This window comes from Schistocerca piceifrons, chromosome X (genome assembly GCF_021461385.2).
Source record: "Schistocerca piceifrons isolate TAMUIC-IGC-003096 chromosome X, iqSchPice1.1, whole genome shotgun sequence".
NCBI lineage: Eukaryota > Metazoa > Arthropoda > Insecta > Orthoptera > Acrididae > Schistocerca > Schistocerca piceifrons.
The window spans coordinates 586,335,618-586,479,796 of record NC_060149.1 but is presented as its reverse complement, the minus strand read 5'-3'; the positions used below and the strand labels follow the sequence as shown (position 1 = coordinate 586,479,796).

The following is a 144,179-nucleotide window of genomic DNA, read 5'->3' as shown; positions in this document are numbered from 1 at the left end:
GTTTATTATATAATGAAAGGTCAGATAAGCAAAGAAAGAGAGGGATCACTTTTTATGTGAGGAAATATCATCCTGTGTGATTAAGGCATATAATGGAAAAATAGCATCCGAATCGATGGTCAGTAATCAAATAATGTTGGTCTCATTATAGCTTCAGTTTGTTGCACCAATACCACTGAACTGTATATTTCAATGTTCAAAGTATAATTTAAATTTTGATGTAGGGGCAGTGTACTAGTTGACAAAAAGAATTGAGAATGAATACCAACACAACAGTGTGCACCAAGGACAATGTTCTTAGTCAAGAGGAATTTGTTTCCTATACTTCACACACAAAGTTCCTGATGACTCGCATATGAGGCATTGCTTTGCTACTGATTCTGGGGAAAATAAAGAACTACAATCTGGACCACAGAGACGTGTCACTTTGCACTGTCAAATGTAAAAATATTCGTACTCCTTTTGTATAGGTCACCTCTGGGCCTGACTATTTCTATCCATGTAAGGGTATTAAACATTTAAGCAAAGTCCATGAATTACTAACTGAGTAGGTAAAAATCACAACTTAATCTGCTAACGAAATGAAATACTACAGTACAGTAAGAAGTAATAAAGCATTACATATAGCTGCTATAAAACTGAGGGAACACCGTTTAAGTAAACACTTTACAGTTTCACTTAAGTGTTCTTGTACACATTAAATCTAGTCATTAAGTAAAATGAAGCATTGAGAAAGTAAGTTTAATTGGGGAAATCTATTAATACTATGGTGCAGCCATCATTTCACACATGGGCACAAAAACTGTGTACATTTAGCTGCTCATATCTGCCAATCTCAATCATTTTTTATCAGTGACAGGTGTTTGCAGAACTGAATACTCAGAATGATCACCATCTATGATGTAACAAATATCAACAAATTTTTTGCTGTAATATGCTGCAACAACTGCACTGAGTGAGCTGCAAGAAAGAGAATAGGATAGTGATTCATAGTAATTGCTATCTGTTGTGACAGTGCCGCATGTCACGGCACGGCAGTCGAATAAGAGATACTGAGTTGTTATCATGTAACCAGCTACTGTTTCTAAATGAGTGTGTTTGAATATCCACGTAATTATTGGTGATTAAAGGTTATAACACTATCAGCAACAGAAACTTTCTTCCAGGGAGCTATGACTTCACTGTCTTTACATCAGTGATGGTAGGTTTCCTTCCTAAATGATGGTTTGTTGATGATGACAATGATGTGAAAGAAACTGTCATCTGTTTTTATCATCAAAGCTGGTGAATTTCTAGAAGAATGTTAAAAGAAACTAGCCCCAGTCTACGACAAACATCTCAACAATGGAAGGAGCTATGTAAATAATAGCAGAAGGTACATGCCTGCATACACAATTAATATAAATGTTATCACTACATTCACTTGTCTGAATGTTCCATTGGAACTTACAGTCTGGGTGACCTTTCCAAAAGTTGAAAACAGGATTAAATGCACTAGATAGCTAAAAATGAAATATCTTCTGTTAGTCTTCTCAACTGAAATTTCTCAGATGTCATAATTTCTCAGATGTCATAAACAAAATAAGTACCATTTACACTAGATTTTGGAAGTCAGAATAGTTGAAGATTATTTCCATTAGAAATAACAACTGACTGTTATCTGGAAAAGTAGAATTTCTGGAGTATGACATAATAGGTCATGGAGAGTGGGCAAGAGGGATACTGCAGATTTCACCCAGGGCTCAAAATGATACTTAGCAATGATTAACACATTGTAACTACACTGTAACTGAAATACTGGTGTTCTTTGTATGAAATAATATAACAAAGTTTGTGGTATAGTTGGATGAGATATTCAAATTACAGTTCGTTGCTCACATTTGTAACATAGTAAGTCTGCTTTGTTATAGTAGAAATTTGTGGCAATAGCCTCAACCTATGAAGTGGAAAATTTGAAGCTGAAGCAATTTAAATGTTACTCATGTAAGAAATCGTACATCAGTTATTTTGTAAGGAATTCAAACAAACCTGAGTAGAACTGAGGTACAAGACCATTTTTTTCAGTTATGAGCACTCAGTTGAGAACATGCACAAGATAATATGCAAATAGTACCGATCAGAAACGACAATTATGCGCATTAGTTGACCAAGACCTGATGAAACCGTCTACCTCTTTCCAAAAATTTGATACAAAAATATTTATATGCCACATCTATCTTCTCTCTTATGTAAACAAATCTCTAAACATTACAAAATATGTTCTACAATGTTAGCAGTATAAAACTGAAATTATTTCATGGATGCTTTGATAGATCAACAACATTATAGAATCCAGATTCTGGTGCTGTTAATCACAAAAGTTATTAAGACAACATTAGTAAGCTTATTGTCGAAAAGGGAACAACACGTAGCCACTTTTCTTGTGATTTTGTAAAGCACTAATAAAAGAAAGGACTGGTTATGTGTTACTCATCTAATGGGACAGATAGTACGAATACAAACCAAACAACAGAAGTCCAATATATGTATAGCACAACCTACAGTACAAGCAATCATTTATAATACATGATCTTTTCTAAGATACTGAATTCTGCACAACAGCTGAATGGGATTGTTCCAAGTCTGTTTGCAAAATATTGTGCCCAAGAATTGCCAACTCACCGGAAGAGGAGCAAAAGAGACCCATGGAAAGTTTGAAAGTTGTTATGGCGATTGAGAGCAGATTCAGGAGTAAGCTTCATGTTCCCAAAAACCTTTAAAAACATCCCCAAAAAGAATATTGTCGTATATATGTATATTCTAACCAGAAATTAAATCACTTTAATGATTCATGAAATACAAAATAATAGAACATTAGGATAGTAGCAAGTATTCTAACATGCTTACTTGTGAACACAAAAAATTCTGAAATAACTGAGTCCTTGATACATCTAATCATCAATGCAAAACACCATATTTTCACATTAATTTATAATAAACAGTACATTCAATGTCACATTTTTTTTTAAACTCCTATGGGAATTAATTATCTATGAAAACAGATGAAAAATTTTAAATACTCAAATATTGAAATAAGAGAAAATGTAGAAGCTATTAAGTAAATAAAATAAAAGTTCCTTGCTGAGTTCTGTAAGTCATTTATGGCAATGAAAGAATATTTGCAGTTCTACCTTAGCTGCGACAACACCTGAAGTGATTCAATAATAATCTTTCTCAACAAATATTATATACCTATGTAGTTTGTCACACCTACACTCACATTTTAATTGTGATCCTATTAATAATGAGAGTGAGGTCTTCATCTAATCTGGCTCACCCAGTTGAAACACTAGTATTTTACTGTTAACACTTGGAGTTTATGAATGTTCGTGATCTTAATGAAAATATGATACTGGCAATGAAAGAATAAGATTCTCTCTTGCATACTTCACCATATATTTAAGATTACACTACAGAACAGATGTTTTGTTTACAGTCGTTTCCCATGAGAAATTAAACACAGAAATGGCCCAGTATTTGTAACTAAAGGAAATATTCAAGTATTCTGCCATCATACCATTTAGTGAAAATCAGCACAATATTACTATCAAAGAATTTGATGTGGTCTAAGGTTTTGTTGAGTAAGACACATACAGAGCTCAATAAAATCTGAATTTAATTGAATAAGAAACTTAACAGGAAATTTCTGCAGCATATTCTGCCACCAATAAGACTTTTAGTTGATGACATATTGTTTTCTTTATTTGCCCTATTAGAGAAGGTTCCTGTTTTTTATTTGATAAACAGGTATAACCAACATGGGATAAACTATGCTTTAACTGTCTGTATCATCAGTTTGAAAGATTTGTACAAGGTGTACACCAAACCCGATAGTAAGTTCTGAAAAATTTGTGAATTAGTAATGGTGTCCCTTGGAATCAAATATATAAGTTAACACCACTGTAAAGAGATGATAGTGAAGGTAAACTGAGAAGAAACACTAACATAATAACAGAAACCAACATATCATTGGTGTTTCCTGCAATCAAATGTAGATTTCAACACTGCGGATAGTATATCATAGTGGATAGGTTTCTATAAATAAATCTTCCTTGAGACTAAATGTTTCTAACTCCAGAATATGTAAAGAAGAAACCTCTAAATTGTAGAACAGATATAATCTGTATTACACACACACACACACACACACACACATATATATATATATATATATATATATATATATATATATATATATATATATATATATATATATATATATATATATATATATGGCCATTATCTCTAGCCTATCTGGCCAGAGTGGACAGAGATTGCAGTTGTGTATGTGAGTTATGCTTGCTTGTGTGAATGTGTGTGCATTTTTCTTTTCTGAAGAAGGCATTGGCCAAAAGCTTACATGTAACAGTCTTTTCATTATGCCTGTCTGCAGCTCAATGTGTCATATTCACAGTGAGTAGCAATCTAGCCATTTCATTATATACATAAACATTGAAGTTTTTCTTTACAATCTTGGGAAATGCTGTGGCCATCCTGCAGAGGAAAATGAGGATAGCCTCATTTGAGGTAATATTTACTTCACTTGTTAGTCTGCTATTCACATAATTTTTTTTAAGTGATACTCACTTTGTTCAAATGAAATAGCTTTCTTTGTGTGGTGTGTTGGGTTACATCCATTGGTGTGACTCCTTGGATGATTTTAATCACTGTTTATAAATTTGAAAAGAATGCTTAAAACACATCACAATCAACTCTACTGTGCAGCAGAGACAATATGGCATTCAAGACAAAGCAAAATTAATACACCACAAGAAGACAGACATTTTGTATGAACAAAGTAATTTATTATTTCATATTTTTATGTGAACAGTAGACTAATAAAGGAAGTAAATATTGCTAATATTAAGTCATCCTCTACTTTCTTGGCAGGATAATCAAATACAAATGTAATGTATTGCGAATACATAGAAAGAAGGATCCTTTATTGTATGATTATATGATAGCGGAACAAACACTGGTAGCAGTTACTTCTGTAAAATATCTGGGAGTATGCATGCGGAACAATTTGAAGTGGAATGATCATATAAAATTAACTGTTGGTAAGGCGGGTACCAGGTTGAGATTCTTTGGGAGAGTCCTTAGAAAATGTAGTCCATCAACAAAGGAGGTGGCTTACAAAACACTCGTTCGACCTATACTTGAGTATTGCTCATCAGTGTGGGATCCGTACCAGATCGGGTTGACGGAGGAGACAGAGAAGATCCAAAGAAGAGCGGCGCGTTTCGTCACAGGGTTATTTGGTAACCGTGATAGCGTTACGGAGATGTTTAACAAACTCAAGTGGCAGACTCTGCAAGAGAGGCGCTCAGCATTGTGGTGTAGCTTGCTGGCCAGGTTTCGAGAGGGTGCGTTTCTGGATGAGGTATCGAATATATTGCTTCCTCCTACTTATACATCCCGAGGAGATCATGAATGTAAAATTAGAGAGATTTGAGTGCGCACGGAGGCTTTCAGACAGTCATTCTTCCCGCGAACCATACGCGACTGGAACAGGAAAGGGAGGTAATGACAGTGGCACGTAAAGTGCCCTCCACCACACACCGTTGGGTGGCTTGCGGAGAATAAATGTAGATGTAGATGTAGATGTAGATGTAGGATGGTCACAGCATATGCTAGGACTATAAAGAACAACTTTAATATCTATGTGTACTTCTGTTAAATGTTTCTGTATTGCTCCATAATCTGAAGATGGGGTTTACACCACTAAACTCATTGATTTATCAAATAATTTAAGTAACCCACGACATTTGTGAGCAGTAGCAGTCTCTGAAAACCCTTTTCATAATTTTGAAACAATGACAGTCAATTAGTTGTCATTATGGATTTTTGGAAAGTAATTTAAGTTCTTTTACAGAGCATATAAAAAAGTACACAAACACAAAACACATACATTTTGCATCCACCCAAAAAGTCAGGATGTGGTGTTGACAGAAAGTATTGTTATATACGCATGTTTATGGGTTGTACAAGTGAGCTCTGAAGAAAAATATGTTTTGAGGGTTCAGCGTTTATGTTAATCTCCATGTTTACCTGCCTATTTACTCATATCTATTGTGAGGGAATGTGTTAATGAGGATCAGTATATCTGTGTTAGCAATTGTATTGTTATGGAAACATATTGTATTAAGAATGTGACATATTATATTAAGAATGTGTTAGGGGTGTAGCAGTGTCTAGTAACTATCAGTATATGAAACACCATAACTGTTACAATAAGACATCTGCATATGTCTATGAGGAAAACCTCATTAAGGTGGATCTACATACAATGCCTTTTGACTTGAAATGATCTCCGACTCCATTTCTACAAAATCTTTCATAAGAAGCTATATAAAAATTTTTCCTGTTTAATGTGCTCCATGCCTATATTGGTGGTGTATGTTTGAGAAGCCCTTGGAGGCTTGTAAAACCTTGTCAATACACAACGAGTAACATAACAGGTATTACAAGCAAAAGTGTTTTAGGAGACATCCAAGCAGTACTTTTAGATTCTTTGTGGATTACGTTGTCATATACCAGCTAGTAACGTCATCAGCAGAGTTAAATGAACTACAAAATGATTCAGAGGAGATATCTGTATGGTGTAAAATGTGGCAGTTGCTCCCGAACAATAAAATATGTGATGTCTACTACATGAGTAATAAAAAAATTCCATTAAATTTTGGTTACATGATTAATCACATAAATTTCATAGTTGTTGATTCAACTATATACCTATTGATAATAATTATGAACAACTTGGTGGGGATCATCACACTGAAAATGTGGTGGAGAAGGCAAACTGAAGACTGTCTCTTACTACTAGACCACTTAAAAGGTGCTTAAAATCTACTAAAGAGATTGTCTACACTACACTTGTCATTCCTATTCTGAAGTATTCCTGGGCTGTATGGGATCTTTACCTGGTAGGACTGAAGAAGGACACTTATAAAGTTTGAAGAAGGGTAGTTGTATTACTGTAAAATAAGTGTGAGAGTGTCAGGGATACAATGAGTGACATAAGATGGGAATCATTAAAACAATGGTGTTTTTTTACTGCAGCAAGGTCTTTTCACAAAATTTCAATGCAAAAATATTTTTTTGACTTCTGCCTACATGGGTGGGAGAAATAAGAGAGCGGACAGTGGAGGAATAGTCTGAAAGTAGTGGTATGAACAATCTTCCAGGCATTTAAGTGTGAATTGTCAAGTAATCATACACATGAAAATTGTTAGCAACTGAACACTAGGAAATTCAGTCACTTCACTCTCAGCTTCAGTTAAGAACATGTGATATACAACTTACATGAAATACCACAAAAGCAAGACACTGTCATAAAAAGAATTTGAAAAGTCTCTTGGGAGACCATCTTAAAGATGTGAGGTATTGTTAGCAAATGGAAGGACCTTTACCAAATTAATCCTGTAGTGATAAACAAAGCATCAAGCAGTACAAGCTGGAGACCATGTTGAGCTGCAAAATGTTTTAATTCAGTGGATACACCAAGCTCAGCCTGCATCATTTTCTAAAGTGGACCAGCAGTTAACACAAATTGATTAGAAGATGTGACTGAGGTAAAGGCACAAAATATTACTTGGTTTGCAAGTTAGCTTTACAGGTTTAACAGAGACAGAAGCCGTTTACTCACATCAAATCAATGGTGACTGAAGATAGTTTTGAGGTGACTGCATCAATCCCTTATAATTTTAGGGAAATTTTCTTGTTGTGTTTACAAATTATTCAGGAGTTATAAATACTTTTTGACATGGGAATTTTAAGGGGAAAATAATGTTAAAAAACCTGATGGCAAAGTCTTGCACGTATCCCAAGAAAACCATGGTTGCACCTACTTTGAAGACTTTGTTTTTATAGATTTAACAATATTTATTTATTTATTTCATGCAGCCATCTTATCACAATAATATAGGATTTCTTGTCGTAATACAATGAAAATAGACATCTCAAGTATAAATAATTATAGAATATATAAGTATGTTTTTATAGGGCTAGGACAAGTGGTTGGTCATGACTTTGGTAAAGGAAACATCCAACTATTTACCTGGAAGAATTTAGGAAAATCACAGAAAATCTAATCAGAATGACTGGAAATAGCAAACTGCATCCTCCTGAACATGTGGTCAGTCTTTTAATTACTCCACTGACTCTCTGAATTGGTCTCTATTGCACAATGTTCTTTTGTTGATACATAATGTGCACCAGACACTCTATTATATAAAACATAGCTTCGCACTGCATCACTGCACACACAATGGGCACCCACTGGTGACTCTAGGACCACAAATGCTATTTCTGTGCCTTTGTACTCTCTTCAGTCTGTTTGTAAAACACTCCAGGCCCATAAACGTGCAACCATGCATGTCTCAATGTCCTCCCCTCAATTTGTCTGGGAAATTGAGTCAGGATCCTCCTCTGATTAATGAGATACTGAGCTCAGGAGAACAACAAGACATTAAATCGTGTACTATAGATATTGGAACATGACTTTCTTATAAAAGTATTTTGTGATGTTTTGTAATTTGATAGGGTTATTGCAATTGTTAACTCATTATTAATCCTAAAATCTGGGTCTTCTAACTAATTTTACTTGTGTAGCATACTTTAAGCAAGTTTTATCTGCCTTTTTGAATAGGTGTGTTTTAGTAAACGTTTTTATATCTGGAGATAATATATAATACAATTTTGTTCACTGACAGAAAATGCTGTTTGGACTTTTTTTTTTTTTCTTTTCTCCTAGGTAAATGTTAGTCCAAACAGGCTTCTGTTCTAAGATTACATACAGAAGAATAAGTGAAATACTTACTAATTTTGCCTCTCACTTGCACAGTAGATTAGTATTTTTGTGTTCACCTATTGCACTAAGATTTTTAAATACACACATCAAAAATAGTTCTGCATCACCCAGTTTCCCAGAACTCCTGAAGATAGATGTTGACTGTAGATATTGTATCACAGACAGAGTCCCTTTGGCTGTTCAGAGATGTCACTAAACCCACTCAAAGATGTAAACAACTGTGCATAAGCAGCTCCTATTAGACGATGGGGGTCCGACAGCTGATCAGTTCCAGTCATTCCACCAGGAAGGAGGTACATGGCTAGTGTTGTCTGTAGTTCAACCATGCCTAAATGATCAATACCATGGTTCAAGCATGTCCACATTGTTACTTTGTGCCAGGAAGGACTCTCAACAAGGGAAGTGTCCAGGCATATCGGAGTGAACCAAAGCGATGTTGTTCGGACATGGAGGAGATACAGAGAGACAGGAACTGTCGATGACATGCCTTACTCATGCCACCCAAGAGCTACTACTGCAGTTGATGACTGCTACCTATGGATTATGGCTTGGAGGAACCCTGACAGCAATTCCACCATGTTGAATAATGCTTTTTGTGCAGATACAGGACGTCGTATTATGACTCAAACTGTGCGCAATAGTCAGCATGATGTGCAACTTCACTCCCAACATCCATGGTGAGGTCCATCTCTACAACCATGACACCATGCAGGGTGGTACAGATGGACCCAACAACATGCTGAATGGACCACTCAGGATTGGCATCATGTTCTCTTCACCGATGAGTGTCGCATAAGCCTTCAACCAGACAATTGTCGGAGATGTGTTTGGAGGCAACCCGGTCAGGCTGAACACCTTAGACACACTATCCAGCAAATGCAGCAAGGTGGAGGATACCTGCTGTTTTAGGGTGGCAATATGTGGGGCCAACATATGCCGCTGGTGGTCATGGAAGGTGCTGTATTGGCTGTATGATACGTGAATGCCATCCTCCGACCAATAGTGCAACCATATCGGCAGCATATTGGTGAGGTGTTCGTCTTCATGGATGACAATTTGCACCCCCATCATGCACATTTTGTGAATGACTAACTTCAAGATAATGACATCGCTCGACTGGAGTGGCCAGCATGTTCTCCAGACATGAACCCTATCAAACATGCCTGGGATAGATTGAAAAGGGCTGTTTATGAACGATGTGACCCACCATCCACTCTGAAGGATCTATGCCGAATCACCACTGAGGAGTGGGACAATCTGGACCAACAGTGCTTTAACCAACTTGTGGATGGTATGCAATAACAAATAAAGGCATGCATCACTGCAAGAGGACATGCTACTAAGTATTAGAGGTACCAGTGGGTACAGCAATATGGACCACCACCACTGAAGGTCTCACTGTATGGTGGTACAACATACAAAGGTGGAAATGATGTTTATGTTGATCTCTATTCCAATTTTCTGTACAGGTTCCAGAACTCTCAAATCGAGGTGATGCTAAAATTTTTTTGGTGTGTGTAGTATAATGAATCTGACCACAACTTTTAGTTATTATTATTACTGCTGTTTTCTGCACTCTGGAAACTATGTCCATGTTTTGTGCCTTTGATACCCAGCAAAGAATCCCATAGCTAATAACTGAGTGTACATAGGAATAGAATGTCACCCCAAGACACTGGCTCCTACAAACTGGTAATAGAACTGTAAGATCATAACATGCATATGAGATTCTCTTCGCTAGTTCATTACATATTACCTCAGGCACACAATGTCCTTTATACACATGTAAAGAATAGCTGTCTTTATGTTACCAAAGTAAAGATGAAAGAGCAAAACCATAGTTTAATCTTAGTTCAATTAAACATCTATAAAGTAAACATATATGTGCTAAATTACTGTTTAATTAAGCAATAATAAAATAAACTTTCTTCATATCACTCTGTTGCCACGTAAAAGTGTTAGGGCACAATAATGACCTACTCAGAGCATTAAACAGTGCAGTTGCATCAGATCCCTGACAAACACTTATCTGATTACTAATTATCTTATAGGCAACTGCCTCATTAAGGGGTTGTGCTGCTGACTTGTAATCTGGGTCATTTTCTTGCATGAATCACAAATGTTTTCTCCCCTGGCTCACTGTTTATTTTATATTACTGTTGCTCACTTGGTTGTATAACAACACAGCTTATCACTGTATTATCTGAAGCATTAATGAAGGAACAGAAATAGGCTTGCAATTGTAAAACGACAATGAGTGGTAAAAATTAATGCTATTTGTTGTTGATGCTTTATAGAAAGGTGCACCCATTTGAGGTACAACCCTAAAAGCTTCATGTTTGTTATACAATCTATAGGTTTGTCATCTATGCTTAAGGTGATAGAGTTGTTTTCCCTTTTTCTGCTGAAGTGCATGCATGTTTGAGGGTTTCATTTGCTTTTTCTATTATAAATTGTGGTGTTCTATCAGTGATTATGATGTTGCTGCCATTGACAAAGAACTTTCTCTCCATGTCTTACACTGTCTTGAAACTCACTGATTATTAAGAACAAGTCCCCCTTGGTAGTTGTGGGGCCAGCTTGTTGGATACCAACCAAATGGACCTGGTTTCTATTTCTGGCCAGCTCAAGGATTTTCTTTGCTTGGGGACTGTATGTTGAGTAGTCATCAAAGCCACACAGGTCACCCAACTGGCATTAGCTGAAAAGACTTGCACCTAGCAGCAATAAGCTGCCACATAACAGAGAGAGAGATTAAAAATAGAACGGAACCCAATAAACTACCCTGTATTACACCTATGTTTATGTTCACTGTCTGACAACTGTTTTATAAAAAATTTGCCATCAGCAGATGTGTGAACTATCTCTACCTTTTCCACCCTACTTCCCAATTAAAACTGGAAGACTCATTTGCTATTCCTAATGTGTTGGCAGCTCTGTGGCCGGCAACACAGGTAATTTCTTGTGATTTTGTAAGGATAAATTATTTAGATTGTAATTGCAGTTTAGTACAGATTACTCAATAAATATGTGTATTAGTGTGCTTTTTAAGGGTAAAATGACTGGGCTAATAGCAGATAACGTAAGGGTGGAGGGAGGGGTTAGCACTCTCATGAGTGTTAAAATACAACTGGTCAGAATTGTTAGAGCACCACATTTTTTGGGGCAGGGAGGACAGAAAGAACCCATATTTTAAGAGAGGTTAGGATTGAAAGAAACTTCCAGTTGGAGAAAGAAACCAAACAATATAATTCTGGCATATTGCATCACCACAAACAGCTGTTGGCTTAAAATCTTCAGCAATTAGTGGTAATTTTATTTAATTCAATTTTATAACAGGCAATGTAAACTGTCAGCTACCGTTATAGCATCAAAATATTTGAGGTCTAAGAGGTGAAAAAAATGAATTACTTATCTACATTGATGAATTAGAACTATCAAACACAGTTGATATAATCTGCCTCTCTGAATATTGTGTGACCACTGGTACAACTGTGTTACTTGTTACAAAATTTAGGTTAGACTCTCACTTTTGTGGAGAAGAAATGAAGAAAGGAAGAGTCGGCACATTACATTCATCAGGAATTTTTATAAATTTAAGAAGACAGAAATCCATACATTTTATATAGAGTAGCATATGGAAGCACTTGTGACAGAAGTAGAACTTCATAATAAGTCCTTCATAACAGTAAGTATATAGTGTGGTCCATTGATAGTGACCAGGCCAAATATCTCATGAAATAAGCATCAAACGAAAAAACTACAAAGAAAGAAGCTTGTCTAGCTTGAAGGGGGAAACCAAATGGCGCTGTCATAGGTCAAACGGATATCGACTGCATTCTTTTAAAATAGGAACCCCCATTTTTTATTACGTATTTGTGTAGTACGTAAAGAAATATGAATGTTTTAGTTGGACCACTTTTATCGCATTGTGATAGATGGTGCTGTAGTAGTCACAAACGTATAAGTATGTGGTATCATGTAACATTCCGCCAGTGCAGATGGTATTTGCTTCATGATACATTACCCATGTTAAAATGGACCATTTAGCAATTGCAGAAAAGGTTGATATCATATTGACGTATGGCTATTGTGATCAAAATGCCCAACGGGCGTGTGCTATGTATGCTGCTCGGTATCCTGGACGACATCATCCAAATGTGTGGACCATTCCCCAGATAGTTACGTTATTTAAGGAAACAGGAAGTGTTCAGCCACATGTGAAACATCAACCACGACCTGCAACGAATGATGATGCCCAAGTAGGTGTTTTAGCTGCTGTCATGGCTAATCCACACATCAGTAACAGACAAAATGCGTGAGAATCGGGAATCTCAAAAACGTCAGTGTTGAGAATGCTACATCAATATCGATTGCACCCATACCATATTTCTATGCACCAAGAATTGCATGGCGATGACTTTGAACATCGTGTACAGTTCTGCCAGTGGGCACAAGAGAAATTATGGAACGATGTACGCATTCTATTTAGCGACGAAGCGTCATTCACCAACAGTGGTAACAAAAGTCAGCATAATATGCACTATTGGCCAACGGAAAATCCACGATGGCTGTGACAAGTGGAACATCAGTGACCTTGGCGGGTTAATGTATGGTGTGGCATTATGAGAGGAAGGATAATTAGCCCTCATTTTATCAATGGCAATCTAAACGGTGCAATGTATGCTGATTTCCTACGTAATGTTCTACCGATGTTACTACAAGATGTTTCACTGCATAACAGAATGGCGATGTACTTCCAACATGATGGATGTTCGGCACATAGCTCTCATGTGGTTGAAGCGGTATTGAATAGCATATTTCATGATGGGTGTATTGGTCGTCAAAGCACCATACCACAGCCCGCACGTTCACCAGTTCTGACATCCCCAGATTTCCTTCTATGGGGAAAGTTGACGGATATTTGGTATTGTGATCCACCAACAACGCCTGACAACATGTGCCAGTGCATTGTCAATGCATGTGCGAACATTACGGAAGACAAACTACTCGCTGTTGAGAGGAATGTCGTTACACATATTGCAAAATGCATTGAGGTTGACAAACATAATTTTGAGCATTTATTGCATCAATGTGGTATTTACAGGTAATCACGCTGTAACAGCATGCATTCTCAGAAATGATAAGTTCACAAAGGTACACGTATCCCATTGGAACAACCGAAATAAGATGTTCAAACTTACCTACGTTCTGTATTTCAATTTAAAAAACCTGCCTGTTACCAACTGTTCGTATAAAATTGTGAGCCATATGTTTGTGACTATTACAGCACCATCTATCACAAAGCGAAAAGAGTGGTCCAACTAAAACATTCATATTTCTTTACATACTACACAAATATGTAATAAAAATGGGGGTTCCTATTTTTAAAAAAAACGCAATTGATATTCGTTTGACTTATGGCAGCGCCATCTAGTGGGCCAACCATAGCGCCATCTGGTTTTCCCCCTTCAAGCTAGACAAGTTTCATTCTTTGTAGTTTTTTCGTTTGATGCTTATTTCATGAGATATTTGGCCCGGTCACGATTCTATGGACCACCCTGTATACCAAGCACCTGCAGGTAACTTGAATCTGTTCATAAATCAGCCTGAAGCTCTGTTGGCCAGCAAAAAACAAAGTATCAGTTGTCACTAGTCTGGTATCATGTTCCACAGAAGTTGAATGTCCAGCAGGGGAAATTGACCTAGATGGCCAATAGAAGGCACATTATCACCCGTCGCACCACTTGAATACACCAGGCAATAGTGTTTATCAGTTGATATAAATACAGCCGCCCAGCAAACGATGAATCAGTTCTGTACTCATGTCTGATATTGTCTGTTACTATCATTGCTGTACTGTGGACTATTTCAATAACAACCTATTCTGTCACTTGGTTCTTCTCTCTAGTTGTGTTTCAGGTTGTGTCTCTCTTTGTTCTTGGTCTGTTGATATCGTTGTGGCAAAGGTTTTAGCTGTATTTACTCAAAACTGCTTGGTATTGCATTCACTTCCACTGGTGGGCCTTCCACCTTGCAGCTTCAATCATTTCTCTCCTGGTTTCTGACGTGTGTGCTAATATCTGGTGCCTCACAGATATAGCAACAGTGATGAGGAAAAAGGAAGTTCTTCAGCAGCATGAATGATAAACGGGCTTGCCTGTGGGAGCAACAGCAACAGCTAATGCAACAGCAGCACTACAGACAGACCTGTTACAGAAGTCACTTCGGCTTCAGCTAGACAAACTCAGAGCTGATGAGGCTACTTTGCTCCAGGCCTTAGCACTCCACCACACCTGATGCCCCAATATGGCCCATGTTGTTTCTGCCTTTCAGTGATGTTACCATGGGCCGGGACACATTTGCATCAACTGAAGAAACATTTCATGGTATTTCCAGTCATGGACGATAATTTCAGAGATTGTTATGTCTGTCACTTTTTCTCTGCTCCGAACATTACAACCTCTGTGTGACCCTGCCGCACACTCACTTCACAAGATTTGGCTTCTGTTGACTAATTATTATTCCAAGAGATATCATTTGGCTGACTCCTGGCTTGAGTTTCACCAATACTGGGCAATCCTATTGCTCCTGAGTCACTGGCTTTCAAGGTCTCAACTGCAAATGTGATTTCACTTGCACAAATCAAGGCTGAAAAGTCTTGTACATAGACTCCTCGATTCACAATGTCATGATTCAGCTGGCACCCGATGTGGAGGTCCACACCGTTTCAATAACTGGATAAACCTGTTCCAAGACATCTTTTGCATCCCACACTCATTCCAAATTGTTGAGGCTGCTAAAGAACAACTCATTGTAAAGCCACAAGTTGAGGCAGTTGACACACCACCACACATTCCACTCCCAATGCTACAGGTGTCAGGCAACTCCCAGGTTGCAGCAATGTTGTGATTTGTCACTGTCTGGCATCTCATGACTCATCAGTGGTCAAGGGGGCCACTTCTTTCATGCCCACAGTGTTTTTCTGCTCACTGACTGTCCAGATCATGGGGGGTCCTGCACATGTTGTGGCAAAGCTCTGCTCAGTGTGTCAAAGCCATGAACTGGCTCCCACCTGACTGCATGAGATAACCAGACACCATACATTTTCTACAGTTGATAGACCTTCCACATGATCTCTTCACACAGAAATTCATTCTCGCAGTTCACATTTGGCACTAGGATGTCCATTCCCAGGTGGATACAGGGTCCACCACATCTTTGTTAAATCAGGTGATGTATGCACAACTGGATGCCGGCCATGTTGTTATCCCCACCCTCGCGGCATTTGGTGGTCTACAGGGATAGTTCAGTTACTCTTCATGGGCAGTCTATAATACATTACATGACTCATTATGTTATCTGACATTGACCACCCATCTGCTAGCAACATTTTTGGCCTCTACATCTTTATATTGTTTGGGTTTTCTATCTCTGATGATCCACAGGTCGTGTCAACTGCAGTCTCTTTCCAGGAACTAGATGATCTCTGCACTGTGTTTGCATCTATATTTCACCCGGATGTGGGGTGTGTCTCAGACTTTCAAGTGCACATCATCCTTAAGCCAGATGCCACACCTCATTTTTACTGCACTAGACCAGTTCTGTTTAACTTAAATGCTGCTGTGAAGCAGGAGCTAATTCATCTCCAGAATGCTGTGGTTATCAAGCCAGTGAAATCTAGCACATGGGCCACTTGACTAGTCATTGTCAGAAAGTCCAATGGTTCTTTCTCATTGTGTGGAGATTCAAGGCTACAATTAATGCCCAATCATTGGTAAATTATCCTTTATCCCAGACAGAAGACCTTCTTAGCAAACTTGCTGGAGGGGAATACCACTCCAGTATAGACCTTGCCAATGCTTATCTTCAGTTACCCTTAGACGAGGAATCCCAGAACACAGCTGTCATTAACATGCGTGCCTATGACCAGGCTTTTACCCAACTGACAACCAGACTGAAATCCACCCCTTGCTCCATGCCATTCTCTCCCAGTCGCCCATTGGTTGTGGTGGCTGATGCATCTGCCTAAGGCATCAGGGCAATTTTGGCACACAGGAATGATAATGGCTCCAAACAGCCTATGGCAGGGCCACCCACGGCATGCCAAACGTCACACAAGCCAGACGTGCAGGCCGCATGCAGTCCAAGATTCAATCTGTCTTGGCTTTGCTTGGGCCTTCACAGAAGTACCCAGTCAAATGTGACATTTCATTTTGTCATGGCATGGCGTGGCATTATTTGGTTGGCACAGCTGTCTTCAGTGCGGCAGAATTGTCGTGTCAGCACTGTTTACCCTTCACTATTTGTTTGTGGTTGAAGGATGTTCACACGTTGAGTGGCTGTTTGCACAAAAAAAGGCAGTCTAATGATCTGTCATGACAAGCCTTCAAAAGTGAATGGGAATGACAGAAAAGAGGGCAAGAATTCTCAATATCTGTTATGATGTCACATAATTAGTGAATACTGCAAATGTGCTATAAAGTGAGATTACAATACTATGCAGAAAGAATATGAAGATTTAGTTGAAATGAAAGAGTAAAAACTTACAACAATTGAGGGATGGGAATCATTGTTCTGTACATCAAGAAGCACTTTGTGCAAAATTTGTAAGCATAGAACACGTGATGAAACTGGCGTGATGAGCAGTGACATTTCTGAAGTTAGACGCATTATTCCACTATCAGTTGCAACAGTTTTCAGTGAAATTGAATGAAAAGTATGGAGACTTTATATATTACTGTGAAGTGCATTGATTTAGTCAATGAACATGCCTAAAATGAGTTTTCAATTTAAAACTCGCTATTGTTGAATTTATGAATGAAACAGCAGTCCAGGAACAAAAATTAGAACATCTGGAATGCATTACAGTCCTTGCATTTTAAGTGGACTTGGTTGCACACTGCCTACAATAAGACATTTCAAGCAGAGAAAAACTTCTTTCTAATCTGATAGGGATGTATTTAAAAAGAAACCACATTGCAGATGGGACAAACTCAGACAGTTTTCTAAAAATTTTGAGGGCACTGCCAATCACACAACTATTTTTGAGACTGTTTGACAATTGAGTTGAAAGTGCCCCCGTGCATGTGCAGTTGTAACTGACTGATCTGCAAAGTAATTCCCTTTTTAAAGACAAACCCTTCTACATTAAAATTGTTCAAGATGTCTACATTGTTTTCCTCAGTTAGTGTTTCCATATCTCCATTCTTAGGTTGCAAAAGTGCTACAATATTTTGATCAACATAAGTGTGTGAAAGACCTTTTTTTGATTATGAAACTAAATAAGTCACAGTTACATGGCAACTTGAGTATAAAAATAAAATCTGTGACATTTTCTGTGTCTGTCCACATGTCAACAGTTTGTATCACATAAAAATTAAATTATGTCTTCAGTACACCAAAAATAATTAAATAATACTGAAAATTTGTTTTGTTTGTGATCTAGGTTGTTGACAAATGTGAAATATAAAACCAAGGCATGCAGTGCAACTGCAGCACCATTTAAATGACCCCATCTTCCCCCTTCATGCATTTAAACAGTATGACATGGCAATGGGGGATATGGGGAACGTGGAGCCAGGTTCAGAGTTAAAGCTCTCATGCCAGAGCATGGCTCGTGAGCTGAATTCTTGCCACTCCTGGCTTATAGCATATGCATCCAAGGGATTGACCCCTGCACAGAAAAACTCTTCCTAGATCGAAAAGGAGGCACTGGCAATAGTGTTTGCCATTAACTAATTTCATGTCTACCTTTTCTGAGATGAAGTTCTCTCTAATTTCAGATGACAAGCTATTGGTGGCATTATTCAGGCTGTGGTCCACCCTTCCAGAGCGGAGAGTCTAACACCTCCTGCACTGGGCATTGTTCCTGAGTACAAAAAATTATACCACCTGGTAGAAGCCCATGGCATAGCATTAAAATGCCAATGCATTGTTCCATCTCCTGCTATCCCAGAACCTGATTTCGGGAGTCCTCCGCTTACACATCGATACCAAACAGAAACATACATTGGTTCGTATCCCCATTACGGTCATTCATGTCACTGTTGCCATGTGCCAAGACCCCACCTTGTGGCAAGTCCTCTGCTATGTGACCCGTGGTTGGCCAACTTAGCACACCCGCTATTTAGTGACCAAGCTCACCTACTGGAAACATATTTCTCCCAGGCTCTTGTTTGTTGATTATGTCATTCATTTGAACACTGAGGCACAATGAGCAGTCAGCCTGGCAGAATTTTACCAACAGGTGCACTGGAGGCATTGGGGGATGTCCCGCATGATGTCATAAGCTCACCGACATGTGTACTGGCCGGGGATTAACAGTGACATTGAAGAATGGTCCATAGCTGCATGACGTCCACCTGGCACCGTGCAACACCCTCACAATCTTTCACCTAGTGGCCTACTCTGCACCTTCCCTGAGACTGCATACGTATCAATTTCACAGGCCCGTTTTTGGGATCAGTGTGACTGCTCACTGTGGATGCTTACTCAAAATACTCATATGTTGTACGCATGACATCCACCGTGACTGATGCCACCCTCATCAATTTGGCCCAAGTTTTGGCCATCAAAAGGTTGCCTCACACACTGGTCTCCAACAATGGGCCACAATTCATGGTGTCAACCTTCAAGGATTTCTGTGAGGTTGTAGGTATAAAACATATCTGTAGACCTCCATTTTATCTTTCCACACGTGGTGATGCAGAACATCTTGTTTGAACTTTTCAAGCAGCAAATGAAAAAATATTTTGAATCATCTGCTACTATGTTGACTCTCATCCTATTTTTGAGCACTTATCAAACCACGGCGATTAACAAACGTAGTACCATTGAGCTACTTCGTGGGTGTCGACCACTGACCCTGTTTCATCTCCTGATCCCCAGTCTTGTCCCTCCCAGTGTTAAGCATCTGGCACAGCTGTGTGGGTACACTCCTATGGAAGTAATGCGGGTTGGACGCCAGTGATGATAGTGGAGACCCACGGGCATCAAGTTACATCAGTCCAAACACAGAAGGGGCTCGAATGCCAGCATAACAAGCAGCTCTGGCCTTGAGTTCAAGCACTGCACCAGCTGCCATCTCCTCCACCATCTTCTGGTGACAATGTGGAGCCATGGCCAGTGCCCCAGGCAGCTGCCTAGGACTACCCACTGTTGCACTGGCAACTTGTTCTGCATCCACACGAATCGGTAGAACCCCCTGTTGTGTCCATCGTTAGCGATATCCTGATGGAAGCCATAGACACCCTCCTCTCCTGCAACCAGCAGTTGAAGGGACAAAGTCTTCACCCGTACCTCTATTCCGAACCTCTTGGCACCGTCTAGCGCATTTAAATGGACATAGATGGGTGTTAGAGAGAACAGTATCACCACAGCACTGCACTTGAATAGTGAGCCCATCACCTGTCTCACCACATGGGCACACCTGCCAGTAGTGTACCTTGTAGCCAATGTAAATACAACCACTCAGTGAAGAGTTAGCCAGATCTGTAGTCATATCTGATACAGTTGGTTATTATCATCACTCTACTATCGACTATTCAATAACAACCTCACTCATCACTAGATTCTTCTCTCTGGTCATGTTTCAGATTGTCTCTCTCTCTGTTCTTATCTGTTGACACTGTTGTGATGAAGGTTTTCAATTTGCACCTCATTGTTGCATGGTATGTTTTGGGCTTGTCCTAGTCTGTGTCTTGTCTGTCATGAGTCAGCTGCATGCATTTAGCCCAATTACTGCTTGGTATTTTGTTCTCTTCCACAGGTGGCCATTGTGCTTTGCAGCTTCACCTGTTTCCTTCTGGGTTATGACATGTGCACTGATATCCAACTACACATGGAAATGGCAGCTTATAACTTCAGTGTAGATTTTCTTAAAAACTCTTCCAGTAAGAATTTATTACAGTTAGTAATATTATGATTCAACTTAATTCCTACCATAAACTTCCCAACTTGGGTAGCTAATTAGTCACAGATAGCCATTGATAATGTATTCATCATATGGACTTACTGCTTTTGCATTTGCCTTGTTTGAAGTTAAAATTATTGCATATAATGTATGTCTGCTACACAAAACACTGTTTTCTCATGTGACACAAAAATGTTTCAGCATCTCTGTGCCATAATCTATGTGTTTTGTTTATTAAAATTAAAAATTTTAGCGATAAATAATGTATGAAAATTAGGCTTCAAGAAGAATATTTTTTGTTTTGTCATTATCTTAATTTTACATTATACACTCCTGTACGACCATTTGTGCATTGTTGTGCATTGGTAGTGTGTCACCTGCATTCAAATGATGTTAATGTGAATTTGGTTGATGAGTAAATGCGTCACTTTATGTTTAAATTTAATTTTGTTGTGCCATAATATTTCACACATACATTTGCTATTACTTACATTTTGTTTTGATAGGTCCATTTTCATTTGCATCCCATGAGTTATTGAGAAGCACATGCAAATACTACACATATTATCAGAATTTTGTCTGTAACAAAGTTTAAACTTCTCCAAAACACAGTGTAAATGTTATTGGGAGTTGCATCCCATTCAGCATTCACTTGTTCTCAAGCAAGTCTGGAGACAAGTTTGAATTTTTCTTTACCTTCTCTCTATGTCTCCCCCTCTCTCCCTCCGTGTGTGTGTGTGTGTGTGTGTGTGTGTGTGTGTGTGTGTGGTGTGTGTGTGTGTGTGTGTGTGTGTGTGTGTTTTAACTGTTTGTGTTATCTTTTCAGTAAAGGTCCTTTAATGTGTAGAGTATTAATTAAAAACCTGTTTTCCTTCTGCTATTGCCCTCACTATGTGGAAGTTTCCCACTGTTGTTACTTTCTGGAATAGGCAGCGGCTGGATTTTAGTACTTCTAAATCAGTTTCTATGGTAGTTGAATGGTGGTTGCGGGCTGCTTGGTGGGCAGCAAATGTGCTAAGGGTGCTGTTATTTGAGGTGTTCTGAATATATTGGCTTTAAGTTTCTGCATGTTTGTCCTATGTTCACTGACAAGTGTCATGTGTCAGTTCATATACATACCTGATCCATTCAATTTATATGTGGGTGTTTCTTGTGTTCTGAGCTTTCTCTTTGTTGTCTTGTCTTTTCTGTCACCTATTTGAAGTCCCTTTTCTTTAATATGTTGCCTATTATGTAAACAATTTTGTTATGCTAAGTATGTGCCACTTAGTTTTGTGTCTGTGTTGTTGCTCTGCTGTGGCTTGTACAGGGTGTTTGAAAAATGACCGGTATATTTGAAACGGCAATAAAAACTAAACGAGCAGCGATAGAAATACACCATTTGTTGCAATATGCTTGGGACAACAGTACATTTTCAGGCGGACAAACTTTCGAAATTACAGTAGTTACAATTTTCAACAACAGATGGTGATGCAAGTGATGTGAAAGATATAGAAGACAACGCAGTCTGTGGGTGTGCCATTCTGTACGTCGTCTTTCTGCTGTAAGCGTGTGCTGTTCACAACGTGCACGTGTGCTGTAGACAACATGGTTTATTCCTTAGAACAGAGGATTTTTCTGGTGTTGGAATTCCACCGCCTAGAACACAGTGTTGTTGCAACAAGACGAAGTTTTCAACGGAGGTTTAATGTAACCAAAGGACCGAAAAGTGATACAATAAAGGATCTGTTTGAAAAATTTCAACGGACTGGGAACGTGACGGATGAACGTGCTGGAAAGGTAGGGCGACCGCGTACGGCAACCACAGAGGGCAACGCACAGCTAGTGCAGCAGGTGATCCAACAGCGGCCTCGGGTTTCCGTTCGCCGTGTTGCAGCTGCGGTCCAAATGACGCCAACGTCCACGTATCGTCTCATGCGCCAGAGTTTACACCTCCATCCATACAAAATTCAAACGCGGCAACCCCTCAGCGCCGCTACCATTGCTGCACGAGAGACATTCGTTAACGATATAGTGCACAGGATTGATGACGGCGATATGCATGTGGGCAGCATTTGGTTTACTGATGAAGCTTATTTTTACCTGGACGGCTTCGTCAATAAACAGAACTGGCGCATATGGGGAACCGAAAAGCCCCATGTTGCAGTCCCATCATCCCTGCATCCTCAAAAAGTACTGGTCTGGGCCGCCATTTCTTCCAAAGGAATCATTGGTCCATTTTTCAGATCCGAAACGATTACTGCATCACGCTATCTGGACATTCTTCGTGAATTTGTGGCGGTACAAACTGCCTTAGACGACACTGCGAACACCTCGTGGTTTATGCAAGATGGTGCCCGGCCACATCGCACGGTCGACGTCTTTAATTTCCTGAATGAATATTTCAATGATCGTGTGATTGCTTTGGGCTATCCGAAACATACAGGAGGCGGCGTGGATTGGCCTCCCTATTCGCCAGACATAAACCCCTGTGACTTCTTTCTGTGGGGACACTTGAAAGACCAGGTGTACCGCCAGAATCCAGAAACAATTGAACAGCTGAAGCAGTACATCTCATCTGCATGTGAAGCCATTCCGCCAGACACGTTGTCAAAGGTTTCGGGTAATTTCATTCAGAGACTACGCCATATTATTGCTACGCATGGTGGATATGTGGAAAATATCGTACTATAGAGTTTCCCAGACCGCAGCGCCATCTGTTGTTGAAAATTGTAACTACTGTAATTTCGAAAGTTTGTCTGCCTGAAAATGTACTGTTGTCCCAAGCATATTGCAACAAACGGTGTATTTCTATCGCTGCTCGTTTAGTTTTTATTGCCGTTTCAAATATACTGGTCATTTTTGAAACACCCTGTATGTGCCCATTGTCAGTGTATTGTATTCTTTTGTGTAGTGTAAGGTCTTGTGTGTATGTGACCTATTCATTACTTTTCCATTTACATATTTACTGGCTTTGTTTCTCTATCATATGTGTATCATAATCATTTTCCACTGCTATTTCTTTTATTGTCTTCAGTTCCTGAGTGTAGTTCTGTTGGCTTATGGGTGTTCTGTTTAACCTGTGGAACATGAATGTGAAGCCTGCTTGCTTGTGTGCCAGTGGGAGGGGAGGGGGGGGGGGGTGTTTGATAGCATGCAAATGGGGAATGGTGGTGCTCACAGTTGTTGGTTCCTTGAATATCGTAAAGTCATAAGTATTGTTTATTTTATGTGTGGTGAGATCCAGAAAATGTAGTGTTTTATGTTTCTAATGTGAAGTGATTTTCTACATATAATTTGTTTTTCATTGTATAGTTGTTTTATATGTCTGTGGTTCATCAAATAGGCATATTATGTTATTAACAATGAATAATGCAGGAGAAGCAAAATGAAAAAACTCAACAGAATCACAAACAGCAAAAGTACACCCACCGAGAACAGTCATCAGACACCAAAAACATAACTTTCGTGACAGGATCATCAGCCTAACTGACCTAAATCTCACCAAACAAGAAAAAAGGCTACTATAAATAGGACATATATCACATAAAACAATAGAAGACTTCATAACACAATCTGAACACATTATAAAGCAACACAAAGACTGAGCATGCCAATGCAAAAATAGCACAGATAATCACAACACACAAATCCACCATAATCTCTAATAACATAAAACCAGAAGAAATCACATCCACTAATCTAAAACCTAAACTAAAACAAAATAATGCCATACTAACAAGAGGAGACAAAGAAAATACCGTCTTGCTTTGGACGAAAAGTAATACATTGATACAGCACTAGATTTTCTGAAGGATGACAATATCACCCAATTGACCAGTGACCCAACAGAAATTTACCACAAAAACAGTCAAGAGACACTGAAAATCCTTCAGAGGTTCGAGCCCTCCCTTGGGCATGGGTGTGTGCGTTGTCCTTAGTGTAAGTTAGTTTAAGTTAGATTATGTAGTGTATAAACTTAGGGACCGATGATCTCAGCAGTTTGGTCCCATAATAATAATAATAATAATAATAAACAAAGGCACCAACTCAAAATTTCCTAAATTAAACACACACACAGAGAGAGAGAGAGAGAGAGAGAGAGAGAGAGAGAGAGAGAGAGAGAGAGAGAGAGAGAGAGAGAGAGAGGATACAGGTTGAAGCGAAATTCGTGCACTTGGGCTTCGCAGCGCGACTCCTCACATGCCAGCGACAAAAAAATGTCTCTCACAAAATTTTGTCCAGTGAGGACATCCGGCAGAAAAGGGGCATTAAAGACTTGCAATCAGGCAACACTATAACCACATGTATGGTAACTACTGCTGTCAGCACATATTAGTTGTGCTGTACAGTTGGTGCAGTGAGCAGGGTTTTGGGTTAGCATGCAGGACGTCAAGAGTTCGATCCTGGGTTGGGGGGCATGTAATTTACACTGTCTCTTAGCTCACATGTATCCTAAATTTACAACATTTTGTAATGCTGAACATAACAAATACATGGTTAGGCAAATAAAAAAATAGACAGTTGAAACAAATGACCTGTCATAGGACGGAATACCTACAAAAACTATATCAGCTTTGAGATGCTAAAGATGATAGCACAGTACAATAACACAACATCTACTTGTCATTTATACTATATGTAATATGAGTGCTCAGATGTCGCACATTATCTACCAGTGACAACAGTAATGTCCATGTTAATGACTGCATAACCTTCACAACAGAATACGTTGTCCTCAGAACAACAGATGCTCGAAGCGACTTCCCTACACGTCGAAACATTGCGCCACCCGCTGGATCATACAGCTCTGGACCTTTCGCAGCAAAGCTGTGTCCACAGTAACAAGAGCAGCATGAACACTCGCTACCAATTCTTCCACATTCGGCAGTGGAGTAGAGTACATGTGCTCCTTCAGGTGTCCCCACAGGAAGAAATCAAAGGGATTTAGGTCAGGTAAATGTGGTGGCCATACAACTGAACCTCCATGTCCGAGCCATTTCCCTAGAAATGTTCTGTCCAGATACTGTTGCACATTACTTCCGGAGTGTGGAGGTGCACCATGATGTTGGAACCATATCCTCTTCTGAACATGTAGTGGAACATCTTCCAGTGCATCAGGCAGATAGTTTGAGACGAATGCATGATACCTTCATGCAGCCCACCAGTCAGGCAACATGCAGGGGCCCAAACACCCGTCGCCCAATATTCCAGCCTGGACATTGATACCAAAGCAAACTTGATATCCGCGGTCGCAAGTGACATGCAGGTTAACCTCATACCAATGGTGGGCATTGTGCATATTGAAGACACCCAGCCTGGACATTGATACCAAAGCAAACTTGATATCCACAGTCGCAGGTGACATGTTGGGACCATCCACAGAATTGCATCCACTGATGGCGATCTTCAGGGTGCAGGTGTTGAGTGAAAGCATAATGATAGGGGTGCGGCCCATGATCGTGCAGCAAGTTAACGACCATGCATTGTGAGACAAGCAGCTGCCTTGCTAAGCTACATGTACTTTGCTGAGGTTCTTGGTGTATGACCTTCAGAACAGCTTCCTCAGCAGCTGGAGTAAGGTGAGTCCGTGGATGACCTCTGTCACGCGATGGCGGAAGGAGAGAACCTGACTGCTGAAGGCACAACTCCAGATGACTAAAGACATTTTTATCTGGATGGCACTGACAAGGATATCTAGCAGCATATTCATGAGCAGCAACACCAGTCCGGTTATCAGATGCGCCATGGACCAGAAGCATATCCACATATTCATCGTTTGTGTATGCCGTACGTCTGCCACAATAGTTTAGATGTTTACAATGAGAAAATTCTATATTTGTACACATGTACATTGGAGTCTGTCATGGGCATGTTACTATGCTCATGACTAGTCCCTGTCTGGTGGACAGCACGTACAGTATAAACACGCCATCAGTCCTGCATGCTGTTCCACCTAATGCACATTATCCCTCTGACAGATATTGTTCTGCATGATTCATCCCAACACCACTAATTGTGAAATGTTTGGTTTAGAATTACACTGTTTCCCTAATGGTAAGAGAAGTGATGTTTCCACAATCCCATCGATAGAATAATAATAGTAATAATAATAATAATAATAATAATAATGCATTGAGATACAGCATGGAGTTACCAGACTCAATGTTGAAAGGCATAATTAGTGGGACCATGGTGATAACACATACAAAATAGTAAGCGAGTTTGGACATTATTCACAAAGCACATTGCTAGTCGTACTGGTAACGTAAGGCCCAAACGAAATGTAATGGACCTGGACAAGGTGAGAATAATAGTTGGTACTAAACCTATGGAACCATTGGAGGAGAGTACAAAGAAAACGGGTTTCGATCTAGTAGATGAAGTGGTGCGAATAAATTCATGCCCATGACCTGGAAAGAGCTTCTTTCAAAGCTGACCAGTCTTCCATTTCTACGATTGAAGTATGTAAGTTCAAATTTTCTAGAGGACCCACTGCAATCGCTGTTCACGATTAAGATGCCAGATACCATACCAACTAGACTACATTTACCAAATAAAAAATGTATTCCCGAACCCAGGATCGAACCATCAACCTCCTGCTTGCTAACCCAAAACTCTATCCTCTATCCTACCAGCTAATATGTACTGACAGATGTAGTTACCATACATGTGGTTACAGTGTTGCCAGACTGCCACTCTTCCATGTCCTTTTTCTGCCGGATGTACTCGCTGGACAAAATTTTGTGACAGACATTTTATTTTTATCACTGGCATTGTGAAGCCTGAGTGCACAAATTTCACTTAATTTGATGTCACATCAGTGTACACTTGCATTCCAACAGACAAATCAATCAAGGTCATCACACAAAGACTAAAAGAACAAGGAAACACAACAGACACAGAAAATGATGAAATAGCAACCATACTCAGGACCACAACAACACAAAATTACTTTGTGTTCAACAAAGAATTTTATTCACAACATGAAAGACTGTCATGAACAACATAGGGAACTAGATCTTCAGACACATAACAAAACTACAAAAATAGAAAGTTATATTCTGCTACTGTTAAGTTGCTAACATAATACACCTGACTGAAGAGCCACTTACTTACATAAAACAGCTATACAATGAAATAAACTGTTTACAGCTAAAAATTCACTTCACATTAGAAACAGAAAACACTACATTTTCTGATCTCACCATACATGAAATAAACAATACATATGGCATAACAATTTTAAAGAAACCAACAACCACAAGCACCACCATTCAGAAGCTATCAAACCACACATTGGCACACCAGTAAAAAGGCTTCAGATTCTTGGTCCACAGATTAAACAGAACACCCACAAACGAGTAGAACTACAGTCAGGAACAAAACACAATAAAACAAACAGCAGTGGAAAATGGTTACGATGCCCATATAATAGAGAAACATAGCCAATAAACATGTAAATGGAAAACAAATGAACACGCCACATTCACACAAGACCTTACACAACACAAAAGAACACAATACACAGACAACAAGCACATGAACAACACAACAGAGCAACAACACACACACAAAAGTAAGCGGAACATACTCACCTAAAATAAAAAAATTGTTCACAGAATAGGCAACATATGAAAGAAACAGGGACTTCAAATAGGTTACGGAACAGACAACACAACACAGAAAAAGGTTACAAGACAAGAAACACTCACAGATAAATTGAACGGATCAGGCACGTATATGAAGTCACGTGCAACACTTGTCAGTCAGTGTATATAAGGGCAAACATGCAGGGACTTTAAACCAAAATATTCAGAACACCTAAGAGCTTTGAAAAGCAACAGCAACCACAGCACATTTGGTGACCACTTAGTAGCCAACAGCTAGCAGTTACATTCATTTTCTCATTTGTTTTCGCTCCCTGGGGGCAGGAGAGCCAATGTACGCAACTAGAGGCTGTTTGTGGATTGTTTTAGACAGGGTCCCGAACTGCGCAACTTCAACCTCCAAGTTCAGAAGCCCATAACCAAATAAATATCCGCTGTCACAATATGCCACTTGCAGTACCATGCATAGAACACTCCTTCTTTAGTTTAATAACAAACATGAAGCCAGGACAAAGGTCTGATTACTAGCTAACAGGAACTGACTGAAACTTCCTGGCAGATTAAAACTGTGTGCCCGACCGAGACTCGAACTCGAGACCTTTGCCTATCGCGGGCAAGTGCTCCACCATCTGAGCTACAGAAGCACGACTCACGCCCGGTACTCACAGCTTTACTTGTGCCAGTACCTCGTCTCCTACCTTCCAGACTTTACAGACGCTCTCCTGCGAACCTTGCAGAACTAGCACTCCTATCCTTTCTTTCAGGAGTGCTAGTTCTGCAAGGTTTGCAGGAGAGCTTCTGTAAAGTTTGGAAGGTAGGAGACGAGGTACTGGCAGAAGTAAAGCTGTGAGTACCGGGTGTGAGTCGTGCTTCTGTAGCTCAGATGGTAGAGCACTTGCCCGCGATAGGCAAAGGTCCCGAGTTCGAGTCTCGGTCGGGCACACAGTTTTAATCTGCCAGGAAGTTTCATATCAGCGCACACTCCGCTGCAGAGTGAAAATCTCATTCTAGGAACTGACTATCGCTGAAAATAAGTGATGGGCACTTTTGATCGGTAATTTCGGAGGTCAGGAGCTAAATAAACATCAGCCCACGCTTTATGCAACTTGCAGTATGCATAATACACTCCTTCTTTAGTTTAATAACAAAACATGAAGGCAGGTCAAAAGTCCAGTTACGAGATACCTACAGCTGAATATGGCAGGAAATACGAGATGTGAACCCTCTGCCTCTAACTTGTACGCTCGCGAAAAGATTGGTTCTAGTAATCTGTGCTACGTACATGGGCAACAGTCAGGTCGGTATCCCACCGCTGTCCGAGCCATCTCCAGACACTTTCCTCGCTGGTCATCGTGGCTCAGTTCAAAGCGGGACTCATCACTGAGTCCTGTCAATGACATTCATACCATTCAATGAGCTTCCAGGCTGAATACGTGTCTGGAAACGTCCTGGACATCGGTGGGATGCTAACCTGACAGTCGCCCGCCATACGGCCCGACAACCAGGAGTGTTTGTACGTGGTGCCATTCCTTTTCATAGCAGGACCCCTTTGGTTGTCATCTGCGGCAACCTTACAGCAAATGTTCCACATCCCAGAGGATATCCTCACCATGGATCAATTGGAACGAAAACTACCCATAATCTAATCTAATCACAGCAGCACATTGACAACATTCTACACCCAGTTTTGATGCACTTCATGGCAACCCATCCTGGGCTTACATTTCAGCAGGATAATGCCCACCAGTACATGGTGAAAGCTTCTACTGCATGTTTTCATGTTTCCAAAATCCTACCTTGGCCAGCTAAGTCGCCTAATCTCTCTCCAATTGAAAACATTTGGAGCATTATGGACAGGGTCCTCCAACTACCTCGGGATTTTGACAATCTAACATGCCAACTGGACAGAATTTGGCTCGATATCCCTCAAGAGAACATCCAATAATTCATTTTGATTGAAACGCTAAACAACCAATGTTACCCTCGATATAACAAAACGACGGAGGAGAACTGCATATGATCTCAATTTAAAACACACAGAGACTACTTTAAGAAGATTTTTGTAAGTTTGTTTGGTTGATATTTTAGCAAAGGGAGAAACTCTTCTTGCATTTTAGAAGGATAATTTGATGTTCAGCTGCAATTTGAAGTGTACACTATGTGATCAAAAGCATCCCGACACATAGCTGAAAATGACTTACAAGTTCGTGGCGCCCTCTACCAGTAATGGTGGAATTCAATATGGTGTTGGGCCACTCCTAGCCTTCATGACAACTTCCACTCTCGCAGGCATACGTGCAATCAGGTGCTGGAAGGTTTCTTGGGAAATAGCAGCCCATTCTTCACGGAGTGATGCACTGAGCAAAGGTATCAATGTCAGTCAGTAAGGCCTGGCACGAAGTCGGCATTCCAAAACATCCCAGATGTGTTTTATAGGATTCAGATCAGGATTCTGTGCAGGCCAGTCCATTACAGGGATGTTATTGTCGTGTAACCACTCCACCACAGGCCATGTATTATGAACAGGTACTCGATTGTGTTGAAAGACGCAATCGCCATCCCCAAATTGCTCTTAAACAGTGGGAAGCAATAAAGTGCTTAAAACATCAATGTATGTCTGTGCTGTGATAGTGCCACGCAAAACAACAAGGGATGCAAGCCCCCTTCATGAAAAACACGACCACACCATAGCACAACCGACTCCGAAATTTCCTGTTGGCAGATGACGTTCACCGGGCATTCGCCATAACCACACCCTGCCAGCGGATCGCTACATTGTGTGTCGTGATTCGTCACTCCACACAATTTTTTTTTTTCCACTCACTGTTCAGTCGTCCAATGTTTACGCTCCTTACACTACGCAAGGTGTCGTTTGGCATTTACCAGCGTGATGTGTGGCTTATGAGTAGGCGCTCCACCATGAAATCCAAGTTTTCTTACCTCCTGCCTTACTGTCATAGTACTTGCAGTAGATCCTGCTGCAGTTTGGAATTCCTGCGTGATGGTCTGGATAGATGACTGCCTATTACACACTACGACCCTCTTCAACTGTCGGCGGTCTCTGTCAATCAGCAGACGAGGTCGGCCTGTACGCTTTTGTGCTGTACGTCTCCCTTCACGTTTCCACTTCACTACCACATCGGAAACAATGGACCTAGGGATGGTTAGGAGTGTTTAAATCTTGCGCACAGACGTAGAACACAAGTGACACCCAATCACCTGACCACGTTTGAAGTGCGTGAGTTCCGCACAGCGACCCATTCTGCTCTCTCACGATGTCTAATGACTACTGAGGTCGTTGATACGGAGTACCTGACAGTAGGTGGCAGCACAATGCACTTAATATGAAAAACGTATCTTTTTGGGGGTGTCCGGATACTTTTGACCACATAGTGTAGATCAGTGTATATCATTTGTGCTTGTGATATTTTCTTGAAACTGATGAATCCTCGAAACTGAAAGTGCAATAAATGAATATTTTAAACAATCAATGCGGTAACTGCCGTGTTTGATAAATATAAAGTCCTTAAGGCATATTTTGCTCACAAATCCCATGTCAAAGTGAAGCTCTCTTCCTGTGATGCCCTACTAGTAAAGCACACACACATAATGACAAAGAAAAGAGATTTAATTTAGGAAAGTGATGGTTAATGCCGCTTTCACTAAGTAAAAAAAAAGAGTGGGATGAAGTTTAAGAGAATCTCCCAGGATAATCAGTGTGTAAAGAAATGGGATACAAAACTATTGTGGAATGATAACGTGTGTTTCAAGATTTCTGAGGTTGTAGATACTGCGATAATGAATAACACTGTAGATGATTAAGTTGAATAGGAATGTGCATCTCTAAAAAGGACCATCACAGAAGTGGGCCAGAATGTTCCCGAAAGATAAGAATTCAGCAATATAAGTTACTAAGAAATGAAATAAATAGGAAGTGCAGAGAAATCAAGGTGAAATCACATCAGGGAAAATGTGAAGAAATCGAGAAAGAGATATTTGTCAGAGGAACTGATTAACCATGTAGAAAGGTCAAAACAAACCTCGGCGCAATTTGTAGCAAAGGTTTCAACATTAAGAATGTAAGAGGCATTCCACTGTTAAATGCAGAGGAAAGAGTGGCTAGGTAGAAAGAGTACAGTGAATGCCACTAAGAGAGGTACGAACTGTCTGATGGCGTGATAAAATTAGAAACGTGAGTCTATATCGAAAACATATAGGATCCAGCATTAAGGTCGGAGTTTAACAGAGCTCTGGAAGACTTGAGATCAAATAAGGCGGATGACATAAATCAGATTTCTTCGGAATACATAAAACATTGGGGAAGAGGGGGGGGGGGGGGGGGGGTTGGTTTGTAGACTCTGTGACACAGGAGATATACCGTCGGACTTTCGGAAAAATATAATCGATGCAGTCCTGGAAATAGCAAAGGTAGATAAGTGCGAAAACTACCGTGCAATCAACTTAACAGCTCATCCATCAAAGTTACTGACAATAAAAGAATACGGAATAACAGAAAAAACTGAGGATCTGTTAGATGACGAACAGCTTGGCTTTAGGGAAGGTAAAGGCAAAAGAATGGGCAGTTCTGGCATTGCGCCTGACAATGGAAGCAGGACTTAAGAAAAGTCAAGATATCTAGATGGGGTTTGTCGACCTAGAGAAAGCGTTCAGCACTGTAAAATGCAGCAAGATGTTCAAAATTCTCAGAAAAATAAAAGTAAACTATAGGGATATACGTGTAATACACAAAGAGGTAACAGAAAGACCAAGAAAAAAGTGCTCGGATTAAAAGGTGTGTAAGACAGAGATGCACTCTTCCGCAACCACTTGTAGGTACTGCAAATGGTCCCACAAACTTGGAGAGGTCGGATTTTGGAAACAATATTTTATGAATTGGCGGATGTTGGAAACTTCACCAAATATTGTTCTATATCTGCCCATGGGATACCAGTTTTTAAATAGAAATTCGCCCATGAAATAGAAGTTGTCCAGGAGAGACGATTTTAGGTTATATTTAAAATATGTTTCGCTACCAGCTAAATATATCATGTTATTGTACAAATGATCAAAGAGTCTTGTTGCTGCATATTGAACTCCTTTCTCCTTTTAACTCTGATAGATTTAATAACGGGTAATGAAGATCGTTTTGCCGTCTGGTGCTGTAGGTATAGACCCCACTGTTCTTAAATTGTGATGGATTCTTTATGACAAATTCCATTAGCGAATATATTGTATGTATTGTGACGACGCAGTTAAAATGCATAGTTCCTTGAAGAGGAACCTACATGACGTCCGTGGGTTTACACCATATATTATTCTTACTGCTCGTGTTTGTGTAATCAATACTTTCTTTCTAAGTGGTGAATTAACCCAGAAAATTATTTAATAAGACATTACTGAGTGAAAGGTATGAAAACAGGTGCACCCTGCCCTAGAGTGGGACAAATGCTAAGAAGAAAAAGATTATACAGATACCAAATTCATATTTTAATGGAGATAAAATATTAATACAACACAATATTTTAATTTATTTAGAAATATGGTTATCATGTGTTCTTATGATTTTTTTTTGGGGGGGGGGGGGGAGGTGACCCATACGTTTTGCTGTCCCACGACCCCAACGGACCCAAGTCCGACGCTAGTCACAACTCAGTTAATAGGGTGCTTAGGCGTTGCGGAGTACCAGTTTGTCAAATTTGTTATGAGAGCCCAGTAAAAGCAACTGCAGTATTCAAAATCTTTCAAACATAATTAACCCTTGTACTCGATACTTTACTAGATTTCATCCGATCACTTAATTATACAGATAGCAGGAATGCACCCGCGGTTGGCTTCATTCACAATGCATCCACTCTGTTGGAAACAATAATTCTAACTGTAGTTCGCATATCACCCAAGAGGTACGCAGCTCAATGCGCTACCGGTTTTGATAAGTGGTGGTCTCACCGGCAGCTAAATAACCACTTCACTTGAAGACAGACGCAGAAATAAATTTTTCACTCAGAAAGAGGTGCGGCGTTGCACACTTTACAAGTGAACTGAAAGTTTTCTGCGTCGCTGAGATTGACAAAACCTTCGGAGTATTTCGCATGTATTAATAGCCAGCATTTTCGGCATTTCGCGCTTCGGCGATTATTTGCTTCTAAACCATAGTAAAGACATCTACCGCGCACATTTAATTACATCTCTAACACCATTTGCCAGAACTTTCTAGCACCAGACGGATTTACGCCTTCAGTGAGTGACTTCCCTACAGTCACGGTATTCAAATACGTAAAGACACATAATCCATAGCTCCAACCATCTTTTTCATCTACATCTACATACATACCTCACAAGCCACCATAGAGTGCATAGCGGAGGGTACCCTGTACCATTACTATTCATTTCCTTTCCTGTTCCATACACAAATAGAGCGAGGAAAAACAACTTTGTATATCCCTCTGTACGAGCCCTAATCTCTCTAATCTTATCTTCGTGGTCCTTACGCTAAATGTACGTTGGCGGCAGCAAAATCGTTCTGCAGTCAGCCTCAAGTGCCGATTCTCTAAATTTTCTCAGTAGTGCTTCTCGAAAAGAACGTCGCCTTCCGTCCAGTGAGTCCCATTTGAGTACCCGAAACATCTCCGTAATACTTGCGTGTTATTCGAACCTACCTGTAACAAATCTAACAGCCCGCCTCTGAATTGCTTCGATGTCTTCCCTTAATACGACCTGGTGAAGATTCCAAACACTCGAGCAGTACTCAACAATGGTTTGCGCTAGTGTCCTATATGCAGTCTCCTTTATAGGTGAAGCACGCCTCCTAAAATTCTCCCAGTAAACTGAAGTCGACCATTCGCCTTCTCTACTACACTTCTTCTTATTCATTCAGTTTCAGATGGTTTTGCAAGTTAAATCTGGATATTTAATCGACGTGACTGTGTCAAGCACCGCACCAGTTGTATTGTATCGGAACATTATGGTTTTGTTTTTTCTACTCATCTGCATTAACTTACATTTTTTATACATTTAGAGCTAGCTGTCATTCATCACACCAACCAGAAATTTTTGCTGAGTTCGAGGCCATGCTGTGGCGAGGTAACCCACGATTCTCTGCCTAACACTTAGTCCCCAAAACAGACAATTCTTGGCGCTCCTGTGAAAACTATCGTGCCTCGAATTCACGAACGGTGCCGAATCTTCAGGATTTTAGTCACGCCTTGGTGGGCTCAGTAAGTTTTATCAAAATCGACTGTGCGAATGATTTCACGCAAATTCCAGTGACGCCTGAAGACATTAAAAACAGGCGATCATCACGCCAATTGGACTTTTCGAGAGCATGTACACCATGTTCTGGGCTGCCCAGACCTGCCAGTGTCCTGCAAGGTTTCCCACGTCCTGACGACATCTCGGTCTTCTCGAAGTCGCCCGAGCTCCACCTCTGCCATCTAACAACCGTCTTTCAGCGCCTGAGTGAGGCCAGCTTCGTTATTTACCCCCTGGTCATAGAAACAGAGTTTCTTGGACACTTAATCACACCAATGGAATCCACGCCGCTACCTGACAAGACACAGGCGATCTTAAACATGCCGCGCACAGAGACGAGTAAAGAATTACACCGCTACCTCGGCATGCTTAACTTGATTGGCGCCATCTCCCTAACGTTACGGCTGTGCAGGAGTTTCTGACAGCAGCTCTGTGCGGCAGGCGCAATGGGGAAAAGCTTTTGGCGAAACCAAACGAAAACACGCAGAAGCGACGCTGTTACTGCACCCAGTGTACGACGCTCAACTGGTTTGTGGTTGTTGACGCTGGCCAGACCGCCACGCTTCGGCAGCATATGTACGGTAGTTGGCGGCCACTCGGTTTCTTTTCGTAGTCGCTCTCGACGTCGCAACGCGCTCGGAGTCCGTATGACCGCGAATTGCTTGCGGTGTGTGAGGCGGTAAAATACTTCCGCCCGTCTGTAAAAGCCCGTTTCTTTGTTATTTACACCGACCACAAGCTCGGCACTCACGCGTTTCGGGTCAACTACACCAAGTGTTCGCAGAGCCAATACCGTCACATAGAGTACGTGTCACAGTTCTCCACAGATACTCGCCATATTGCCCGTCGTCGACTGCTTCCGCCGCGCTTGTGATGTTGTCCCTCCTCCTATGAACTTTGAGGACGTTGCCCGAGGACATGAGAGCGACGGACAACTGGACCGCCTCCACCACGATTCCTCCAGCGGCCTACGACACGAACTAGTGCGCACTCCCGACTCCACCTGTAAGACTTGGTGCGACATATCGACACCGCCCATTTCTCCCGAAGAAATGCTGGCGCAGCGCTATCGATCTTGTCCACAGATTATCACACCCCGGTGACAACACTGCCGTGTCGCTCGTCTCTACGCGTTTCGTGTGGCCAGGATTCCGGAAAGACTGCCATCAATGGACACGCAACTGCACAGCATGCCAATGTGCCAAAGTCGGGAGGCACACCTATGCATCTGTCGGAGCCTTGCCTGACAGGGCACGCTGCTTTTTTGCTCATATCCACTTGTAATTGTGGGCCTGCTTCCTGTGTTCAGTGGCAAGCGGTAACTGCTAACGGTAGCGTCCCGTTTCGTTCACTGGCTGGAGGCAGCGCCCATAGCTGACGTCACCATCGACACCATTGGCTCTGAGCACTATGGGACTTAACATCTATGGTCATCAGTCCCCTAGAACTTAGAACTAATTAAACCTAACTAACCTAAGGACATCACACACATCCATGCCCGAGGCAGGATTCGAACCTGCGGCCGTAGCAGTCGCGCGGCTCCGGACTGAGCGCCTAGAACCGCTAGACCACCGCGGTCGGCATCATCGACACCATTGCCACGACCCTCGTGCTGGGTGACACGTTTCCGATGCCCCAGTCATCAACCGTGGCGAAAAAAGCATTCGACACTGAGTACAACGGCAAGTCGATTAAAAGTCTCGATCGAGTGACTGAAGGTAGCTTTCGCCTCGTCCACTCCGGCAGTTATTATTTCGTCCATCTCGTGGAGGACGACTTGTCGACGGTCGACGCTTGCCCCGCTACCGTCACTGTAGCTCTCCAGCAAAGCCCGCACCCGCACCGGCAGCTGATGCACGGATGCCACCAGCTGTCGCAGTACCGCCAGGCCTGCTCAGCCTCCCCCACCACTTCCAGGCTGCCGGCGCAAACGCCACAAGCGCACCGAGCACCCCCACTCCAGTCCCCGGCGGACTACGTCACATTCGCCGGCCCGTCGCGTCCGCTTCGGACGTCTGTGCTGAGTAATAATGAAGTTCCGCCGTGCAACGCAGCCCGCATGCGTCCCACCAGTCGAACGGGGTTACAGTATAACCTCCCCTCCCCCGCCCCCCCAACCCGAGCCGCTGCTTGCTGTAGAGACCCTGGCAGAAAACAAACAGAGAAAATTATTGTGTGCAGATCACTGCAATTTCCTGTCTATCACCGTGACAATATTCTCAAGCTGGAATCAGTAGTACATTATCAATTTCCCCCCCCCCCCCCCACGGTTTCAGAATTTGATTAAATATGCGTGGCACTCCTCGAAATATACTGATACTAGGCCTGATTCATTCCTAACACCAGCCCAGTTTTGTCTACGGACATCTAACAACGTCTGTGATACGCAGGGCTGTCATATGTCGTCTTTGCTTGTATGTTCTTGGTGCACAAAAAAACTATGTTTTGAACATTGTATCAATATTTCTCGTTTTTGCGGTAATTACAAGAAATAAAATTTGGACGTGTTCTAAACCGTATATTTATTTGTGTCTATTTCGTAGCTATTTGGAAAGAATGTTGTACATAACATATCAGCCATATTTGTCAACGAATGTTTAATTATCATACGATTGCTTTCACTGGGGGAATCAGCTCTCTCACTGCTGTGGCAAGAGAGCGGCGCGTAGCTAACGCCACCTTGTCCCTAGATGGCGTTGGTATAACGTAGCGAGAGAGGTTAGGGTTGTACAAGGGCAGTTATAAGAGCGGAAACCATGCGACAATAATGTCTTACTTTATAAAATTGTTTACAGACTTCCAGGTCATGTCAGCGGCTAAAATTCTGCATACAGACTTCTTGCAATGTTAGCTCACAGTGGTAAAAAAAGCAACACAGGTTTCGACATGACAAGTCTGACCATTCCCTTGTGAGTGTTAAAAGCGGTGTGTGGTTACCTAAGCAAATGTTTTGTCCTGTATACTAATTTTTAAGATTTAAATGTGTTATTATTCAGTAAGTATGAGGTGTCTACGTTTTAGATTATGTCTATAACATTTTTTGCCCACTATTCATTTCGTTGTAACAATTACAGAGAGCATGGTTGCAGTCGAGCAGTGATCAGTTACAAAATTGGTCCCAGGTTCTGCTCTGAAAAATATGGTCACTTCACGTTAGTTGCTTTTGCGATTGGACGTGGTGAGTTGCTATTAGCCAAGAATGCCTTTTAAGGTGGCAAAGGCGCCATTATCAACAGCTCATTGAGTTTGAACGAGGTTATGTACCAGAGCTAAGAGAAGCAGGTGTTCCGTCTGCTATACTGCAGAAAGACTTGGCAGGATTATAACCACTGTACATGATTGCTGCAGAGGTGTTCAGGTGAATGTAAGGTCGCAAGAAGATCGATCTCCGGACGGACACGTGACACTACCAAGAGTGAAGATGGTTCAAATGGCTCTGAGCACTATGCGACTTAACTTCTGAGGTCATCAGTCGCCTAGAACTTGGAACTAATTAAACCTAACTAACCTAAGGACATCACACACATCCATGCCCGAGTTAGGATTCGAACCTGCGACCGTAGCGCGAGAGTGAAGACCATCGTCTTCGGCACATGGCCCTGGCGCAACATACTGCACTGTTGAAACAATTTCAGCAGCAGTTGGTCTATGGAGTGTCGAGATGTTGCCTTGGCCTGCTCAATCATCAGAGCAATCCGATTGGACATCGTCGGACGACATCTAGAACATCATCTCCTAACAGCATTAACCGTCACTGTATTGAGCGACCAAGTCCAAAAGGCACGGAACTCCATCCCACAAACTTACAGCCACCTGTACAACACAATGCATGCACGTTTGCATGCTTGCATTCAACAGTCTGTGGTTACAGTAGTTATTAATGTACCAGAATTTCACATTTACAGTGGCTTATCTCGCGCTTACACTAACCTGTTTATTCTCGAATTTTCACTCCCTGTATTTTTTGATTTTGCGATTTTTATTCCATCAGTGCAGTTTTGCGCTCTCGGTGAGGTGTTTTCTTTATTAGGTGCCGATTCTGTCTTATCTATAAATTGATTATCATGCCGTGCAGCGCTTTGTAATTTACGCTTAATCTTTGATACGTTTCAACAGTTGGCACTGTACCGCGCCGGAAAACGAAGCTTACTTCTGGCTGCTCTAAAAGTCCACAACCATCACGCAAGTATAATAGAAACATATTTAAAAATACTAAAATCCAGCCACAGCCTATACGATAGACTGTGATAGATATAGGAAAAAACTTCCACATACAGAAGACAATAGCAGAAGGAAAACAAGTTATAAAGGAATATAGCACAATATACAAAGGCACACTGTTTAACATACTAAAGTAACTTTTCAGGAAAGACAACACAGATCGCCAATTGCCAAAAACACACACACACACACACACACACACACACACACACACACACACACACACACACAGAGAGAGAGAGAGAGAGAGAGAGAGAGAGAGAGAGAGAGAGAGAAGGTAAACAAAAGTTCAAATTCGGCGCCAAACTCACCTGAGAACATGTTTACACCGGCGCCCACGAGGTTAACGCTGAATGTCACTGGATATACTATGACAACATTTTGCTTTGTTTCGGTGAATCACTGAGTAGTGTTCGTTACAGACAATATTCTACAAATCTGTGTAGTTTTTGCGCGTGTTTCTTTGTAACTCATGGGACCGTAAAAGAAAACGGATCTGTCAAAACAAACCGTACGTAGTAGCAAATGTACACACGATGTCTTGCCACAACAAAATTACCGTGCATTTAAACATAAGACACTTCGTAACTACCTGACCAAATGCACACAAACATCGTTCCCTAACAAATTACACGCTACCAGTGCACAATAATGAGCAAACGGTCCTGCAGAAGCGAATAACGTAAAATTAAGTTAACGACAAAAGAAACAAAAACTGCTGTTTAGGCCTAATTTTCATAGATTAGTTATTACTCAAAATATGTTCACATTTCACTGATTTAAATAAGTGACGGCACAGAACTGCTGAAACAAGTTTGGGTCACAAGAGAAAAATGTTGCTTAACAATCGGACCATATATCCAATAATTTCATCTAATGATCAAAATTTTACCACAAAACCAATAGTCAGTGGCCTTTTCGGGCCATGACATGCAGTTCCTTTTGTTAAATGTTAATACTGAACAGGATATAAAATCTAGTAAATCTCAATTCAAGAGGTTAGTCAATAAGCCAAAAATTGACTATTTCAGGACACTCCTCAAAGACAAACTGGAGTACTCTGTACAGTGATGATGGCATAATGAAGAAAACATTTTTATTAATAAAGCCATTACCTGATTTGAATACTGTTTTCCTTCCAAACTAACTCAGCTTAGACCAAATCCACAAAGAAGCCACAGTTTACAAAAACAGCTCTAATGTTGCTATAGCTCAGAGCAAGTGCATTACAAGAAAAAGATAACCACATCATAATTATAACAAAATAAAGACAGTATGGAATATAGTGAAGGAGGAGACTAGTAGAAACATGTTGCAATTTTTTAAACAGGCATTTCATAACTGTTACTGAAAAGATAGGGTTGTCGTGTTCAGTTGATGTTGCCATGGAATATCTCAGACCAGCCATTACTAATACTTTCAGCAATATAAACATGGTCCTCACTACCCCAGTAGTTGCAGTGTCTACTGTTAAAAACTTTGTAACCATAAAAATCTCGTGGTTATGATAAAACAGCAACAAAGTTAGTCATAGAGTGTACTTCTGAGGTTAGTAACGTATTAAATTACTTATGTAACTAGGTATTAATAACTGGAGCATTTCTAGATTGGCTGAAATATGCTGAAGTCTCTGTATAATGAAAGGGATGAAAAATACCATCAAATATCCATCCAATTACACTTTTTCCAGCATTCTTGAAAATTTTATAAAGGTAGTATAAGGACTGACAACGAATAATATACTGTCAAAGATTTGGATTTCTAAAGGATTCTCTTGTTGAGAAGGCTGTCTCCACATACAGCAAGAATATACGTAATTCATTAGAAAACTAATTACAGTCTACTGACATATTTTGTGATTTGTCAAAGGAATATGACTGCATAAATCCCAATATCATTTTAAGTAAACTAGAATATTACACTGTAACAGGAAACACTGCAAAATCATTCAAATCTTATGTCTCCAAGAGGAAACAAGTGGTTCATTAGGAAAGAGTTAGCCAGGTTCATGTTCCATGTGTCATTTTGCACACAAAATTGTAATGATATGGAACGAGTCACTTACAATTCACATCACAAATTAATTTGGACGTAGTTTTACATGCTGAGCATTTCTAAGGTTTTCTCCTGCATTCTGTTATTTATTTTAAATACTGATGTGAATTAGTAATTCCTACCCACCACTTTTTACACACCTCAGTAGTAGAAATTATTCTATGGAATAGAAGGAGTTGTCAAGGACAAACTATCTCAGGTTTTTTTTCAAATTTTACTTTGTTGTCTGTTAGACAAGTGACCAAAATTTTTTGTTGCACTATTGTGATCCCTATTTATGCTAAAGACAACCTTAATGTGGCATAATGAATGTCATTTCTCCTTCTGGTAATGTAAATGTGGAGATCACTGTTCCTTTTGAAATGCAGTGGATTATATACAACAAACATAACAATGGAAATAAATTATGAGACAGTAGTCAGGATGCCCACTTCCTTATACTGATGTCTACAAGATGATCATGAGTGAGCACCACATATCATTCTTGGAGCATGTTTTTGGGCAATGAAGACTTCCTTTCCTAAAGATGAGTTACCCCAGAACATTATTCCACATGACATTACCAAACGAAAATATACAAAATATGGCAACTTACTAATTTGTCTCTCCCAAAAATCTCCAATGGTTCTAATTGCAAAAGTGGCTGAATTAAGTTGTTTTAGTAGTTCCATGTGTTACACGTGTCATTGGTGTAGTACCCTTAGATGTGCAGAACAGGAAACATTGTCTTCTTAAAACTGAGGTGAGACAGTTCACAGAAAACCAGTCATTGATAGTTTTAAGAACTTGGTATGCTTGGACAGATTACAGTACTAGTGTCATCTGAATAAAGACTTAATTCTTCTTGTTGTATATGAGACGAGAGATTGGTTTACCTGTATGAGGAACAATAGTGGGCCTAAGATGAGCCTTGGGGACTCCTATACGTGATCTCTCTTCTGTCATAATTGTATCCCTGAACTGTATTGGTTGAATTACGAAGTGCATATTTGTGCATTCTTTTGGTGAACTATGACATTATCCAGTGGTTGATTATACGTATTTTCTTAATGTTAGAATGGGAAGTCGGTGATACATTCATGTGACTGAATTTTATGAGAGTTACTTTTCAACATACTGCTGTGATTTTTCTCTTGAATATATGTCCCTTTACTTTCTACTACATTGAAGAAATGATTATTAAATATATTTGCTGTCTGTGACTCATCATTTATAGCCCTTCCATTCTGTTCAGTAGTAGTGTTATCCTGTTGTGTGGCTGTTTGTCCTCGTTTCACAACATTCCATAGCCGTAAGTCTGTTGTCAGAATTACTGGTTTCTGAAGTTATGTGCATGTTCCTTGATCTTTTAATAACCTGTCTGAGTAATTTTGAGTAGTTTTTCAGTGTGCAACTACTGAAGGATCTCTACTTGTTCTTGCCAACAGATACATTTCCCCTTTCCGTTCACAAGATACTGTAATCCCTCTAGTGATCCATGGTGGTAGTCTAATGTCCTTTCTGATTAACTTATGTGGAAAGCTATTTTCAAATTATGATATGACTTCATCCAAATAAGGTTTCAAGATCGTTTTTCCTATCAGGATCGTGTAGAAAATTTACTCTGAAGTCACCACAGACTATTAACTTCTTTCTGCTGTCTGACAGTTAGCACGGCAAGGAACCCAGATTCGTCACAAACAGTTCAAAATTAGCAAGTTGGGATCTATATATAATTACAAATAAAAGTGAACTATTTTTCAGTATTAATTCACAAGCACACACTTCTTTGTGCTGATCGCTACAAAATCTACTTATCTCAATGTTTTTGAACTTGTGTTCTGTCTTGATACATGTAACAACTCCTCCTTTTCCCATATAAGTTCTGGAAGACTAAGCTGTTAGTGTGTAATCTTTCATATGTATTTTCTGACACCTGTGGTTACGTGGTGCACCGACAGACACAGGATGTCTATCTTCTCAGAGCTCTCTAAATTTTCCAAACAGACAAAAAGCTCTTCTATGTTATTACTGAATCCTCTAATATTTTGATGAAATAAGCTAACCTTACTTTTCTGTGCACTGTGAAGCGTTTTGTGGGGATTTTGACATTTCAAAACAGGGTGCCAGAATCCTGATTCTAACCTAAGTGTGCCTCTCTGACACCAGTAATCATGATGATCTTCCCCCCCCCCCCCCCCCCCCCTTTGCTATGTGCGGGAAGCTCAGCCAACTTGTCTTTCTCTCTCCTATTCATGTGTAGGCCATGTCTAGATTATCCCAACCTCAGAATTGTAGCAACAGGCTCTGCACTCATATGACATTTCATTTCAGTCAGCAGCAGCCTGCTCAACTCAGTGTTCACATGGCTCGCAGCAGTGTTATCCAAGGACTGTCCCACTGCAGGACTTCCACAAAACTCACATTCGTGTTTGTAGTTGCTACTCCTATTTCATCCAGCTCACCCCTCATGCTGTAATGACTGTCCTTAGCCAGGTTGTCCCCTACTTCATCACTGTAATGACCTGAACCTCTTTGCCACAACTTTGCGCAAATTCCGTATGTCCTCTATCACCTGGCTAAGGCGGCACTTTACTTCATAATACTTGTGACGTGTTACCCAGATCCTGCTCTGTCCTGAACCATCTGGCCTACATCCTTCCCATGGATACTACCTAGCAGCAAGAATTAAGATTTGATTAGATTAGATTAGATTCAGTTCTCATTCCATAGACCAAAAAGTGAGATGATTTTTGTGGGTGTGGAACACGTCACGAAGCATAAAATAAAACATTTGAATATACTACTCACTTCCCTGATCATTTGTCAGGAGATTGTCAAGATATGTAAATACATTACAGTAAACTGGAACTGCTAATATTTACAGAATTAATACAGTGTCAAAATGAAACATAGTTATGCACTTTTAATAAATTTGACTGTTGTGATCAAGTGCTGTCAAAACTGATATCTAACAGATGCTTTTAATTAAGCTAGTCCAACAGTCCCTGTTAAGATATTCATCTACAGAGTAGGAGGAGTTATGTACCAAAAAGTCTTTCAAACTCTGTTTAATATGCGTTTTATCAAAACTTGCTGGCAATTTATTGAAAATGTGTCTTCCTGAGTATTGGACCCCTTTTTGGACCAAGGTAAGCGATTTGGAGGTCTTTATGAAGATTGTTCTTGTTCCTAGTATTGATACTCTGTCTTGAGCTGTTGGTTGGAAAGAGAGACATATTATTTGCAACAAATTTCATTGAAGAATCAATATACCAAGAAGCAGTGGTTAGAATACCCGCTCCTTGAACAGGTTTCTACATGATGTTCTTGAATTTACACCACAAACGGCTTTTGTTACACGCTTTTGTATTTTAAAAACCTTTGCTCTGTTTGACAAGTTACCCAAAAATATGATCCCATACGACATAATAGAATGAAAGTAAGTAAAGTATGGTTAGCCAAGAGGTCTAATCCATGGCTTTACGGAGTGGGAAGGAGCGCCTGGTCCCCGGCACGAATCCGCCCGGCGGACTTGTGTCGAGGTCCGGTGAGCCGTCCAGTCTGTGGATGGTTTTTAAGCGGTTTTCCATTGGCCTCGGCGAATGCGGGCTGGTTCCCCTTATTCTGCCGCAGCTACACAATGTTGGGGATTGCTGTGCAAACAAGTTCTCCGTGTACGTGTACACCACCATTACTCTACCACGCAAACATAGGGGTTACACTCATCTGGTGTGAGACATTCTCTGGGCGGGTGGGAGAGGGGGGGTGGTGTCCGCCAGTGGCCGAACCACACAATAACCCTGGGTTCGGTGTGGGGGCTGCAGAGGGGCGAAGTGGACTGTGGTGGTCGTCGGCATTGTGGACCGCTGCGGTGGGGACGGAGCCTCTCTGTCGTTTCTAGGTCCCCAGTTAACATACAACATACAAGTAAAGTATGCAAGTTTTTTACACTTATTTTTCCTACATCTGACATCATTCACATTGCAAATACGGACTTGTTTAGATGCTTGAGCAATTTTGCAGTATGCGCTTCCCAACTGAATTTATTATCAAGTCGTAATCTCAGAAATTTCACACAGTCAGCCTCTTCTATCTGCATGTGTTCATATGTTACACACATGCTGGAAGGAAATCTCTTACAGGTTCTGAACTGTGTATGGTGGATCTTTTCAACATTTAATGACAGTGAATTGGCTTTAAATCATTTATTAATGTCAGTGAAAATTTGATTAGCAGCCGTTTCTAAACCTGTACTTGACTTGCTCTTTATTGCAATGTTTGTATCATTTGCAAACAAACCAAACTTACCATGTAGCAATTTAACAGCTGAGAGGTCATTAATTACACAAGAAAAAGTAACAGACCCAAGATGGAACCTTAGGAACATTGTGTGTAATTAATTCCCAATCAGATGAGGACTGAGTGCTCTTTCCACAGGCATTTTGCCATGACAGCATTTGTTTCTGTTAGTTAGATAAGACTCAAACAATTTTGTAGGACTACCAGTGACACCATAAAATTCTAATTTACTTAAGAGAATGCTGTGACTCTCACATTCAGCAGATTTTGACAGATCACAGAAAATGCCAGTAGCCTCTAATTTGTTATCTAATAAATTAATTTCATTCTCACTGTACGTGTAAATAGCCTTCTCTATATTGGAACCCTCAAGGAAGCCAAACTGTGACTTGGACAATATATTGTTCAGTCAAATGCCTAAGAAGACGTTTGAACACAACCTTTTCAAATATTTTTGAAAAAGGTGGCAAAAGTGAAATTGGTTGATAATTTGATGGTCTCTCTTTATCCCTCTTCTTGTAAAGATACTTAACTTCTACATATTTTAGCCACTCTGGAAATGTTCCACTGATAAGAGATTGATTACACAAAAAAACATGACATAGAAATAAACTCACAAAACTCTTTGATTATCTTTGTTGACATGTTATCATAGCCACAGAATACTTTTATTTTATGATGGATGCTGCTACTTTGGGAGAAGTGAGTGTCATATACATTTTACTTGTCTCAGACATTTCATTGCACTGTTTACTGAATCTCATAACCCCAAGTTGTCAGCAACAGAAGCAAATGACATGTTTAAGAGGTTTTCAACACTACATGCACTTGTTACCAATGTTATCTGTTCCTCTTCCTTTCTGGTCCCACCTGTCTGTCTTCACTATATCCCATATAGTTTTTATTTTGTTGCCTAATGTAATTATTTTTTTTCTCATAATAAAGCTGCTTACATTTCTGGATTACTTGCTTCAAGATTTTTCAGTATTCTTTGGAATGCATTACAATGCTAATGTCAGAGCTGTTTCTAGATAGTCGATACAGTTTCCTTTTTGTCCCACATTATACCTTTATACTGTGTCTAATCCAATGTTTATTTTTAGGCTTCTGTTTGATTCAAGGTACCTTTAGAGGAAAACTATTTCCAAAGTAGCTTTATTAATGAATACTTTGTATTTTCCATTTGAGTCAGAAGTATTGTAAACATCAGGTCATGTCTTTGAGCAATCTCCTAAAACTCTCAATATTTGACTGCTTTATTGCCCCCCTGTACTCACATTTAATAGATTTTATATCCTGACAAGTTTCAACATTTAACATAAGATGCTACATGTCATCAGACAGCCCATTTACTATTGCTTTTGTGGTATTACTTTTTTCCGTAGATATATCTACAAAAATATCATCAATAGCAATCTCAGAGCATAACCTAGTTGCAAAATTCACAGTAGGAATTAAGTTGAATGAAATGTTACTGATTGCAATAATTGTTCACTGACAGAGCTTTTCAATAAATCCACATTAAAATCACTAGCAACCACTACTTCCATGTTTTTTTATTGTGAGATGGGACAACAGAGCTTCCAGATTTTTTATTATGAGGTTAAAGTTTCCTGAAGGTGCTATGTATATACTTACTATTACAAACGACTTCTTATGAAATATTACCCATGTTTCACAAGCTTCTAAGTGCCACTCTTAGCAAAATTTATTAATATCAATATTCTTTAAATTAAAAAAGTTTCTGACAAATGTGGCAACTCCTCCTTTCTTCGTATTTTCTCTACAGAAGTTAGAGGCTAACTTAAATCCCTTAATATTAACATATCTATACCAGTGGTTTCATGATGTTTAGAGAGGCAGATTATATCAACTGTTTTGCTCAACTCTAATTCTTCAACACAAATAAGCAACTCATTAAATTTCCCCTACAGTCCTGGGATATGCAATGCAATTGAGATAACTGATTTTGTTCACTGGCTGAATTACAACTGGATGAACCTCATTTTTCTTTCAGTTGCTGAACATCTCGGGCAGTAGTTGCTGACAGAGACACAAGCAGCAACAGGAAAGTAACCGCTTTTGTGACATTTACGAGTTCCTAACCAGGAGCGCATTTTATAATATCATCTGTGTGCTTTAATAGTTTAGTTTCTTGAGTTTCTGTGTGTTAATTTTATATCTAATAGCCACAGTTCTCGTGTTTTCATTTGCATTGGAAAGTAAACTGATTTTGTGGCATATTACAAGCTCCTAATCAGGGGCTCATCAGGGTCTACAGTAGATTTCCGTTGTGTGAGTCGATAGTCCATTTATCTACATAGTTTAGTTTTCCACGGTCTTTAGTATGGACAGGGACTGAGATTGTTGTGTGCGGATGCAAGCCGAGTTGGTGACACTTTGCTCTCAGCTTCAGACTGTGATGGCTTCAGTTACACAACCCGAGGCTGCAGTGGATGGGCACCACTGTTGTGGGCCAGCTGTGGGGATCCAATGGTGGTCCAGCATGTCAGAGTCCTCCGATCGGTCCTCACTGGCGGCCAAACCAGTTACTGCTCGCACTGACATTGACCCCTCACCTGTGGTTGAGTGGGAGGTCGCCCCGGGCCGAAGCAGGTGGCAAAAGACTTCCCAGGCAGCTGCACCTAAGGCCTCCCCAGTTTGTCTGACAAACAGGTTCCAGGTGCTGTCTGTGGCTGACACTGTTGCTCAGCCAGATGCTGTCACCTGTCCTGTTTCAGAGGAAACCACTAAGCCTGTGCAAGATCCAGGCAGTCACAGATGATGGGGTTATTGGTAGTAGGGAGCTCCAATGTTAGGCACGTTATGGGGTCCCTCAGGGACATGGCTGCTAAGAAGGGAAAGAAAACCAATGTGCACTCCATGTGCATACCAGGTGGAGTCATTCCAGATGTGGAAAGGGTTCTCCCGGATGCCAGGAAAAGTACAGGGTGCAGCCAACTGCAGGTGCTCGCAAGATGAAAGCAGAGCTGACCATTTGCGGCATAGTCGGCTGGACCAATTGCAGACCTCTAGTACAGAGCCGAGTGGAGGGTCTGAATCAGAGGCTCAGATGATTCTGCAACCGTGTATCCTGCAGATTCCTTGACTTGCGCCAATGGGTGGTTGGGTTTCGGGTTCCGCTGAATAGGTCGTGTCCACTATACTCAGGATGCGGCTATGCGGGTAGCAGTAGCTGTGTGGCGTGGACTGGGTGGTTTTTTAGGTTAGAGGGTCTCAGGAAAACACAAGAAAGGCTTCAGTCACAAAGGGTGCAGGCCAAACACAGGAATAACGTAGATACAGGAACCATTGGTATAACAGTTGTAAATTCTCGTGGCTGTGTTGGGAAAGTACCAGAGCTCCAAGTGCTAATAGAAAGCACTGATGCTCAAATCATTATAGACACTGAAAGCTGGCTAAAGCTGGATATAAGCTTAGCCGAAATTTTTGCGAAGAACCTGATGGTGTTCCAAAAGGATAGGCTAAACACAGTTGGCGGTGGCCTGTTTGTTGCTGTTAGAAGTAGTTTAACTTGATGCAAAATTGAAGTAGATACTTCCTGTGAGTTAGTGTGGGCAGAGGTCATTGTTGGCAACTGGAATAAAATAATAATTTGATCCTTTTACCGACCTCCCAATTCAGATGATACAGTTGCTGAATGGTTCAAAGAAAACTTGAGTCTGATTTCAAACACGTACTCGATTCATACGATTATAGTTGGTGGTGACTTTAATTTACCCTTGATATGTTGGTGAAAATATATGTTTAATTCCGGAGGTACGTATAAAATATCATCTGAAATTGTGCTAAATGCATTCTTTGAAAATTATTTCGAGCAGTTACTTCATGAGCCCACGCGAATAGTAAACGGTTGTGAAAATACACTTGACCTCTTAGCAACAAATAATCCTGAGTTAATAACAAGCATCAAAACTGATACAGTGATTAGTGAACACAACGAGACTGAATATTGTAATCCCGAAATCCTCCGAAAATAAACGAATAATATACCTATTCAAAAAAGCAGATAAAAATTCACTTGGCGCCTTCCTGAGAGACAATCTCCACTCATTCCAAATTAATAATATAAGTGTAGACCAGATGTGGCTTGAATTCAAAGAAATAGTATCAGCAGCAGTTGAGAGATTTATACCAAATAATTAACAAACGATGGGGCTGATCCTCCTTGGTACACAAAACGGGTTAGAACACTGTTGCAGAAACAATGAAAACAACATGCCAAATTTAAACAGACGCAAAATCCCCAAGATTGGCAATCTTTTACAGAAGCTCGAAATTTAGCGCGGACTTCAATGCGAGGTGCTTATAACAGTTTCCACAACGAAACTTTGTCTCGAAACCTGGCAGAAATTCCAAAGAGATTCAGGTCATATGTGAAGTATGTTAGTGGCAAGAAACAATCAATGCCTTCTCTGTGTGATAGCAATGGAGATACTATCAAAGACAATGCTGCCAAAGTAGAGTTACTAAACACAGCCTTTCGAAATACCTTCACAAAAGAAGACGAAGTAAATATTCCAGAATTCGAATCGAGAACAGCTGCCAACGTGGGTAACGTAGAAGTAAATATCCTCGGAGTAATGAAGCAACTTAAATCACTTAATAAAATCAAGTCTTCTGGTTCAGACTGTATACAAATTAGGTTCCTTTTGGAGTGTGCTGATGCATTAGCTCCATACTTAACAATCGTATACAACCGTTCGCTTGACGAAAGATCCATACCCAAAGACTGGAAAGTTGTACAGGTCACACCAATATTCAAGAATAATAGTAGGATTAATCCACTTAATTACATGTCCATATCATTAATGTTGATATGCAGCATGATTTTGGAACATATATTGTGTTCGAACATTATGAATTACCTTGAAGAAAACTGTCTATTGACACACAGTCAACATGGGTTTAGAAAACATCGTGCTTGTGAAACACAACTAGCTCTTTATTCACATGAAGTGTTGAGTGCTATTGATAAGGGATTTCAGATCGATTCCATATTCCTGGATTTCCGGAAGGCTTTTGACACTCTACCACACAAGCAGCTTGTGGTGAAATTGCGTGCTTATGGAATATCGTCTCAGTTATGTGACTGGATTTGTGATTTCCTGTCAGAGAGGTCACAGTTCATAGTAATTGATGGTAAGTCATCGAGTAAAACAGAAGTGATTTCTGGCTTTCTCCTAGGTAGTGTTATAGGCTCTTTGCTTTTCATTATCTCTATAAACGATTTGGGAGACAATCTGAGCAGCTCTCTTAGGTTGTTTGCAGATGACACTGTCATTTATCGACTAATAAAGTCATCAGAAGATCAAATCAAATTGTAAAATGATTTAGAAAAGCTATCTGAATGGTGCGAAAATTGGCAGTTGACAATAAATAACGAAAAGTGTGAGGTCATCCACATGAGTGCTAAAAGGAATCCATTAAACTTCAGTTACATGATAAATCAGTCTAATCTAGAGGCCGTAAATTCCACTAAATACCTAGGTATTACAGTTACAAATAACTTAAATTGGAAGGAACACATCGAAAATGTTGTGGGGAAGGCCAACCAAAGGCTGCGTTTTTTTGGCAGGACACTTAGAAAATGTAACAGATATACTAAGGAGACTGCCTACACTATGCTTGTCCGTCCTCTTTTAGAATACTGCTGTGTCGTGTGCGATCCTTACTGGACAGGACTGATGGAGTACATTGAAAAAGTTCAAAGAAGGGCAGCACATTTTGTATTATCGCAAAATGTGGGAGAGAGTGTCATAAAAATGATACAGGATTTCGGCTGGACATCATTAAAAGAAAGGCGTTTTTCGTCGCAACGGAATCTTCTCACGAAATTCCAAACAACAACTTTCTCCTCTGAATGCTAAAATGCTAAAATATTTTGTTGACGCCGACCTTCATAGGGAGAAACAATCACCGCGATAAAATAAGGGAAATCGGAGCTCGTACGGAAAGATATAGGCGTTTGTTCTTTCCGCACGCTATACGAGATTGGAATAATATATAATTGTGAAGGTGGCTCGATGAACCCTCTGTCAGGCACTTAAATGTGATTTCCAGAGTTTCCATGTAAATGTAAATGTAAAAAATCCCCAGTTTCAGTGAGGGGCTGTTTGCATGCATGACCTATTTTATTGATGTGAATGCAATTTTCAAACTGTCTCTGAACATCTTTTATTTCTGTCCTTCCTACCCTAAATAACAACTGTTCTGCCACTTGTAACCACTGGCACTTTATTACATGATAGTGCACCCCCCCCCCCCCCCCCCCCCAAGTTCTTTGCTACTAGCTCAGACAGTTTTCCCTTTCTGTTGAGGTGAGGATCATGCTTACGGACAGAGTCAACAGGAACCACACTGATATGAGACCTCATACCTGATCCAAGTAGCCATTCCACCTTTAAATTATCTCTCCTAACAGAAGGGTTTAAATGTGGTCGGTTTTGGTGACTCAGAATAGATACAAGCCTAACACCGGTATGTCTCATTGCTGAAGCCATCTTTAGCAGGTTACCGTCAATTGAATGATTGGGGTCCCTATCTACAGGGTTATTACAAATGATTGAAGCGATTTCACAGCTCTACAATTTCTTTATTATTTGAGATATTTTCACAATGCTTTGCACACACATACAAAAACTCAAAAAGTTTTTTTAGGCATTCACAAATGTTCGATATGTGCCCCTTTAGTGATTCGGCAGACATCAAGCCGATAATCAAGTTCCTCCCACACTCGGCGCAGCATGTCCCCATCAATGAGTTCGAAAGCATCGTTGATGCGAGCTCGCAGTTCTGGCACGTTTCTTGGTAGAGGAGGTTTAAACACTGAATCTTTCACATAACCCCACAGAAAGAAATCGCAAGGGGGTTAAGTTGGGAGAGCGTGGAGGCCATGACATGAATTGCTGATCATGATTTCCACCACGACCGATCCATCGGTTTTCCAATCTCCTGTTTAAGAAATGCCGAACATCATGATGGAAGTGCGGTGGAGCACCATCTTGTTGAAATATGAAGTCGGCGGTGTCGGTCTCCAGTTGTAGCATGAGCCAATTTTCCAGCATGTCCAGATACACGTGTCCTGTAACATTTTTTTCTCAGAAGAAAAAGGGGCCGTAAACTTTAAACCGTGAGATTGCACAAAACACGTTAACTTTTGGTGAATTGCGAATTTGCTGCACGAATGCGTGAGGATTCTCTACCACCCAGATTGGCACATTGTGTCTGTTCACTTCACCATTAAGAAAAAATGTTGCTTCATCACTGAAAACAAGTTTCGCACTGAACACATCCTCTTCCATGAGCTGTTGCAACCGCGCCGAAAATTCAAAGCGTTTGACTTTGTCATCGGGTGTCAGGGCTTGTAGCAATTGTAAACGGTAAGGCTTCTGCTTTAGCCTTTTCCGTAAGATTTTCCAAACTGTCGGCTGTGGTACGTTTAGCTTCCTGCTTGCTTTATTCATCGACTTCCGCGGGCTACGCGTGAAACTTGCCCGCACGCGTTCAACCGTTTCTTCGCTCACTGCAGGCCGACCCCTTCCCTTACAGATGCATCCAGAAGTTTTAACTGCGCATACCATCGCCGAATGGAGTTAGCAGTTGGTGGATCTTTGTTGAACTTCATCCTGAAGTGTCGTTGCACCGTTATGACTGACTGATGTGAGTGCATTTCAAGCACGACATACGCTTTCTCGGCTCCTGTCACCATTTTGTCTCACTGCGCTCTCGAGCGCTCTGGCGGCAGAAACCTGAAGTGCGGGTTCAGCCGAACAAAACTTTATGAGTTTTTCTACGTATCTGTAGTGTGTCGTGACCATATGTCAATGAATGGAGCTACAGTGAATTTATGAAATCGCTTCAATCATTTGTAATAGCCCTGTATGCTGTTGCCTGCCTCACCCACTATTACCATGGTGTCTACCTTTGTGAAGTCTTTGCAAAGTGAACCTACACACTCTATCAGCTGATCCAGACTTGCACTAGGTTTAAAAAAACTTGTGACTTGGTAACCTGACCCTAGTTCACCCTGCAGCAGTTGGCCAACACCTCTACCATGCGAACTACCTAACAACAAAACTTTCTTTTTCTTCACAACTTTTTCTGACTTCTTACTTCTCAAACACTTTTTGAAAGTTTTTTGTGTCATGTCTAGTCCTACATGTGCTTGTGGCTTATCAGTTTCCAACTGTGGCAACAGATCAAACCTGTTTTCCACATTAACACAAAAACTGTCGGAGAAAGTCCTATTCCTATTTCTTCTGTAAGGTGTTGTCACTTCTCACTTCTCTTTTCACTTCTTCCCTTTTAACCTTTCCAGATCTTGTTTTGCCTTATGTAGTCCTGCCTGAAAGGCAGCAACCTTGTCCTCCTGTTCCATTATCTTGCTATCTTTACAGCAAATCGTACAAAACCAATGAAATGAAATGAAACAAAATGTTGTGTGGCTGGGACCTCTCGTTGGGTAGACTGGTCGCCTGGTGTAAGTCTTTCTAGCTGACTCTACTTTGGTGACTTGTGAGTCAATGGGGATGATGTGATGATGAAGACAACACAACACCCAGTCCTTGAGCAGAGAAAATCTCCGACCCAGCAGGGAAATGAACCCGGGCCCTTTTGCATGGCATTCTGTCACACTGACCATTCAGCTATCGAGGCAGACACAAAACCAATGAGCCTTGTTTATTTCCCCAATTCTCACATGACTACAGTCACCCACATGAAAGAAATTGCAACTTTCACACCACACCCCGGAACTAATAATCCTACAGCAAGCCATACACTTCTCACTCGTGCAAACAAATTTTAGCTTTAGTCTACATTAAACAAGAATAACTTCCTAGATTACTCATTAAACATATTAAATTTCTTAGAAAGTGTAGGCCTAAAGTTTGGATGCTAATTCAAAACTTCTGGAGAATATAAACAATTAAATCTGTATTGTTTATGTGATGAAACAAAAGTAAAAAATGAACTTTTCACTTATTTCTGAACTTTTCCACTTTAAATGGATTGTGTGTAAGAATACACAAACTGTACTTTATTGAAATAATCATGTAACTTACAGTATATGATAATGTAAGCAAAACCTAAGCCAAAATTTGCCCTTATGAAATGTTTTGTTTTTACAAAGAACACGCAAATAAAATTGAAACCTTCAATAGACAAATGTAGGCTTCCGTGGCTGTTGTCACAGTCAATAAAATTCTTCTGGGTTTGGGACCGCATTGTCAATTGTAAAATTTCGACATTTTGGCAACTATTGCAAGATGCCTTCCTCAGTTAGCATTACACCCTGAGGGAAGGCATCTTGCGGTAGTCGCCAAAATGTCAGAATTTTATAGCTGACATCGCGGTCCCAAACCCAGAAGAATTTTGTTGACTGCTTCAATAGATAACTTACAACAGGTACTAATTTACTCATTTATGATATAATACACCTTAATTAATTGTTATTACACAATTAAACATACATATTTACAAGAGCTTTTCTTTCTACTCCCTTTTGGTACTGACCTGCACTGAATTTCTTTGCTCGAAGTCTGCTGCACCTCACTGTAATCTACAGCTGTATGAGACTTCTGTCTTTCTAGATCACAGTAATGTGCAGCAGATCTCTAGCAAAGAAACTCAGTGTAGGTCGGTATCAAAAGAGAGTAGGAAGAAAACTTTTGCTGCTAGGTAGCAGCCGTGGAAGGGGTGTAGGCCAGATGGCACAGGACAGATCAGGAACAGGGTACCAGGTCACCAGTGTTGTGAAACCAAGTCCTAGCCTTAGCTAGGTGACAGGACATTGGAATTTGTGCAAAGTTTTTGGCAAAGAGGTTCAGGTTATAGTATTAGGTGAAGCAGGGAACAGTCTTGTTAAGGACAGTAAGTACAGCTTTAGGGATGACCTTGATGAATCTGGAGTAGCAACTACACACACACACACACACACACACACACACACACACACACACACAAATGTGAGATTTGTGAAGGCTGTGTAGTGCTGTGGCCAACCCTTGGTTTACACTGCTGTGAGCCATGTGAACACTTTGAATTGAGCAGCCTGCTGCTGACTCAAATGAAATCTTACATGAATGCAGTGGCTCTTTTCGTATGTTAAATATATGGTTCAGATTGTTGTTATTCTGATTGATTATAACATTTGAATTGCATTCACAGTCAATATTCTCATAAAATATCTGATATTTTCATGTAATTAAAGCTTAAAAATTATTAAATATGAAGATCTGGACACGTCATCGGAAATGCTCTGTTATTGACTGATGTCACAGGCTAGGAGTGTTATAGGAGCATTAGCTGAAGTTACGAGGTTTTTACATACATTTACTGCAAACAGTTTAGCTCTTTAATGATGGAAACCCCAGTTATAATTTTTAAGTAACAATACGAAGGAATTTTGTGAACACTGATAGTGCAAGCCTTGTGAAAGTTGATTCATTATTGCTCCACCCATTTAGAGCGGTGATACGTGCAATGACAGACGTTCTTTTCCCTGCTCCCTACATCATCATTGAACTTGCTCAAAACTAAGAAATTGCAGAACTTTTGCAAATGAGTTGGTATATTATAGCTAGCTTGTTGCCTGACAGTCAAGAGCTATGACCCAAACCACAACAAAAATACTCTTGGCAAAACATGGTGCTGATTGCCTGTACAGGAGACACTCAGCAGAGGTACGTCCATCAGGCATTCCATGCCACAATGGATACAGCATTTGATTGCAGTGAAAGAAGTCATATGTTTTCAAAAGTTTTACATGAAATACGAAAATAGTGTTAGCAAGAACGGATTGTAGCAATTGTTTCAATTGTGAGATGTATTGTATATAGCTCCACATTAGTCTTAGTTTGAGAAAGGGACAACAGAGGATAAATGCATTTACTTTGCAAACAAACAATTCCCTTTTTGGAAAGCATTGCTAGTTCTGAAGATATCAAAATACATCCACAGTACAACAAGTTGTAAGACAATGTTATATGGAGAGACATAAAGCGTGTACAATATGCAGCTGTGACACAAACATTAAGGGCTGCGATGTTTGTGAGTGTAAACTAATGTTAGTGTCTGAAGAAGACTTACTTCACCTTTATGTAAGATGATGAAATTGCAAAAGTTTAAACAGTAAGGATCCTAGCTAGACAGTACAAAGATAAAAACATTATTTTTAATAAAGTAAAAAGTGTAGAAAATCTGAAAATGGAAATGCAAAGGCTCAATCTAGATATAGTAGGGGTCAGTGAAGTGAAGTGGAATGAAGACAAGGATTTCTGGTCAGATGAGTATCGGGTAATATCAACAGCAGCAGAAAATGGTATAACAGGTGTAGGATTCGTTATGAATAGGAAGGTAGGGCAGAGGGTGTGTTACTGTGAACAGTTCAGTGACCGGGTCGTTCTAATCAGAATCGACAGCAGACCAACACCGACAACGATAGTTCAGGTATACATGCCGATGTCGCAAGCTGAAGATGAACAGATAGAGAAAGTGTATGAGGATATTGAAAGGGTAATGCAGTATGTAAAGGGGGACGAAAATCTAATAGTCATGGGTGAGTGGAATGCAGTTGTAGGGGAAGGAGTAGAAGAAAAGGTTACAGGAGAATATGGGCTTGGGACAAGGAATGAAAGAGGAGAAAGACTAATTGAGTTCTGTAACAAGTTTCAGCTAGTAATAGTGAATACCCTGTTCAAGAATCACAAGAGGAGGAGGTATACTTGGAAAAGGCTGGGAGATACGGGAAGATTTCAATTAGATTACATCATGGTCAGACAGAGATTCCGAAATCAGATACTGGATTGTAAGGCGTACCCAGGAGCAGATATAGACTCAGATCACAATATAGTAGTGATGAAGAGTAGGCTAAAGTTCAAGACATTAGTCAGGAAGAATCAATATGCAAAGAAGTGGGATACGGAAGTAGTAAGGAATGACGAGATACGTTTGAAGTTCTCTAACGCTATAGATACAGCAATAAGGAATAGCGCAGTAGGCAGTACAGTTGAAGAGGAATGGACATCTCTAAAAAGGGCCATCACAGAAGTTGTGAAGGAAAACATAGGTACAAAGAAGGTAGCTGCGAAGAAACCATGGGTAACAGAAGAAATACTTTAGTTGATTGATGAAAGGAGGAAGTACAAACATGTTCCGGGAAAATCAGGAATACAGAAATACAAGTCGCTGAGGAATGAAATAAATAGGAAGTGCAGGGAAGCTAAGACGAAATGGCTGCAGGAAAAATGTGATGACATCGAAAAAGATATGATTGTCGGAAGGACAGACTCAGCATACAGGAAAGTCAAAACAACCTTTGGTGAGGCCGGCTGGAGTGGCCATGCGGTTCTAGGCGCTACAGTCTGGAGCCGAGCGACCGCTATGGTCGCAGGTTCGAATCCTGCCTCGGCCATGGATGTGTGTGATGTCCTTAGGTTAGTTAGGTTTAATTAGTTCCAAGTTCTAGGCGACTGATGACCTCAGAAGTTAAGTCGTATAGTGCTCAGAGAGCCAACCTTTGGTGACATTAAAAGCAACGGTGGTAACATTAAGAGTGCAATGGGAATTCCACTGTTAAATGCAGAGGAGAGAGCAGATAGGTGGAAAGAATACATTGAAAGCCTCTATGAGGGTGAAGAATTGTTTGATGTGATAGAAGAAGAAACAGGAGTCGATTTAGAAGAGATAGGGGTTCCAGTATTGGAATCGGAATTTAAAAGAGCTTTGGAGGACTTACGGTCAAATAAGGCAGAAGGGATAGATAACATTCCATCAGAATTTCTAAAATCATTGGGGGAAGTGGCAACAAAACGACTATTCACGTTGGTGTGTAGAATATATGAGTCTGGCGATATACCATCTGACTTGCGGTAAAGCATCATCCACACAATTCCGAAGACGGCAAGAGCTGACAAGTGCGAGAATTATCGCACAATCAGCTTAACAGCTCATGCATCGAAGCTGCTTACAAGAATAATATACAGAAGAATGGAAAAGAAAATTGAGAATGCACTAGGTGACGATCAGTTTGGCTTTAGGAAAAGTAACGAGAGAGGCAATTTTGACGTTATGGCTAATAATGGAAGCAAGGCTAAAGAAAAATCAAGACACTTTCATAGGATTTGTCGACCTGGAAAAAGCGTTCGACAATATAAAATGGTGCAAACTGTTTGAGATTCTGAAAAAACTAGGGGTAAGCTATAGGGAGAGACGGGTCATATAAAATATGTACAACAACCAAGAGGCAATAATAAGAGTGGACGATCAAGAACGAAGTGCTCGTATTAAGAAGGGTGTAAGACAAGGCTGTAGCCTTTCGCCCCTACTCTTCAATCTGTACATCGAGGAAGCAATGATGGAAATAAAAGAAAGGTTCAGGAGTGGAATTAAAATACAAGGTGAAAGGATATCAATGATACGATTCACTGATGACATTGCTATCCTGAGTGAAAGTGAAGAAGATTTAAATGATCTGCTGAACGGAATGAACAGTCTAATTAGCGCACAGTATGGTTTGAGAGTAAATCGGAGAAAGACGAAGGTAATGAGAAGTAGTAGAAATGAGAACAGCGAGAAACTTAACATCAGGATTGATGGTCACGAAGTCAATGAAGTTAAGGAATTCTGCTACCTAGGCAGTAAAATAACCAATGACGGACGGAGCAAGGAGGACATCAAAAGCAGACTCGCTATGGCAAGAAAGGCATTTCTGGCCAAGAGAAGTCTACTAATATCAAATACCGGCCTTAATTTGAGGAAGAAATTTCTGAGGATGTACGTCTGGAGTACAGCATTGTATGGTAGTGAAACATGGACTGTGGGAAAACCGGAACAGAAGAGAATCAAAGCATTTGAGATGTGGTGCTATAGACGAATGTTGAAAATTAGGTGGACCAATAAAGTAAGGAATGAGGAGGTTCTACGCAGAATCAGAGAGGAAAGGAATATGTGGAAAACACTGATAAGGAGAAGGGACAGGATGATAGGACATCTGCTAAGACATGAGGGAATGACTTCCATGGTACTAGAGGGAGCTGTAGAGGGCTAAAACTGTAGAGGAAGACAGAGATTGGAATACATCAAGCAAATAATTGAGGACGTAGGCTGCAAGTGCTACTCTGAGATGAAGAGGTTAGTACAGGAAAGGAATTTGTGTTCTGATTGGTGTGGTGAAGTTTTGTAATTGTGATTTGGTTTTCATAAGAGAGGACTGTTGAGTCATTTTACAAATAAGTTAAAATGTTCTGTTGGGTTAGATTTGAACCAGTGATCTATGGACATCATCTTATAAAATTTGATGGTTTATCGCTCTAACAATTGAGCTGTCAGGTAATTGAGGTGTATTAAAGTAAAACGACGATTGTCACTAGGAGTTTAATTTCATTGATTGATGCTACCCTTTGTTGTACAAGTGCGAGAGAATATCTCAGAGATAAATTAATGTTAACTTCACAGTGCAACATAAATTAGTGTTGACATGGTGGCAATTTGCCGGTACGGTGCAACAACATTTTACACATCTTCTCATTCTCTGGAACACTCAAAAACAACTTTTCAAAAGTTTTTGTAGATGTATTTGGGCAGTATGGTACTACACACCACTTGTAACCCATTTTCCAAAACGTAAATTCCAAAACAAGACATCAATGTGAATTAGCATTATGACAGTAGCAGCAGCGAGCTAGTCAGTGACGTCATAGGCATCACATGACCCGAATGTGTTTTAGCAGGCATTCAAGTTATTTGAATTTCATTTCCGTTTTTATAACAGAACACTGAAATTAGAGGGAAAAAAGCATCTTAGGAGCATAAAATGACATAATTAATCATTTAAGACAATTTCCAGAAAACAGTCAGATACTCTATTGGAGATGGGAATACCATAGACGTGGCCTACACGTGAATAGGAGACGGATAGATAAGATGGCCGAGCTTCCGGCAGATAATATATTGGGGGGGGGGGGGGGGGGGGAGGATGGGGAGGGTGAGGCATCATCCCACAAAGCAAGATCCTTGTTGTTACCGTATTTACTCGAATCTAAGCCGCACCTGAAAAATGAGTCTCGAAATCAAGGAAAAAAATTTTTCCCGAATCTAAGACGCACCTGAAATTTGAGACTCGAAATTCAAGGGGAGAGAAAAGTTTTAGGTCGCACCTCCAAATCGAAACAAAGTTCGCCTAGTTGTAATATGAGACACAATTTAGGTCAAATGTTATGACGATACAGCTGCAGTAGTTTGGTTCGAGTCGTAAGCTTAGCAGTTACGGTTTACCAGGTAGCCATTGCTACGCGTCACGCGCTCCGTCCGTATTTATACGGATATCCTTCCTTTTTCACGTGCTTCGTCTGGTTTGAATCGATTGCTTATTTTTCTTTGATCTGATAAGTGCCGTTCTCTTTGTTATAGGTGTTTACGTCACTCTAAGCTGAAAATGCATTACTGTACTGTGTCATGCATTGTTTGTCGCATTCTGATAGTGCGTGTTTACGGCCTGTCGACGCTCGCGGCGTGGCTTGCTTTTGTGCGCGCTACCGCCGCTTACAAATAAAAATAGAGAGGAGTCGTCTCATTAGCGAAACATTTGTTGTTACTTACACTACTTCTTTCTTTGATAATGATCAACAAGAACCAAATAATAGACTGCGTATGATAGATGATGTTCTGAACGAAATTTTAGCGAAAATTTTTCTCCGTTTGAAAATCTTTGCAGGCGCCTCTTTAGTTCATTACATTCTGCACAGAAATAAGAGTCATCTTAGATTTAAAAATCTAGTCAGTTGCCGTGCTTCATTTCTGACTGTATGACTATCAGGCATAAGAATAATACGAATATAAACATGACATGATATGTATATTTTTCCGCGTTTGCTGTTGTCTCACTCTAGTTTCGTAGTTTATTAGGCAGACAGGATTTAAATGAGATAGTAGCAAACACGAAACAATACATGGCAAAATGTTTATATTCGTATTAATCTTATGGCGAAGAGAATACTACATGTGATTCACAATTCATAAAAGCTCCTATTAGCAACCATCTCTTCTCACAGGTATGAAAAAATTCAGAACGTAGAGTTGGCCATATTGACAAACATCCCAAACAGTCTTGCCAGTCGGATTTTCGTAGTACATTGAAATGCTGCTACATTCGAAGATCAACAATACAGAATTTGTATTTACTTCGTTGGATAATGTACCAAAACGCAGTGGTCGAAAGTCTGGGCGGAGGAAAAAGGCTCGTCTTCCACTTTTTTTAAAAATTTATTTACTGACGCAGAGATTTTGGTGCCAGTATTTATCTTTGTGCCTACAAAGCATGCCTGTGTGGCGCTACATATATTCGACGGCAGAAGTTAGTTGTGGCGGCACCCACCAACATTTTTCAGAACTCCCGCTTGCTTTGCACTCGATTCTAAGCCGCAGGCGGCTTTTTGGATTACAAAAACCGGAAAAAAAGTGCGGCTTAGATTCGAGTAAATACGGTACTGGTGTCAGAGAGGCACATTTAGGTTAGAATCAGGATGCAGGCACTCTGTTTTGAAAGAAGTCCCACAAAATGCTTAAGAATGCACAGAGAAATAAGACATGTCATGCTATCAGCCATTATCCAATTGGGAAACAATTATATGTGGTGTCCCACAAGGTTCCATCTTAGGGCTCTTACTTTTTCTTGTGTATATTAATGACCTTTCATCTGTAACATTACCATATACTAAGTTTGTTATGTTTTTCGGATTATAGAAACAGTGCAATAAATAATCTTAGAAAGATTAGTTAGTGAAATTTTCATGGACATTAATAAATGGTCCCTAGGCAGTTCTTTGTCATTAAACTTTGTAACACACATTACATACAGATTAAAACATGTAGGAGGTTTTCCACCAGTAGATGCATAAAATATGAGGACAAAGAGATAAAATAAGTTGACAGTGGTAAATACTTGGGATTACAGCTTGATAATAAATTCAACTGGTAGGAGCAGACCACAGGACTGTTGATGTGCCTACACAAATCTCGATTTGCAGAGTGAATGTTGTCAGACTTAAGTGATATAAAAATAGAAAACATAGTGTACTATGCTTACTTTCATACCATAATGCAATACAGGATTTTTTAATTTTTATTTATTTATTTCTTCATTGACTTCTGGCAGGCATACTACAGCATTAATTGATAAGTCATCTGGAAAATAATGCAGGAATTCAGCATACTAATGAATTGCATTTGCCTGATTGCAGCTTGTTACTGTGGACCCAGTTACCAAGTATGCTTCGCAAATCTAATGTTGGGCACCCTTCACAGTTGAGAATGGGTCAAGACAGGGTGATTCTCTGTCACCAGTTCTCTTCAGCTTTGCACTGGAAGAGGTGAGATGTGCAGTTGGCTGTAATAGAATGATGGAGATGGCTGGAAGTGAGACAATCCTTGCATTTGCAGATGATGTGGTGATTGTGGGCAAAACTCTAAATGAGGTGACAGCAAATACATTTTAATTATGCTAGAAGCAAGCTAAGTAAGGTTACTTGTCAATGATGAGAAAACAAAGTATACGGTAGCAACTATGAGGCACAGGTAACTAGACAGACAATGAAAGAATGCATCTTTGCATTTGATAGGAATATTTTAAGGAAAATTTTTGGTTTGGTATACAATACAGAAACTGGAAGGTGGGAAAGAAGGCACAATGAAGATCTGTGGCAGTGATTTAAGAAAGCTGATACTGGGAGAGTGACTGTAAGAATAAGACTACAGTGGGCAGGACATGTTCTCTGTGCAGAAGGTACTCTCCAAGTATTAGTAAATCAGCCAACTGGTAGACATTCAAAAGGCTATTTGTGAGCAAGGTGGAAAGACAAAGCTTTAGTAACCCTTGAAGAAGCAGGTCTAACAGCCAGAATTGAGGCTGCCTAAGACAGAAGTAAATGGACAAACATATGCAATCAATGCTTGCGATGTTACAGTCTTATTTAGTCATGATTCATGGACTGGATGCATTGATTATTTCATTACATTTTATGTTCATGTATTTCTATATTTTTTGTCTTCTGCCATGGGCCTAAGTGGCCTGTTTATGTGCAATAAATTATATATTTTGACATTTGAAGGAGAAAATAGGTGATCTCATCGGAACGAAAATGCCTTTGCTTTATTGACTGCCACCTCAACTTACTTATAATATCCATGATTCTATCTTCCCTATTTCATTATAGTACAAAATGAGCCTTCTATGAATTTTTTCGATGTCCTTTGGCAGTCCTGTGTGGTAAGGATCCCACACTCCAGAAGGGGATGGAAAAGTGTAGTGTTGGCAGTGTCTTTAGAGGATTAGTGTCATATTGCAGAAACAAGCAGAAATAGTAAACTATGAAATCTTCACACTATTTGCATGATGAGATAAAAGAAATTATTCAGGTAGTTAAGGGAGATGAAAAATTAATAGTGATGGGGGACTGGAAATCAATAGTAGGAAAAGGAAGAGAAGGAAAAACATTAGGTGAATATGGAATCGGGGAAAGGAATGAAAGAGGAAGCTGACTGGTAGAATTTTGTATAGAGAATAATTTAATCATTGCTAATACACGGTATAGAATCATGAAAGAAGGTGGTATATGTGGAAGAGACCTGGAGGTACAGTAAAGTTTCAGATTGATTATATAATGGTAAGACAGAGATTCAGAACCAGATTTTAAACTGTAAAGACATTTCCAGGGGCAAAGATATGGACTCTGACCTCAATTTATTGGTTATGAACTGTAGAGCTAAACTGAAGAAATTGCAAAAAGTAGGAAATTAAGGAGATGGAATCTGGATAAATTGAAAGAACCAGATGATGTTGTTTAGAGTTTCAGAGAGAATATATGGAAACGATTGAGAAGAGAAGGGGAAATAATACAGTAGAAGATGAATGGAAAGCTTTGAGAAATGAAATAGTGAAGGCAGCAGAGGATCAAATAGGTAAAAAGGCAAGCCTAGTACAAATTCTTAGATAACACAGGACATACTGAATTTTACTGATGAAAGGAGAAAATAAAAATACAGTAAATGAAGCAGGCAAAAGAGAGAACAAATGTTTAAAAAATGAGACTGACAGGAAGTGCAAAATGGCTAAGCAGAAATGGCCAGAGGACAAATGTAAGGATTTAGATGCATACATCACTAGGGGAAAGATAGACACTGCCTACAGGAAAATAAAAGAGGCCTTTGGAGAAAAGAGAACCAGCTGTATGAATATCAAGAGTTCAGATGGAAAATCAGTCCTAAGCAAAAAAGGGAAAGGTGAAAGGGGTACACAGAGGGTCTATGCAAGGGTGATGTACTTAAGGACAGTATTACTGAAATGAAAGAGGATGTAGATGAAGATGAGATGAGAGATATGATACTGTGAGAAGAATTTGACAGAACACTGAAATACCTAAGTCAAAATAAGGCCTCAGGAGAAGACTACATTCCATTGGAACTACTAATAGCCTTGGGAGAGCCATTCATCTCATGAGCAAGATGTATGAAGCAGATGAAATACCCTCAAATTTTAAAAAGAATATAACAACTCCAATTCCAAAGAAATTAGGTGCTCACAGGTGTGAATATTACTGAACTACCAGTTTAATAAGTTAAGGTTGCGAAATACTAACATGAATTCTATAGAGACTAATGGAAAAAAACTGGCAGAAGCCGACCTCAGGTAAGATCAGTTTGGATTCCGGAGAAATGTACATACATGCCAGGCACTGATGACCCTATGACCTCTCTTAGAAGATATGTTGAGGAAAGGCAAACCTACCTTTATAGGATTTGACGACTTAGAGAAAGCTTTTGATAGTGTTGAGTGGAATACTGTCTTTGAAATACTGAAGGTAGCAGGGTAAATATAGGGAGCAAAAGACTCTTTAAACTTGTACAGAAATCAGATGGCAGTTATAACAGTTGAGGGGCATGAAAGGATAACAGTGGCTGAGAAGGGAGTGAGACAGGGTTGTAGCCTATCCCTGATGTTATCTAATCTGTACACTGAGCAAGCAGTAAATAAAACAAAAGAAAGATGTGGCGTAGGAATTAAAGTCCAGGGAGAAGAAATAAAAACTTTGAGGTTTGCTGATGACACTGTAATTCTCTGAGAGACAGCAAAGGCCTTTGAAGAGCAGTTGAACGGAATGGAAAGGTTCTGGAAAGGAGGATATAAGGTGAACATCAACTAAAGCAAAACAAGAATAATTGCAGGTAGCCAAATTAAATCAGGTGATGCTGGGGGAATTAGATTAGGAAACAAGACACTTAAAGCAGTGGAGATGAGTCCTGTTATTTGGGCAGCAAAATAACTGATGATGGCCAAAGTAGAGAGGGTATAAAATGTACTCTGGCAATGGCAAGAAAAGTGTTTCTGGAGAAGAGAAATTTGTTAATATCAAGTATAGATTTACATGTCAGGAAGTCTTCTGTGAAAATATTTGTATGGAGTGTAGCCATTTATGGAAGTGAAACGTGAACGATAAAAAGATTAGACAAGAAGAGAATAGAAGCTTTTGAAATGTGGTGCCACAGAAGAATCCTGAATATTAGATGAGTAGATCACATAACTAATGAGTAGGTACTGAATATAATTGAGGAGAAAAGAAATTTGTAGCACAACCTGACTACAAGAAGAAATTGGTTGATAGGATACATTCTGGAACATCAAGGGATTACCAGTTCAGTACTGGAGGAAAGTGTGAGGGGTGAAAAGTGTAAAGTGAGAGCAGAAGATCAATACAGCAACCAGACTCACAAGAATGTAGGTTGCAGCAGTTATTTGGGGATGAAGAGGCTCGCATAGGATAGAGTAGCATGGAGAGCTGCATCAAACCAGGCTTCAGACTGAAGACTACATCATCATCGTCATTGTATCTCTTGTTGAGATGGAGACTGATATGCCACAGAAATGCAAACAAAGTGACAAGAGTTGCAAAGATTTCATTTACAGACTACATCTTGTTGCCATGAACTATCACAGAAAAGGAAATGGCTGATGAAAGTTATCCCCCCACCAATATGAATTCCTCCCTTCCTCATTAATTCATAGATGGAATGAGGATGAGGTGGTGTGTGAGGGGAATTGTATATGCTGTCATATATGAGGACTCATCTGCTGTCTTATGTTAAAGTTATTATGTAAAATAATATGTCACATCATAATAACCTTTTTTTTTTTAAGGACACTACAAAGTCTTCTATAAGAATAATATCAACAACCTTCCAATAATTACCAAATAAGTTTCTGAGCACTTCCATAACATTCTGATATTAGGTAGACTATTTGGTTACAATTTTATCAACTGCATCTGCTACAATGCTGAAAGCTCTTTCAGGATGATGACTATAAACATTAAGTTAGTGCTGAACAACAGACTATTATATGAAACTTTTCTAAATGTTACTAACATGAAAAAAAACATTACACTGACTTCTTCATAATCACCTCTATCAATAATACTAGAGTGTTCATAGACTGCAAAATGCATGGGATCTGTTTGTAAGTCCACATCTAAATGTTTATTTGCTAAGCCTGTAATCAACACTGAAAAAATCCTTATATGATAAACTAGTGCAGAAATGTTACTATTCAGTAGAAGAATTCATAAATGACAACCTGAAAATTTGAGCAGGAGGGAGCAAGTACTTAGGGCTGTTAATCTTAAAAAGTTTGTTACTTTTGAAGAAAAATTATTAATTGTTTAATTAAGTAATTATTCAGTACTGTATATTACATTACTGGTATTATAAGGAAAATTGTAAACCAGTTTTTGTGTTTTGATGAGTCTCCTGTACTTTTAAGGCAATGGCTTGAAATTTTATGTTATGAGACAATAAATGTCTACTTCTACTTCAACATCTACATCTATACCCTGCAAACCACTGTGAGGTGCACTTACTGCTCAAGTCCTGTGAAGATACATTGTTTAGATTTTGAGAAACTTGTCGAATTATGCAGAATGTGTGAGGCAAAACTCAGGTCTCGGAGATTCAAAACAAATGAAGAAATAAAAATAAACTTAAATGATCTTTCAATGTCAAGGTTGTTAGATATGAAATACCAGTGTGGACTGGACAAAAATGAGCCACAGGCGAATAACTTCAACCCATTGTCAAAAAAACTCTTTTTATCAGTAAGTTAGCAGTCAGTTAGTGCATCAGTAGTAAGAAAAATTCTCAATTGTTGTGCTTGAAAAAATCTTGGAAACATTTCTAACAGTGGAAAATCCAGGATGGAATGCAACAATATTACGAAAAGGAAAGTTGCTACTCACCATATAGCACAGATGCTGAGTTTCAGATAGGCACAACAAAAGGGTGTCACAAATAAAGCTTTCAGCCATTAAGGCCTTCGTCAACAACACACACACACACACACACACACAACTCTCACATATGATTTCAGTCTCAGGCAGCTGAAAACACACTGCCACTTCCCATAAGCATCCAAATAGAGGCTGTGTTGCCAAAGTATCTGTACAGTGAGGGTACATCCATAGACTATGTTTACCACACCTGTCCACTTTAACTGACAAGTTATTCTAAGTTCTCAAACAGTTCCCATGTAAGCCATTGACCTCAAGGGTAAGTATTTGCATTAGCAACATTTCTTCAGTCTGTGTAACACTAATATAATGCTACAATATTTTGCCTACTTTCCAATGAAGTGTTAAGAGATGTATCTAGTTTCACAGCCAATAATGCCTCAGTGGGGTGGGGGAGGTGGATTGGGAAATCTGAAGAAGAACCAATATGCATCATCATGTAATTTTTAGGTGGGGGATATGAACTGCATATGTTTAGGAGGTACATTAGCTTTACATATTATTGAAAGACATGTATGCCAACAAAGGAAAAAATCCTCAAGGTTTTATCCAGTGACATAATGACTCTTGAATAAGAATACTGTCTGAAAAGTCTTGGCACTTTTGACATGAAAATGTGGACAGGGAACTCATAGGAATGCTTGGAACTAATTAGTTAAAAAATAAGATGCATTGGAATTGCTTGAATTACACATAAACAGAAAATTTATCCACATCCATCATTTAGTAGTTTAATGAGCATCAAAAACTGTGTATTGTAAACACCAAAATGCTAATGTTTTAGTCCCTGTGGACCCCGAAATACAAAACAGAATACCAAAAATATTTATAAAATAGTTATAGTGAGAATTAGTATTTTTTAAAGTTGGTATCATACAGTGATTACTCATCTGCTTCTTCCATCTTCACAACATTATTATCCACCATTTCCTTGGTTGACCTGTGTCTCTCCTTCCTTTCAGATAGGAGTTCAGGATTTTCTTGAGTAGTTGTTCATCTCTCATTCTATCCATATATTGTCCACCTATCTCTGTACTCCATTATTTCCTTGTTATTAGCATACACAGGCAACGCATTACAAGTGTTTTCACTTCTAATTAGATCTTTTCTTATACAGGCTTTCACTTTCCCCAAGACTCTAATCTCTGTTTCTTGTATTTCGCAGTCATCTTGCTTTTTATTTATCTATCTCCCACTGTCACACAATGGTAATTGTAATTTGTTCTCTATACATTTTCATGTTTGTAATTGTATCTTATTATTATTATTTTACATATATCACCTAAACTTTTTTCTTTTTATCTATATCATTATCATATTCATAACCTCTGTCTTAATCCTGATATTTAAATTAACCATTTAAAATTAGTATTCGGTATTTATCTTGAAATGAGATAACTTTCATCTTGTCTACTGAAGTTTTAATGTTGTACTCTGACTTCATTTGGTTTAGCCAATGTATTGATAGCTTGTGGTTCATGGTGTGGGTTCCTGTAGTCATGTCCTAGTTCATGAACCACGGGAAACGTATGAGTGGCCAAGTAAGTGGTCCCGACAGTCGGGATGCCAGTTACTTTGGAATAAGGCTGGGCATCTTGAACATATTCTGAGTCGTGGTCACCTTTGTGCTCATACAGCAAAGACTACCAAATCCACCGGTTAGTCCCTCAGCCATTAGGGGTAAAACCCAATGGGACTCGGGGCAAGTAAGGCTAGCAACCTGGTTCCCTGGTACTTTAAATATGATGCTGGCAACAGTCAGAGCAAAATGCCTCGGACCTATGGAGGTGACAGAGTTCCACCTCTAACTGACAAACCAGGGACTCCTAAGATACGACTTGGCAAACAAATGGTAGTGAGATGGGGAGCTATTAATATCAATGGGGGCTACTCTGAAAAGAAGGTAGAGCTGGCAGAGGCTGCAAGCAAGATGGGGCTGGACGTTTTAGCTGTTAGTAACGTTCGTGTAAGGGGTGAGAAAGAAGAGGAAGTGAGAGAATACAAGGTCTACCTGTCAGGAGTCAAAGCAGGAATAGCACAATAGGGTGTAGGGCTTTATATCAGGAAATAAATGGAACCCAGAATAGTTGCAATAAGGTATGTAAATGAACGACTGATGTGGATAGATTTGACAGTGCCTAGCAAGAAAATTAGGATTGTGTCAGTATATTCGCATTGTGAAGGGACAGATCAAGATAAGATGGATAGTTTTTATGAGGCACTCAGTGATGTAGTTGTTAGAGTAAAGGACAAGGACAGTGTTCTGCTCATGGGTGATTTTAACGCCAGGATTGGAAATCGAACAGAAGGGTATGAAAAGGTTATGGGTAAATTTGGAGAGGATATGGAGGCCAACAGGAATGGGAAACAACTCTTGGATTTCTGTGCCAGTATGGGCTTAATAATCACAAACTCATTTTTTAAACGTAAAAACATTCACCGGTATACTTGGGAAGGCAGGGGAACCAGATCTGTCATTGACTATATAATAACAGATCAGGAATTCAGGAAGGCTGTGAGGGACACACGTGTATTCAGGGGATTCTTTTATGACACTGATCATTATTTAATCTGCAGTGAAATTGGGATTGTGAGGCCGAAAGTGCAGGAGGTCAGGTCCATATGAAGGAGGTTAAAGTGGAGAAACTTCAGGATAAGGAAATCAGGCACAAGTACATAACAGTGATTTCAGAAAGGTACCAGTTAGTTGAATGTAGTCAATTACAGTCATTGGAAAAGGAATGGACAAGGCACAGGGACACAGTACTAGAAGTGGCTAATGAATGTCTTGGAACAGTAGTGTGTAAAAGTAGGATGAAGCAAACAGCATGGTGGAATGACACAGTCAAGGCAGCCTGTAAAAGGAAAAAGAAGGCGTATCAAAAATGGCTACATACTAGAACTCAGGTAGACAGAGAAAGTTATGTTGAAGAAAGAAACAAAGCCAAACAGATAACTGCAGCATCCAAGAAGAAATCTTGGGAAGACTTTGGAAACAGGTTGCAGACCATGGGTCAAGCTGCTGGAAAACCATTCTGGAGTGTAATTAGCACTCTTCGAAAGGGAGGTAAGAAGGAAATGACAAGTATTTTGGACAGGTCAGGAAAACTGCTGGTGAATCCTGTGGATGCCTTGGGCAGATGGAGGGAATATTTTGAAAGGTTGCTCAATGTAGGTGAAAATACGATCAGTAATGTTTCAGATTTCGAGGTAGAATGGGATAGGAATGATGATGGAAACAGGATCACATTTGAGGAAGTGGAGAAAATGGTCAATAGATTGCAGTGCAATAAAGCAGCTGGGGTGGATGAAATTAAGTCAGAACTCATCAAATACAGTGGAATGACAGGTCTTAAATGGCTACACAGGATAATTGAATTGGCCTGGGAGTCAGGACAGGTTCCATCAGACTGGACAAAAGCAGTAATCACACCAATCTTTAAACATGGAAACAGAAAAGATTGTAACAACTACAGAGGCATCTCTTTAATCAGCATTGTGGGTAAAATCTTCTCAGGTATTGTTGAAAGGAAAGTGCGAGTATTAGTTGAGGACCAATTGGATGAAAATCAGTGTGGGTTTAGGCCTCTTAGAGGCTGTCAGGACCAGATCTTTAGCTTACGGCAAATAATGGAGAAGTGTTATGAGTGGAACAGGGAATTGTATCTATGCTTCATAGATCTAGAAAAGACATATGACCGGGTTCCTAGGAGGAAGTTATTGTCTGTTCCACAAGATTATGGAATAGGAGGCAAACTTTTGCAAGCAATTAAAGGTCTTTACATGGATAGTCAGGGAGCAGTTAGAGTTGACGGTAAATTGAGTTCATGGTTCAGAGGAGTTTCAGGGGTAAGACAAGGCTGCAACCTGTCTCCACTGTTGTTCATATTATTTATGGATCATATGTTGAAAACAGTAGACTGGCTGGGTGAGATTAAGATATGTGAACACAAAATAAGCAGTCTTGTATATGCGGATGACTTAGTTGTGATGGCACATTCGATTGAAAGTTTGCAAAGTAATATTTCAGAGCTAGATCAGAAATGTAAGGACTATGGTATGAAGATTAGCATCTCCAAAACGAAAGTAATGTCAGTGGGAAAGAAATATAAACGGATTGAGTGCCAAATAGGAGGAACAAAGTTAGAACAGGTGGACAGTTTCAAGTACTTAGGATGCATATTCTCACAGGATGGCAACATAGTGAAAGAACTGGAAGCGAAGTGTAGCAAAGCTAATGCAGTGAGCACTCAGCTACGATCTACTCTCTTCTGCAAGAAGGAAGTCAGTACCAAGACTAAGTTATCTGTGCACCGTTCAATCTTTTGACCAGCTTTGTTGTATGGGAGCGAAAGCTGGGTGGATTCAGGTTACCTTATCAACAAGGTTGAGGTTACAGATATGAAAGTAGCTAGGATGATTGCAGGTACTAGTAGATGGGAACAATGGCAGGAGGGTGTCCACAATGAGGAAATCAAAGAAAAACTGGAAATGAACTCTATAGATGTAGCAGTCAGGGCGAACAGGCTTAGATGGTGGGGTCATGTTACACGCATGGGAGAAGCAAGGTTACCCAAGAGACTCATGGGTTCAGCAGTAGAGGGTAGGAGGAGTCGGGGCAGACCAAGGAGAAGGTACCTGGATTCGGTTAAGAATGATTTTGAAGTAATAGGTTTAACATCAGAAGAGGCACCAATGTTAGCACTGAATAGGGGATCATGGAGGAATTTTATAAGGGGGGCTATGCTCCAGACTGAACGCTGAAAGGCATAATCAGTCTTAAATGATGATAATGATGATGATGATGATTGATAGCTTGAGGTCATCTTTGCTGCCTTGTATAATTACTTCATCATATGTAGTGTTCTTACATCAGTGTGCTTATCCAATTTAATTCCTGGATGATTGTCTGATACCGGCAGCACTTCTGTCTCATTACATCTTAAAAACAGGTTTGAGGTACTGCCTGCTGCTGAAAGTACATCTGAGCCAACATAGGATGATGCCTCACCTGTTGGTACTGTCGCTGATATTCCTCAGGGGTCTGGACAAGCTTACAGGTCGAGATTGTTTGTCATTGGGAGCTCCAGTGTAGGGCAGGTGATGAAGGGAGACACTCAGGAAAATAGCAGGCAGGTTGGGAAAGAAGGTCAGTGTTCACTCTGTGGGGATCTCATCCAAGATAGGGAGGAGGCTCTGCCGGCAGCAGTTGAGCAGACTAGGTGCACCCGGCTGCAAATCATGGCTCGTAGAGGTGGGAATGATGCTTGCCACCTGGGTTCAGAGGCCATCCTTGGTTCCTACAGGCTGGTGTCTGATTTGGTGAAGATAGCTAGCCTCGCCTTTGGGGAGGAAGTGGAACTATCATTTGCTCCCAGAGCTGATTGTGGTCTTTTGGCTTGTAGCAGAGTGGACGGTCTAAACTAGGGGCTCAGATGGTTCTGAAGTGGTATCAAATGCAAATTTCTCTACCTCTGCTATCATGTGGAAAATTGCAAGGTTCTCATTAATAGGTAAGTCACGCATTACATGTAGCAAGCAGGTACTAGGGTAGTGGAGCATGTGTGGCATGGACATGTGGCTTTTTACGACAGAGAAATCCCTCCACAGGTGCGATAAGATGTCTTCTGAGTCCAGGCAGAGTAACTTTTGTTGTAACGGATCAAAGAAAGAAAATATTAATACAGTATTAGGTAACAGCAGGAATTTCTATGGAAATGTCCTGGAAATAATGTCACTTATAAGTGGTAACAATACCCACATACACAGAGGGAAAGAAAGCTGGCTGAAACCAAATGTCAATAGCAATGAAATTCCCCCACTGCTGGAGGCAGCATGTTTATAGCCATAAAAAATACAACAATATCTAGTGACATTAGTACAGATTCTGAATGTGAAATAATTTGGGTGAAGACAAATGTCAAAGACGGACATAACATGATGAGGATGTGTTTATAGACCCCCCCCTCCGCCACAGCAACAGTAGTGGCAGAACAACGGAGGGGAAACATGGAGAATATTTTGCTTACATTTCCTATTTGTATTGTAGTTTTAGATGGGGATTTTAACTTATCAGCTGCAGACTGGGAGACTCAAGTGACTAGGATAAGTAATAGAAATAGAGAATCATGTGAAATTGTTCAAAGTGCTTAATTCAAAAATTACCTTGAGTAGTTGATCAGAGAACAAACTTGTGAGGATTACATTTTTGCCCTGGTGACGACACACGCACCCAAAATTTTCAACTCAGTTGGCACAGAACAGGCAATCGATGCTCATAATGCCATTACATCATCACTGAATATATCTGTAAGTAGGAATACCAAGAAAGGCAAGGAGATCTTTCTGTTTAGAAAGAGTAACAAGAAACAGATTTCAGATTACCTGAACAGTTAGCAAGAAAATTGCACTAACAACACCGAGTATCAATGGACAAAGTTCTAGAGCACTGTCATGTATACTTTAGACAGGTATGTGCTGAGCAAAGTTGTGAAGAATGGCAAAGACCTGCCCAAGGTTATACAACCCTTTTAGAAAACTGCTATGAAAGCAAAGAGAGCTTCACTCCAAATAAACATAGCCAAAGCCTTGTAGGCAAACAAAAATTAATAAACGAAGCCAAAATTAACACACACAGAGCTTTGCATCTACATCTACATCTACATTTATACTCCGCAAGCCACTCAATGGTGTATGGCGGAGGGCACTTTACGTGCCACTGTCATTACCTCCCTTTCCTGTTCCAGTCGCGTATGGTTCACGGGAAGAACGACTGTCTGAAAGCCTCTGTGAAGAACGACTGTCTGAAAGCCTCTGTGCGCGCTCTAATCTCTCTAATTTTACATTCGTGATCTCCTCGGGAGGTATAAGTAGAGGGAAGCAATATATTCGATACCTCATCCAGAAACGCACCCTCTCGAAACCTGGCGAGCAAGCTACACCGCGATGCAGAGCGCCTCTCTTGCAGAGTCTGCCTCTTGAGTTTGTTAAACATCTCCGTAATGCTATCACGGTTACCAAATAACCCTGTGACGAAACGCGCCGCTCTTCTTTGGATCTTCTCTATCTCCTCCGTCAAGCCGATCTGGTACGGATCCCACACTGATGAGCAGTACTCAAGTATAGGTCGAACGAGTGTTTTGTAAGCCAACTCCTTTGTTGATGGACTACATTTTCTATGGACTCTCCCAATGAATCTCAACCTGGTACCCGCCTTACCAACAATTAATTTTATATGATCATTCCACTTCAAATCGTTCCGCACGCATACTCCCAGATATTTTACAGAAGTAACTGCTACCAGTGTTTGTTCCGCTATCATATAATCATACAATAAAGGATCCTTCTTTCTATGTATTCACAATACATTACATTTGTCTATGTTAAGGGTCAGTTGCCACTCCCTGCACCAAGTGCCTATCCGCTGCAGATCTTCCTGCATTTTGCTACAATTTTCTAATGCTGCAACTTCTCTGTATACTACAGCATCATGCGCGAAAAGCCGCATGGAACTTCCGACACTATCTGCAAGAAGTGTTCAGTAAATTCGGAAGTAAAATTCAGTATACTGACCTGACAGAAAATCCTAATAAGTTTTTGTCTTATGTTAAATCAGTGAAAGGATTGAAGCCATCTGTCCAGATACTCTGTGACAAGAACGGCATTGAAACAGAGGCCAAAATACTAAACGTCTTTTTCCAAAACAATTTCACAGAGGAAGATAGCACTGTTGTACCTTCTTTAAATAGTTGCACAAATCACAAAATGGCTGATGTTGATGTACGTGATCATTAGGTAGAAAAGTGACTGAAATTGCCCAACAGAGGAGGTCACTGGACCTGACAGGATAACAGTGTGATTCTGCATAGAGTATGCGAAAGAGCCCATTCCTCTTCTAGAAGCAGTGTACCATAGGCACTTTGCAGGAGCAAAATGTTCCTGATGACTGGAAAAAAGCACAATTTGTTTCTGTTTTCAAAAAGGTCATCAAAGAGACGTGCAAAGCTATAGGCCTATAACTCTGATGTCGATCAGTTGTAGAATTGTGGATCATGTTTTATGCTCATGTATTATGACATTTCTGGAGGCCAAAAATCTCCCCTGTAGGAACCAACATGGGTTCCAAAAACAACAGTTGTGTGAAGCCCAGCTTTCTCTGTTTGTGTATGAAATCCAGTAATCAGTAGATACAGGCAACCAGTTAGATGCCACGTTCATTGACTTCCAAAAGGCATTTGATACAATTTGAGACTTCTGTCTAACAAACAAAATACAAGTGTATGGAATATCAGACCAATTATGTGATTGGATTGAAGAGTTTATTTATTTATTTTATTTATGCATTAAGTTCCGTAGGACCAAATTGAGGAGCAAATCTCCAAGGCCATGGAACGTGTCAGTACATGAAATTACAACATAAAAGTAATAACAGATAAAAATAAAATGTTATCAGCAAACAGAAATATTTTAGAGTTACCCATAATACTAGAAGGCATATCATTTATATAAATAAGGAACAGGAGCGGCCCGAACACTGATCCTTGGGGCATGCCCCCCCCCCCCCCCCCCTCACTTGACTGTACCCCACTCAGACCCCACATCACAGCCATCTCAACCTTGTGAATAATGACCTTTTGCTGTCTGTTGCTAAAGTAAGAGGTGAACCAGTTGTGAGTTACTCCCAGTATTCTGTAATGGTTCAACTTCTAGAGCAATACTTTGTGATCAACACAATCAAATGCCTTAGTTAAATAAATAAAAAAAATATGCCTAGCGTTCGAAACCTTTTGTTTAACTCATCCAGTACCTCAAAGATAATGCGCCATTTTCAGTTGTTAAAAGACTTCTAAAGCCGAACTGTGCATTTGATAGCAAATCGTGTGATATAAAATGATCAATTATCCTTACATACACAGCCTTTTCAATAACTTTAGCAAACACTGATGCCATAGAAATAGGTCTAAAATTGTCTATATTATCCTTTTCTCCCTTTTTATAAAGTGGCTTTACTACTGAGTACTTTAATTTTTCAGGAAACTGACCATTCCTAAAGGAAACATTACAAATATGACTAAATAGAGGCTAACATGTGCAGCACAGTAATTTAATATTCTGCTAGACACTCCACCATAGCCATGAGAGTCCATAGTCTTCAATGATTTATTTATTGACTCAATCTCTCCCTTGTCTGTATCACAGAGGAGTATTTCAGACATTAATCTCGGAAAGGCATTTGCCAAGAAAGTTATGATTCCCTTTAGAAACTAAATTTTTGTCTAATTCACCAGCAATGTTCAGAAAATGATTGTTAAATACCGTACATATATCTGATTTATCAGTAACAAAAATATGTTTACTACGAACTGACTTCATATCGTCAACCTTGTGCTGCTGACCAGACACTTCCTTGACAACTGACCGTATGGCTTTAATTTTGTCCCGTGAATTAGTTATTCTATTTGCTTACCACATGCTCTTTGCCTTCCTAATAACATTTTTAAGCACCTTACCATACTGTTTGTAATGGGCTATTGTAGCTTGATTGTGACTACTTCTCACATTTTGGTATAATTTCTGCTTTGTTCTACAAGATATCCTTATCCCACTAGTCAGCCACCCAGGCTGCCTATTACTGCTAGTACCCCGTTTTGAACATTCTAATGGAAAGCAACTCTCAAAGAGCATAAGAAATGTGTTAAGGAAAGCATTACATTTATCATCTATGGCTGCGCAGGATTAGCCGAGCGATCTAAGGCGCTGCAGTCACGGACTGTGCGGCTGGTCCCGGCAGAGGTTCAAATCCTCCCTCGGGCGTGAGTGTGTGTGTGATTGTTCTTAGGATAATTTAGGTTAACTAGTGTGTAAGCTTAGGGACTGATGACCTTAGCAGTTGAGTCCCATAAGATTTCACACACATTCGAACATTTTATCATCTATGTTATCGGCACTATAAACATCCTGCCGCTCTTGTTCCTTGACAAGGTTTCAAAAACTCTCTAATTCTGTTGGATTATCTTTCCTACATAGTCTGTAATTATATGTGACATTTGTTTGAGTACAAAAGCCTTTTAGTGTTAAAATTTGTGCATCATGGTCTGAAAGGCCATTTACCCTTTTACTAACGGAATGTCCATCTAGTAATGAAGAATGAATGAAAATATTTTGTATGGCTGTGCTACTGTTCCCCTGCACCCTAGTTGGAAAAACACCATCTGCATCAGATCATATGAATTTAGGAGAGCTACCAACATCCTTTTTCTTGCACCATCATATACAAAATTTATATTGAAGTCACCTCATATAACTAATTTCTGGTACTATCTAAATTCAACTGCCCCGGCACAACATTCAAATATCTGTTCAGTGCAGTGCCATGATATGTCTATGGACTCAGGTGGAATACTGTTTTCTACGTACATAGCCACTCTCCCACCCTGCATGGAACTCCTTGAAAAACAGCCAGCTAATCTGTATCCTGGTAAAGGAAGCCTCTGAATTGTCAAATTATTTGATTGGTACTCCGATATACCAAATTTCAGAGTCAACATCTATAAGCCATCAACTAACTTTGTCTAATGCCTCTTATATTTTTATGAAATATGCTAAATCCTTCTTTATTTGGAAACATGATGTCCTCTGAAGGTAGGCCTTAGTGAGAGGGACTTTCTTTAAGCAGGTATACCTGTCATTTGACTTCAGTCTAAAAAAGGTGCAGCTCTAACACCAACTACTACAGGAATTTTTCCATGAGTGATCCCACCACCACCACCACCCATTACACTCTCACCTACAAGCTTTGCCAGCCTCCCCTTCCCATACCTATTGAGGTGCAGGCCATGCCTAGCAAACAAAATGCAACATGTCATTGTGGATGGAAAAAAGCCTTAGAAGTAAATGTAACTTAGGGCATGCCCCAGGGGATTGTTATAGGACAATTACTTTTCACAATTTAAATAAATGACCTAGTGGATGATGTTGGAGTTTTAATCAGGCTTTTTGCAAATGAGATTGTTGTATACAAAGAAGTCGTGATGCTAGAAAGTTGTATTGAAATGCAGAAATACCAATAGACAATCAATGCTTGGTGCACAGAGTGGCAGTTGAGCCTCAACATAAACAAATGTATCGCATTGTGAATATATAGACAGAAAGACCCTTCACTGTATGATTACACAATTGGAGAACGATCATTGGGAACACTTACTCCTGTAAAATATCTGGAAGTTCGCTTACAAAGTGATTTGAAATGGAATGGCCACATAAAATTAATTGCAGGTAAGGCAGATATCATACTGAGGTTCATTGGAAGAATTATTAGGAAATGTAGTTAATCAACATAGGAAGTAGGTTACAAAACAATCATTCGACCAATAGCTGAATATTGCGCGTCAGTATGGGATCCATACCAGATGGGATAGGTAAAGGAAATAGAGAAGATCCAAAGATGAGTAGCAAATTTCTTTAAAGGTTCATTTTACAAGCAGAAAGGCTCTATGATGATCCACCTCCAGTGTCATAAGCTGCAAGGGAGGCATTATGCATCATGGTGTGATTTATTGTAAATGTTCTGTAAGTGTATATTCTTCAAAGAAACAACAAATATATTGCTTTGTTCTATATATATCTCACAAACAGACCACGAAGATAAAATTAGAGAGATTAGGGCACATACAGAGCTTTACCAGCAATCGTTCTTCCTGTGAACTATTAGCGACTGGAATAGGAAAGTAGTGAAGCAATCATGGTACACAAAGTACCCTCCACCACACACTGCAAGGTGGCTTACAGAATATAGATGTAGATTTCCAGTTTATAAGACTATCACCAATACAAATGTTAAAAAGACTAGGTAAAAGAGACTACCCTTGTTCCACTACTTATCCCACTTGTCCTTTTCTCCACTGTATTTATTATTAGTTTCATTTTACAAAATAAGCTTTTTATTGTCCACATCAGATGTGGTGGGTAGCCACTATCATATTTATTTTTGTCAACTTGATCAAAAGCTATTTTAAAATGTAAGTGGGTTTCAGTATTAAACTCTCTTAATTTTTCTATGAATTTTCTAACGATTTTTCAACATATGACCTAAAAATAAATCGTTCAAAAACAGGTGTGGTAATGAACAGCCAGAGAAGTTAAAATAAAATGAATAAACTTAAAGTTAATAACATCAAGTAAGAAAACTCATAAGACTAAGATCAATTTTATTGAAGAGTAATGAATCTCATTTTTGTACACTGCTGTTACAATTACAGATATTGTTAATGTTCTGAACTACAGTGGATTATTTATATAAAAAAATCATTAAAATAATATGCAATCTGATCAAAAGTATCTGGACATGCCTATGTAATGCAGAATTGGCCACTAGATGTCATGAGAAGTGGACCGGCCAGTATAAAAGGAGATGAGTAATATTGTGTTATCAGTAGAGAAGCGGTAACAACAGGATGGGTCATTCAGGAGAGCTCAGTGACTTGAGATGTGAACTATTTATTGGATGTCACCATATAAAAGTTTGGTAACACCTAAGAGAATGAAAAAAAAGAAGATGGTGTATCATGTGACTAATAACAACAATATTGGAAGGGAAGTTAATGTCATTGTGTACCCTATGACCCTGAATATTATTATATTTTTTAAAATGAAAACAAAAGGATAGTGCTAAAATTGTTGCCAAAACTAGTTCAAGTATATCAAATAAAGTGATTACACCAGAAGTGCAGCTACAAATCCAACATTTTTTCTGCAGACACTGACCAATCAGGTGAAGAACTAGGGTGTACCAAGTTAAAGAAGTTTCTGATGAGAAGAGCTTTAAGCTGATTAAGACATGTGAGCATTAGTAAAATATTTGGTATGAGGATGTCTTCATTGGTTTATTGAGACATACTTACTTGCTAATGCTTAGAATCCACACTTGATAAAAATGATATTGACATGTGATGAGAGATAAAAGAATAATGCCTTTATGAAGAATATGAAGATATTAATGAAAATGGCGAGCAGATATTAAACATCTCCACAAAAATGTAAATGCAACAAACAAACTCATGACCATTCAGAAACTTGTGAGGAAAGTGAAATGACAGCTACGATATTTCAGAATTGTACTAGCATATGGCAGTGATAATGTCAGATTTGTTTACTAGAGTGACTAGGGGTATAGTAAATGAAGGTGAGCAAACTGAAAATCATGGATATTAAAGGTTGACATCACATGAACAAGTTGAAACTACAAGCACATGAAGATGAGAACAGGTTCAGATACCACGCTATTTGTAAACCAATTTTATTTCTTAATTTTTATACATTGTGTTGCACTACAAAATCTGTATCACAGAAGATTCCAGCTTATTAATTTGTTCTCCTCACTTTGCTATAATATTTGGGACAAATACAGATAGTATGAATTGTGTAGCAGTTCTATGTAAGAATGTACAAATGAATACTTCCATGTTTCACAAAATCTTGTTGCCATACAAGACATGTTTTACCCAGTTCACATCATCAGACACATGCACACTACCACTAAGTGAATGATACAAACAATGGAAACTCCGGGATGGAATAACAACATTATGAAAAGGATAGATTGCTACGTGCCATATAGAGGACACATTGAGTCACGGACAGGCAGAATGAAAAAACATTTCATTCTGTATTTTCCATTGTTTGACAGTGAAAAGACTGTTACAAATTTAAGCTTTTGAACAAAAGACCTTCTTTGAAAATAGAAAACGTGCACACATGCAACCACTGTTCCTGGCCACTGTGGCATACTCAGAGTGACACACATAATTAAAAAACAGAATAAATGACCTTGATTAATGCAAGTACCATAGAGATACTCCACACCACTGTGGTTCAAATATATTACTTTACATTTGAAAATTTCCACCATATTAGGAACTCATATTTTAAGATTATCCAGGGCTGCTTACTTTTCTTTCCGCTTCTCTTACAACTTCTGTGACGTAATTCGGAAGATAGTGTAACTTTTATTCATTTTAGTTCAGCCAGTTTACACAGATCCTAGGTTTATTTATGTATAGCTGTAATAACTCTGAGTTTTCTGTTTACTTGAAGATCTATTATCTTATTCTTGCTAATCTCTGTTGTTTACAACAAGCAAGAAGTGCTTAATATCAGGAAGTGCTTAATATGCCGCTGGGCTTAACATGCCACTGGGTCATTAGCTCTCGTGTTTCCTGTGAGAGTTGTAGTTTATTTGATTGAGGTGACTGTTGTAGTGTGACCATTAGCAAAATAAGAGACTTTTGTAAGATACGCAGTAGAACCAGTATAATCGCGAAAAAAGAAATGAAGTGGCAGACTCGGATAAGACAAAAAATATCTGAATGGGTTAAGTAATAAGAAAGATTATGACAGAAGGAAAATGTAACAGATAATACAGAGAACAGGAAAAAAACGAACTCAAGGCTGCTTTAGGCATAGATTTTAGGACATTCTCCAGGATGTAGAACATGTCAGAAGAAGAAGAAGAAGAAGAAGAATACACAATAAATGTTTACAATGTAAAACAAATGTCACACACACACACACACACACACAAAACACACACACACACACACACACACACACACGCACGCACGCACGTAGCGGGTGCAGTAGCTAAACTGTTTACGGTTGCTGGCAAGTTATTGTAAATGTGTTTTCCTGAACAATGGACACCTTTTTGGACCAAAGCAAGTGACTTTAAATCTTTGTGAAGATTATTCTTATTTCTAGTATTGATTCCATTAAGTGAGCTGTTGGTTTGAAAAGAAGAGAGAAAATTTTAATGACAAATTTCATTATGGAACAGATATATTGGGAAGCAGTAGTTAATATCTCTAGTTCCCTACACAGGCCTCTGCAGGATGTTTTTGAGTTTGACCACAAATAATTCTTATTACATATTCTTGTAACTGGAAAACTTTAGCTTGGAGTGATGAGTTACTCCAAAAAATAATCCCATACAGCATTAAGGAATGAAAGTAAGTGTAGTATATCAGCTTTTTCATTTTTATATCTGCTATCTCTGACAACATTTTCATTGCAAATAGAGATTTGTTTAAGTGCTTTTGCAGTTCTGTGTGTGTGCTCCTCCCAGTTTAGTTTATTACCTAGTGTAATCCTAAGAATTTGAAACTGACCATTTCTTCAGTCTGTTATCATATTTTAGGCATATACTGGTGGAAAACCTGTAACAAGTTCTGAATTTCATATAGTTTGTTTTTTCAAAGGTCAGTGGCAAACAATTGGCTAGGAACCGTTTATTAATGGCCATGAAAATTTCATTAACTGATCTTTCTTAGACTACCCTTGATTTGTTATTTATTGCAATGTTTGTATCATCAGTGGATGAACCTGGCATCTTGTAATGTTACTGATGAAAAGTCACTTAAATATACAAAAGAAAGCAAGGGCTCTAAGATGGAACCCTGTGGGACACAACATGTAATTAGTTCCCTGTTGGATGATGGCTGCTGGCTTAAGTAATGTCTCTTTCCTAATGACACTTTTTGCATTCTGTCAATGATACAGGATTTGAATCATTTTGCAGTATTTCCTATTATACCATAATATTCTAATTTACTTGAAAGGATGTTGTGATTTACACTGTCAAGTGCCTTTCAAAGGGCACAGAATGTACCAGTAGCCTATAATTTATTGTGTAATGAATTAAGTGTGTTTTCACTGTATGTGTAACTATTCTCAATATCAGATCCTTTAGAAATCTGAAGTGAGACTTGGGCAATATATTATTTGGTGTCAGATGATTAAGAAGCTGCCTGTATATTGCCTTTTCTAAAATTTTTGAGAACGTTGGCAAAAGTGAAATTGGATGGAAATTTGACAGTATTTTTTTATATCCTTTCTTAAACAAAGGGTTAATTTCAACACATTTCAGCCATTCAAGAAATCTACCACTGGTAAATGACTGGTCAGATAGGTAGCTTAAGATGTTACAAAACTCAGAAGCACACCCTTTAATTAACCTTGTTGACATTTTATCATAACCACTAGAATTTTTTGATTTTATAGGTTTTATGGTGGGTAGTACTTCCGCTTCGGAAGTGAGGGTCATATTCATGTTAGTGTAGTTACATGTACTGTATGGTCTTAGGTACTCTATGCCAGAATCTACGGAACCTGATAACTCCTCCTTTTCAGTGACAGTTATGAAATATTTGTTAAAAAGTTTCGCGACCCTGCACACATCTGTTCCCGTCCATTGATCAGGTTTACAATAATTTTTAGACATGTAATGTTGCAAAATTTATACAGAAATAAACAAATTTCTTGTGTGGTTATACCAACCTCTTCCTTTACTATATTCCACATTTTCTTTATTTTGTCATCTGATGTGATTATCTTTATCTTGTAATGTATTTGCTTTTGTCCATATTACTAGCTTCAATATTTTAAATATGTCTTGCAGCATGCTATAGCATCAACATCAGAACTGTTTCTAATTGACAGATACAGTTTCCTTTTTGTTTTATATGATACCCGAGTAATCCACGGTTTCTTTGTAGACTTAGGTCTAATCTGAGTTAGTTTTTGGGGAAAAGTGTGGTCAAATACGCTAACTACTTTATTAAGAAAAGTGTTGTATTTTTCATTCATGCCATTAGTGTTGTATGCATCACTCTAGTTCATGTCTTTGAGAAGTGTCCAAAAGTAATTGATTTCTGGCTTACTAAACAATCTCTTGAATTTAGATTTAATAGATTTTATATCCTGTTGAGTATTAACATTTAACAAAAGTAACTGCATGTCATGGTCTGAGAGGCCATGATAGAGATCCTGGGTACAATATATAGTAAAATTTTGTTCACTGGACCTTTCACATTTCTGTAAATATATTATCAGTGGCTATTTGCAAGCAATTAGCTATCCTGGTTGGGAAGTTTATCGTACGAACTACGTCAAATGACAGTGTTACTGACTCTAATAGATTCTTGCCAAGAAATTTTTTAAGATAATCATGTTCAAGTTACCAGCAACCACTATTTCTTTGTTTTTTGTTGTTAAATAGGCCAATAGAGCTTCATTGTGATTTATGAACAGATTAAAATTACCTGCATGTCCTCAATATACACTTACTATTTTAAAGTATTTATTATGAAATTCTGCTTCTGTTGCACATGCGTCATATGCTGCTCTAGGCAGAATTTATGAGTGAAACCCTTAGCTGCTGACAGGTGTTATTGATATACATCAATGAGGACAGCTGAAAATGCGTGCCCTGGCCGGGACTTGAACCTGGGATCTCCTGCTTGCAATATGTCTTGCAATGTGCTATAGGATCAACATCAGAGCTGTTTCCTACCTGTTGGCAGCTAAAGGTTTCAATTTAATTATCATTTCTTTCTCAAGAAGCTGCACAGTCGTTAATGGTATCTGTTCTTTCAGGAACAGATACCATCTTCATAGAATTTATGAATGTCTATGTTCTTAAATTTATGGCAATTCCTGGTGACTGTGGCAACTCCCCCATTCTTCATTTCTGCTCTACAACAGTTAGATGCTAACGTAAACCCTGTAACACTTAACACATCTATACCAGTGGTCACATGATGTTCAGAGAGCAGATTATATCATATGCGTTTGATGACTCTTAATTCATCAATGCAGAAAATTAGTTCAGTAATTTTACTTTTTAGTCATCAAATATTTCGACACAATAAATATAGCAGACATTCCACACTGACTGAGTTAAAATTGGGTGCAAAGATGAATTTCTGCTGATTGCTAAAAATTTGTTACCAACAGCTGTTTATGCTGATGTAGCATACGAGAATTATGTTGTTTGGTTTATTTCTCAAACTGAAGGTTTGTTTCAATCCCAGCCTCTCTTAAAACGTGCTTTCTTTCCATCCTCCCTACCCTACAAAAGGTGCATTTCTAAACCCTGTAGCCACTGATATTTTATCCTCATGATGGATATCCCCCCCCCCCCCCCCCCCAAATTTTCTGCTATTAGCCCAGCTAGTTTACCCTTCCCTTTCCTGTTGAAGCGAATGTCATGCCTAGTATGAGCCCATCTACTGAGAAAATCAACATGAACCATGCCAATACTTGACCCACCACCCAGCATAAGCAGTCATTCTAACTCCAAATTAACTCTCCTGACTCAAGAGGTAATTGTACCTGAGAGCAGATATAAATGCAACATTGGTATATCTCAATGCTGCTGCAATCTTTGTCAGGTCACACTGTCTACTATACCCAGGATCTCTATCAGTGTTATCACTTGACCCACTCACTATGACCACGGTGTCTTTCTTGGTGATGTCTTTGCAAAGTGATCCTCATACCTCTGTCACCTGTTCCAAACAAACACTAGGTTAAAAAAAAATTCTGACCTGGTACTCAGATCCCAGTTCATCCTGCAAAAGTTGGCCAACACCTCTAGCATGATAACTACCAAACAATAAAACTTTCTGTCTCTTTACTGATTTCCATACTGCCTTACTTTTGAGTCTGATGCTGAAAGTTTGTTGTGCCTTGTCTATCCCTGCATCTGCTTGAGGCTTATGAGCTTCTAACTGAAGCAACGGGTCAAACTTTTTTTTCACATTCACCACAAAGCCGTCAGATGTAATTCTAAGCATGTTTCTCCTGTTCTTCCTGTTGCCACTTCCCACCTCTCTTTACCCTTCTCCCTCCTTAATGTGCCCAGATCTTTCTTAGCCTTATCTAATTCAGCCTGAAGAGTGGCAATTTTCCCCTCTTGTTCCACTTCTGCAGCACGCCAGGCACTTTTCATTCATTATGACTCTGATACTTTAGTAAGAATAAGTCAGTTAAATTACTGATAAACAAGAAACCGTATTTAAAAAATTAGGCCTATACACAGCTGTATATAAAAACACTACCTGACTAGTGCAAAGTTTCTGAATTGAAAACTTAAATATAACTACTTTCCAGAAATGGGAGCTAAAGTAATGAAGAAGAACACACTAATTAAATTGCTGGAAAGAGAAGTAGTATGGAAAATAAATTTGACCTGCTGATACAGTTAGAAATGGATGACACTCAAACAGATATAAATATCTGTAGGATACAACTAATTTCCAGTGCGAATTTGGAAAATAGTAGGAAAATCAGTAAAGAGAAAGGATCAACTGTTTTGGTATAAATTAGGACCAGATTACCAGGTAACCAGTTTTTTTTTATCTGTCACTGATGTGGGTAAGGAAATGGAGGACACAGTCACTACGTAAAAATTTCATAACAGAAGACAGAATCGTGGGCTTGGCAGTTGCATTGACAGAAATCCTAAGTATTTTACAGTGAGTGATGTGCTAAAGGCAGTGCACTATCAAAACATACCAGTGTTGATTTGATCTCGCTTGAAGTCATCTCTCAGCAGTGGAAATTTAGAGTGGGGGCAACTATTCATGTCAGGCACAGAGTCACATATTGGTGCAGATCCTATTGCTTCTGGGAAGATAGGATTATGGGACTACACCAAACATGGCCTTTACCTCAACAGAAAAGAGAGAGAAAAATTGAGTAGGCTAAGAACAAAGAGCTTAGGAGGTAGTGCATTGTCATGAGTGGTAAAATATCAGTAAGAAATGAGTCACAGCAGAATCTGTTTAAAAGAACAGTAAGTAAGAAGAAACAAAGTTCAGACATAAGTAAGGACTGAAACAAACATTCAGTTTGAGAATGTACCTAGTCAACATAATTTTACTGTACTGCATTTATACAAAAGGCTGTTAGTTGAAAATATTCAATAAACACTAGCAAAAATTTTTCCTACCCAGTTATTATTCTGTCAGTATAATATTGTCAGATTTCCTAATGGTTTTCAAAATATTTGGTGACTGAGCAGAAAATAAGGAACAACTTGCAAATCTTCCTGTTCTCGCAGTGTGTCACTTGATCCCAAAAACTGCAGGAATTCAGCCATAACCAAACTTTGTCAGAGTGAGCCAGCTTTCTGTGAAAATGACTGAAAGGCAAACAGCCAAAGCACAGGGATAGGGGAAAAAGTATGGAAACACTGTGAGAAATGTATGCTTGATCATAAATGCAGATGCAAGCCAAGTCTCCAGGTTGCACTGTTGTATTTAACCATGAGCAGCCACATTTGAGCATGGATGGCCACAGGAAGGGCCTCTAACCTTGCCAAATCCAGAAACTAACATGCCAACACCATGACGATATGGGATATAGGCTAGGAAAAAGAAGAAAAGGGACCCTTAACTATTATTTGTCATTACTTACAAAATATTAACTAATTAAGTTTGACGTATGATGTACAGAAATTCTGTGAATGGATCACTTGGATGCAAGGGCACCCATATGACAGATGTGGAGGGAGGGGGGGGGGGAGACCTGTGGGTGTGGAGTATGTTTAATATTTTTAAAGACAAATGGCGACTTGTAGGTAACCGTAAAAAATTTCCAGTTCGAACCATGTTAAACACTTACATAATACCAACTTTTAAATCATTTTCTTGAAAGAAAAACACCTGACTATACTATATTTTTTTCCTTTTGCTAACAACAGGGGGGGAGGGGGGATGGGGAGGATACAGGGACGGGTACGGGAACAGGGACGGGGACGGGAGGGGAGGATGCCCCCAGGTATGGGTGCCCTTGCCTAGATGCAACAACTTGGGCTACCTGCACTAAAATGTGTGATAGACTTTCACAATAAGAAATTCTGACCTAAAGATACTATAGTTTTAATTTACAAAATCCCAGAGAAGTCACTTACTATGTTTCATGCTAAGTTTCAATATTTGTTTGCGAACCTAAAAAAATAAAAGAAGAAAAACTGCTTTCTGAGTCGTTAAAGCCTCTGGTGATGTCTCCAGCATTGGAAGATGAAGTGTAAGGCAGAGAATTATGCCTTGGACCAGGATCTTATACCCATAAAACAAATATCAGGAGTAATGTAAATAGCGTGCATTGTAAGAAAAATGTTGTTATAGTAGCTGCTTTCAATATCATAATGCCAAGAAATGATGCAATGAATGTCAAAAGTAGAATGAAAAATCATGGTTTCAGCTATATTTTATAAAGTGACTACATTAAATATTCGAACAGCAATATTTGTTTGTTGTATTTTAACAAATTAAAAATATTTCTAAATTTTACTAACTAGGAATATTCAACCACCCAGCAATACTAACTGAACTGCTGTAAAGAGCCAGAGAAATTTCTTATTAGATGATAACGTTAATGAAATAAAAGATTATGTTTAGTAGTAAGTTAAAAGAAAAAGTATGGCCTTTTGACTAAAATTTAGAACAGCTTTTTGCATAGTCCTACATAAATTCAGAAACACCTTTCTGTTTATAACAACTTGAAACAGTGTAAGGAGTAAACTTAAATAGAGAACCCAAGATGTAAAAACTTCTAATTCCACAAAAAGGAAACTGTAAAGTGAACTAAAATATTATAATAGTATTTCGTCGAGTGAGTAAGTTGTTATAAGTTTATGTTCTTAAAAGTTGTGAAGAAAGCCAAGGGTTCTGGCTACAAGCAAGTTAATCTTAAAACAGAAATTAAACAAGTAAAATGTCAATTTCTGTTAAATCAGAGTTAGGCGTTAGAGTCTGTAAGATTCATATTTAATATCCTCTTGACAGTGAGGTCATTAAAACCATATTACAAGTTCAGAATAGGAGAGGAGCATTAGGTTTTAATGTCCTGTCAACAATGAGATCCTAGAGATGGAACACAAGCTTACATCTGGGGAAGACAGGAAAGGAAACTGATTGTGTACTTTTCAGAGGAACCATCCCAGCAACAGCCTTAAGCAGTTTAGAGAAATCATAGAAAATATAGATCTGGATGGCAGAATTGTAGAATGCACCTTTCTGTGTAAAAGCCTATGTGAAAGTAGCACTTTTTAAACATATAGTTTGGTATAGTATCAACATTTACAGATATGCGCATTTCTACCCCTTGTCATTTTGTGATAGGTTCATAATGATGACACAAAGTCTTGTTAGCAGTGATAATTTGTACAGAAAAGAATTGTTCGCATTTTGCATTTCAATCAAGTCACAGCAGCCGTCCTCACATTATTTTTGTTTGTGAGTCAAGGTGCCGGACAATCTTTTTGTACATTTATCTCTTCGTCAAAACATTTTGAAGACTGTCTTCAGCATTTGATGTAGAAGTGTTCCTTCATTGCAATTTGTGACACATTAATGTTGACACACTATGGCCACATGTCCACAACTTAACACTCCTGCTCACAACTGATGGGTGAAATGCACATCTGTTATTTACAGTAGTTAGTTCATGCTGCCACCATAGTTACTGTGATGATGTTGCTTATATGGCAAGAATAAAGTCAGTATCAGTACTTTTTGGATGAATGATGTATAATAAATTTCAGGAGACATTCTAGTTAAAGTATAGGACCAGCTGTTCCTATCCATCTTATAGGTTAACTGTTCGTCAGCAACAAGCAGAAAATGAGTCATAGCTTCATCTTGCGGAAACAACATATGTCAGTAACTTGAGGAAACTGTTGTAATAAGTTGTTCATCTCAAACACAATGGAAACTGCTACAGTTAACATATGTGCAAAATGAGATATTAAAATTTGAAGCACTGTTCAGTATGTGTACCCACATTTCTATGTTTATATTCATGTTTATTCCCCTCTGGGAAATTTATGAGGAACCTGGATTCCTTGCTGTGCTATCTGTCATACAGCAGCAAGCAGTTCATTATCTGTGGTGACTTCAATGTAAATTTTCTAAAGGATTCTGATAGGAAAACTATCTAGAAACCTTATTTGGATACAAGAATTTGATCTCAGTAACTAACTTCCCAATGCAAGAGGATAAAGATACCATAACTGTTAATGTTTTCTCTGGTGAAGCTCAAAGCAAGAAAATAACTGTTTATCTAGTAACAAATGCTCTCCCTGATCATGATGCACAGTTAGATAGGACTAATGACACAGTGTGTTACAGTATGGATTCTCTGCTATGGGAATCAGTTACAATAATTAATGACTCCAGGACAAATGTTATTATGAATAGTTTACAAGAGATGACCAGGGATGAAATTTATAATTAATCACATGCTAACATAAAAGTTAATCTATTGCATGGTTAATTCATATTATTATTTGAAAATAGCTTTCTGTACAAGCAAATCAGAAACGGCATTTAACAACTATGTAAAAAACCACGTATCACTAGAGGGATAAAAGTATCTTGTGGAAGGAAAAGGGTAATACATCTGTTGGCAAGAACAAGTAGAGATCCTGCAGTAGTTGCGCACTACAAAAAGGTTATTAAAAAGTTGAGGAACATGTACATAATGTCAGAAACCAAAAACAGACTTATGGCTATATGGAATGTAGTGAAATGAGAGATAGTGCAACTAGCCACAGAACAGGATCTACATCTATGTAGATACTCTATAAACCACAGTACAGTGCGTGGCAGATGATACCCTGTACCGCTGTTACTCATTCCCTTCCCTGTTCCACCCACAAATAGAGCAAGGGAAAAATGACATCTATATGCCTCTGTATGAGCCCTAATTTCCATGTCTTACCTTCATGGTCCTTATGCAAAATGTATGTTGGCGGCAGTAGACTCATTCGGCACTCAGCTTCAAATGCTGGTTCTCAAAAATTTCTCAATAGTGTTCCTCAAAAAGTATGTTGTCTTCCCTCCAGGGATTCCTATTTGAGTTCCCGAAGCATCTCCACAACACTTACATGTTGTTTAAAGCTACCAGTAATAAATCTAACAGCCCACCTATGTATTGCTTCAATTCAATGTCTTCTTTTAATCTGACCTGCTATAGATCCTAAACACTCTAGCAGTACTCAAGAATAGGCTGCACCAGTGTCCTATATGCAATCTCCTCTGCGGATGACCTGCACTTTCCTAAAATTCTCCCAATAAACTGAAGTTGACCATTTGACTTCTCTACCACAACCCTCACATGCTTGTTCCATTTCCTATCGCTTTGCAACATTACACTCAGATATTTAAACAAAGTGAGTTTGTCAAGCAGGAGACTAATAATACTGTATCCAACATGACCGGCGTGAAACATTGTTGTGATGCCCCGTGTAAGGAGGAGAAATGCGTACCATCACGTTTCCGTCTTTGATAAAGGTTGGATTGTAGCCTATTGTGATTGCAGTTTATCGTATCCCGACATTGCTGCTCGTGTTGGTTGAGATCCAATGACTGTTAGCAGAATATGGAATTGGTGGGTTCAGGTGGGTAATACAGAATGGCGTGCTGGATCCCAATGGCCTCGTATCACTAGCAGTCGAGATGACAGGCATCTTATCCGCATGGCTGTAACGGATCGTGCAGCCACGTCTCTATCCCTGAGTCAACAGATGGGGATGTTTGCAAGACAACAACCATCTGCACGAACAGTTCAACTAAGTTTGCAGCGGCATGGACTATCAGCTCTGAGACCATGGCTGCGGTTACCCTTGACGCTGCACCACAGACAACAGCACCTGCGATGGTGTACTCAACAGCGAATCTGGGTGCACAAATGGCAAAACATCATTTTTTCGGATGAATCCAGGTTCTGTTTACAGCATCATGATGGTCGCATCCATGTTTGGCGACATCGCAGTGAACGCACATTGAACACGTGTATTTGTCATCGCCATACAGTCGTATCACCTGGTGTGATGGTATGGGGTGCCATTGGTTACGTGTCTCGGTCACCTCTTGTTTGCATTGACGGCACTTTAACAGTGGACGTTACATTTCAGATGTGTTACGACCCGTGGCTCTACTTTCCATTCGATCCCTACGAAACCCTACATTTCAGCAGGATAATGCATGACTGCATGTTGCAGGCCCTGTACGGGCCTTTCTGGATACAGAAAATGTGCAACTGCTGCCCTAGTCAGCACATTCTGCAGATCTCTCACCAACTGAAAGCGTCTGGTCAATGGTGGCCGAGCAACTGGCTCGTCACAATACGCCAGTCACTACTCCTGATGAACTGGGGTATCTGGGCAGATGTACCGGTACACGCCGTCCAAGCTCTGTTTCACTCAATGCCCAGGTGTATCAAGGCTGTTATTACGGCCAGAGGTGGTTGTTCTGAGTACTGATTTCTCAGGGTCTATGCACCCAAATTGCGTGAAAATGTAATCACATGTCAGTTCTAGTATAATATATTTTTCCAATGAATACCCGTTTATCATCTGCATTTCTTCTTGGTATAGCAATTTTAATGGCCAATGGTGTATATAGAGAACAACCAGTCCAATCACACTTCCCTGGGGAACTCCTGATGATACCTTTGTCTCTGATGTGCACTCACCATCGAGGGCAACATATTCTTTTCTATAACAAAAAGTCTTTGACCCACTCACATATCTGTGAATCTATTCCATATGGTTGTACCTTCGTTAACATCCAGCAATGTGGCCCCACGTCAAATTATTTCTAAAAAATCTAGAAATACACTCCTGGAAATTGAAATAAGAACACCGTGAATTCATTGTCCCAGGAAGGGGAAACTTTATTGACACATTCCTGGGGTCAGATACGTCACATGATCACACTGACAGAACCACAGGCACATAGACACAGGCAACAGAGCATGCACAATGTCGGCACTAGTACAGTGTATATCCACCTTTCGCAGCAATGCAGGCAGCTATTCTCCCATGGAGACGATCGTAGAGATGCTGGATGTAGTCCTGTGGAACGGCTTGCCATGCCATTTCCACCTGGCGCCTCAGTTGGACCAGCGTTCGTGCTGGACGTGCAGACCGCGTGAGATGACGCTTCATCCAGTCCCAAACATGCTCAATGGGGGACAGATCCGGAGATCTTGCTGGCCAGGGTAGTTGACTTACACCTTCTAGAGCACGTTGGGTGGCACGGGATACATGCGGACGTGCATTGTCCTGTTGGAACAGCAAGGTCCCTTGCCGGTCTAGGAATGGTAGAACGATGGGCTCGATGACGGTTTGGATGTACCGTGCACTATTCAGTGTCCCCTCGACGATCCCCAGTGGTGTACGGCCAGTGTAGGATATCGCTCCCCACACCATGATGCCGGGTGTTGGCCCTGTGTGCCTCTGTCGTATGCAGTCCTGATTGTGGCGCTCACCTGCACGGTGCCAAACACGCATACGACCATCATTGGCACCAAGGCAGAAGCGACTCTCATCGCTGAAGATGACACGTCTCCATTTGTCCCTCCATTCACGCCTGTCGCGACACCACTGGAGGCGGGCTGCATGATGTTGGGGCGTGAGCGGAAGACGGCCTAACGGTGTGCGGGACTGTAGCCCAGCTTCATGGAGACGGTTGCGAATGGTCCTCGCCGATACCCCAGGAGCAACAGTGTCCCTAATTTGCTGGGAAGTGGCGGTGCGGTCCCCTACGGCACTGCGTAGGATCCTACGGTCTTGGCGTGCATCCGTGCGTCGCTGCGGTCCGGTCCCAGGTCGACGGGAACGTGCACCTTCCGCCGACCACTGGTGACATCGATGTACTGTGGAGACCTCACGCCCCACGTGTTGAGCAATTCGGCGGTACGTCCACCTGGCCTCCCGCATGCCCACTATACGCCCTCGCTCAAAGTCCGTCAACTGCACATACGGGTCACGTCCACGCTGTCGCGGCATGCTACCAGTGTTAAAGACTGCGATGGAGCTCCGTATGCCACGGCAAACTGGCTGACACTGACGGCGGCGGTGCACAAATGCTGCGCAGCTAGCGCCATTCGATGGCCAACACCGCGGTTCCTGGTGTGTCCGCTGTGCCGTGCGTGTGATCATTGCTTGTACAGCCCTCTCGCAGTGTCCGGAGCAAGTATGGTGGGTCTGACACACCGGTGTCAATGTGTTCTTTTTTCCATTTCCAGGAGTGTATTAACTCTGCCTGTTGCACTTCATCCATAGTTCACAGCATAACAGTGAGAAAAGGGCAAGCTTAGTTTTGCATGAGCAATGCTTTCTAGAACATTGCTGATTCATGCACATAAGCTGAATAGAAGGGCTATAAATGATGAGTCTCAGGTAGTAAATGCATTTAATTATCATTTCATAAATACAGTCGAAAGCATAGGACAAACACTTCAAGAGGAAAAAATTACAGAACTATGTTAAAAAAAAAATCTCTCTCATAAAACTGAATCATATGAATGTATACACCAACTTCTCGTTCTGTAATTAAGAGAAATACTTTCTCTCAAAACTAAAAACTCATCTGGTTTTAATGGTTTTTCCAATAGAATACTAAAGTTTTGTTCTCATATAAAGAGCCTGGTCTTATCTGAAATACGTAATGCATCACTAACTTAAGGCACTTTTGCAGAGAGTGAAATATGTCATTGTTAAACCCTCTTTAAGGAAGATGATAAAGAGAGAGGACAATAACCTGTTTCAATGATGACTCGTTTTCCAAAATTTTTGAGAAGGCGATGTATTCTAGAATAGTATCTCACTTTAGCAACAATAATATCCTCAGCAAATGGTAGTTGGGGTTTCAAAAGGGTTGCTCAAGTGAGAATGTCATTTTCATATTTATTCACTCACCAGATTTTACAAGCAGTAAATAATGTTCTGTGGCCTATGTAAGGCATTTGACTGTGTGAATCATAGTATTCTCCTACATAAATTGAAGTTTTATGGCATTGATGGTATAGACAACCAATGGGTAATGTCATATCTAACCAAAAATTTGCAGTAAGCTGTACTTAGTGATTCAGCCAATACTGTCCAGGGACATAATTCTGACTGGAGAGAAATCACATGTATGGTTGCCCAAGGCTCAATCTTAGGTCTACTATTCTTCCTCACATACGTAAATGATCTTCCATTTCATATACAACAAGCAGAAATAGTTCTTTTTGTAGATGACAGTAGTATTGTAATCAATCCAAGCATACATACAGAAATGGAAGAAATGGAAAATAGAGTTTGTAAAAGAATCATTGACTTATTTTCTGCAAATGATCTTGCCCTAAATTTTGAATGTATTTGTTTCTCCATATCTAGGTGTACTACACCAATGCGAAGTGTAACACATGGTGAGGAATAAAAAATAGGATGGAAACTTTAAAAATTCTTAGGTGTCCTTATTGGTGAGAAATTAAAATGCAAAAAGCACGTTTTGGAACTCTTAAAACAACTTAGTTCAGCCACATTTGCAGCTAGAATCAGAGGATCCAATCCATTCCATGTAAGCAGAGCCCACACCATTATGGAACCACCAACAGCTTTCACAGTGCCTTGTTGACAAGTTGGGTCCATGGCTTTGTGCAGTCTGCACCACACTCTGGCTTTATGGGGTCACACTCAAACCCTACCGTCAACTCATAGCAACTGAAATTGGGCTCATCAGACCAGGCCATGGTGTTACACTTGTCTAGGGTCCAACTGATATGGTCATGAGCCCAGGAGAAGCACTGCAGGTGATATCATGCTGTTAGCAAAGAGATTTGTGTCAGTTATCTGTTACCATAGCCAATGCCCAATTTTGTCACACTGCCCTAACAGATACGTACATCCCAGTTTTGCATGTCTGTTATCACTGACAACTCTACACAAACACCCCTGCTCTCTGTCATTAAGTGAAGACTGTTGGCCACTGTGTTGTCTGTGTTGAGAGGTAATGCCAGAAATTTGGTATTCTTGGCATGCTCTTGACACTGTGGATCTCTGAATACTGACTTCCCTAACAATTTCCAAAATTGAATGTCCCGTGTGTGTAGCTGCAACTACCATTCCACATTCAAAGTCTGTTAATTGCTGTTGTGTGGCCATAATAATGTCAGAAGCCTTTCCACATGACTCACCTGAGTACAAATAACAGCTCCACCACTGTACTGACCTTTTATACCTTGTGTATGCAATACTATAGCCATCTCTGAATGTGAGTATCACTAACCCATGACTTTTGTCACCTTAGTGTAATGTCGACTTTAGCACAGAAAGGGGTGCATGTTGCAACGAAAAGTTTTGTTCACATACCCATTGACATTAAATGTCTGATGGACAGCAAAGTAAAATTTGAAAACAAATAGAGAAAGTTTCTGCTTGACAGTTCCGATCCCAAAGAAGAATTTCTTTTTATTGTGATGAGTAAAAGGTGGTGGGTAGGAATTATTAATTCACATCCATGTATCTTGTTTTCTTTTTGTAAAAAAAAAAAATAATATTAGAAATGTTCAGAATGTAATCATATGTACATATTAAACTGTGATGTGAATGTAAAATGACTTGTTCCACATCATTGCAATTTGTTATGCAAAATGATCCATGGAACCTGAAACTAACAGGAAATGTGTTGTGACTGTTGCTCAGAATAGAGGAACTGGAATTTAAATAATTTTTTATGTGATCAAATTTAGTTTGAAGTATCATATATTTAATGAAACAGGTTTCATCTATGAAAAGTAAGACAGTAGGTCTACATAATTGAGGTTCAGACATTACTACAGTACTTGTCTGTCATGTGATCATGGCATAAGAAATGAATTCAGCTAGTCTCAAGGTATGCACCCTCCGTAGATGGCATAGATGCAACAGCTGTTTTTATAGTACTATCCAAATGATATTGTTGCAAACTCATTTTATGTCAACTTGACAGTGTTTTACTTTGCCCTTAAACCGAAAGGGTAACTATCCTCACGTGTGTACTGTGTGTGACTGATCATAACTAACTGTAGTGTTTACCGTATTTACTCGAATCTAAGCCGCACTCGAATCTAAGCCACACCTGAAATTTGAGACTCGAAATTCAAGGGGAGAGAAAAGTTTTAGGCCGCACCTCCAAATTGAAACAAAGTTGGTCCCTTGTAATATGAGGCACAATTTAGGTCGAATGAATCACGATACAGCTACAGTAGAAAGGTTAGCAGTTAAGCTTTACCAAGTAGCCATTGCTATTTGTCCGTCCGTATTTATACGGGTACCCTTGCTTTTTCATGTGCTTCGTCTGGTTTGAATTGATTGCTTATTTTTCTTTGATCTGATAAGTGCCGTTCTCTTTGTTATAGGTGTTTACGTCACTCTAAGCTGAAGATGCATTACTGTACTGTGTCATGCATTGTTTGTCGCATTCTGATAATGAGTGTTTACGGCCTGTTGCCTCTCAAAAAAAAAAAAAAAAAAAAAAAAAAAAAAAAAAAGAAGAAGAAGAAGAAGAAGAAGAAGAAGAAGAAGAAGAAAAACAATGGCAAGATGGCAAGAGACTGCTATCTGTTGTTACTTACACTGCTGCTTTCTTTGATAATGATCAACAAGAACCAAATAATAGACTGCGTATGATAGAAGATGTTCTGAACGAGAGTTTTGCGAAAATTTTTCTCCGTCTGAAAATCTTTGCAGACGCCTCTTTAGTACATTACATTCTGTACAGAAATTAGTCATCTTAGATTTAAAAATCTAGTCAAGCTTCAATTCTGACTGTATCACTATTACGCATAAGAATAATATGAATATAAACATGACATGATATGTACATTCTTCCGTGTTTGCTGTTGTCTCACTCTAGTTTCGTAGTTTATTAGGCAGACAGAATTTAAATGAGATAGCAGCAAACACGAAAGAATACGTGGCAAAATGTTTATATTCGTATTATTCTTATGGTGCAGAGAATACTGCATGTGATTCACAATTCTCAAAAGTTCCTATTAGCAACCATCTCTTCTCACAGGTAGGAATAAATTCAGAACGTAGAGTTGGCGATATTGACACAAACATCCCTAACAGTCTTGCCAGTCTGATTTTCGTAGTACATTGAAAATCTGCAATATTCGAAGATGAACAATACGGAATTTGTATTTACTTCGATGGATAATGTATGAAAATGCAGTGGTCGAAACTCGGGGTGGAGCAAAAAAAGCTCGTCTTCCACGTTTTTTTTTAAATTTATTTACTGCAGAGGTTTTGGCGCCAGTATTTATCTTTGTGCCTGCAAAGCATGCCTGTATAGCGCTACATATATTCGACGGCAGAAGTTAGTTGTGGCGGCACCTACCAACATTTTTCAGAGCTTCCGCTTACTTTGCACTCGATTCTAAGCCGCAGGTGGTTTCTTGGATTACAAAAACTGGAAAAAAGTGCGGCTTAGATTCGAGTAAATACGCTAGCCACTCGTATACTCATAATGAACATGAGACTTCTAAATTATCAACAAGAAAACATATAATGAATTGGAAGATTTCCTTTAATCTTCCAAAGGCAGTACCCCTTATAATTAAACTGTAAAATCTGTATGTACAGAACAGGGAATCAGTGATCATAAGGCCGTTGCAGCATCCCTGAATATGGAAGTTAATAGGAATATAAAAAAAGGGAGGAAGGTTTATCTGTTTAGCAAGAGTAATAGAAGGCAGATTTCAGACTACCTAACAGATCAAAACGAAAATTTCTGTTCCGACACTGACAATGTTGAGTGTTTATGGAAAAAGTTCAAGGCAATCGTAAAATGCGTTTTAGACAGGTACGTGCCGAGTAAAACTGTGAGGGACGGGAAAAACCCACCGTGGTACAACAACAAAGTTAGGAAACTACTGCGAAAGCAAAGAGAGCTCCACTCCAAGTTTAAACGCAGCCAAAACCTCTCAGACAAACTGAAGCTAAACGATGTCAAAGTTAGCGTAAGGAGGGCTATGCGTGAAGCGTTCATTGAATTCGAAAGTAAAATTCTATGTACCGACTTGACAGAAAATCCTAGGAAGTTCTGGTCTTACGTTAAATCAGTAAGTGGCTCGAAACAGCATATCCAGACACTACGGGATGATGATGGCATTGAAACAGAGGATGACACGCGTAAAGCTGAAATACTAAACACCTTTTTCCAAAGCTGTTTCACAGAGGAAGACCGCACTGCAGTTCCTTCTCTAAATCCTCGCACAAACGAAAAAATGGCTGACATCGAAATAAGTGTCCAAGGAATAGAAAAGCAACTGGAATCACTCAATAGAGGAAAGTCCACTGGACCTGACGGGATACCAATTCGATTCTACACAGAGTACGCGAAAGAACTTGCCCCCCTTCTAACAGCCGTGTACCGCAAGTCTCTAGAGGAACGGAGGGTTCCAAATGATTGGAAAAGAGCACAGATAGTCCCAGTCTTCAAGAAGGGTCGTCAAGCAGATGCGCAAAACTATAGACCTATATCTCTTACGTCGATCTCTTGTAGAATTTTAGAACATGTTTTTTGCTCGCGTATCATGTCATTTCTGGAAACCCAGAATCTACTATGTAGGAATCAACATGGATTCCGGAAACAGCGATCGTGTGAGACCCAACTCGCCTTATTTGTTCATGAGACCCAGAAAATATTAGATACAGGCTCCCAGGTAGATGCTATTTTTCTTGACTTCCGGAAGGCGTTCGATACAGTTCCGCACTGTCGCCTGATAAACAAAGTAAGAGCCTACGGAATATCAGACCAGCTGTGTGGCTGGATTGAAGAGTTTTTAGCAAACAGAACACAGCATGTTGTTATCAATGGAGAGACGTCTACAGACGTTAAAGTAACCTCTGGCGTGCCACAGGGGAGTGTTATGGGACCATTGCTTTTCACAATATATATAAATGACTTAGTAGATAGTGTCGGAAGTTCCATGCGGCTTTTCGCGGATGATGCTGTAGTATACAGAGAAGTTGCTGCATTAGAAAATTGTAGCGAAATACAGGAAGATCTGCAGCGGATAGGCACTTGGTGCAGGGAGTGGCAACTGACCCTTAACATAGACAAATGTAATATATTGCGAATACATAGAAAGAAGGATCCTTTATTGTATGATTATATGATAGCAGAACAAACACTGGTAGCAGTTACTTCTGTAAAATATCTGGGAGTATGCGTACGGAACGATTTGAAGTGGAATGATCATATAAAACTAATTGTTGGTAAGGCGGGTACCAGGTTGAGATTCATTGGGAGAGTGCTTAGAAAATGTAGTCCATCAACAAAGGAGGTGGCTTACAAAACACTCGTTCGACCTATACTTGAGTGTTGCTCATCAGTGTGGGATCCGTACCAGGTCGGGTTGACGGAGGAGATAGAGAAGATCCAAAGAAGAGCGGCGCGTTTCGTCACTGGGTTATTTGGTAACCGTGATAGCGTTACGGAGATGTTTAATAAACTCAAGTGGCAGACTCTGCAAGAGAGGCGCTCTGCATCGCGGTGTAGCTTGCTCGCCAGGTTTCGAGAGGGTGCGTTTCTGGATGAGGTATCGAATATATTGCTTCCCCCTACTTATACTTCCCGAGGAGATCACGAATGTAAAATTAGAGAGATTAGAGCGCGCACGGAGGCTTTCAGACAGTCGTTCTTCCCGCGAACCATACGCGACTGGAACAGGAAAGGGAGGTAATGACAGTGGCACGTAAAGTGCCCTCCGCCACACACCGTTGGGTGGCTTGCGGAGTATCAATGTAGATGTAGATGTAGATTTACAAAAGTACATATTAATGCTCATATTCAACACCACATTATCATATCACCCTTTGTGTTACAACTGTTACATATGTCCCAACAGGTTGCTGGAGAATTTTGTTGCCTTCTGCTAGCCTTTGGCAACTATTTTGGTTTCTCTCAGCAGAAATACAAGAGCCTTCTGCTGGTCAGGATTAGGATTAATATTTGTTGGCACTTCTACATGTTAGTTGGTAAAATATTCATAGGATGAAAATACGTAATTCATGATCAAACTTACTGTGCACATCTGTTAATACCATACAAACTTTGACACAGTATAATACCAGGATTAAAAATTATCTGTACTATTCACTTATTCACTATTAAACAGCACATCATGATGCAAATAATGCAGTTATGAAAGTATTTGTGAATATACAGTGTGAATGACACATTACATCTTCTTCATCACCATTAATCTTTAATTGGTTGACAGGTCTCCAACTGTTTCTGTTATAAGTTAACCTCTTTATTTCTGCATATTTATGGATTCCATAATTATTTATGGCTCTTTGAAATGAAAACATAATATTTTGAAAATGAGCAGGCATATTCCATATCATTGCAAATTACTGTTGACCCAAGCTATTGAACATCAGTTAATTAACTAACCCATTTTCACTGTGATTGAATTTTCTCATTATGAGAGTACAGAATGGTGATCTGTTTTTAAATGTTAAAAACCATTCAAGAGCCAAGAACACACAAAATGATTTTATTCAAGACAACTGGTTTCAGCAATCTTAGCTATCATCTTCAGGTCTTAAACTTAAGTAAAACATGTTCATTTTATGCTGACCTCAGGAATAAGATTTCAAGTGAATAAAACTCAGCACATCATAAATGTTTGTCATTGCTAAAATATTTTAGCGATGTGACAAACATTTATAATGTGCTGAGTTTTACCCACTTGATTTCTTGTGCATGAGGCCAGCATAAAATGAACATGTTTTACTGCCAAAAAATGCTTAAGACCTGAAGATGACAACCAAGACTTTTGAAACTGCCTGTCTTGAATAAAAAATATTTTATGCAGTATTGGATTTTGAATGGTTTTTCACAATACTTTCACTGTATTATATGATATTTTGTTAACTCATCTGCCAAATAAATGGTACAAGCTGTTTTACTAATTTATACTTGCATCCTGTTTCTTTTACAAGAGTTTTACCATTTTGAAAAAAATACAGCTATTAACAATGTTTGTGAGGCACTACAATACACTCTAAAGTGGAGAGAGATAAGGAAAAGTCTAAGTGTCAAATGAACTATAACTTATTAAATACCTGCATCCCAATAATGGCATAGATGAAAAACAGCATGGCAATAAGGAGGCAGACATATGGCAGCGCCTGAAAGTATACAGAAGCAAGATAAATATCTTAATAGAATGGATCTTCCACATATATTGCATTATATTACTATACACAACATAAGACGACTTGCTATAAATTTCTTCATCGATTCTCTTTCTCTAAAACTGGTGTCACAATGAAGGAATTTTACCAAGAGCTTAATATCCATGAGTTGAGTGAAAATCTACAACGGATTGGTTAGCTACAAAATTAATGAATTGCATTTTCTCTTTAATATGGGACACAATGATTTACTTCAAACAAACAATATGCAATTATGTTGTGAAGAAGGGTGAAAGATATTGTTGGCTGATGATTTGCTTGCCGACACAGTCTACTAAGCTGACACTACACTACTTCTGCTCTCTGAAAGTAATGATGTTGGTATCTGACATAGTTGTAAGAAATCTGTATGAACATTTTTTTCTGGTGCATATTTTTCTACACAACTCTAGATCTTCATTTGTCTATGACTGAATAATAAGTATTTTCCTAACTTGTGTAAATTACACACTGATCTCAAACTTCTTTCTTTATTCATGGTTATCCTGATGAAATTGAGTACCAGTGTATTCGTTTTCTAGGCACTAACGACAGTTACTTTAATTATGTAGTCTTTGCCATATATTATTATGGGCAATGAAATGGCAAATGAAGCAGATTGACTCCTCATTATTTAATTTTGTTCTTTTGCCGATGTCATACTGATATATCAGCAAAAGAAAAATTCAGTTTCTTGTCTTTAGCACTTTTTTCCTACTGTATGATATAATGAAGTAAAGCATTTTCTAGTACAGTTACCAAGGTGTGAGCCAAGTAAATGCTCTGACTCATAGCTAGTTTAAAAAATAGAAGGTGCACGGAATCATATTCTGCCCAGCTTTTTATTCTTTCCAGGAAGAATATATGTTAGTGTACAAACACAATGAGAACATCATTTGTATGTGTCAGTTAAAAGATTAATGGGCACTGAAATAAATTTTGTTAAAATTCAATGGATTTTGTAGCAAAAATGTTGTGGTGTGAGAGTTGATATCATCATCATCGCACATCTGGAAACACTGAAGGAGATCCCACTGCTTTTCCTTTCTCGGTACCCTTCTGTGCCATCAAAATCAACATAATAGAAAACATTCTGTATCACTTGAAGTAACAGAATTTGGGAAAGATAAACTCATTCCAAAAATGAAAGAAAAAAAAAAACAGTGTAGCTCTAAACAAACAGCAAATGCATTTTTGATACACTCATGTTCAGAAAAAACAGGACACCTTGAATGACTAGAGATAGGATGCTCATATTCACAAGATGTACATTAGTATGTTCTGCAAAAATGATTAGCATTTCAGTCACCTTGATTCAGCAAGTGTCCTGTCGCCTAGTAGGCCACAGGGTCCACCATGGGCCCTGATTACTTGTTCCATGTGTGATGGCATTGACACATATAAGGTGTGAATGGCATCCTGTGGTATAGCCATTCGTGCTGCATTCACCTGGTTTCAAAGTTCATCTGTGGTGGCTGGCATTGGGTCACAGCGCTGCACTCATCGTTTCACCATATCCCACACATTTTCGACTGGAGCAAGTCTGGTGATGTGGTGGACCAGGGCAAGAGGCTGACATCCTGTGACACCAAGAAGGCACGTGTTCACGCAGCAACATGTGGTCGTGCATTTTCTTGCTGAAAAATGGCATCTAGGGTGTTGTGCAGAAAGGGTATGGCTATGGGTTGCAGGATGCCATTCACGTAGGTCATACTGGTCACAGTCCCCTGGACATTGCACCAACTGTGATTTGTGGTTGTACCCAATAGCACCACACACCGTAAGGCTCGAGTTGGCGCTGTACGTCTTGTGCGAATGCAGTCACCGTGATGCTGCTCCCCCTATCTGCAGTGAACCAAAATGCGGTCAACATCTTCAAACAAACAGAACCTGGCTTCATCTGAAAACACTATCTGACACCATTTGTGTCCCCAGTGATGTCGTTCCATACACCATTGCTGTCTAGCATAATTCTGCACATTCATCTAAGGCAGGCAGAGATGAGGACAATGAGCACATAACCTATGCCATAACAAACTGCGACAGACTGTCACCCCTGATAGTGTATGATGTGTTACACTGTTCCACTGTTGTGCCAGATGTGAAGAGGATTCAGATTTGTCCTGCAATGCCATTCGGAGGAGGTGCCGATCTTCTCAGGGGCTGGTCTGGGTGATGCAACCTGACCCACCTCATCGTGTTCTATGGCCTTCTGTGAACTATTCTGCACACACCTGTTGCACTGCTGAAACACTTTGTCCCATATATGCAGCTATTTCCTAGATGGTTGCATCAATTTCTCTCATGCCAATAATGTGCACCCTTTCAAACTCACTGATTTGACTACATCTGTGAAGCATCTTGCATGCTTTCTCACATCACACTGATCCCTTACCTTTGGTTTATAGTGACAACTAGAGCTGCTGGCACATTTTGATGGTAGATGGTGTTGTGCCACGATATTGATGTTGACATCGATTTCGTGGGCTGACATGGTTCAAATGCCGATCAGTTCTTCAGAACATACTAATGTACATGTCCTGTGAATATGAACATCCTGTCTCTAGTCGTTCAAGGTTTTCTGTTTTTTCTGAACCTGAGTATATTTATTTCTTATGTCCAGCATTGGTATTTGATAGTCTCTTTTCCTTTCTTATGCTGTCATCTCAAACGAATGGTTTTATTTACTTTGCTGTATTTTTTAAAGGTATGTGTATTTTACTGTTTTTCAGTTTTGGTTTTCTCTTTTTCCTTCTCTTCCATTTTAGTCCCACTTTTGTGCATTACATCTTCTGTAAGCCATTACATGAGTTGTATCTGTACCACCACTTCAACTATAATCTATTGCTTGTCTTAATATCTGTTTTTCTGTTTTGCTTTGAAAATGAAAATATGTGACCCTAACAGTCCAAGATCCATCATTTATTCCTGAGCATCATGCAAATATGTCTTGATGTTTTAGGAGGGTTTAGACTTTTTTGTTGCAGTGTTATTTTGTGACAAAATGTGAAATCTCTGCAATAGCACATGTCAGACATGCATCCTTCATAGCCTAGCCTCTTCATTTACACAGAGTGTATTATAAATTACAAAGTTAAATGACTTGTAAAAGGCCACTACTAATAACTGGCGGATTTTCTGGACTGTCCAAATTAGTCTCTTAGTGGGTTTTATAATTCACAACAACCTGGTGCTGACTGGAATTGTGAACTATGTTTCCATATTTTCTGCGTGATAAAGAGACTGTTGCACCATAGCAGGTGTAACATTCGTGATGAGGATTCAAAGTTATACTCTGTTCATCATAAGAATAAATCTGATGTAAACATTACACCTTGTATTCTTCCACATTTGCTTGAATCTCATTGGATTTCATTTCATGTGGAGCAGAAGCCAAGCTGTGTCCAGTAAAGTCTCAAGTACGAACATATGGATATGTTTTATGCTGTATTACATGCACACAGACTGAGCGATAATCCAGGAAAAAAGCTTTGCTGGCATTACCGGCACATTTAACTTGGACAACACTGGCCAGCCATCTGGTCCAGCTAACCTGCAATGATGTGAGCAGTTGTACTTCAGACGTAAAAAGAGATGAGCAGAGAAGCAATATATATTTAAATGTTGTTTGATTTTTAAAGAGAATGAAATAATATTTGGCAAAACTCTAGCACTACCACACGCTTCTTAGGTGACCAGACGATAACCATAAAATGCTCTAGTTCTCACCTAACATAGTATTCCAATTACAAACAAGAGTGAAGAAAATTCCTAACTTAAACACAGGGTAATTCTTCTGAGTGAGCTATGTGTAATGCAAAAGCATGCTGCAGGGATTTCACCGTACTGTTCAATACTGAAGCCACTTCAGGTATTAAATACAGTCATTCTTCTGGTAATCTCTTAGCTCATTCCTTATTTGAAACTGAGAAATAAATTTCAGCTCTGGAACGGTCATCTGCTACATTGATAACAAGTTGATCAACAACAGAATCCACGCAGCCACCTAGGCACTGCATTTTCTCCTCTCCTTTTATGAAGTGCTGTCGTAATCCCACCAGCGTTCAGCAGCGACATGTGGAAGAGCTGTGTGCGATAGTTCCAGTAGATCTGGCAGCTTAACAGTCTTGTTATTTCTTGCAACAAAACCCTTAACTTGGCTCCAGATCAGCTTTGTTGTGTTCATATTGTAATGGTACAGTGGCAAATGTAAAAAATGCAGCATTTGTTTGGTGTGCTCAATGCTGTGAAAATCACTGTTTTTCGTGTTTGTATGACACTCATTACTTCGGTTCATGTGAGATTACATCTGTGGTATAAAACAATGGACATAGTCCAAATAAAGAGTATCTGGTTTTTCATTTTTGTCCTAAAAATGAAATTGTTATATTTCCTCAATTTAAGCAACCTTTATTAACAATCTTTCATAAAATATCGATAATTAAGAATTTGTATTTGAAATGAAAAGAGAAATTTTGCATGCAATGTGTAATTAAGAAACAAGGAGGTGCATTATTCATAAAAAAATGGTGATGAATTTTAGAATTAAGAGATGTAGGTATTTCATATTGGACAAAAAAAAGGTGACCAAGGTGAAATTTGAACCAGCGATCCATGAATTAGATTACCAATCTACCACACTACTGATCCCACTACACAGCTAACATGTATTTGTATGTCAACTGTATCAAATACAGTCCTTCGGAAAACTTCGGAGCTGATTTTTTTATGTAAATTTATGAAAAACAACCTATTTCTCAGCACTTATTAACAGTGCTCCACACAGGTGTTTCACTATGGTGCAGGAAGCAGCCTCAGCCATTGTCATACTTTCTATTAACACAACGACAATGAGAGCACAATAGTACAGAGAATGTGACTGTACATGATTTTTGAAATTAAAAAAAAAAACCATAGCTAAAGCATGATTAATGGCTGTTAATACATTAGAATATCTTTAAGCTTCATTTAATGTAACTTAGTAATAACATATCTAATACATAAGTAGGACCTACTTCCAAGAGCGTAACGACACCAGTGTACATGCGCTACAGCTTCTGACCAGTCATCGCATTTCTGTTTGTTTACGTAAGGTTTATTCTTATGTGAACAGAGTATAGACTGTATGTGAGGGCAACGGACTAAGTTTAGTGATCATGGATCCGGAATTTATGAAACTGTGGCAGCAATAGCTACAACTTCAAATGAAACAGTAGGCTCAACAAGAACAACAATGAAAGCAACAGCTGTGACCTCAAATGCAATACCAGGCACAACAAGAAGAGCTACAAAAGCAAATTCTGGAAGAACAGAAGCAGCAACAGCTTATACCACAACAGTTCATCAAGCTAAGACATCCCCCCCCACTCCCCCCTCCATCACTGCCGCCATTTCATCCAGAAGACAAAGACTGGAACTCATACTACAGATGTCTGCAGCTCCACTTCCAGGCAAGTATCATAACCAATGTTACTAAATGAAGTACTTTTCTGTGCCTTCTACAAAAATTACATCCCCCTCGATAAATCCAGCTCTAGTTGTGACAACTAGGCATACATTTTTTCATTGTCACAAGAAGTTGGATCAGTCATGTGCTGCATGAGCAGCTGATCTCAGTGGGCTGACCCATAAGTGTTGATTTTTGTGTGAAAATCAGAACTGTAAACAATCCTATGCTGAATTATTACTGTGTGATTTAGTAATTACCTGTGTGCCCGATAAAGAGGTTTGTGCACAGGCATTTCAGTTAAAAAATCCTGCCCTCAAAGACATGTCAACAAGTAGCAACCCCAAAGAAGTGCCAAGAAGTAGCAACAGCTTTTGAAGCAGCTCAGTATTATTTTGATCAAAGCCCAAAAAGCAAATCAGTAGTGGCACAAGTATTTGACTTAGTCTTCACATAGCCCCTCTATTACCCAACCTCATAACAGCAGCAGGAAGAGGTTGAATTGAATTGAATTTTATTTGATCCTGTAAGATTACATTGTGTACAGTAAATGTACGTGTAATATAGGACATGTCAAAGCATTAAAATTCTTTATCACTTATTTTTCCACACATTTAGCTTACATTTTTACATCACTGATAATGAGTAACAATATATACAAATTTAATGGCATAAGTATTCTGCAACACTGTAAAACTCTTTTTCAATGAAATAGTCTTTAAGTTTCTTTGCAAAGTCATTGTGAAGTACACTATCTTGCAGGGTTTTGGGCAGACTTCTTAGTAGTCTGATACCAGAGTACTGGGGTCCTTTTTCTAGCATTGCCAGTCGGTGGGGTATGCTCCGTACTTCATTCTTCTTTCTTGTATTGTGGATGTGTACACTAGCATTTGTAATCCAGTCCTCACTACCTTTTGTGATGTACATTATTGTTTTGTATATATACAACGATGAAAAAGTTAAGATACCTAAATTCTTGAAACAGTTTCTGCATGTTTCAGAGGTCTTTCTTCTTAAAATGGTCCTAATTGCTTTTTTTTGTAATGTGAACACTCGTTTTGTCTCTTGTTTGTTTGAGTTTCCCCACACAGTCACTCCATACTGTAAGTATGGTTCGAAAAGTCCATGATACACTGTACACAGAAGGTTCTTGTCTGAATACTGTGATAGCTGCATCATTAAGAATATGACAGAGCTCAGTTTCTTACAGACATTATTAATATGTTTTTTCCATTTCAGTTCATTATCCACAAGAATACCTAAGAATCTAGCAGATTCTACTTCTTCCAGCCTTGTTCCATCAACCTCTAAATCCATGTCTACAGCCTTTTCCTTGTTTTTAAACATTGCATACATAGTCTTTTTTAGATTTATAACCAGTTCATTTTCCAACAGCCATTGAGCTGTGACATTTGCAGATATGTATGCTCTTCTCTCAAGCTGTTCCATATTTTGGTCACTATTTAGTATTGTCATGTCATGAGCATACAATATTTTCTTTTCTTCCTCCTCAACACCCATATCATTAACAAATACATTAAATAACAATGGCCCCATTACCGAACCCTGCGGCACTCCATATTTGATGGATTTGTTTTCTGGTTGGTACGAGTTTCCTATTGATACATACTGCTTGCGGTTGCACAAGTATGATTTTATTCATTCACCTGGTTGCCCCCGAATGCCATAGTTGCTTAATTTTTGTATCAGCATTTCATGCTCAATGGTATCAAATGCCTTTGAAAGATCCAGAAACATTGCAGAGACAACCTTTTTCTCATCTAAGGACTGTAAAATGTATTCTGTTAGACTGACAATTGCTGATTCTGTAGATTTACCCTTTCTGAAACCATGTTGTGAGGTCATGAGAATGTTATTTTTGTCCAAATAGTTAACTAATCTGGTATACATTAGCATTTCTAGGATTTTTGAGAAACCTGATATCAGTGAAACTGGTCTGTAGTTGTTGGGATCATCCTTACACCCTTTCTTGTACACTGGCACTACCTTCGTTATCTTCAGTTTTTCTGGAAAAAATGCATCTCTGAAAGAACAGTTTGCTATGTTCAGCAGTGGTGTTATTATCTCCTCACATACCAGCTTTATTACATGATTTGATATTTCATCATCACCAGCTGATTTCTTGGACTTCAGTTTCTGTATAGTTTTCCGCAATTCATCTTCCGTGACTGGTCTTAAGAACATAGTACTGCATAATCTTTTTGGTACCTTAATACCCTTCTGTTTTTGACTATTTCTTTCCAATTTTAGGTTTTCTACTACACTGATATAGTTATTATTCAGTATGTTTGCTATTTCCATACCATCTGTGACCACTGTGTTGTCTACTGTAATTGACCTAATACCTTCTTCTTTGTTTGACCAATCTTTGTCCTTTCTTTCAGCATTGATTGCATTCCAAACTGCCTTTGCCTTGTTTTTTGAGTTCGCTATAGTGGTGTCAATTGCTCTTGCTTTCACTTCTCTTATTGTTTTTCTATACTTCTTTTTTAACATTTTATAGTTTTCAGCTTCGCCCATCCGTCTCACGTCCTGAAACTTCCTTCACTGTTCTAGTATTTCACTCGTAATCCACTGTGTTTGATCTTGATGCCTTTCTTGTCTCTTTACTTTGGGAAATGCTACATTAAAATGGTACTTAATTGTTGAAATAAATGCATCATATTTTTCATTTACACTCTGGGCCTGTAGGGTTTCATTCCAGGTTTCCTTACTTAACATTGTTCTAAAGATGTTGATATTTTGTTCACTGATGATCCTAATTTCTTCGGTTGTTTGTTTTGGTTCTGATACTGTGTCATTACTTCTGCAAAAGCTGATTAGTTGTCCATGATGATCAGATATTTCTGTCTGAACTACATGTGACTCATAGTTACACATATTAGTAATTATGTTGTCAATAATTGTCTCACTTTGTGAAGTCACTCTTGTTGGTGCAGTTATTGTCACTTTCATGTTATGCTGTATTAACAATTCTTCAAAATCCTGTCTTATTTTTGTGTCTTTTCCCATGTCAATGTTGAAGTCTCCACATATAATAAGATTTCTCTTCATATTCATTCTCAATAAGCTAGCAACTTTTTTTTAGAAAGATGCTAATATTGCCACATGGTGACCTGTACACACAAAACACTCTAAAATCCTCTGCCACTATACCAGTAACTTCAAAGTCTTTTTCTCTAGCTATGGGAAATGTAGCAGCTTCACTGTTTACATTCTTTGATAGAGTACCTGTTTTAATATATATACAAACGCCACCACCCTTATATTTAGATCTGCAGAAGTAACTAGCTAGTTTGTAGTCCTTTATTGCCACATTATGTATTTTACTTTCAGTTAGTCCATGTTCACTTATGCATAATATGTCTGGTCTTACTTCACTCAGGAGTACTTCTACTTCTAATTTTTTGTTACCAAAGTATTGAATATTTTGATGACGTACTTTTATGTAATTTTTCTTTTGTTGGTTTACATGTTGTGAGCTGTATTCTGGGGCAAATTCTTTAGTATCGTCTTTTTTTGTATGGTGCTTATATTTTTCTTTTCCAGCTGGAGTGTATGATTTTTCATCCCCTTCAGGCCATATTAGTTTCCCTTGCATCTAATGATTTTGCAGACATCTGCAAACATTCTGCTGAACGTTACAGACCCCAGTCTATTTAAATGCAAGCCATCCTTCGCTAGTGAGTTTTCACATAGGAATTTGTTTGGGTCTATAAAAATTGCCCCAAGACGATCACATTGTTCTTTAAGAGCACAGTTTATTTTGGCGATATATTTTTCACTCACCGACCTTCTGTTTATGATTCTGCTAAGTATCAGACGAGATCCTGCATACATATTTCTTGCAGAATGAATCATGTTTCTTGTTTCGCTTGCCATTTCTTCCTCACTGCTGCTCCTTAACGAATTCGTCCCATCATGTATAAACACCCCATTATAGTTATGTCTGGTTTCAGGTATCCAGGATGTCCAGATTTTTTTTGCTAAACAAATGAATGTGCCATTCTGACTGCTGAATACTGAACTCACAAAGCGGTAAAATTCTCTTGATCACTAATATTACACTGTAGTTATAGGATCATATTGCCCTTTTTTGTTTTTTGGGCTCAGATAAGTGAATAAATCACAGGTCACCAGGTGAGGTATCCAAGTTCAAAAAATTTTTAAACACAATACAATCCTAAAGCTACAATGTAATATTAATGATCAAGAGAATTTCACCTTTCTGAGTTTAGTGTTCTGCCAGAATGGTGCAGTCATTTGTGACAAACAAGTATTCAGTGTCACAGCATTTGCTTAGATTACTGCAAACTAACAAGTGTTCAGAGGCCTGTCGCACCCCACGTTTACAAAGTTAATCACTGATACCTCATGTTTTCAAATTAGTTGTGCAACTTGTCACTCTTGTTTCCAATCTGTCTAGGATCATCCAAGCCCTGTATAGGAGACGGCATCATTCTATTCTGTTGTCCATAATCCTCCAGGGGGCTTTGTTCTCCTCAAACCAGGTTGCAAAGCTTGTGCTGATGTTGAAGGAAGTTTTTCCTTGATTGATTTTTAATCATGATAGATAAGTATGACTTCCAAACAATGGATGCCTTGGATCAGTTTATTGCATCTTCTTTCCAATCTCTGTTGCTACCTGTCTTCTTACAGTTCGAGGAACTACTGCCATGAGTGGAAAGATCTCATTGATTGTAGTTGGTGCTAGGCAATCTGTAACACCAATCTGTAACTATGCGGCCTGTCTCATGAAGAGCCACATCAACTTGATTAGCACTTGCAGAGCTCCTCCAGACTAGAGCAGTGTACTCTGCAGCAGAGAAACATAGAGCAACAGCCAATGTGCAGAGTACTCTGGACTGCACTCTCCACATTGTGTTTGTCAGTTTTGCAGATGAGATTGTTCCTGGTGCATACTTTCTGTCTGGTGTCTATACGATGTTGTTTGTAAGTTAAAGCACAATTCAATTTTAACCCTAGGCATCTCGGATGAACACAGTGATTTATGTCCTTTCCAGGTGATGTTCTTCTTGCCTCCTTATTGTGTAGGTGGAATACACACATGAGTTTTATCTGGATTGGGTTTCAAGTGTTCGACCTATGACCAGTCAAAACATCTTATACAGACTACCTATGGGGCCACATCCCATATATGACTCTCGAGAAACACTGCATTTGCAAACAAGATGACACCTCACAAGACCACCTACAACAGTTTCTTGCCACTGCATTCATAATTATGGAGGAGACATCTGAGGTCCTTATCCTCAAACAAGTTACGAAATGCAATCAGCAAGGTTGGATGGAATTCCTCTCTCCTCACGCCATTCCAGAACTCCACACAAATTTTTCCCTAAAAAACAGGATTCAGATGGTACATGGAATACTGATGTTGAAACAGGGCAACAATGACTGTCATGTGTTTATTCTGCTGCCACTACATCAGCAGAACATAAACCTCCTGCACATTGACCACTGAGGGATGACACAGATGAAGCTACTAGCAGGGTGTCCCTACTGGCTGGGCTATGTGCGGGGTGTCGAGAGGACGCACAACCTATGCATCGACCCAGTCAGCACCCCTCAACAGTTCCACACCTCACCAATGCCTCTGCACCCACTGGAGTGCATCCGTATGGACTCTGACCCTTCCTCAGAAAGATGTGGCTCATCATCACAGACTTATTTTCCAAGTTTCCTTTGGTAGTTTGAATGTCAGATACCACAGCAAGGGGAAAAATGCACCTTGCAGAAAAAATTTACCATTGAAGGGGCCCCAAGAAACAATCATTGCAGACAATGACACACAATTTTCACCTAGTATGTTGCAGGATTTCTGCTCTCAGAACACCATCGTGGCCCTCAGAGCCAGATCAATATAAATTCTGATGCCTGGCAGACTCTCGTCCCCAGGCTTGGCACAGTTGGAGCTGCTCCCTCATGGAAAGGGACACACATCCACCTGTAGCTCCACTGACTTTCAGTATGGACCAAAACAACAGTTGCAGCTAATTTCAGCATCAGCACCATGGCACACACCAGACGGCAAGACAGACAGCAAACCTTCAGGTGACTTGCACACCTGCACCTCCCCTCAACCAGTACGACAATCACACTGCTGATGGACAGTTTCAGCCTATGTGGTGATTAAAGGGGAGAGGGATGCTATGTCACCTCACCCAACACAAGGTTGGTATCCTGTTATGTCTGCTATTAATGACTCCTCCGGCAGCCGGTAAGGGGTGCCAGCATGCCATCACCTGGATTTTGTTGCTAATGTCAAGTCAGAGATAAAATCCAGCCACCAGGCTGCTGTAAGACACTTCGAACCATGCTCTGTAAAGTCTCTATCCCACTTAAACTGTATATTTGTGACCTGGCTGTTTTCTGTATTTCAACTCGACTATGTTTTGGATTATTGTTCTACGGATTATTGGTGGATTTACTTTACCCTGGAAAATCGAGGTTATTCTCTTGGTGGGATCTACAATCTGCAACAATCCAGCTTGGACTGGAATTGGGAACTATCAAGTGGTTAGAGTGTACATCTATTTTCTGTGTATTAGATAGTGTGTTGCTGTATATCTGGTGTGATACAGATAGGTATGTTTGTATATCATTTAAGCACAGAGGCAATGACTACAGATACCCACTGTGAAAATTATTCTTATTATTCTTATAACATGTTTTTGACAAATTAATTTTTTCTCTCTTAAAGATGAGTAGCCCCACGACATTATTCTACATGTCTTTACTGGGAAAAATTGACATTTTAATGTTTTAAATGTCAGGAAAATTTAGCAAATGATAATACATGGGGATCCAGTATTAACAGAGTGAAATGTTTTGATTATCATGTGAAAGTACAGGATTATTATATGTATCATTTCTACACTAACCCTCAAAGTTGTATGCGGCAGTAGAATAATAACAGGCAACATATTCGTATGTCAGAACACAACCGGTGTGTCAGACATCTGACCACCCATAAATAAAGAATCTGATTGAAATATACACTAAATTACAGTTAATAACAACTACTTTTGGCATGCTGACATTGAACAAAACTAGATTAATTGACCAGTTCCGCCCTATCAAACTTTTTTAGAAAATAGTTTTTTTGTATGAACTGGACAAAGTATGACACAAATTTGGAAAATTTTAAACAACTTTGTAAACTATAAAATATGGCAATGGCACCATTGCAACAGTAGGAAAATGAAAGCTCTTAAAAGAAACAAAAATATTGTATCATAAGAAGGGAATTTTACGTAATGACTCACCAAAGCAATAGTGGAGTCTTTGTTTCAGATAATACATGTTACAATGAGAAGTATTATCACAAATTTAAAAATATGCGTGTTATATCTGAAACTAATTGCTATAATAATATTTTAAAAGCATGAATACTGGGAAAGAGACAGTAATAAAAAGAATACTGCCAGCTTAACCAAGAAACAAATTTCTTAGAGAAAATGGTAGCTAATAATACATACATAGCAATTTCTTATATTTTCTACACAAATATAACTGAGAAATTTGATGTGGTGAGCTCATGAGAAAGGGCAATGCAGTAAGCAATCTCAAAAACATTCAGTAAAAGAGAGATTACTACAAATTTATATAGTGCAATCAAAACCATCATAAACAGTCTCAAAATCAATTGCTCACCTAGGTCTGATTATGAAAAGTGAAAAAATGGAAGCTTATTTTTCCCTTATAGGCATAGATAGTCTCATAATATAACACATCACTCTCAGAGAGGCTGAACTAAAATGTTATCATAGCCTTCAATGTGGTAACATAAAAAATATTAATAATTGCTTGGGGTAAAACAAGAAAAAGGAAAAATGTGTTGCCACAGCTACACTTGTTTAACTCATTTGTTCAGCCATTTACTATTGTGATGGACAAACATAATTTTCAAATGATTCCGATACAATTATTGTAATCATATACCCTAAAACAATTCTGTAATTTAAAATCACAAACATTAGGACCAGATATGCTCAATGAGATGTCCAAATTGTGGGCATGTGGACTATAAAGACAAGTACTTTGAATTTGCCCCACATGTAAACACGAACACTTGATTGTGATGAAGAAAATGGTAAGTTACTGTGGAGTTTCATCATTCATATTTTTTAAGTAGTTCATTTTAGTAAGGTGAAACATTGTGAAAAAGATGTACTGTAACAAAAATAATACACTTTTCCAGTCACTTCAGAGATATCACAAAAACCTCTTCAGTGAACATGCATCTTGTTAACTCAGCATCCATATGAAGAAATAGTTAAATGATGATGAAAAATCAAATAGCATTCTCAGGGTGATTTGAAGAATTTGACTGTGCAAATCTGAATGAACTTTCAATAGATCCATATGCTACACATTGAAAGACTTGAGTAGAAATTACATCATGCTTTTTTAATATACTGTGGTATTTCATCTTAGGACCACACACATTTTTACTATACAGGGTGAAAAGTATTTAAACCGACAAACTCTGGGAGGTTGTAGGGGACATCAAAACAAATATTTTTCCCTAATGTCATTTTTTCCTATGAGGAGTATTTAAACCGGTAGAGGAACTGTGCTCTGGGTGGACAATCAACTGGTTCCAGGTTGTGGACACACTGTAAGTGAAATGGACGTAACAATTGCTCTCGACGGACTGTTCTTACATTCGTCTGATTCGTCCCCATGTTACGTGCAATTTCACAAGTGCTGATTGAAAAATCCCGCTCCACATGCTGCAAGACAGCTTCCTCAAATTGCAGTGTTCTTACCGTGCGACGGTGTCCCTGTCCAGGTAATCTGCTAAATGACCCGGTCTCAAGCAGTCGTTGGTACACGGCAGCAAAGGTCGTATGATCCGGGATACGGTGATTAGGATATTGTTGTTGATAAACCCGCTGTGCAGCTCGTCCGTTGTCGTGCGCTACACAGTATGCACCAACCATATCAGTGTACTCACTCCAGGTGTATCGCTCCATTAGTAAACAGAGACAATGCACTACTACATTGGTGGACAGCAGTTGCCTACAACTGAAGAGCGTAATACGCCCTCTAACAACTGAAGAGCTTAATATGCCCTCCACCGGCTTAAATAATCCTCATAGGAAAAAATGACATTAGGGAAAAATATTTGTTTTGATGTCCCCTGCAACCTCCCATAGTTTGTCGGTTTAAATACTTTTCACCCTGTGTATACAATAGCCACATCTCAGATTATGAAGCCTAACAGGTTCTTTTTTTATGATGCCAATATTACCACTAAATATACCAGACAACGATTAGTTGAATACATGGTGGTCAGTATATTTGGATCAATGGTAAATGAAATGTCCATGAGAGTTATTGTGGTAGTCTCTATAGGTGGATTCACAATTTATGTAAAACTGAGTACATTCACTTTTGTAACCTCATGAATTTACTGTGTCGTAAATATGAATAAATAATACCAGATTATCAGAGCTTCGGATAATCATAATGAGACTAAACTGAAGTAGCAATAAGAAGTAGCAAATGTGCTTCAGTGCCTTAATACTATAAGTATTGTATTGTATTGTATTTGGTTGTTGATTTTGCAAGTGAATATACAAGAAACCTAACACTCTCATTAATATCTTGTACATAAAGAAATGGAATAAAATTCTATGTACTGTTATTCCAGCATTTTAATTCAAGGCAAACAAATTATGTTTTATTTTGCAGCAGAGTTTTCCTAGCTAACCCTAGCACCATCACCTCCACAATCCGCCACTTGACCCCATCTGCACCATTGGCCTTACTCACACTGGATTGCTATAGAATGTTATCAGAAGTACTTGTGGACCTTGTCTGGCAACTGGTACCAGCACAGTCGACCTCCACGCAGCATGGCTTCGCAACCAAAGCATGCAGTTTCGTCGAACAGTGGGGTGAGTGAGCAGACTATTGTTTTTTTTCAGTTTTATTATGCGTAGAGGGCATGCAGCATGTGATGGACAGGGATTTGAGGTTTACATTTGTACAGCCTGGGGAACTGGCTGATTTTTCACAGTTCTGTGGTAATATGGAGGAGCATTGTATATATCTGTGAGGTATGTAACTGAAACTTCTGAGAACATTCTGCATCGTATGAGGGGTGAGTACCAGTAATTTGTGTTAACTGCTGTTGCTTTGAACATATGGTTAGTAATGCACAGAGTCAGGATGGGTAATGATAAGATGTAAGATATAAATGTGTGTGGGGTCGTACGTCCTCTTGTAAGTGAATTTTGTATCTCTTAGTGTATACTGGAGATTAAGTGTGTAGTGTCACTAGTCAGGAGGTAGTTAAATCATTGGTTAATGAAATGGCACAGCTAAACCAGAAAATACATACTTGCATAATAGGCTTGCAGCTAGGGAGGAAGAATTGGAATTGGCTGAGTAATCTATTATTAGATTCAGCCACAGCCAGTTTGATCATGTCCTTTGTTGGGAAGTCGACTGAACATATAATGTGTATTTTGGGTGACCTGCAGTTAGCAGGTAATATGGGGGGGGGGGGGGGGGGGCTACAGGAACAGTTATTACAGGCGACACAAAGTTACAGTTAGCCAATATGTGTGCCAGATGTACAGGGGGAGTAAGAGGCACATAGGCATTTGATGACCAGAAAAACCACACATTACAGAGGTACAAGAAGCAAAACAGCATGAGGTTTTTTCACGAGTAGTTGGGTAGTATGTCAAAGAAGCCTAATGAGTTGGTAGAGAATTTTTCAGAAAGACTACAGAAAGTTATTTTGCAGACATATGTACACACATCAAAAAAAGTTTTGCATCACTCCAGTTCCCAGAACTCCTGAAGACAGATGTTGACTGTGGATATTGTATCACAGACACAGTCCCTTTGACTGTTCAGAGATGTCACTAAACGCGCCCTAAGATGTAAATAACCATGCATGAACAGCGCCCATTTGATGGAGGGGGTCCAACAGTCAATCAGTTCCAGTCATTCCACCAGGAAGGAGGTACACGGCTGGTGTTGTCTGTAATTCAACCATGCCTAGATGGTCAATACCGCTGTTTGATCACGTCCGCATTGTTACTTTGTGGCAGGAAGAGCTCTCAACAAGGGAAGTGTCCAGGTGTCTTGGAGTGAACCAAAGTGATGTTGTTCAGACATGGAGGAGTTATAGAGAGACAGGAACTGTTGATGACATGCCTCGTTCAGGCTACCTACGGATTCTGGCTTGGAGGAACCCTGACAGCACTGCCACCATGTTAAATAATGCTTTGGCATCAAATTCTCTTCACCGATGAGTGTCACATATGCCTTCAACCAGACAATCATCGGTGACGTGTTTGTAGGCAACCCAGTCAGGCTGAACACCTTAGACACACTGTCCAGCTAGTGCAGCAAGGTGGAGGTTTCCTGATGATTTAGGGTGGCATTATGTGGGGGCTAACTTATGCTGCTGGTGTCATGGAAGGTGCTGTAATGGCTGTATGATATGTGAATGCCATCCTCTCACCGATAGTGCAACCATATCGGCAGCATATTGGCAAGGCATTCGTCTTCATGGACAACAATTGGTGCCCCCATTATGCACATCTTGTGAATGACTTCCTTCAGGATAACGACATCACTTGACTAGAGTGGCCATCATGTTCTCCTGACATGAACCCCATTGAACATGGGATAAATTGAAAAGGGTTGTTTATGGACGACGTGGCCCACCAACCACCCTGAGGGATATACGTCAAATCACCATTGAGGAGTGGGACAATCTGGACCAACAGTGCCTTGATAAACTTGTGGATAGTATGTGACAGTGAATACAGGCATGCATCAATGCAAGAAGACGTGCTACTGGATGTTAGAGGTACTGGTGTGCACGGCAGTCTGGACCACCACCTCTGAAGGTCGCACTGTATGGTGGAACAGCATGCAATGGGTGGTTTTCATGAGCAATAAAAAGGGCAGAAATGATGTTTATGTTGATCTCTCTTCCAATTTTCCGTACAGATTCTGGAACTCTTGGAACCGAGGTGATGCAAAACTTTTTTTGATGTGTGTATTAGGGGAAAGTGATGAGGAAAAGAGTCATACTCCATGAAGCAAAACAGAGAGCATTGGACACCTCTTTGAGGGGCTTGCCACCTGATATGTCTAGAAGGTTGTGAATAGGTACCCCAAAGTATTTGTACTCTGCAGTCAGATTAGCCACAGAGTATGAAGAAATTGATGTAGTAACAAGAATATGGGATAAGATAAGAATATTTTCCACTTACTTGAGGTATTATAGATGTGAGAAGATGAGACATGTGTACAGGCAATGTTGCCGACTTCAGTGTAGTAGATGTGGTGTGACTGGACACCACCAACATGATTGTAGCAACGGTAAGTGGACACAAGGGTTGAATAAGCAGGTGTTAAATGCAAAAGGAAACCCAGTGCCCACTACACGGAGTTCCTGATAAATTTCAGTGCAATGGGTACTGATGCAAAGATGGACTGTAGCATAGTGGGAATAATGAAGGGTAGAAAACACAAGTCTTAGTTGGACACAGAGGCTTATGTGTTGGTAACAAGTATGGACCACATCTGTCAGAGGTGATTGAACCCTCCACAGTATAATTTACGTGGAGTCAGAGATAGTGATGCGGAGTCTTTGAGCTCAGTGTTTGTGAATTTTCAGGTGGGGATTCAGTGTTTCTGGGAATGCATGAAAGTCGTGCCCCAAGTATGTGATGATTATTGCATGATCTTGAGGCTGTACTTTCTGAAAAACAGCATGCCAAGCAAAGTACAAACACAAAGTGCACCAATCTTGGGGTGAACCACTTAAACTGCAGCCAACAGTACTAAGAATTAGTTTGCATGTTATTGTGCCTCAAGGTACCATTGTCCCATAAGGAGAAGCTTATTATGTATATAGGAGAAATTGGACAGGAAGGTAGCACCCATGAATTTAGATAATTTTGGCATCAATGGAGTACAGGTCACCAAAGGAATGTCGATAGCTAATTTGGAAGTCCTGGATGATGTGGATAGGGACTCAGTCACTGTGCACCTGCATACACACATGTACAGTGCTATGAACTCCACTCTCTGCAAAACAGCTGCAGCGTCTTCACTGCTGAATTGACGGCCATTAAATTAGCCCTTAGACATGTTCGTTCTGCCACTGGCAAGAGTATCCTGCTCTGTAGTGACTCCCTTAGCAGTCTTCAAGCTATAGACCAATGCTGCTCTCCTCACCCACTGGTTTTGGCTATCCAGGATTTTGTCTCAGACCTTCATCAAGCTAGGCAGCCAGTTGTTTTCGTTTGGACCCCTGGTCATGTTGGGATTTCAGAAAATAATTGAGCTGACCAGTTGGCCAAGCTGGCCACCAGAATGCTGATTCTGGAAATGGGGTCCCAGAACCAGACCTTCTGTTGTTTATATGCCACTGATTGCTGGAAGTCTGGAATTCAAAATGGTCTGCCCTGATCTCCCCAAACAAACTGAGGACAATTAAGGAGACCACGGCCATGTGGAAGTTTTCTCTGTATGCTCCTCACAGGGAATCCACCATCCTCTGTATTATCCGCATTGGCCGACCCATGGCCACATTTTCTGACATGAGGATCCTCCTCACTGCAGGTGCGGAGCCACCTGACAGTGGCCCACTTACTCATAGATTGCCCTAATTTGGCTCCCTTGAGACGGCGTCTTAATCTTCCTGACGTGCTCCCTCTGGTACTAGCAGAGGTACTAGCAGATGTGGCCATACTTGGCTGACCTAGTGTCACATTTTGCCCACTAGGCTTTCCAGGATTTGTCTTTCGACTCCTTTCTTTGATGACTACTACTGGTTTGCCACTTAATGGATGAAAGAACTTTTGACCATGCAGTTTAGTCCCTTTCACTCTAAACCAACCAACCAGTGTGCACCTGGGTAGTACGCAAAATGCCAATAAAATTGCATTGCGTAGGTAGATAGAATATCTTAGAGGTATGGATAGGCTGGAAATGGAGAAATTATTGTTTGAATTTGGTGATTTGTTTTACCCTTGGGGACATTTACTAGCAATACCTACAGGAACAGTAAATTGTAGACCTTACCATGTACTGCGATGTATGCAACCAGTATTAGAAAAATTCATTGAGCAACAGCTAGCAAATGGGGTAACAGAGAAAAGCACTAGTCCTTGGTGTGCAGTCGTTGTAGTTGTACTGAAAAAGTCACTGGATGGGTCTAAAAGATACAGATTCTGTTGTGATTACAGACATCTTAACAGCAAAACCACACCCATTGCATATCTGATCCCAAACATTACTGAGAATGTTGACAATTTGAGGCAATGTAAGTACTCCTCTATCATAGATCCAAGGAATGGGTACCAATCAGATAGAGGTGCAGCCAGAGATCTGTCCGAAAACAGCATTCTTGGTCCCCTGGGTTCATTTTCAATATTGTAGAATGCCATTTGGGTTGAAAAAAGATCTGGCAACGCTTCAGCATTTGCTGGATTGAGTGCTAAGGGGGTTGAAACCTCACCAGTGCATCGTGTACCTGGATGATGTCATTATTTTTGTGAAGGGTATGGCACAGGGTGACATAAGAGATATTGAATTTAATTGATGAAAGGAGAAAATATAAAAATTCAATAAATGAAGCAGGTGCAAAAAGAATACAAATGTCTCAAAAATGAGATCGACAGGAAGTGCAAAATGGCTAAGTAGGGATGGCTAGAGGACAAATGCAAGGATGTAGAGGCATATATCACAAGGGGTAAGTTAGATACAGCCTACAGGAAAATTAAAGAGACCTTTGGAGAAAAGAGAACTACCTGTATGAATATTAAGAGCTCATGTGGAAAACCGGTTCTAAGCAAAGAAGGGAAAGCAGGAAGGTGGAAAGAGTATATAGAGGGTCTACACAAGGGCAATGTATTTGAGGGTAATATTATGGAAATGGAAGAGGACGTAGATGAAGATGAAATGGGACATATGATACTGCGTGAAGAATTTGACAGAGCACTGAAAGATCTCAGTCGAAACAAGGCCCCGGGAGTTGACAACATTCCATTACAACTACTGATAGACTTGGGAGAGCCAACCATGACAAAACCCTACCATCTGGTGAGCAAGATGTATGAGACAGGTGAAATACCCTCAGACTTCAAGAAGAATATAATAATTCCAATCCCAAAGAAAGCAGGTGTTGACAGGTGTGAAGATTACCAAACTGTCAGTTTAATAAGTCATGGGTGCAAAATACTGACATGAATTCTGTACAGATGAATGAAAAAACTGGTAGAAGCTGACCTCGGGGCAGATCAGTTTGGATACTGTAGAAATGTTGGAACACATGAGGCAATACTGACTCTACGACTTACCTTAGAAGATAGATTACGGAAAGGCAAACCTACCTTTCTGGCATTTGTAGACTTAGCGAAAGCTTTTGACAATGTTGACTGGAATACTCTCAAATTCTGAAGGCGGCAGGGGTCAAATACAGGGAGCAAAAGGCTGTTTACAATTTGTACAGAAACCAGATGGCAGCTATAAGAGTCGACGGGCAATGGTTGGGAACGGAGTGAGACAGGGTTGTAGCCTATCCCCGATGTTGTTCAATCTGTATAATGAGCAAACAGTGAAGGAAAAAAAGAAAAATTTGGAGTAGGAATTAAAATCCATGGAGAAGAAATAAAAACTTTGAGGTTTGGCGATGACATTGTAATTCTGTCAGAGACTGCAAAGGACCTGGAAGAGCAGTTGAATGGAATGGACAGTGTTTTTAAAGGAGGATATAAGATGAACATCAACAAAAACAAAACGAGGATAATGGAATGCAGTCACATTAAATCAGATGATGCTGAGGGAATTAGACTAGGAAGTGAGAGACTCAAAGTAATAGATGGTTTTGCTGTTTGGAGAGCAAAGTAAGTGATGATGGTTGAAGTAGAGAGGGTATAAAATGTAGACTGGCAATGGCAAGGAAAGCGTTTGTGAAGAAGAGAAATTTGTTAACATCGAATATACACTCCTGGAAATGGAAAAAAGAACACATTGACACCGGTGTGTCAGACCCACCATACTTGCTCCGGACACTGCGAGAGGGCTGTACAAGCAATGATCACACGCACGGCACAGCGGACACACCAGGAACTGCGGTGTTGGCCGTCGAATGGCGCTAGCTGCGCAGCATTTGTGCACCGCCGCCGTCAGTGTCAGCCAGTTTGCCATGGCATACGGAGCTCCATCGCAGTCTTTAACACTGGTAGCATGCCGCGACAGCGTGGGCGTGAACCGTATGTGCAGTTGACGGACTTTGAGCGAGGGCGTATAGTGGGCATGCGGGAGGCCGGGTGGACATACCGCCGAATTGCTCAACACGTGGGGCGTGAGGTCTCCACAGTACATCGATGTTGTCGCCAGTGGTCAGCGGAAGGTGCACGTGCCCGTCGACCTGGGACCGGACCGCAGCGACGCACGGATGCACGCCAAGACCGTAGCATCCTACGCCTCCAGTGGTGTCGCGACAGGTGTGAATGGAGGGACGAATGGAGACGTGTCGTCTTCAGCGATGAGAGTCGCTTCTGCCTTGGTGCCAATGATGGTCGTATGCGTGTTTGGCGCCGTGCAGGTGAGCGCCACAATCAGGACTGCATACGACCGAGGCACACAGGGCCAACACCCGGCATCATGGTGTGGGGAGCGATCTCCTACACTGGCCGTACACCACTGGTGATCGTCAAGGGGACACTGAATAGTGCACGGTACATCCAAACCGTCATCGAACCCATCGTTCTACCATTCCTAGACCGGCAAGGGAACAGGACAATGCACGCCCGCATGTATCCCGTGCCACCCAACGTGCTCTAGAAGGTGTAAGTCAACTACCCTGGCCAGCAAGATCTCCGGATCTGTCCCCCATTGAGCATGTTTGGGACTGGATGAAGTGTCGTCTCACGCGGTCTGCACGTCCAGCACGAACGCTGGTCCAACTGAGGCGCCAGGTGGAAATGGTATGGCAAGCCGTTCCACAGGACTACATCCAGCATCTCTACGATCGTCTCCATGGGAGAATAGCAGCCTGCATTGCTGCGAAAGGTGGATATACACTGTACTAGTGCCGACATTGTGCATGCTCTGTTGCCTGTGTCTATGTGCCTGTGGTTCTGTCAGTGTGATCATGTGATGTATCTGACCCCAGGAATGTGTCAATAAAGTTTCCCCTTCCTGGGACAATGAATTCACGGTGTTCTTATTTCAATTTCCAGGAGTGTAGATTTAAGTGTCAGGAAGTCCTTTCTGAAAGTATTTGTATATAGTGTAGCCATGTATGGAAATGAAACATGGACGATAAATAGTTTAGACATGAAGAGAATAGAAGCTTTCAAAATGTGGTTCTGCAGAAGAATGCTGAAGATTAGATGGGTAGATCACGCAACTTGAATAGGTACTGAATAGAATTGGGGAGAAGAGGAATTCGTGGCACAACTTGACTAGAAGAAGGGATTGGTTGGTAGGACACTTTCTAAGGCATCAAGGGATCACCAATTTAGCATTGAAGGGAAGCGCGGAGGATAAAGATCGTAGGGGGAGACCAAGGGATGAATACACTAAGCAGATTCAGAAGGATGTAGGTTGCAGTACTTACTCAGAGGTGAAGAAGCTCGCACAGGATAGGGTAGCATGGAGAGCTGCATGAAACCAGTCTCTGGACTGAAGACCATAACAACAACCCATGACACAGAATGTGCAACATTTGTGAGAGGTATTTATAAGATTATGAGCAGTGAAATTAACATTAAACATGGGAAAAGGTCACTTTGCATGACAAGAAGTTACGTATTTAGGGCGTGTTATTAGCAGTGAAGGAGTTAAGACAGATCTGAGGTTATTACAGTCAGTACAAGAATTTCTGATTCCTAGTAATACCAAAGAGCTGCAGTCCTTTTTTTTTTATAAAAAATTCATAAAAGGATTTGCAAATATAGCATAACCAGTTACGCAACTGTTAAAAAGGGGGGTAAAGTCTGAATGGACAAAGGAAAGCTGAGAAATGTTCAGAGAGTTAAAGAGAGCTTTGACATAAAGTCCAGTACTCCTTTTTCTGGACTACAAGAAAGAGTCTACTTTGTCAGCTGTTGCTTCCAGTTATGGGTTGTGTTCTCAGACAGTTTTTAAACAGAGAGGTGCATCAAGTAGCATATACCTCTAGGCAGTTGAAAAGAGCAGGGAAAAACTACTCGACAACAGAAACAGAACTGCTTGTCGTGATATTTGTATTTCAGGTGCTATTTGTACCAAAAAAAGTTTAAGGTAGTAAGGGACCAAGAAGCATTTAAATGGTTGTTGGGACTTAAGAACCCTTCTAGTAGGTTGGCTAGATGGACACTGAGATTAAGTGAATTTAAGTATGAAGGTATACACCAGCCTGGTAAGAAGAGAAACATATGCAGATAATTTAAGCTGAGACGTAGATACCTTTGCAGAGGTTACCAGAAGCAATGGAGCCTTTTACTGGGTGTACATGCCCCAGGAAATCCAGGAAAAACCTGGGAATTTTTTAGAGTTCTGGGACTTTTTCATTGTTTTAGTTTTCAGTGAATTTTTGTAAATTTGATTGGTAAGAACTGATACTGTAAGGAAGAATTTTACTTTAGCCTGCTACTGCAGAATAATACTCCAGCAAAATGAAAATGAGAATATGGCTTCATTGGCCAGGAGGCCCTGTTTGAGGCAGTTCTGCTGCCAAGTGCAAGTCTTATTTCAGTCGACACCACATTGAGCGACTTGTGCACTGGTAATGAGGATGAAATGATGATGAGGATACCACAACACCAAGTACAAGAGTGGAGAAAATCTCCAACACGGCTGGGAATCATACCCGGGCCAGGCAAGCACATTACCACCCAGCTAAGTAGGTGGTCAATACTGCAGCAATAAAACATAAATGAGAAACTAACACCAAATAAAATTTTAGTTGCAAAGAAAATGCACCATTTACAACAACAAAACACAGTGTACACACAAGCATCTGCCAATAGCAAAATGTGTTGAAGGCTATGCAATACTTTGTAACAACAAACTGCTTGGGAGTTACATTGGCATTCAAAAGTTAACACTGGGGACAAGCCAGTTAGAAAATTTTCAGGCTGAGAAGACCAACCAACTACGCCATTATTTAAAATTTTACTGTCATGTTTGTGTTTGATGTATCTTACAGGGCAACACGTGCTAAGAAAGATGAAGCTTCAAGGTTAGTTTTTCATATTTATTCTCATTCTTTTGTAGATCACAAATTATGTACCAATGATGGCAAAAAGTATAATTATCATTTAAAAAAAAAAAAAAAAAAAAGGTGTGAAGTGAGTTCTGGAGCAATTTCATATGTAATTGGCATTTCCATGGAAAAGTTCATGTGCTTGATGGTACATGTATTCAGCCAGGTAACCCTGAAATGTTTGGCGCACAGCAGTCAAATTTATAATCGTGCATGTTAGAAATTTTCAGTTGCTCCAATTTAAGCTTCGCTGATAGGATTGTGCCTAACCACACACTCAGAAAAAACAGCAAAAAATTTTTGGCAACATCTATGTACAAACTTAGTTTTTCTTGTAGCTATACTGCATGTATATTAATTTAAACCATTAACTTTTCCTATTTGTGTGTTTTCACTGCTGTTGGCTGACTACATCAAGTGACCTAGGTTCGGAATGTCTGCTGTCATTGGCTGGTGAGATCAAATGACATGAGCTACGACTGACTGACAAGAACGCATCACAATCTCAATTTCAGTGCTTCTCAGGTTAATGGTAGGACAGAGAGGGTACATCATTCAGTCGGAAGGATGGTGAGTCATTATGTGGGCATGTACCATAATGATTGTGATGTGTATTTATCTTTCGTTGCTAGCGCATATAATTTGAAAGTCCATTCTGTGACAAGGTTATCACCAATTGAGATGGTTTATGCGAGGTGCACTGTCACTATTTTACAAAATCAGGCCAAGAGTTGGCAGGGACGGAGGAGTCCATTAAGAATTTTGCTAAAAAAGTTAGGAAAATTTGGAAGCTTACTCAGGGAGCAAACACCAGAGCCCTGGACTCTCAAAAGCAGTTGGGGAATTGTGTGAGCAGGTTGCCGCAGTATAAAATCCCGCCAGTGGTTAATGTTATCAATACCCTACATCCCATAGGGTAAGACCAAGAAATTTGTAACTCGTTATCAGGGGCCTTACCAGGTAGTTGAGACATCACCAGTAAATGTCAAGCTTCAGTTACTGAGTCATACAACTTTTGTGCATGTGGGGGGTCTGAAGCCGTTTCGAAGTGCTGGAGATTGGTTAATGCAGGTGTAGTCATCCGTTGAGGGTAAGAATATGGGCAGTAGGACGAAAAGGAAGTGTGGACACTTTGTACAACCTGTACAGGAGATTCTGCATGGATGAACACCAGAGGGAATAGTTTACGTTTGGGTTAGAGTATACATGTTATTTACAGGCATAAGGATTAATGTTTCAGTAGGGGGTGAGGATAGGAGGAAGGGAAGTAGTTTTGTCATGGTATTTCTAGGATTATATTTTTACATTCATTTGTGTGTAAGGTATTTTAGAATTGAGTTTCCTTTGTACATTTATGTAATGACAGACTTCTTGGAAGAGGAGAGAAGTGTGATGGGAGTTCCCTGTTTCCAGGTTACTGCAGGTCAAAATAAAGGATGAGGGGAGTCCTTATCTTAGCAGCATTTCAACCCTTCACCATGTTGGAGTGGGAGTGCTGTGGGTACTACTGTTGGAAACCAGAGTACTTTTTACAAGGCAAGAGGGTGTGGTACTCACAAACCATTGTTGGGCACTGAAACTGACTTTGAATCTTGGGGAAATTCATCCAAGTGAGGACACCAGAGGTACTGCTGATCGTGGAAGATGGTGATAGTCATGCAGCGATGTCACTAGAGGGTTACTGTTTGTGCAACTCGAGTGGTGCATATGGGTACTGGCACATGTGAGATACAGTTGCAATGCAGGTCAGGATTGTCCACATGTCATACTGGAGTCACGAACCTGTATTCAGCAATCTGGTTCAACTGGGTGTTTTCAGTAAACAGTAGCAAAATGGTACTAGCAAACTGCCAGAAGCAAGGGAAACTCGCAGGAGCAGAAAGTTTGGGTCAGCACGGTAGTGGAAGACTTATTAATGGGAGGGATGGTGACATAACAGGACAGACAATTTCAATTGTCAACCTCTGCTGCAGGGGAAACAAAGTTGAACATTACACAGCCATAGTTGTACTTGCCAGAGAAGCCACTAGCTATCCTTCCAGTGAATCTGCCCTTTCTGAATGAAGCACTGGATCCTAACATAATCCTGTCCTTAAACTGGCTAATAGACATGCAAGAGGGGCAGGTTTTCAGTAGAGCAAATGCTTTTGCATGTTCAGCCGTATCAGGAGGAGCAGCAGCAGCACAGGATCAAGACCACAGGTGCCATGTTAGCCCTTATAGTTTCGTGCAGCCTTCATCGACCTTAGGTGGAGAGCCACTTGCCAGTGCAATCCTCCAGTACATAAGACATTGTTGGACTGGTTAGCCATTCATACCTGAGAAGGTACGATGAGTGCGAAAGCTAGTGTGTTATATTGTAGATGCAATTAATTGTAATTTGAAGGACAAAAAAACCTTCAGTAGTCTTGAAATGAGCAATGTTGCTTGCTGTACAATGCTTCATGAGGTATATTAAGGGGATATTCATGTAAATATTAATGTTTTAGAGGGGTTAATGATTAAGAGGTAGCTCAAATGACAATGGAGGTTTTACGTGGTAGCATAAGAGTCAATGCAGCCATTCTACTGAGAATTGTAGAGGGAATCTGCCCCATTTTTCGAGCTTTGTTGCTTGATGTAAGAGGAAAAATTGTAACATAACTAATAGGTTTCATAACTTTGTGGTGAACTCTTTTTGTTTCAGATGGTCATGAGAGGTAAATTTTGGGAGTTACTGAATTAAAGCTGTGGTAACGGTACTCACGACTCCAGAGAGTACTTCACCACTATCGGTAAGCTGCATTCGAAACCCTCACAGTACAGCAGCTATATGGGTCAGCAGTACAAACTATACTGAGGACTGCCAGGGGCCGCAGCTGCCAACCCATAGGCATCATGTGTGTGGATAGCGAGTCAGTCCCTTGTCAAATTCTGAAGCACTGAGCTATGGCAGATTGTTCTCTTTAGTGCATCGAGTTGTGTATAGTCTCCAGTTACCGCTAAGTCTATAAGCTGCAGTGTTCATCCATCATCTTCGAGACTTTGGCTCCATAGGCATCGTGGGCCAGCTCTGGACTCTACATAGGCATCACTCAGAGGCACAGTGACAGGACTTTAATATTTTAGAGAACTTGAAATATAATTTCAAATGTCTGATTATTCTGGACATTTCACAAGAAGAATCATTTAAGTTAAGTATTTCTTCATATTTAATAAGTATCATTTTATTACTAGTTGTTGGGAGTCTTTGTGATTGAAGGTAACCTACACCGTCATTCCCAACGCAGGCAGCTCCATTGCAGCTGTGTGAGGCAGGCAGTCAGGCATAGATGCATAGAAGTAGTGTAATGGCACAACATGGGTGCTTCTATTCACTATAAATACAGTCTGTTTCTAGCACAGTTACGTGCTGTTTGGCAGCAGCTCCTCGACATTGGGTCCATGCTAGTTCACAGTATGCCTCGGGCCAGCCATCAGCTGACGCCAGTCAGTCAGTCAGAGCATCCAGCTCAATCAGACCAGCTTACATTTCTAAGTCCACCTTATGGACTTCAGTGACACAATGAGGGTAATCCTCCAGGTGCCACAGCAGCACCAGACTTCTGCCTCGAAGGGCAGCAGTTCACAGCAAGGGCAGTATTGCTGCCACCTCTTTGCGCCAGGGCAAGTTTATAACCCAGCAGCCGCGGCCACCTGTGGGAATGTAGTGGACGTATGTGTCACTGACACATAGGGCTGCATAATGCTACCTCAGGCACGCACCAGTGAATGAGGTAAACACAGTCAGCAAAGTGCTTTAGAAGACAAGAATCTCTTTCGAATGTGCGAGGAATGAAGGAAATTGTATATAATCCAATCAAAATTAAAAATAACAATTTTAAAATCGTAGAACAGATTTTGACGATGATTATAATATAATATACCGTATGAAATGCCACTCGTACTTTATCATTTGTCGGTACGTCTGTAGGTGACAATCGCCGTACTATCTCCGTGGAGCCCTCTGCGTATAGTGTATAGTAATGTCAGTACACCAGTGGCTGCAACGAGTACAGGCCGTAGCCGTGTTACGTTCTATTGCCTTTAACGCATAGCAAATGTCAATCGTCTTCTTGGTCTCGAACTAGGTGTTGCAAATTTCTGGTTCCATTATTAACATTTGTCTTTTCCAGTATATGTTTCCATTATTGTTGCCTATTTTCAGTATTTTCAGTATTATCAGCCTGTGTTTCAATATGTATTTAGTTACTTAATAGGCATGACCGTGTTAGAGGTGAGGTGCTCCACCTTCCACCTCCCTCTGAACTGATTACCCAACCAGTTACAGGAAGACCTACACAGGCTCTGAGAGAACTGAGCAACATTTCATATTTCACATTGCCAAAAGTGGAAGAAGCAGCAAGTATATTATAGGACTGAATGGCTTGAAACCAAATCATTTGCATTTGTGTTCTAACAGTTATCCACTGAGCTGTACTTATTTATTAGCACTTTGGGGTACAAGTTCCTTTATGTTTATTATAATACAACTCCACTGTGCATGCTGTTGTTGTTAGGTGCAGAATGGGTACATTACAATTTCTGTAGAGTGACGAGATGCCGCGATTGCTGTCTGGCAACTACGAGCTGCCGGAAGTGAGTGTTACGGGAATCGCCCAGAAAAACGTACCCGAGGTACCTGACGTACATAAAATACTAGTATCTTCGACAGACACAGCTTTGTAAGATGAAATTGGCCTGCCGACTGCCCATTTATATAATTGAGGGCAGCATTTCGACAGTGCGATATCAGTCGCACCTCCAAATACGCGTGCCACCAGTTACAGCTCCGTGTTTCCTAAGACTGCCACTACAGCTTGTGGGCCGTGCCACGAACAATTGTGCCATCGTCGGTGAGATGTAAGCGTCCCCTCTCTGGAGCTTTGGCGGCGAGTGTACTCGAGTTCAAGCATTCGTGCACTCGGCCCCATTTTGTGTGTTTGCCAGTCGAATAACGTTTGTGGACTTTCGTAGTGGCCGGGGTTTGCGATCTGCTAAGTAGTTATTGTATTGGAGACTGACCGATTCATAAATCTGTGTTATCTGTACGTGTTCCGACATTGAGTGCTACTGTTAGCAGCTGACTGCAACTACGGCAACAAATTTGTGTATTATTTTTACTATTTGATATTAGTTGCAGAATAAATTAATATCTGAATTCTCTGTTCGTGAGCAGCATCTGTTCCTCACTCCTGTATCCACTAACGAATCATATGGTGTGTAGAGGAAGTTACAACAATTAGTAAATATAGGTACTGTGTGAGAGGGAAAATGCGTGAAGGGAGCATTTGATACGGCACCCGTACGCTGTACCGACGTGCAGAAAGTGCCAGTTGATTTACTGACAAGCAGAAAGTGCTGACTGAAACTGATAGTGTTTAACTGATGAAGATCATATTACGGTTCCTCCTCTAAATCATTGCATAAGTGTCAAAACAACAGACGTAAAATAAGTGACACCGGATAGAACATAATATGAAATCACTCGACAGAGGAAAGGCCACTGTGACTGGTGGGGTATCTGTGTGATTCTACAAAGAGTATCTAAACGAACTTGCTCCTCTCCTAGCAGCAATGTGCAGTAGATCAGCAGAGGAGCAAAGCATTCCTAGCGATTGGGAAAAAGTTCAGGTCATTCCCATTTTCAAGAAGGGTCAGCAAACAGGTACACAAAACTATAGGCCCACATCATGGGTATCAATATGTTCTAGACTTTTGGAACATGTTTTATGCTTTCATATTATGACATTTCTGGAGACCAAAAATCTCCTGTCTAGGAATCAACATGGACTCCACAAGCAGTGACTGTGAAACCCAGTTCACTCTGTTCGGCCACAAAATGTCGTTTTTAATTGAGAGAAATCTTCAAATGTAAATGTACCTTTGGACATACCCCACAGGAATGTTCTAGGACCATTAATTTTCACAGTGACATGACCTAGTGGATAACAATGGAAGTTCCATGAGGTTTTTTGTGGGTGATGCTATTGTATACAAAGGTGTCACAATGTTAGAAAATTGTAGCAAAATGTAGGAAGACCTGCAGAGGGTGCAGAGATTGGGAGTTGAACTTCAACATAAACAAATGTAACATATTATGCATAAATAGGCAGAAAGAACAATTATTATATGATTACATGATTGCAGTCATATCTATTAAATATTTGGGAGTATGCATAATGCACAACTGCAGGTAAGACAGGTGCCAGACTGAGGTTCATTGGAAGACTTCTCAGAGTCTGTAGTCCACCCATAATTGGCGATAGCTTACAAAAACCCTCATTCGATCAATACTTGAATATTGCTTGTGAGTCTGGAATCCACGCCAGATGGGACAGATAGAAGAAATAGAAAGTACCCAAAGAATAGCAGCATGTTTTGTTAAAGATTCATTTAGTATCCATGTATATGTCATGGAGATGTTCAACAAACTCCAGTGACAGATACTTCAAGCTACGCATTGTATAGAACAGTATGGTTGACTGTTCAAGTTCCAGGATCAGACATTCTTAGATTAGTCAACCAATATATTATTTCCTCCTATGTATATCTCATGAAAAAATCAAAAATGTAAAATCAGAGACATTTGAATCATTCTTCCCGCAGACCATCTGCAGCTGGAAGATGAAAGGGAGAAACTAACAGCAATCAACAAAGTAACCATCACCACACACCATATGGTGACTTGCAGATTGCAGATGTAAAAAATGAGCCATATAACACAATTCTCTTGTTGGAATGCCTTCAATATAATGTTAAGTTCAAGCTTGTCCAGGTGGGGAGTGTTTTATTAATTGACAGCATTCTGAATGTATTGTACCACCACTACCATTTTAAGGGATTTAATTTCCCTGCCAGTGGACATTGTGATGGAGTCAGATGTGCTGGCGTGGGTAGTGCAGCAGAATAGTGCAGAAACCTTCCACGGAGGGTACACACAGTGCGTAGTATAAGCACACCTGCGGACAGGAGTGTTTACCTGTGCGACAATAGGCTGAGTGGGCCAGTGCCTATACTGAGTTCATCCACTGTGGACTAAGCCTGTGCTTCATGTTGAGTGTAGTTCCTGAGTGCTCCATCATCAGCCACCCATACTAGTCGCATGCTTAGTTTATTCCCTTGCACTTTCTGTAGATTGACTTGCATGGTGAGGTTTGTTTCCATTCACAGGGTTCTGTTCCCCAGCATTATCAAGCCACCATTGGCTTGTAAAGTATATGCACTGACAGTGTAGTGTAGTGGCGATGTCACGTCTTTGCAGTGGCGATGAAGGACGTTTTTATGTGTGTGACATACCTATTGTTTGTTTCCTTTCACTGAGTGTTAATCTTTGGCCATGATGGACCTGACATTTCTGCAGTGCTGGCAGGAATAAATGCACCTATAGAACGAACAGCAACAGCAACAGCAGCTGCAGATGCTGGCACTGATGAACCAGGATGCAGATTTCCTTTGTGCCTTTGCCCTGTCGGTGGCTTGTTGTGCAGCTTTCTTCCCGATCCCCACTGCCACTGATGCCGTTTGTTAGTTTTGATGAATCTACGGAAAAGTGGGAGAATTACCTGCACTGGTTCTTGCTGCACTACCAATAAAAGCATATCGTTGATCCAGTTGATAAGGCCACCTTGTTTATATCAAGTTGTCCAAAATTTGAAGCCCCCCACTGAGTCTGAAAAACTCCCCTTTGTACTAGAGCTTTATCAGTTGCCAGCACAGTATTTGACATCAAACCCACATAGTGGTGGTACAGTCGCAGTTGGTTAACCAGCACCACAAGTGCCTGGATTGCTCATTTACAGGGCTTTTCGTACAAGTGTCATTTTGAGTGTTCTAAATGTGCTATCTCCTGCACAAACTCACTAATTCAGGATGTGATTGTCCAATTATCACCTGATCTTGAGGTTCAAACTAGGGTGCTGGATTTGTCTGAACCTTCCTTAGCTGATCTTGCCCAGATTGCAGAATTGCATGAGCTGATGAGCATGGCAAGGGACATCCTTTCTGCTAATTGGCAGGTGGCTCATGTACATGGTAAACAGACCCTGGTGCCCTGCGGGGTACCCCAGGAGGTCTCACCTCCCACTAAGACACCATATGTTGACAGCGTTGACGATTCTGGTGCAGTGACATCACGGTGCCGTCCTTCTTCACCTGCACTGACCTCGGTGGGTTCATGATGGTCGCAGCATTCTAATTCCAACCTACACAGGATTTTGGGCCATCTGCGTAGTTCTCATTCTGCTTGTTGGGGTGGCCAATGGTCCTGCCTCAATGGTCTTTTTCATATTTTCAATGAGACTGACTGCACAACGGGGTGATCTGTGGGGTATGCTGTCGGATAGGCCATTTAGCAACTGTCTGTGACAGTTGGTGGGCCACAAGTCAGTCGTCATATGCCCTTGTGTTTTCACTGGACACTGGCGCTGTCTCCAACATCCTGCTGTATTTTGTTGATTTTGGTTGTGGATGGGTGACTAGTCGAATTTCAGTTCGACACAAGAGTGACAGTCATCCTCAATAATGTGGATATGTACAGGCTCTCTCAATGCCCGAGGTTGCAATGGCCACTATGTCTGGTTGTGATTTTTAGTAAACAGTGCATTCCTTTCTCCATTCCGTGCATATAAGAATGTGAAATGGCAACTTACACTGTTTGTAACCAATTCACATTGGCATAGAACATCTTTTGGACTAGTCACTTTTTCAATTCATATTCGCACAGGATATTTTTGGGGCTAGCCACTTTTTCTGTTTTTTTCTCTTCCAGATGGGTGACAAAGTGCATTTCATGTCTCAGTCCATTCCTTTTCACTATTTGGACTCCTTACTGTGGTCATACAGCCCACTGAATAACTTGGGCCAGGTAGGAAATTTCGATGCTTGTGTTTCTCTTAAGCCACCAACAGTACCTAAATGTTGTTGCCCTCACCCCATCCCTTTTGCCACGTGTTAAAAGTGAAAGGGCTGAGTTGCAGTGTTGGCAGTATCAAGGCATCATTTCCCTCATTTTACCAAGTCAGTGCGCAAGCCCTTTGGTGGTGATTCAAAAGCCTGGTGGCGCCATACACCTTTTCGGTGATTTTAAACACTGTCGGTGTGCAATGTGTTGCAGATTTGTATCCAATTTTGTAGACAGTGGAGTTGTTGGTGAAGTTATCAAGGGGGACAGTATTTTTCTTGCATTGAATTTGCGGTGCCTACCTGCAGTAGCCACTGGACATGTTTTCTTGGACTTTCTTGGTCCTCAGCACCCTCTTTGTGTTTTACCAGTTTAACCCTTTGACTGCTACAAACATTCTCGTAGCATTCCATGGAGACTGTGGCTGTTTTGTTGCCCTATACTCCTGCCTGCACTGGGAGACTGAGAGGCCATTACCTGTGAACTGGTTTTTCTTCGTGGTCCGGTTCCCTCGTGTTGAATATTCTTCAAGAGCTTGGCACAATGATTTTGTCTGCCACTCCGTACTCTTGACTGTCTGGCTTAATGTGGTGGAACATCAAGCCAGATAACAAAAAATCTGAATAGGCTGAAGTTCTATAAATTCTCTCTTCTAACCCAGCTATACCACTCAAAACAACCTTTTTTTAATACCAAAACCTGATTTTATCAATATTTTCTGACTTCTTACATAATACATATTACCCATTTTGTATTCTTTAACTAAAACACAAAGCATCACCAAAACAACGGGTTAACAATGCACACATTTATGACATCTATATGCAACTGAAGAAACACATAATACAGCGTTTCCAGCAGAGTTTCTCTCTCTCTCTCTCTCTCTCTCTCTCTCTCTCTCTCTCTGTATGTGTTCATTGTTTTTCATGAGTGCTGGAATGAAATGAAGAGGGCCCTCTAAGTATTGTTTCTTAAAGAGTGGTTCCAGTAATTTATTCAGTATTAACGATGTAGTATGTACCTTACAATTGTGACTCAAGATGTGCTAGAAGCACAGAAGACGCATAAGACATTTTGAAAGGCCACACAGCATGAAAAATATAGAACATACAAAAAATTAATGCTCATTTTACCAGGGAGAATTATTACTATAATATTAATTAAGTAGGCTGGATAGTATGAGAGCTGGATAGTAATGAGCCAGATAGTCGAGAGTCTACTGTAAATACAGTTACTCTAACAACTTAGGTTTTTAACTGTCCTAGAGTTTTCACTTTCACTTCACCTTAGTAATCTAGTGTTCTTTCGTACTTGCTCTTCCACAAACCTGCTGTCCTACATATATTCATAACTGTAATAACTGAAGGAAAGGGTGAATCATCAATGATATTGCTCTAATACATCGAAAGTCGTTGGGAACCACAGTAATAATTTTTTCACCCCACATTTGTTCATTTCAGTCACGAATTATCAGTGGTGTGGTTGACCGGTCGTGTGGACCACTAATGAAATACTTATCGTCCGATTTTTAGAAAACTGTTTGTGGGGGGGGGGGAAGATTCTTTTGCATCTAACAGTGTGATATCTTTGTTGATAAAGAACTGAATTACTTTTTGTTATTTGTCTTAGTACTGTGCTGCGTAACATGAAGTAAGGCACTGCACTATATTTTAAGACTTTTGCAGAGGCAAAAACACATTGTGCATGGTTTGTTTTATGGCACTCATTGCAGTGAATGAAATGTAGCTAAGATATCAAAATTGTATTTAAAGCTGAGAGCGGAGGAATATATATATCACCGTTGTCACAATATTGGTTCTTACTTCCATGGGAGGGTTGCGCAAATTGCGCGCAGTGTTCTTTCCATGCAAAGCAAGAATCCTGTGGTTATAACACCCATTGTATTTCATAAACAGTTCAAGATGTCAAAACAAGGCTTTCTGCAAATTATATCATGCAACTGGTGCGTATATTGTCATATAATTAATTCCCAAATCATTTTTATCTATAGAGATGTTGACATAACTATATTTTTTATGGAAACATTTACATTTAACAGCAGTATTATGTCTAGTGAAAAATTAATATTGTGGTATTGGACACATTAATATTTACAATATTCTATGTGGGATACTCAGCTTTAATTTAAACCTATTTGTTGTTATGTCACAATATTTAATCACTAAGTAACTAAATGCTTTAATTATTTGTTTCCACAAAGACCTTATGTTGATTTACAACATTTAGACTATATTACAGCTAGAGCAACTAGTTGATAAGCTGACGTTATTATGTCAGCTTACCAACTAGTTGCTCTAGCAACACTATTGCAATGACTTTTATATAGAGGCCTCTGATACTTAGCTTCGGTTTCTTTTACCCTGAGACACCAAGTACCAGGTGTAATTGCTTGTTACCATATTCAGGTATTCTTTTTCTGTACAACCACAAAGGAATGTCATTTTAACAGCCTCAGGGTGGAAATGCACTTACTAGGGCACTCCACCTGTCCACTAAATGCCTTGTGTGTTAAAGGCAGCAGCAAGTGGGTGCATGTATATACACTCCTGGAAATGGAAAAAGGAACACATTGACACCAGTGTGTCAGACCCACCATACTTGCTCCGGACACTGCGAGAGGGCTGTACAAGCAATGATCACACGCACGGCACAGCGGACACACCAGGAACCGCGGTGTTGGCCGTCGAATGGCGCTAGCTGCGCAGCATTTGTGCACCGCCGCCGTCAGTGTCAGCCAGTTTGCCGTGGCATACGGAGCTCCATCGCAGTCTTTTACACTGGTAGCATGCCGCGACAGCGTGGACGTGAACCATATGTGCAGTTGATGGACTTTGAGCGAGGGCGTATAGTGGGCATGCGGGAGGCCGGGTGGACGTACCGCCGAATTGCTCAACACGTGGGGCGTGAGGTCTCCGCAGTACATCGATGTTGTCGCCAGTGGTCGGCGGAAGGTGCACGTGCCCGTCGACCTGGGACCAGACCACAGCGACGCACGGATGCATTCCAAGACCGTAGGATCCTACGCAGTGCCGTAGGGGACCGCACCGCCACTTCCCAGCAAATTAGGGACACTGTTGCTCCTGGGGTATCGGCGAGGACCATTCGCAACCATCTCCATGAAGCTGGGCTACGGTCCCGCACACCGTTAGGCCATCTTCCGCTCACGCCCCAACATCGTGCAGCCCACCTCCAGTGGTGTCGCGACAGGCGTGAATGGAGGGACGAATGGAGTCGTGTCGTCTTCAGCGATGAGAGTCGCTTCTGCCTTGGTGCCAATGATGGTCGTATGCGTGTTTGGCACCGTGCAGGTGAGCGCCACAATCAGGACTGCATACGACCGAGGCACACAGGGCCAACACCCGGCATCATGGTGTGGGGAGCGATCTTCTACACTGGCCGTACACCACTGGTGATCGTCGAGGGGACACTGAATAGTGCACGGTACATCGAAACCGTCATCGAACCCATCGTTCTACCATTCCTAGACCGGCAAGGGAACTTGCTGTTCCAACAGGACAATGCACGTCCGCATGTATCCCGTGCCACCCAACGTGCTCTAGAAGGTGTAAGTCAACTACCCTGGCCAGCAAGATCTCCGGATCTGTCCCCCATTGAGCATGTTTGGGACTGGATGAAGCGTCGTCTCACGCGGTCTGCACGTCCAGCACGAACGCTGGTCCAACTGAGGCGCCAGGTGGAAATGGCATGGCAAGCCGTTCCACAGGACTACATCCAGCATCTCTACGATCGTCTCCATGGGAGAATAGCAGCCTGCATTGCTGCGAAAGGTGGATATACACTGTACTAGTGCCGACATTGTGCATGCTCTGTTGCCTGTGTCTATGTGCCTGTGGTTCTGTCAGTGTGATCATGTGATGTATCTGACCCCAGGAATGTGTCAATAAAGTTTCCCCTTCCTGGGACAATGAATTCACGGTGTTCTTATTTCAATTTCCAGGAGTGTACATGTAGAACACCTGACGGAAGGGTCATAGTCATATGTAAAACATATCTGGGAACAGTAGCAGCCGTGCGCATTAACAAGTTCAGAACAGTCAAAGGGTTAAACACTTGCCTTTTACAATATTGTCTGCAGTGGAAGTTTATCAGTGGTATTTGGAGCAGTGGATACAGGACATGCCCTGTTGTGTCAGTTACCTTCATGACATTGAGGCAGCCAACGAGGCAACAGCAGTTACAATTTTAGTATATGTACCGCCGAAGCGGTAATATGATAGAGTTAACTTTAACTCCTTCTCATAGTTTCTGTTCTTTTTTTCTGTATTTATTGAAGGGATTTTTTACTCTGTCAAAGTTGGAGAATTGTGGGAAATGTGTGTAGTTTGTACTGTTTGGGACGGGCAAGGAGTACAGCTCGGTGTGTAAGCATGTAAAATTGTGCTAAGTGTTGGATAGTGGCAGGTTTAACTATCTTTTTCATTTGTGTTTGATAGAAAGTAAGCATGTCATTTTTGGTACTGTGAGCGGCTACCACAAAGGAGGTGTTAAAAATTCTAGAAGCCACAGTAGAGAGGTTACAAGCAGACAACACAGAGTTGTCTGAGAGACTGGAAGTCGTTTGGGCCAGAGAAAAGAAAATAACTTATCACCCAATTTCAGCATTTGCAGAGGATATGCAGAGAAGACTCAATGACTGGTTGATTAAGAATGGGCTTTAGGACACAAGGAATAAGAAGATTATGGAGAGAATGGAATAAAAGGAAAAATGGGAAGCAGAGATGAGTGAGAAGAAGGAGGCTGAAAGGGAGAGGAACAGGTTTGTGTCTAGTTTATGTGTTTCTATAAGGTGTATGACTACCACTGGTGTAGTTAAACCTATCGTTCCTGTGAAGATCAGGACAGAACTTGATAACTGTGTGGACAGTTCTTAAGTGGAAAAATTAAGATAATTACAGGGAGTGGTTACATTGTACAAATTCCTAAGAACATTAACATTGTGCACATCAAAAAGAGTAACATGAGAATACCAGCTCTGATATCGAGTGGCAATGTGGACTGTGGGTTAGCAGGAATGAGCGTGGGCTGTACCAAAGTGTGTAAGTGTGGGGACAGCAACAAGTGCAGTAGTATCTACCCCACTGAGGGATAATGGGTGTTGTTTTGAGGCCAGAGAGCCTAGGCCAGATGCACAGGGAAGTGCATCTGCCAATGAGCTTTGCATTATGCATTGTGGAAATGTGGACGAAAATGTTATTGTAGATACTATGGGAAATGCACAAGAAGTTGTTGACAGTTGTGCTGCAGATGCTTGGAAGAAACGATACAGGCACATACATCTCTTCACAACCATGGTGAATGGAGGAAAAGAAAGAGGAAATGAGTTCACAAAATTAGTGATCAAGCCGACAAGGCTGAATCTGTCGAGGAGGGCACACTTGAAGTTCAAAATGTTATAGTAGCGCAAGCATGATGTCACAGCTTTGAAGATCCAGCTGCTGACATGCACTGTGAGCTGTTTACAGCACAGCTGCAGCATAAATTAAACTTCAGTGATGGGAAACTTGTCAATGTAGAGCTGTCATGAGGTGCATTGGTCACATTGGACAAACCAGTAAAACCCTGTACAAATACACTTGGGCATGGTATTGTACCACTAGGCACCAGGAAATTGCTTTGGTTGACCAGGAGTATCAGAAAGCCAAGCTTACGAGGGGAACTCAGACTCTGGTGACTGTTACAGTTAGAGAGATAAGTGGGACTACCTGTCAGTGTACTGTAAATGGTAGTACCATATGTGGTTCATGTCTGAGGATGAGGGGAATGTGGTTGCAGGGACAAATTTCTGGAAGTTATTCTAAAACTAAGGGGTAAAAAAAAAAAAATAAATAAATAAAAAGAAAAAAAACACCAGGTACACAAGAGAGATGCCAGCATTAGTGTTCAATGGAGCCAGACCATGTATTGTTAAGGTGATATGTTAAGGATCATATATTATGAGAGAAAGAGTTTTCCAGTGTAATTTATTTAGTTTGTAAGTATCCAATGGAGACTTAGAAGTTGTGTGTGCATAAACATGGGCACGTACCTAGTAGTGATATACGTTTCCTAGCATTTAAGATACTGAGCATGGTATGGAGCCTTGGAGAGGTGCTGTGAGACTGAGCAACACAAGCAGAGATTCCATGGTGACAATAGACATAGTGAGTGGTAGTCGAATATTATAGTGTGATTATTGAACTGTATTTCCTGGAGTTTAAGAGTATATGAGGACATGGAACAAGTCATGAGTGTTTGCAAAGAAAATTTCCAAGTGTACATGATTAATGGGCATAATAAATGTAAGGTAAATTTGGGGTGTTATCATTTCAGGTACAGCAACCAAGATGTTGCATTAGTGAAAGATGGGCCAGGCCTGCTCGTTGAAACCTACTAGCGCAGCAGTAATGGATGGTTCTTGCAGTGTGAGAAGGGGATTTCTCCGCCAGTGGGTTTCAGTGGTGATACTGAGTATGTGACTAGAAGTGGCACATTAGCATGACAGATGCACTGCTACCTTTTATAATAGCTGCCAATTTTGTAACAACCCGGAAGTTCCACTAGTATGCAGGGGCTATGCCAGACAAGAAGACCACATGGAGCCTCTAGCAGCAGTCACAAGATTGATGCGGGCCTTCCTGGATCACTCCAGCAGTAATCAGACTCTTGCCCTGGGGGCAGTAGATTGCAGCCTGTGCATGGCAGCCATCTTCCATCACCGCAGTGGACATGCCTCCACGCTGCATGCAGTGCCTACCTGGATGCAGTCACTCACTGCAGAATTGGCTTCTGCTGCAAGATTCTTGTCTGTCTTCTTGCACTGCCCATGCTAGGTGTTTGTGGGTCACACTAGAGAGTCGTGAGCCAGACACTGAGTGCAAGTGTCAGCAAAGCCGGTCACGCATGTGTGTCATCCAGGTGCCCCATCACTAGCTGTCGCCCTGCCAACCACTTCCCCTCTTCCCATGGAGTGGGGGCATGGGCAAGGCAACTCACCACACCAACACTGTGTGATCAAAAGTATCCAGACACCTGGCTGAAAATGACGTAAAAGTTCATGGCGCCCTCCATCGGTAATGCAGGAATTCAATATGCTGTTGGCTCCCACCCTTAGCCTTGATGACAGCTTCCACTGTCACAGGCATATGTT

At 40.2% G+C, this 144,179-nt stretch overlaps 1 long non-coding RNA gene across 1 annotated transcript; it reads left to right on the top strand.

Annotated features, from left to right (window-relative positions):
- The first annotated feature begins 40,218 nt into the window (after positions 1-40,218).
- LOC124721178 lies at positions 40,219-131,961 on the top strand. Its single transcript, XR_007006287.1, has 3 exons — positions 40,219-40,334; positions 118,551-118,756; positions 130,778-131,961. It is a non-coding gene; the product is annotated as an uncharacterized LOC124721178 (long non-coding RNA).
- The last annotated feature ends 12,218 nt before the right edge of the window (positions 131,962-144,179 follow it).